At 42.7% G+C, this 144,179-nt stretch overlaps 1 protein-coding gene across 1 annotated transcript; it reads right to left on the minus strand.

Moving 5' to 3' along the window:
- Positions 1-6,162: 6,162 nt before the first annotated feature.
- On the minus strand, positions 6,163-112,326 carry LOC140191729 (uncharacterized). Its single transcript, XM_072249422.1, has 26 exons — positions 111,699-112,326; positions 89,945-90,489; positions 84,625-84,741; positions 79,553-79,609; positions 70,395-70,482; positions 65,263-65,324; positions 64,101-64,154; positions 62,620-62,835; positions 61,872-61,931; positions 54,573-54,617; positions 51,616-51,666; positions 49,944-50,033; positions 48,600-48,635; positions 42,264-42,335; positions 39,991-40,101; positions 36,501-36,548; positions 35,213-35,293; positions 35,083-35,124; positions 34,228-34,273; positions 30,036-30,085; positions 28,118-28,246; positions 17,612-17,659; positions 16,059-16,121; positions 12,081-12,278; positions 8,988-9,103; positions 6,163-7,562 (listed from the first exon to the last, which is right to left on the minus strand). The coding sequence occupies exons 1-26, from the start codon at positions 112,315-112,317 to the stop codon at positions 7,337-7,339; spliced, it is 3,270 nt and encodes a 1,089-aa protein (XP_072105523.1). The 5' UTR covers positions 112,318-112,326; the 3' UTR covers positions 6,163-7,336.
- Between the last annotated feature and the right edge of the window lie 31,853 nt (positions 112,327-144,179).

Genomic DNA, 144,179 nt, shown 5'->3' on the forward strand with positions numbered 1-144,179 from the left:
CATCATCTAAATGAGCAGACAGCCCTTGGTTTAATATCTCATTCAACAACTGTAGAAGTTCATAGCATATGGAAACAGGCTCTATGGCCCAATTTGTGAATGCCAACTGTGTTGCCTTGTGAGTTAGTTCCTTCTGCCCACATTTGGCCCATAGCCCTCTAAACTTCTCCTATTCATGTACTTATTCCAGATTCTAAGTACTTACTGCTTAAGATAATCTTCCTCGTGTTGTTTGAAATGGCAAGTAAGTTAAATGCTCCGTTGCTACTATGTGGACTCCAGCTATTCTACATATGCGACTCTAGCTAGTAAGTCTCAGCAAACTATTGAGGACATTTTCTTCCCTTAATGATACATGGTAACTCAGTGGGGCAGCAGTTAGTGTTGCTGCCTCAGAATGTGAGTGAACTGGGTTCAGTCCTGACCTTAGATGCTGTCTGTGCAGAATCAGCATGTTCTCCCATTTACAGCACTGGCTTCCTCATACATCCTAAAGATGTCTTAGTAGGTTAATTGCCTGCTTAAATTACCCATGAGTAAAGGTTGCTGCCAGATATACCTGAGGGGAATTGATGGGTACGTGCAAAACAGAATAAGCACAGATATATAGGAAGAGGACTGATGAGATTAATGGATTGTTCGACTGAGAGCAGGCATGGGCCACAGGACCTCCTTCCTTATTGTTAGAAATGTAAGATAGTAAAGTAGTTTTGTAACCAGAATGTGAGTTCAAACCCCTCTGCGGCAACTGGGGAATTTAAATTCAGTTGATTAAATAAATCCAAGACAATAAGTATCAATGACCAAAAATTGCTGAGTTTTCATAAAAACTTGCATGTTTTACAAATGTCCTTTAGGGAGAGAATCTTCCATCTTTACTCACATCAGGCACAGATCAATGCGCTTGATCCTTCTTAAAAAATGTAATAAGTCAAATAGTTTTTTAAAAAAACTATGGTGTCACAACACAGAAAGAAGCATTTCAGGAAGGTGGGTCACCACTCCCTTTACAGATTCAGGATCAGAATTAGATTTATTATCGCTGACATATGTTGTGAACTTCGATGTTTTGCAGCAGTACTGCATGAAAGTCTAAAGCATATCTATACCTTAGGTGCCTAAGTCTTGCACAGTACTGTATTTGTCAATGTGGAGCGGAGAGTGAATTTGTAAATCTGGTGGGAACAAAGGACTTTGGGAATGGTGAGGGTGGAGCACTGTGGGAGGGGTGTGGGACAAGTGGCAGAGAAAGACTGCCTGGGTGTGGGAGGATGGTGGTGGCGCAGTTGTAGACACTCCCAGCCCCGAGACACCCGGCAAGGTCATTTGATTCCAAATAATTGGTTTATTGATCATTACAATGTCTTCTCTGGTGCTTCTTGCAACAGCAACCTGTTAGAATGCTCCCCATGGTACATCTGTAGAAATTGGCTAGATTCTTTGATGACATACCAAGTCTCTTCAAATACCAAATGAAGTATAGCTGCTGTCATGCCTTCTTTGTAATTGCATCAATATGTTGGGCTCTGGATAGATCTTTAGAGATGTTGACACCCAAGTAATTGAAACTGCTCACCCTTTCCACTCTGACCTCTCAATGAGGACTGGTGTGTGTTCCCTCGATTTCCCCTTCCTGAAATCCATAATCAATTCCTTGGTCTTATTGATACTGAGTGTAAGATTATTGTTGCAACAGCACTTAACCGGCTGATCTATCTCACTCCTGTACACCTTCTCATCACCACATCACCGCATCTCCAAAGAAAGCCAGAGTTGGAACGATAGATTATGCCCCTGTAAGGGTTGCTCACACAAATGAATTTAAACCCAATCCCCTTTTAGGGAGCAGTGTCTGGAGTGTCTCAAGGATGCTATGAATCCTGCCATCAGTCTCTTAAAAAATTAAGCAACCTTGGTGAAATATTACACCAGTGTCAGTGTGAGGAATGTATTGAATTTCCCACAGTGACAGAAATTATATCACTTTGTCAAGGTTGGAAATGCTATATGCTTCAATATTACTTTAGCTGTTTTATATTGATTTTAATAATGTTTATTGCTTGAAGAATGTTACTTCATTCAGTCAAATTTTTCCTAAACACTTAGGTGTATCCTCCTTATTAAGGGAGAATGTTTTCATCCGATGTAAATGGTCTATCTTACAACGCAACAGCATTTCAAAAGCATTCCATTGAACGGAAATCTCACAGTGGTTATAACTTCTATAGATGTGTGATAGAGAGTATACTGACTGGTTGCATCATGGCCTGGTATGAAACACAAATGCCCTTGAACAGAAAAGCCTACAAAAAGTAGAGGACACAGCCGAGTCCATCACGGGTAAAGCCCTCCCCACCATTGAGCACATCTACAAGGAGCACTGTTGCAGGAAAGCAGTATTCATCATCGAGGACCTCCACCATCCAGGCCATGCTGTCTTCTCACTGCTGCCATCAGGAAGGAAGTACAGGAGCCCCAGAACCCACACGACTAGGTTCAGGAATAGTTAATACCCTTCAACCATCAGGCTCTTGAACCAGAGGGGATCAGTTCACTCAACTTCACTCATCCCATCACTAAACTGTTCCCACAACCTATGGAACACACAGAAAATGTTGGAGGAACTCAGCAGACCAGGCAGCATCTATGGAAAAGAGTACAGTCGACGTTTCGGGCCGGGACCCTTCGGCAAAACCTAAGTTTCTCCAGCACCTTGTGCGTGTTTGGATTTTCAGCATTTGTAGATTTTCTCTTGTTTGTGATTGGCCCACAACTTATGGACTCACTTTCAAGGACTCTTCATCTCATTCTCAATAATTATTGCTTATTTATTTAATTCTTATTAATATTTTATTGTTTGTTTTTATTCTTTTTGTAGTTGCACAGTGTGTTGCCTTTTTCACATTGGTTGCTTGTCCATCTCGTGTGCGGTTTTTCATAGATTCCATTGCATTTCGTTGTATTTACTGTGAATGCCTGCCAGAAAATTAATCTCAGGTGATATATATACTTTGATAATAAATTTACTTTGAAATTTGAACTTCTATATACAGAGAGAACTGCAGCTGGTTGAGTTCATTTGCACTCTTGCTTTTTTCGTTCCAGGTGGTAGGGGTTGCAGGTTGGGAGGTATTGCTGGAGTAATCCAGGCAATTAACCACAGTGTGTTTTGTTTGATGACATACACTGAAACCACTGTTTGGCAATAGTGGGGAAGCGAATGGTTGGGGTGACGGATAGTGTACATAATGAACATATTTGAAAGAGGGAGCTCCCCAGTTTCCGCAGAAATGACAAATCAGCTAGTTAGGGCAGTTTCATGTGCTTATTCCTTACTGCATGTTCCCAGCTACACTGAACCCTTTCCATTTTGCTTATCACTCAAATCTATCCACTGATGATGCAATAGCTTCTGCCTTCCACTCTCTCTCCTGCGCCACCTGGAAAATGTGGTCTCATATGCCAGGCTGCTGTTTGTAGACTTCAGTTCGGCGTTCAACACCATCATACCTCAGAAACTGGTGGGGAAACAGTCCTCACTGGGTCCCAACACCTCCCTCTGCAATTGGATATTGGGCATCTTAACAGGCCAGAGTCAGTCCGTATGGGCAGCAATGTCTCTCGTCCCATTACACTGAGCACTGGTGCTCCCCGGGCTATGTGCTCAGCCCGCTGCTGTTCACGCTGCTGATGCATGACTGTCACAGGATCCAGCTCAAACCGTGTCATCAAGTTTGCAGATGACACAATGGCTGGCCTTATCAAGAACGATGACAAGACGGAGTACGGAGAGGAAGTGGAGTCGCTGGTGGATTGGTGTGAGAAGAACAATCTGAGCCTGAACATGGAGAAGACGAAGGAAATCACTGTGGGCTTCAGGAAGGTGTAGACAAACCGTCCCCCTCTGCGAACACATGGTTCCTCTACTGAGAATTAAGTGCACCAAGTTCCTAGGAGCTCATATCACGGATGACCTCATCTGGTCCCTTAATATCACCTCCCTGAACAAGGTGGCACAGCAGCGTCTCCATTTCCTAAGAAAATTGAGGTAAGCAAGGCTCCCACCCCTTCCTCCATCTTAACTGCATTTTACAGGAGCATATTGAGAGAGTCCTGTCAAGTTGCATCTCCATCTGGTACGGGAGCGGTCGAGTATCGGACCAGAAGTCCCTACAAAGGACTGTGAGAACAGCTGAGAGGATCATAGGGGTCTCCCTACCATCTATCGGGGACATTTATCAGGAGCACTTCATACACAGGGCTCTTCGTACTATCCATCCAGCGTCCTCTTTGACTTTCTACCATCAGGCAGGAGACTATGATGCACAAAAACAAGAACGGTCAGGATGAGAAACAGTTTCTTCCCCCAGGCCATTTGGCTTCTGAACTCCCTGTCGCATCGTATTCAATGTGTCTCTGGTTAATCTGTTCCGTACCTTACAATATTTAATATTAATGCACTTTATTTGTTATTTATGTGTGATTCATCTGTAGATTTCATCCTTACCTTCATAAGTTATCATGTGTTATGTGTACTACTGTGATTTACACCCTGGTTCGAAGAAACATTGTCTCATTCCTATATACAGTACATGATATGGTTATATACATTATATACATGTATGTAGTTAAATGACAATAAACTTCACTTGACTTGATTATTAGGCTACGTTTAATGTCACTACAATTGATTAAACTGGAATAGATAAAAAATAGTCTCTGGTTTGCAGACATTCCTTTGTATCTGATACCTTAGCCAACCCCAGAGATCTCTCCTGGCTCTGAGTTCCTCTCTTTTAAGTCTGCTTGTGATGTTGTTTCTCTCTTTTCTTTCACTGTTCTTTATTTCTGTACCATAAGACATAGGAGCAGAATTAAGCCATTCGGCCCCTCGGGTCTGCTCTGCCAATCATGGTTGATTTATTATCTCCCTCAACCCCACTCTCCTGCCTTCTCCTTGTAACACTTGATGTGCTTACTAATCCAGAACTTATCAACCTCCACTCTAAATATACTCAGTGACTTAGCCTCCACAGCCATCTGTGGATCATCTTCTGGCTAAAGAAGGTAACAAATTTCATGACATACTGGTGATAATAAACCTGATTCTGATTTTGAAGAAATCATCTCTGTTCTAAAGGGTTGTCCTTCTATTCTGAAGTTGTGCCTTATGGTTCTAGACTCCCCCACTATAGCAAACACCTTCTCCACGTCTTTCAATAGTCAATGGGTTTCAATAAGATGCACATTTTATTCTGACTTTACTTCTGAGCTAAAGTGTATGGTGTTCACAACTCAATACTTCAGACAGATGGTATTATGGAAGGGGGATATGGGAGCACATGGAACTCATTTGGCTCTTCAAGCTATTCAATGACACCATGACCATGATATTCTTCCAGTTACTTTTTTTTTGCATCTATTTTGATGATGCCCCTTTCCACTTTCTTTTCTCTGGCATGTTTTCTTTTATTCTCAACCATGGTTATCCTTCCAGTGTAGTTAGTAAGGCTCTCAACCAGGCACTTCTCCTCTCTCCCCTCTTCCTTCCCCAGAACAAGGATAGAGTTCCACTTTTCCCCATCTTACACCCCATGTCCACACATTCAACTGATTATTTCCTCCATTTTCAACCAATCCTAACTTTCCCTTCCCTCCCACTGCAATATTTTTAAGGGTCTGTCTCTTCTCAGACATCCTGGTTCACTCTTCCATCTTCACTAACAACCACTCCCCTTCTCATCGCACCTTCCCGGCAATGGCAGATGCCACACCTGCCCCTTTTACCTCTTTCCATTCCATTATTCCAAGATCTTTGTAATTCCTAACTTGTTGAAGTAGTGAAATTGTTTCATTTTCACTCCTGGCCATTTCTGGCATTTCCAAGTCTGAATGCTTGAAAGTGCAGTGAGCAAAATTGTTCTGAACTGTCTTACTGCTTATATGTCACCAACTATCAGTGTCAAAAATCACTAGTTTTTGAACACAAGCACATGCAACTGACACTGTGTAAAAACTGTTTGCTCTAGGCATGGTGTAGTGTCTAACGGCCACACAAGTGCATGGACTGATGCTAGTCAGAAACTGTTCGGCAACAGTCTCCTATTCTAATTAAGCAGCAGAATGTCCCAAGTACATGAAGGAAATCCCAGCTATTTTCTCAATTAGTTTTTATTCTTTAAGAGTTGTCCAAAATAAACAGCTGCCCCAATGGCCCAATTAACTGGAATCCACTGTATATGAAATAATACACGTAGAAATTAGCTTCACATAGCAAGTAGTTTAAGGAGAACAAATAGTTAACTTTTGAAGAATAATAGCACTTTTTCTCAGCTAATATCTTAATATTATGATTAAGTGACTCATATCATTCAACAATCAAACTTGTCATAACATGCTTTACAAGCAGTAAACATAAAGTATAGAAAAATTCTTATCATTTTTATCTTGTTTGTGTGTTATTTTTGAACATTGCAAATGATTAGCCTTTTTTTAATAGTAAGTGCATGACATCTATAAGAATTTACATAATATCTGAAACTAGTTGGATCTCACCACAGTTTGCTTAGGTGCTTCAGAACGGTGGATAGGGTATATATAGAATGATTTCTAGCTGTTGCGAAAGGCAAGGGGTTCTGGAGAATGAAACATTCTCTGCACAGTCCATCTACTAATAAATACAGCATGAAAATCAGGCAAATTGTCGTTCAAGAGCTTAGTTCAAAGCAGAATAATGTTCTCTGCCTATTTCAGAAGTGCATTCACAATATCACTCGAGAAGCATTCCCTTTTTTCATATCATCTTTATTTATTTCTTGGAGAAAGACATTTACACTAGTACTAAGTTGCAAATTACATTGTGTGGTGGATTATGATCATAGAAAAAGGGCAGTGTTAACTCATTTTGCTTCGGAGAGAGCAAATTTTAATCTACTAATGCATGTCAGACTGCTTCCAGTTAAATAATTCAGGATACAAAATAATAATGAATATTCTACCTGCACAAGAGTTGATTTCAGGATTATTTAGTTAAAATATTTCATGTGGAAAACTGTAGGGACATGCATTTTTCTGGGTATGTTAAAGACGGCAAAATTTGGGCACAGGTCTAAACAATGTTGAAAAAAGAAATATTTCCAGTATCATTCTTCCATTATTTTTATAAGTATTTTTATAAAAAAGGTTGGGCTTGCAACTTAAAGCAACTTTTACATCCCTTTTAGGAAGCCCGAAATTGCTTTATAGCAACTGAAGGAGACATCTCATCAATGTTATAATATAAAATGGATCTTTGTCACTTGACCTTGTGTAAAAGCAGAAAAACATTTACCAGGTGCTAATAACTATTTATTCTTGCCATGCCTGTGTGAGGGACGCTGTTTTCAATGCAAAGCACAATAAAAGAGTTGGTGCAGCTATATGAGTGCTGCTCCAGAAGCTTTCCATTTGTGAGAGAAGTCGCTAGTCCTTTTGCACCATTTCCCTTTCTCCACTCATTGCAATAGTTGTCTGCGGCTCGTATCCCACGGGTGTTTGATCCATGCCAGACTAACTTACGAGGCCTGGTAATGTAAATTAAAGCAGATTTTGAATTGTGTCATAGAGTCATTGAGCATTACAGCACGGAAACAGACCTTTTGGCCCATCTAGTTATTTAAACTGCTTATTCCCTTTGACCTGCACTCAGACGCACCCCCCCCCCGTCCATGTACCTTTCCAAACTTCGCTTAAATGTTAAAATCAAACCTACATCCACCACTTCCCACTGGCAACTCATTCCACAATCTCACCACCCTCTCAGTGAAGAAATTCCCCCTCATGACGCCTTTAAACATTTCACCTTTCACCCTTAACCCATGACCTCTAGTTCTTGTCTCATCCAATGTCAGTGGAAAAAGCCTGTTTGAATTTACCCTATCTATACCCTTCATGACCCGGCTGGTGGCGTAGTGGCATCAGTGCCAGACTTCGGGACGGAAGGTCCTGAGTTCGAATCCAGCTGGCTCCCCTGCACGCTTTCCGTCCGTGCTGGGTTACGAACTGGTGATCTCTTTGGAAACTCACCCGGCAGAAGGCAATGGCAAACCACTGCTATAACTTGCCTTGTATGCGGTTCCCCACTACGTCAGAGAAGACAGGAGGTGGAGGGATGGAGCCCCATGATCCTCTCATATCCCTTTTGCCAATCACCTGTCCAGCTCTTGGCTCCATCCCTCCCCCTCCCACTTTCAAATCTCTTAGTAGCTCTTCTTTCAGTTAGTCCTGACAAAAGGTCTCAGCCCGAAACGTTGACTGTACCTCTTCCTAGAGATGTTGCCCGGCCTGCTGCGTTCACCAGCAACTTTGATGTGTGTTACACCCAAGGATGTGCTGGGGGCTGCCTGCAAGCTTTGTCACACGTTCCGGCACCAACATAGCGTGCCCACAATGATTGGCAGAACAACACAAGCAGCAGCAATAACAACAACGAAACAAGACAAGTCAAGAGAACAACAGAAAAACAAGCCCATTCACACCATTCCCCTCACACACACAGACAAGCCGCCAGGACAGGCTGCATCCGGGCCTCCATGCTCACTATGATGCCTTAGATCTATTATATGACAAATATATATTTTTATTCATCTCTCTACCAGGATCTGGGCATCACTGGGAAGGCCAACCTTTATTGCCCATCCCTAGTTCCTCTTAAAATAGTGGCAATGAGCCACCTCTTGAACCATTGCTGTCCTTTTGGTGAAAGTACTCCCATGATGCTGTTAGATGCGGAGTTAAGTCAGCGATAATGTTGGTGCACTTAAAAGTCAGGATGGTTTGCAAATTGGAGGGAAAACAGCTTGCACCCATGCACCCATGTCCTTTATCCCTCTTGTTGGGAGTAGTCATGGCTTTGGGAGTAGCTGGGTGAGTAAATACAGTGCATTTTGTTGCTCATACTGCAGCCACTGTGTTTAATACTGGAGGGAACTGAAGCTTTCTGTACTTACCATGAAGCATCAGTCATGACATTCTGGCCTCTGAAAGAATAAATCGGGACTTTGGGATTGAATTGTGCTCCAGAACCACTGAAGAGACTGTTCCAGTTGTAAAAGAGTATTTCACCCTATAGGAAAGGATAGGTTTACAACATGACATAGCAACAGTATAGGCTAAGTAAGAATAGTGTTTTAAGGAGTAAAGCAGACAAAGAAAATGCAAAGAAGGAATAAACTACTTGAAGTAAGACAGAGAGAGAGGGATAAAAAGTAGAATTATGAAATTACTTAATCAATATTGTTATTAAACTCAAACTGTGGGTGTATATTGTATGGGCAAATGTCAGAGTAAACTGTACATTTCCTTTTTAACACTTGTAGGGAAACTCATTAAATTTATAAAGCTGATTGTTGGACCAGATTTCATTCTGAACCTAGCATACAGTTTGATGTTTGTTTATTAGCTCCTAATTTATAACATAATCAATTTATGTTTATATCAACTTTATAGTCAATGGTGCCAATTTATAATAACAGAAAATACCAGAGATACTCAGCAAACCAGCAGTTTTGTAGTGATTAAATTTACCATTTAAAATTAATTATCTTTTATCAGAATTAGAAGATATTTGAGATACAATAGGGTGGAGTGTTTTTGGTAACTTGGATAAACATGCAATATTGGTGCAGATCTGCATTTTCTTCATTGGAGTCAATAGAACTGAATTTCAGAATTGAAGCTTTATATGCGACCAGCATGATGTGAATTTAGTGCAAGTGATCAAGAACAAATATCCAACACTACAGATGCTAACATGCGTGGAAAACACAGAGGGGAAAGAAGAACAAAAGGAAAAGTTTCTGAAAGTATGCAAGGCAGAAAGAATTAAATATCAAAATGGCTAATAGTGGAAGGTAATACAGAGTGGTAATGGAGAAAGTAACAGGGGTGAAAATGGGGTAAGTGACAGTGGTGAGAATGGGGCAATTGACAGGGGTGAAAATGTGGCAAGTGACAGTGGCGAAAATGGAGTAAGAAACTGGTGATAATGGGGCAAGTGACTGGGTTGATAATAGGACAGTTGACAGTGGTGTGATTGGGGCAATTGAGAGTGGTGAAAATGTGGCAAGTAATAGTCATGGAAATGAGGTAACAAACAGGGTGAAAATGGGCAACTGACAGTGGTTACAATGGGGCAAATGATAGTGGTGAAATGGAGCAAAAAACTGATGATAATGGGGCAACTGACTGGGTTGATAATGAGACAATTTACAGTGGTGAAAATGGGGAAAGTGACAGTGGTAGAAGTGGGGCAATAAACAGTGGTGATACTGTGGCAAGTGACAGTTATGAAAATGCAGCAAGAAACAGTGGTGAAAATGAGGTAAGTGACAGTAGTAATAATGGGACAATTGACAGAGGTGAAAATGGGGCAAGAAAGAGTGGAGAAAATGGAGTGAGTGACAGTGGTGAAAATGGGGCAGTTGATATGGTTGATGATGGATCAATTGACAGAGGCGAAAATAGGGCATATGACTGGGTTGATAATGGGACGATTTACACTGTTGAAAATAGGGCAAGTGACTGTGATGAAAATGAGGCAAATAGCAGTAGTGAAAATGGGACAATTGACATGGTGTAGAAATGGGGCAATAAACAGTGACAGTGGTGAAAATGGGACAAGAAACAGTAGAGAAAATGGGGCAATTAACAGTGGTGAAAATGTGGCAAGTGACAGTGGTTAAAATGGGGCAAGTAATAGTGGTGTAATAGGGCATATGACAGTGGTTAAAATGGGGGCAAGTAATGGTGCTGAAAATGTGGCATATGTCAGCGGTGAAAACGGGGCAAGTAATAGTGGCGATAATGGGATAATTGATAGTGGTGAAAATGGGGCAAATGACACGGGTGAAAATGGGGCAATTCACAGTGGGGAAATGGAACAGGTAATGGTGGTTAAAATGGAGCAAGTAACAGCAGTGGAAATGGGCCAAGTAACAGTGGTGAAAATAGGGCAAGTGACAGTGGTGTGTTGGGGCAATTGACAGAGGTGAAAATGGGGCAATAAACAGTGGTGAAAGTAGGGCAAGTGAGTGTGGTGAAAAGGAGCAATTTAAGGGCATGATGAGGGGCATTGATCATGTGGATAGCCAGAAGCTGTTTCCCAGTGCTGAGATGGTTAACACGAAGGGGCATAGTTTTAAAGTGCTTGGAAATAGGTACCAAGGGGATGTCAGGGATAAGTTTTTTACTCAGAGTGGTGGGTGTGTGGAATGCACTGCCGATGGCAGTGGTGGAAGCGGATACAATAGGGTCTTTTAAGAGCCTCTTAGACAGGTACATGGAGCTTAGAAAAACAGAAGGCTATGCAGTAGGGAAATTCTAGGCAGTTTCTAGAGTAGTTACATGGTCGGCACAACATTGTGGGCCGAAGGGCCTGTAATATTTATTATAAATTACTATGATTGCACATGACACATTTAGGTGGAGACGTAACGTAAATATTTTAACTCCTCATGTATGTGAAGGATGTAAGAAATAAAGAATCAGGGGTTAAAATGGGGCAAGTGACAGGGGTAGAAATGGGTCAAGTAACAGTGGTAAGATGGGGCAATTGCAAGTGGTGAAAATGGGGCAAGTAATAGTGATGAAAATAGGGCAAGTGGCAGTGGCAAAATGGAGGAAGTAATAGTTGTACAAATGGGGCAAGTATCAGTGATGAAAGGGATGCAACAATCAGTGGTTAAAATTGGGCAAGTGATAGTGGTGAAATGGAGCAAGAAACAGTGGTGAAAATGGGCAAGTGATAGTGGTGAGTTGGGCAATTGATAGTGGTGAAAATGGGACAAGTGACAGTGGTGAAAATGAGATGTAATTGTGAAAATGGGATAAATAACAGTGGGAAAATGGGGCAATTAACAGTGGTGAAAATGGGATAAATAACAATGGTGAAAATGGGGCAAGAAACAGTGATGAAAATGGAGCGATTGACAATTGTGAAAAAAGGGGCAAGTAAAAGCCGGCCTAGAGGCAGCAAGGCAATCACAATTAGTACTGCACATTGAAAGAGGATTCCACATCTCTCATATGTTACAAACACTTGCCTTAAGGTTTGTAATTGGCACAGATGCTCTGTCAGATCGCTTCACAATGGAAATCAGGTCCTGGTTTCTCGAGGTGAGGAAGGCACGGTAAGTGCCCTGCAGTCCAGCTTCCTGAGCCTGCTGAAAACACTGCTGATCGGCTCCATGGATCCCAGCTATTTCACCCGTGAGAGGAGAGTTCAGAGCCACAATATGAAGCTGAAAATATATCAAAAGTAGAAAGTAAGTCCACCCAAGCCTTAGTTTAAAGGCGCATACGTTCTACTGTAGTATCCAGTATAATTTCACTGATGCTAGATCACTCTACTTAGAAGATGCTTATTTAGCAAGAACCCCTGTTGATAGAGAGATAGAGGGATCCAATTCAAATGCTGGCCAATCAGCCCATCAAACTAATTCAGGCTCTAGTAGTTCCAGTCCAATGTTTATTTCCCAGTCCTCTGTTCGTTTCCCACAGATCTCCATTCCAAAGTTTGGTTTTATGTAGAAACCTTAAAAATTTTGGAAGTTCCTATTGAATTGCTTTCCATCAGCCTTTCGGCAATCTATTCCAAATCAGGGCAAATCACTAACGCAAAAGTGACATGCCCTCATCTCTTGTGGACCTGGGCACTTTCTCAGGTACAATTCCATTCACTATAGTCTTGACAAGTGACTATTCATCACAAGCCAGAGAATTTGGAAGAATTTTACTGTAAGCCCAGAGAGTTTGGAAGAATTTTACTTTCCACTCTTATCCAGTACTGCTAACGCGAAATGTCAGTTATTTCATAGAAGGTTAGTGAACTCGATGTGGATGAAAATTATCATGGAAATAGATGTCACAGAAGACCTTCTCTGTCAATTCCTTCCATGATGAACAAATACGGATTTTACACTAATCTTGTTTAGAATCATAGAACATGGAAACAGGACCTTTGGCCCAACTGCTCCATGCTGACCAAGATTCCCATCTAAGCTAATCTCTTCCTTTTCCCTGCGTTTGGCCCACATCCCATATCAACATACCTGTCCAAGTATAGTTTAAATGTTATTAATATACCTGCCTCAGCCACTTCCTCTGGCAGCTCATTGTAAATACTGACCACACTCTGGATGAAAAAGTTGCCTCTCACATTCCTACCAAATCTCTCCCCTCTCCCCTTAAACATCTGCTCTCTGGTTCTTGACTTCCTCAACCCTGCAAAAAATAATATGTGCATTCAGCTGATCTATGCTACTGATGATTTTACATACCGCTACAGGACCACCCTTCCACTCATTCTATTATATCCCAATAAATAAAGTCCCAAACACGAGGAATTCTGCAGATGCTGGAAATTCAAGCAACACACATCAAAGTTGCTGGTGAATGCAGCAGGCCAGGCAGCATCTCTAGGAAGAGGTACAGTCGACGTTTCGGGACGTTTTTCGAAGGGTCTCGGCCCGAAACATCGACTGTACCTCTTCCTAGAGATGCTGCCTGGCCTGCTGCATTCACCAGCATCTTTGAAATAAAGTCCCAGCCTGCTTGACCTCTCTCCCTCGAGTCTCGGCAAATCTCCTTGACACCCCAACTTTCAATACGCAGCCTCAGTGTTATGGCTTCTCACGCATTCATCACAAAATAGTGCTTAACACTGGAGATTTTCTGCTGCAATAGAACATTCATGGACTTTCAGGCTGGCTCTGGGGAAGCAGCGGGCAAGTTTTGCTATCAGGAGAAAGAGGCACAGATGGGACCACAAGATGTCATGGACTGAAATCTCCAAAGAGTGTTACCAACTTGAATTGAACATTATACTTAATTAATGAGTTTGTGCTTACAAGAGCCATTGTTTTGTGTTGACATTGGCAACTGCACTTTGGCATAGAGTACTACAGCAAAGAAAGATGCCCTTCGGACCACTTAGTCTATGCAGACCTGTTTTTCTGCCCGATCCCATCTACCTGCCTCTGGACCATATTCCTCCATACCTCTCCTCATCCATGCACCTATCTAAGTTTCTTTTAAATGTTACAATTGAACCTGCCTCTACCACTTCTGCTAGCACTTGCACTACCCTCTGAGTGAAAAAGTCCCCCCTCAGATTCCCTTTAAATATTTCACCTTTCTCCCTAAACCTATGACCCCTAGTTCTATCCTCGTCCAACCGGAGGTGAAAAAGCCTGCATGTATTCACTGTGTCTATATCCAGCATAATTTTGTATGCCTCATTCTCCAGCATCTCAGGGAGTAAAGTCCTGATGTACTCAACCTTTCCCTGTAACTCAGGTCCCAGCAACATCAAAGCTAGGCATGTTCTATTCTGAAAAGTAGTGGACATCAGTCACTTTAGATTTAGTTCATCCTGTTCATAGACCGATGTGGTAAAGTGTATCAATGGCCAACAAAGAGAACAAAAGTGAGTATTTAATGAATGAACGTGTACAATAAAACAGGTCCTCTTCAAGTTATGATCCTAATTCTGAGATAATCATTTGCAAAGCTAGCCAAATTATGTCATTAATTCACCAGCATGTGATAGCACAGTATTGAAAATAATCATTCTATCACCAGGTGCAAATTTAGGCTTGCCAAATGTAAACTAGAAGCCCTTGTTGCTTTGTAGAAGTTTCTTTAAATTTGCATGCTTCTGGCTCTGTTCACATTAACATATATGGTTACTGGAGAAAAGGCATTCATCTGAGTTAGAGGTTCTGATTTCAAGACTACCAGTACCCATTTACTATTAATGTCATATGTGTCTTGTGTATGAAATATATACCACATATGGTATATGAGATTATGTACATAAATATAGAGCATCATGCTTGTAACAGTAAACAATAGTAATATAAAGATGAAGTTTAACAAGAGCTTAAATTGGCAGGAGAATTACACCTTTGTCCAATGTACTATATAATGCTCTTGTTGTAATATAACATGAGTGGTTGGGTCCTAGGGAGTATCGAGGAACAAAGGGACCTTGGTATTCAAGTCCAAAAATTGTTGATGGTAGCAATACAGGCATTTGACACACTTAAGATGTGGGCCAACCATGGGCAAATGAGACCAGTTTAGATGGGAACTGTAGTCAGCATAGACCAGTTGGGCCAAATGTCCATTCCCATCCTGTATGACTCTATGGCTGCATATATGAACAGGGAGGTAATGCTCCGACCTTTAAAGCCTCAGTTGGAGCACGGTATGCAGTTCTGATCACACACTATAGGAGAGGCTGGAGGGGTTACATCTGTTTTACCTGGAGCGGAGGAAGTTAAGAGAGGACAAGATGGTGATATGTAAAATTATGAACCAAGACTGCAGGAAACACTTGCTTACATCTGAGCTAAATAAACTAGATGACATTGATTTAGGGTAATGGGTAAGTGGTTTAAAGGGGATTGGAGGAGGATCTTTTTCACATATAAAGTAATGGAAGTAGGTTTGCTATCAGCAGTTTAAGAGGGTCTAAATAAGAACCTGAACTGCTTAGGCAAAGAAGGCCTAGTACTGGAAGACTGTCAGAGTGGATATTCAGAGCGGACATCCAGAGCACCTACTGAATGGCATGTTTCCAATGTTTAATGTTTCAACAGTATTATCACAGGGAATGATTTGATGTCTTTGAGCAATGAAGATGTTTTCAGATCACTGAACTCCGCAATGTGATAAAGTATATACTAATCTCTCCTCATCCTTATGTCTTCCTAAAGATATTAATAATCTATCTGTCGAAATACCTAATCAAATAAAATACCTCAATAAAACCAGCAAAAGAAAATGGCTTGGAAGTAGGAAGGAGTTAATAATACACTCATAAGAAATGCTATTAATAGCATTTTTATACCATGAGTAGTTTAAAACATGGATATATTTGCTTCAATTGAAATGACAAAAGAGACTTGGAGCAAAATAAATCAGGGTATGGTAGTCAGGTTCTAAAGATTCACTTACTGTACTAGGCAGCACCAATTAAAACATGCTTTAACTCAGCTGAGGAAGCCATAACTTACCACTGGCCCTTGGTGAATAACGTTCCTTGGCACCAGACTGGGAGCAATATCAGCTATATCAACCTAGTTACAGGAAAGGAAAACATGTGTATGACAGTGTAGGACCCCTGATGAAAATAAGGAACCAGACTTTTCCTGAACCCACCCTAGCAACTTGTTCAAAGATTTTCAGAACAATCACAAAGGAGTCACAGTTATGTAAAGCAGAACAATAAAGGTGGAGAAAATAGTACACAGATGGTGAGTGTAATTACCCAACACTCTATATCCATGACACTTACTGAGGAAATCTACTTTTTTAAAAAAGTCATAGAATAAAAAGATTCCTCAGGGTAAAAATAACACACAAAATGCTGGAGGAACTCAAAAAGTCAGGCATCATTTATGGAGGGAAATAAACATTTCTGGCTGTGACGCTTCATTAGAACGATGTTCATCTTCATCATTCAAGAATAATCTTCATCATTCAGTTAAGAATGATGAAGGGTTTCGGCCTGAAACGTTGATTTCCATTGATGCTGGGTGACCTACTGAGTTCCTCCAGCATTTTGTGTGTGTTGCTCAAGATCTCAAGCATCTGCAGAATCTTTGGTGTCAGGGTTACAGACTGAGTGAGGAAGCTCACTACTGTGAGCACAGTAAAATCTAACAGTTAACTGGACCATTTCACAGTAGCTTTACTAGGTTCCCCTTCTTTCATATGGCTGTGAGATGTTATCGTGATACCTCCTTTATATTTTGTGGATTGAGCATTAAGTTGGCCATGTTTGCTGACAGGTTTGTCTACACACCGGAGAATGTATGGTTTTCCATTTGAACATCTTGTGTTAGCACCCCTCATGGCTTGTGATGATGTAGTATAAGAGTTTCCCATGAGAATCACCATAGATTAGAGACCTATCACAAGATGACTGGCACTTACCGTGAACTCTATTTGCTTTTCCAAGCTTCATTCAAAAGTGAATTGACATTGCTGAAGGTTACAGTCTGTCCTAAACACGTCACTTTGCAGAACATCACACACAATCGTATATAAATTCAGAGAAAGCACACTAGGACAACGGTCTCCATTGGCAACAGTAAAATTGGCACATAGTCTCCTCAACGACTTTGTCCCATTCCTGCCCTTCCCATCATCCACACATGACCTGTTCACTCTAATGCATTCAGACCATGCTCAGGGACCAAGACTGGAAGTTATCATTGCAAACCTGATTTTTTTTGTGTCTCTGTAAAAATATGTTTTGAACAGAGAATTCAGGAAAGAAAGGAAGATCGTTTTCCAAAGACTGCACCATATTTTAATTAACCCAAATGACATCCAAATGATGAGACCACATAGACGAAGAGAAAGAGTTTTCCGTTTTGGATGACTGCTGCCCTCTAGTTTTAATTGCCACTCACATGCTAAAGAAGTAAAAGAAGTTGATACTATCAGATTTTACTTGTGGAAACTATTCCACATGACTCATTTACTGATTAAAAGTCAGCTGATGATATGGACATTAATAGAAAGATCAGTACTATCTATAGCTAAAGTGGAGCATACTTACTGATACTGCAGGATCATCAGAAGCAATACCAGGAAAGAAGTCTTCAAGCTATCAGGAGACCAGAAATATATTGAAGAAATATGTTTAAAAATAGTGACAAGTTTTAGCATTTTTTTTACTACATGATTACAAGTTATTTCTGCTGCAGTCATTAAATTGATGGATCTCAATCAATTCATCAACTGTAAGATTGTTGTAAGTTTTCCATGGGGGAAGAATGATAGCGTAGCGGTGAGTGCAATGCTTTACAGTGCCAATTTGGGAGGTTATTTGGCCAATTAGATCCATGCTAACTCCCACCAATGCAATCCCATCAATTCCATTCCCCCTCTCCTTACTTCCGACCCCAAGATCCCCCTCTGATCCTCCACACTGGCAAGAGTCTTACCGTTAATACTACATTCTGCCATCATATGTGTCCCACCAAAATGAACCACTTCACACTTATCTGGGTTGAGCTCCATCTGCCACTTCTCAGCCCAGTTTTGTATCCTATCAATGTCCCGCTGTAACCTCTGACAGCCCTCCACACTATCCACGACACCCCCAACCTTTGTGTCATCAGCAAATTTACTAACCCATCCCTCCACTTCCTCATGCAGGTCATTTATAAAAATCACAAAGAGTAGGGGTCCCAGAACAGATCCCTGAGGCTCACCACCAGCCACTGACCCCCATGCAGAATATGACCCGTCTACAACCATCCTTTGCCTTCTGTGAGCAAACCAGTTCTGGATCCACAAAGCAATGTCCCCATGAACCCCATGCCTCTTTACTTTCTCAATAAGCCTTGCATGGGGTATCTTATCAAATGCCTTGCTGAAATCCATATTCATCAACATGTTTAGTCACATCCTCAAAAAATTCAATCAGGCTCGTAAGGCACAACCTGCCTTTGACAAAACCATTCTGACTATTCCTAATCATATTATGCCTCTCCAAATGTTCATAAATCCTGCCTCTCAGGGTCTTTTCCATCAACTTACCAACCACTGAAGTAAGACTCACTGGTCTATAATTTCCTGGGCTATCTCTACTCCCTTTCTTGAATAAGGGAACAACATCTGCAACCCTCCAATCCTCCGGAACCTCTCCCGTCCCCATTGATGATACAAGGATCATCGCCAGAGGCTCAGCAATCTCCTCCTTCACCTCCCACAGTAGTCTGGGGTACATCTCATCTGGTTCCGGAGACTTATCCAACTTGATGCTTTCCAAAAGCTCCAGCACATCCTCTTTCTTAATGTCTATATGCTCAAGCTTTTCAACCCACTGTAAGTCATCCCTGCAATCACCAAGATCCTTTTCTGTAGTGAATACTGAAGCAAAGTTTTCATTAAGTACCTCTGCTATCTCCTCCGGTTCCATACACACGTTTCCACTGTCACACTTGATAGGTCCTATTCTCTCATGTCTTATCCTCTTGCTCTTCACATACTTGGGGTTTTCTTTAATCCTGCTTGCCAAGGCCTTCTCATGGCCCCTTCTGGCTCTCCTAATTTCATTCTTAAGCTTCCTTCTGTTAGCCTTATAATCTTCTAGATCTCTATCATTACCTAGTTTTTCGAACCTTTCGTAAGTTCTTCTTTTCTTCTTGACTAGATTTACAGCAGTTTTTGTACACCATGGTTCCTATACCCTACCACCTCTTCCCTGTCTCATTGGAATGCACCTATGCAGAACGCCACGCAAATATCCCCTGAACATTTGCCACATTTCTGCCGTACTTTTCCTGATAACATCTGTTCCCAATTTATGCTTCCAAGTTCCTGCCTGATATCCTCATATTTCCCCTTACTCCAATTAAACGCTTTCCTCACTTGTCTGTTCCTATCTCTCTTCAATGCTATGGTAAAGGAGATGGAATTGTGATCACTATCTCCAAAACGCTCTCCCACTGAGAGACCTGACACCTGACCAGGTTCATTTCCCAATACCAGATCAAGTACAGCCTCTCCTCTTGTAGGCTTATCTAGATATAGTGTCAAGAAACCTTCCTGAACACAACTAACAAACTCCACCCCATCTAAACCCCTTGCTCTAGGGAGATGCCAATCAATATTTGGGAAATTAAAATCTCCCACCATGACAACCCTGTTATTATTACACCTTTCCAGAATCTGTCTCCCCGTCTATTCCTCAATGTCCCTGTTACTATTGGGTGGTCTACAAAAACACCCAGTAGAGTTATTGACTCCTTCCTGTTTCTAACTTCCACCCACAGACACTCCGTAGACAATCCCTCCATGACTATCTCTGATCAACAGTGCCACGCCCCCACCTCTTTTGCCCCCCTCCCTGTCCTTTCTGAAATATTTAAAGCCTGGCACTAGAAGTAGCCATTCTTGCCCCTGAGCCATCCAAGTCTCTGTAATGGCCACAACATCATAGCTCCAAGTGCTGATCCACGCTCTAAGCTCATCCGTTTTGTTCACAATACTCCTTGCATTAGAATAGACACATCTCAAACCATCAGTCTGAGCGCGTCCCTTCTCTATCACCTGCCTATCCTCCCTCTCACACTGTCTCCAAGCTTTCTCTATTTGTGAGCCAGCTGCCTTTTCCTCCGTCTCTTCAGTTTGGTTCCCACTCCATGTTTAGTTAATTTGTAGCTCATTATTTCCCCACTGGAAAAACAGCATTTTTTCCAACAGAAATTGACACAAAGTCATGGTATTCTGGCTCAGAATGAAATCGCATGAGTTTTGGTTTATAATTCATTGAAATGTTTATTTCAGATCCTGAGTCTGGGTCATGAAAAAGAAATTTTAAAGGTTCCAGCAATTTTTAGTCCCTGGAAAACAAACTGGATTGCCTTCATCTGCAACTGACTCAGCATGAGATGAGGAACTGCAGTGTGCTTGTTCTTCCAAAACGTGGCTCCAGGACAAATCCCATCCACCATTAAACTTGAGGCCATACCACTCAGGGACTTGTGCTAATGTTTTGTGACTGTATTGTGCTGTATCTTAACTCCATGTGCTGTTTCGTAACTATCGTGCTGTGTGTAGCTATGCAGGTATGTACTGTGTTTTGCATCTTGGCCTGAGAGGAACGATGTTTTGTTTAGCTATATACATGTATATGGTTGAATGACAATAAGATTGAACGAATTAATTTTCCTCACTACAAAACATGCTTATTCACAACAACCAAAAGAGTCTTAATTCGAGAGCACCTCCAAAACCATCATGCATTTCCCCTTAAAAATAAATAGGAGAATGTTCAACATTTTCAAAATTTACTCACTTATTTTTTAATTAAATGAAAAGTTGCTATGTTGGCTCTGGAATGTGTGGCGACACTTGTGGGCTGCCCCAGCACATCCTTAGGTGTGTAGGTTGTTAACGCAAATGACACATTTCACTGGTAACTCAGTTGCCAGTTTTTTAGGTACACCTGCTCGTTAACGTAAATATCTAATCAGCCAATCATGTGGCAGTAACTCAATGCATAAAAATATGCAGACATGGTCAAGACGTTCAGTCGTTGTTCAGACCAAACATCAGAATGGGGAAGAAATATGATCGAAGTGACTTTGACTGTGGAGTGATTGTTGATGCCAGACAGGATGGTTAGAGTATCTCATAAATTGCTAATCCCCTGGGGTTTCCATGCAAAACAGTTTACAGAGAATAGTGCAAAAAACAAAAAATATCCAGTGAGTTGCAGTTCTGCGAGCGAAAACAGCTTGTTCATGAGAGAGGTCAGAGGAGAATGGTCAGACTGGTTCAAGCTGAGAGGAAGGCAAGAATAACTCAAATAACCAGGTATTACAACAGTGGTGTGCAGAAGAGCGTCTTTGAACACACAACATGTCAGTGGTGTGCAGAAGAGCGTCTTTGAACACACAACATGCCAATGCCAGAAATTTGGATCACACGCACAAAATTTCACTCTTTAGGTGCTGCCTGACCTGCTGAGTTCCTCCAGCATTTGGTGTGCAGTTTCAGATTTAGTTTATTAATATAATTTCAAAAGTCATTTTTCTGCCACCTTTTATAGAAAGTCTCTGACTAAGCATACATGAAGGGCCTCTGTACACAAGCATGCATACCCACGAATAGTAGTTTGGAGATAGTGTTGGATTTGATGCTTTGAAGGCTTGGTGCAGTGTTCCACAAAAAGATGTGTACTATGTTTAGTCTGAAGTCACAGGTAAACAGCAGGTAAAAAGATCCAACAAGTAAGATTCTGCAGGTAAAAAGATCCAACAAAAGAAACTTACTACACCTCAGATGGCATATGTTGTGTCAGTTTGAAAACACACTCATGGTATAATTTCTTGATTCTTTTCTTCCATCAGTAACAATTTGTTCCTGTCAGTGATTGCCAAATGGAAAATCTTGGTAACAGCAAATAATTTATAATTCAAGATTGTTTATCGTCATCCTTCAGTGTATGAGTGTAAAGAAGAATGATGTGATTGTTGCTTTGGATCCAATCCAGCATAAAAACACAATAAGCATAAAGAACGCAATAGAAAAACACAGTAAATATAAGTATAAAACACAATGTAGCTGTTATAATCATAGACTGTGTGTATGCACATAAAGTACTAGGTGATGTGTGAGGTGGGTTAATAGGTAGAGGTATTGATCAACCTGATGGCTTGGGGGAAGTAGCTGGTTTTGATTCGATACAGTTTATAATAAATTCCGCAAATCTCAAGTTATACTGCTCATGTCATGATTGGTTAGCTTGATACCATGACATTGTATACACAGAAAACAAGGGCTCCCAATGTATCTGAATTCCAATATGACACCTGTCAGGATTAATTATTAACTCAAGCTATGGTATACAACTTTTGCTTGTTCTCTACAGGACACCTGTTGAACCTTTACAGCTGCAAATGCAGTATTCATCTCTATCTGCTTTTTTTAATACTATAGGTTCTGGTTAACAAATGAATCAAAATTAATCAATGTAAACAGAACCAGAAGAAATTTGTTTGTACAGACAATGACAGAAAATATGTGAATCACAAAGAAGATCTATACTGAGACCAATCTACATTGGTCCTTTAATCTGGACAATTTATTTTTGCTCTTGTTGTGACAATGTTTCATTTTTCAAATTCTCATCCTTGCTTCATTGCATTTGAAAACACCTTCAGCCCTCTGAACTCTGCTCTCATCCAATTCTTGTGCATCCCTGACTTCAATCATTAGCAGTCGAAGCACGAAACTCTGAAGTTGCCTCGGCAACCTCTCGACTTCTCCATCCCACTCTCTCTTCGAGCTGCACATTGGAACTTCCCTCTTTAACAATGCTCATGACCATCTGCCCTAGAATTGGGTTCTGCGGCTTGATGTCAAGCTTGTCCTGTTAACACTCCCGTGATGCACTTTGGGAAGTTTTATTATGTAAATGCAAGTTGTTGTTTTGACTCAGAGGCAAAGAGTCACAATGCTGCAACACTCTAAAACTCTTATTTATAAAATTCTAAAGAAAATTTGGTTGAATTTATGTTTTGTTTTGTTACTTGAGGTGCTGCATTTAATTGTCACATCTGCATGCTGACCTGGTCTGGGTTTTACACTCAATGGCCACTTTATGAGGTATACCTGCTCGTCAATGCAAATATCTAATCAGCCAATCATGTGGCAGCCGCTCAATGCATAAACACAAGCAGAGGTTGTTCGGTGCATCCTGAACCTAAAAGTGGCCACTGAGTGTATAAGGTCAGCACACATCGTTAACAGAACTGTGACTTTCCTATTTTGAATAGCAAAGATCACATGAAGCAATGTGATACCACTTGAGCATGAATAACATGTCAATGAAAATCAATACCACCAAGGACATCAATCTTTTGGGTTGTGTCATAGTGAAGAACCATATAACATTTTGACACAAAGGAGGCCACTCAACTCACTATACCTATGCTGTCTGTTCAAAGCACTATCCAATTAACTCCACCATTCAGTTCTTTCTCCATAGACCTGTAAAGTATCCACAAAATATCTGTCAATTTATTTTCCATAGTTACTATTGAATCTACTATTTTATAGAGGTATAGACATCACTATAGCACAGAAACAGGCTCTTCAGCCCATCTAGGCCATGCCAAACTATTATGCTACCTAGTCCCATCAACCCACACCGGGACCATAGCCCTCCATAGCTCTCCCATCAATGTACCTATCCAAATTTCTCTTAATTATTGAAATTAAACCTGAATCCATTACTTCTGCTACTAGCTCGTTCCACACTCTCACCACCCTCTGTGTGAAGAAGTTTCCCCTAACGTTCCCTTGAAGCATTTCACTCTTCAATGTTAACCAATAACCTCTAGATCTAGTCTCACCCAACCTCAGTGGGAAAAAGCCTGCTTGCATTTACCCTATCTATACCACTCATAATTTTGTATACCTCTATCAAATCTCCACTCATTCTCCTACGCTCCAGGGAGTAAAGTTCTGACCTATTGAACCTTTCCCTATAACTCAGGCCCTCAAGTCCTGGCAACATCCTTGTAAATTTTCTCTGTATTCTTTCAAGCTTATTGATATCTTTCCTGTAGGTAGGTGACCAAAACTGCACACTATACTCCAAATTAGGCTTCACCAACATCTTATACATTTTCAACATAACATCCCATCTCCTGTATTCAATACTTTGATTTATGAAGGCCAATGTCCCAAAAGCTTTCTTTATGACCCTATCTACCTGTGATGCCACTTTCAATGAATTATGGCCCTGTATTCCCAGATCCCTCTGTTCTACCACACTCTCAGTGCCCGACCGTTCACTGTGCAAGACCTACCCTGGTTGGTCCTCCCAAAGTGCAACACCTCACACTTGTTTGCCGTTTTTCAGCCCATTTTTTCCAGCTGGTCCAGATCCCACTTCAGGCTTTGATAGCCTTCCTTGCTGTTCACTACACCCACAATCTTAGTGTCATATGCAGTTTACCTCATTATCATCCAGATTATTGATAGAGATGACAAACAACAATGGACCCAGCACCAATCCCCGCAGCACTCCACTAGTCACAGGCTCCAGTTAAACAGGTGACCATCTACTACCACCCTCTAGCTTCTCCCACAAAGCCAATGTTTAATCCAATTTAATGCCTCATCCTGAATGCCAAGCGACTTAACCTATTTGACCAAACTCTCACATGGAACCTTGTCAAAGGCCTTGCTGAAGTCCATGTAGACAACATCCACTGCCTTTCCTTCATCAACTTTCTTGGTAACTTCCTCAAAAAACTCTATAACCTTGGTTAGACATGACCTACCACGCACAAATCCATGTTGACTATACCTAATCAGTCCCTGTCTATCCAAATACTTATATATACACTGTCCTTTGTAATACCTTCCAATAATTTAACCATTACTGATGTCAGGTTCACTGGCCTAAAGTTCTTATTCTTAAAGCCTTTCTTAAACAACAGAACCACATTAGCTGTCCTCGTGTCCCCCACCTCACTTGTGGCTAAGGATGTTTTAAATATCTCAGTTAGCACCTGTGCAATTTCTGTACTTGCCACTCACAAGGCCCAGGGAGTACCTTGTCACACCCTGAGGACTTATCTGCCCTAATTTGTCTCAAGACAGTAAGCAACTCCTGTGTAGTCCGTATATGGTCCGCGACCTCACTGCTATGTTGCCTCACTTTAATAGAATCTGTGTCTGTCTCCTGACTAAATACAGCTGCAAAAAATTCCATTTCAGATCTCCCCCATCTCTTTAGGCTCCACACATTAATGCCCATTCTAATCTTCTAGAGGACCAATTTTATCCCTTGCTATCCTTCTCTTAATAGACAGTACCTGTAGAAGCCCTTGGCATTCTCCTTCACTTTGTCTGCTAGAGCAACCTCAAGCCTTCTTTTAGCTCTTCTGATTTCCTTCTTAAGTATTCTCTTGCATTTCTTCTACTCCTCAAGAACCTCATTTGTTCCTTCCTGTCTATTCCTGATTTGCACCTCCTTCTTAACCAGGGCCTCAATTTCTTTCAAACACCAAGGTTCCCTAAACCTGTTATCCTTGTCAGAATAAAAGTCAGGAACAAACAAACTCTACACTCTCAAAATGTCACTTTTGAAGGTCTCCCACTTACCAAGTACAATTTTATCAGAAAGCAACCTGTCCCAATCCACACTTACTAGCAAAATTGCCTTTTCTCCCATTTAGAATCTCAAACTGAGACCAGTTACAACCCTCTCCATAATTATCTTGAAGCTAATGGCATTATGATCACTAGATGCAAAGTGTTCCCATATACACACTTCTGTCACTTACCCTGTCTCATTTCTGAATAGGAGATCCAGTAATATATTATCTTTAGTTGGGAACTCTATACTGATTAAGGAAACTTTCCTGAACACATTTGACAAACTCTATACCAACCAGCTCTTTTACAGTGTGGGAGTCGCAAACAATATGTGGGAAGTTAAAATCACTTCTATTACAACCTTATGATTCTTGCAACAGTTTGTGACCTTTCTACAAATTTGCTCTTCTAAATCCCACCGACTACTAGGTGGTCTACAATATAATTTCATTAGCGTAGTCAAGCCTTTCTTATTCCTCAGTTCCACCGATACAGCCTCAATAGACGAGCTCTCCAGTCTGTCCTGGCTGAGCACTGCCGTGACATTTTCCCTGACTAGTAATGCTACCCCTCCCCCTTTAATCCCCCCCACTCTATCATTTCTAAAATAACAGAACCCTGGAACATTGAGCTGCCAGTCCTGCCCCTTCTGCAAGCAAGTCTCACTACAAGGCTACAGTGCCATAAATCCACATGTTGATCCATGCTTTAAGCTTATCGGCCTTTCCTACAATATTCCTTGTATTGAAGTATACACAACTCGCAACATTAGTCCCACATTCAAGCGAAAGCTTAACCTTTCAATTCCTGTCTTTGTATGCAGGCTTATCAACACCTTTTCCCACAACCATTCCAGCATCTGCTCTTGTTCCCATCCCCCTGCAACTCTAGTTTAACACCACACCCACCCCACCCCGCTCTCTCCCCCCACCCTGTGCAACACTAGAAAACCTTCCTGCAAGGATATTAGTCCTCTTCCATGTCAGGTGGAAATAGTCCCATCTGTACAGGCCCCACCTTCCCTGGAAGAGAACCCAATAATCCAAAACTCCGAAGCCCTCCTTTCTACATCATCTCTTTAGCTACATGTTGAACTGTATTATCTTTGTTCTTCTGGCCTCACTAGCACGAGGCAAGGGTAGCAATCCTGAGATTGCAACCCTGGAGGTCCTGTCCTGTACCTCAGCACCTAACTCCCCGAACACATTTTGCTGGACCTTCCTACCCATGTCAATGGTACCGGTGTGGATCACACCCTCCCATTGTTCAGCCTGTCACCTAAGAATGCTATGGATTCAATCTGAGATGCCCCTGACCCTGGCACGTGTGAGGCAACATACCATTCATGAATCTCAATCTCATCCACAGAACCTTCTGTCTGTTCCCCGAGCCATTGAATCCCCTAGCACTACAGTTAGCCTCTTTTCCCCACTTCCCTTCTGAGCCACAGAGCCATTCTCAGTGCCAGAGACCTGACTGCTGTGACCGTCCTCTGTTAGGTCATTCCCCCAACAATTTCTACCATTATATTCCAGACTATAATAACATACAATGTAAGTATAAAATCATCTCATTTTTCTCCTACCCCAGTATTCTTTTGCCTTTTGTTTACTGTCTCTCTTCTTAGTGAAACCACTTTCACTACATTCATTATATTAATCCATTTATGATTCCGTTCTGTGATGGAACCTATTATTTCACTGTAGTGACACAGAAGCAGAATTAGGCCATTCTGCCCATCCAGTCTGCTCTGCTATTCCATCATGATTGATTTATTTCCCCTCACAACTCTGTTCACCTGCCTTCTCCTTGTAACCTTTGATGCCCTTACTAAATCAAGTTCAAGTTCAAGTTTAATTGTCATTCAACCATACACATGAATGCAACCAAACAAAATAGCCATTCTTCCAGGGCCAAGGAGCAAAACACATTACCAACAGTCATACACAGCACAAAGTACATATAACTACAATATCAGTAAAAAAATATAGCCCAAGCCTTTGAGTATTATGGCCTGTAGATTGATGGTGTATGGGATGTCATTCTGTTCGGTTTGAAAAACAACGAAACCTCTGCATGCTTTTATGCATTGAGTTGCCGCCACATGATTGGCTGATTAGATATTTGCATTAAATAGCAGGTGTACAGGTGTACCTAATAAAGTGGCCAACGTGCATATATTCATTATATCATAAATATATCATCATTGTGTCATGAAACAATAGACTTAGTTGTTTTATAAAATCTGTCCTCAACCTTTTACAACTTATTTTGTTAAAGAAGTTAGGTATGCAACCTTTCACCTATGATGTCAGGAGTGATGGGACAACTGGTAATGCCCAGGATTGTCCATGTTACTGTTAAATTCCAGAAGGTGCCATATAAATGTCAGTCCATTGTTTCTTGGCATAGTTTCTGTGAATAAACAGGTACTCACACAAAGTTTGCTCCAACCATTAAGCAATCGAATGAAGACTTTATTTCCTTCTCTTACGTAGACCAGAGAACCTTCTGGCATCTGAGCAGTAGCCTTCAGCATGAGTTCGAGATTCTTAAATACATGGCTCTGTTACAATAAAGAATGCATTAGGCTCACTGTGGAGCACCATAGGCAGAGCTGTTATCTTGTAGAAAGACAATGAGTGGCCATTCTGACTGGAGCCGAAGGATCAGGCTTCGAATTGAGGCTTGTCAGGCCTTCTTTTCCTGTGGATACTCACTCTTCCCCTCTTTGAAGGTATTGCCCCCTGGCTATGCCCCGTACTGGGGTTGGTCAGCACTCTCCAAGGCCTTGGCTAATTCATCATTACTCAAGAATGATACTTCAAAATGAATTTATGCTCTGATGAGGACATCAGCACTGCCTGAACTCTGATTATGTCCACTGTCTACCACATCTGAATCTCCAGCAGTGCTTGCCAAACTTCCACCAGAACTGACAGCTTCCAGCTGCAAACTCAACAGGTGATGGACCTACATTCTGAGTCTCCAAAGTCTCTTCACCATCTAGACAGCACATTTCAAGAGCAGAATAGGATATTCTCCAATTACCTGGCTAGGTACATTTCTAATGACGCTGTCTAAGAATCTCAACAACATTCAGGAGAGTGCTACCTACAAAACACACTAACCAAGGCTACTCTAAAACTGCCCCCTCCCCAAATCCATGAACTCTACTATGTAGACAGACAGAGCTAGCAGATTTGGGGGAACACTGTAACCTGGATGATCCCATCCAACTCAAACACATCCGAAACACAAGAGATTCTGCAGATGCCGGAGATCCAGAGTAACAAACACAAAATGCTACATGAACTCAGCAGGTCAAACAGCATCTGTGAAAAGGAAAAAAAAAGTCGAAATTTCGGGCCAAGGTCCTTCATCAGGACTAACTCACACACATCCTAACTTGTAAATCTATTGCAGTTCCTTCATTACAGCTAGGTCTTTATCCTGGAACTTCCTTCCCAACAACGCTGTGGGGTTACCTTCACCAGACGACAATCGCTCTACACCACTTTCTCAAGGGCAGCTAGGGGTAGACAATAAATGCTGGTTTTGCTGGTGACAACTATATCCCCAGGGTGATGGTAAAATGGTTCTTTATGAACATTAAGTTTAATTATTATTTCTGATGCAGGGTTTCAAGTGGAACGGTTGACAATTTCTTTCCTCCCACAAAAGCTACTCGACCCATTGAGTTCGTCCAGCAGGTTATTTGTTACTAAAGCGTTATTGCTCTGCAGGGTTCTACTTTTCTGCGCAGACACTGATACAAAATTAGCCTTGTCAATTCAGTATGTCAGAGAGGTACAGTGCCTCTCTTCAGAACTTTCTGTGTTAGAAATCAGATACTGGCACCCTCCCAGAGACCTCCATCCTAACGTCCGAAGGGCAGTTATCCACCGTAAATGGACTTTCCACCGAAGAATATGAAACTCTTCGTTGTGGTGTGTTAAAAGCACATGGAGGAAAGCAAAGGTTCGTGGACCATTGCCGCCTCCTCACAACCTTGATCCCCTCCAAGAATAATAACTAGTAGTGAAAGCAGGCCGGTCTTACACCTCTAATGTTTGAGTGCCACTAAATATCAATAAATAATAAGCCAATAATGAAACTATTAATGTTGCAGTAACAAATTAAAAAAGAAGCATCATAGTAAATTATGTAGGCAGACAGGCCTTAGAGTTCCTGTTGCATTTTTCAGCATTTCTACAGTTATTAAATGAAGAAGTACCTCACAGCTTGATGCTTTTCTCCTTTATGATCACTGGAATCTGGATGAATTTAGTTTGTTTGCAGCTCTACAATGAAGATAACCTAAACCTAGATATTGACCATTTCTGTTGGCTTACCTTTAGGATGCCGTCAGATAGACCGTCATTGAATTTGTGACCTTGGAAATCTGCAAAAGAGACACAATAGAGTATAACTATGTCTGCAAATTATAAAATGGGTTGTTGCATCCAATTCTATTAAGATACCATATCAGAATAGTTTGGGTGATTATGGAAATTACTTTAATTGTACACTAAACCACACCACCCGGTTAAGGAAAATTATTACCCTAAAACTATTAAACTCCTGAAATGGTGTGGATAACTTCACCTACCTCAACACTGAACTGATTCTATGACCTACAGACTCTCAAGACTATTTCCAACTGCTTCTCAGCATTATATTTTTCGTCTTCTTTTGCGCATTGACTGTTTATTGGTCTTTGTAAATTTTATTGCATTGCTTTATTTTCCTGTAAATTCTTGCAAGAAAATAAATTTTATGGTGACACTGCTGATTGAGTGTCATCACATAAAAAGTTCTCTAGGAAGACATCAAAGAAATGACATTTCATTAAACGCTATTCTTAACACAGCATTTGCATTTATCGACACCCACATGAATATTTTCAGAAAGATGCTTGCCCGCATAACAAATATGGTCATGGGCCCAGCAGAGAAAACTTCATTTTTGTACTGTTTTACAATACAAAAATGAAGTTTTCTCTGCTGAGCCCATTACTTTCATATGGCACCTGCTAGAACTTAAAATTTATGTATTGGTTATTTATCTCAGCATTTGAGTTCTTATAACCAATGTTTTGGTGGGTGGAAGGGTTGAAGTATTGGCTTAGGCTGTGGAGCAATGGCAAATTTTGATAAGTGTAAGGCAAGGACACTTAAGTGGTAGGGCCCTAGGAGTTTGGAGAAGCAGGGGGACCTTGAAGTATAAGGCCAACGATTCCTGAAGATGGCAAAACCTTTTGATAAGATGGCTAAGAGGGCAAGTGGAATAATGCAAGGAATTGCAGAGAGATATGCACATTGCCCAGTCCATCATGAAAGCCAGCCTCCCCTCCATGGACTCTGTCTACATTCCTTGCTGCCTTGGTAAAGCAGCCAACATAATCAAAGACCCATCCCACCCCAGACATTCTCTTGCCTTCCCCTTTCCATTGGGGAGAAGATGTAAAACCTTGAAAACATCTACCAGCAGGCTCAAGGACAGTTTCTTTCCTGCTGTTATCAGACTCTTGAAGGAACCTCTTGTACATTAAATATAACTGTTGACCTCAAAATCTATCTTGTCATGGCTATTACACCTTTCTGTCTACCTGCACTGTACTTTCTCTGTAACTGTACCTCTGTCTTCTGCACTCCTTCATTAGCTTTCCCTTGTACTAACTCAAAGTACTTATGGTTGAAATTATCTGCATGAATGACTCTCAAATTCAAGATTTTCTTCTCTGTTTCTTGCAATAATAAAGCAATTAGCCCGGAGATAAGAGCATGATACAAATTTATTAAACATTGGTTAGCCTATAGCTGGAATATTCTATGTAGTTCTGGTCACCACACTATGGAAAGGAAGTGATTGTGTTGGAGTGGCTACGGTGGAGACTCACCAAGATGTTGCCAGGTGTAGAGCCTTTCAGTGAGACCAGTTTGTTTTCCTTCTAGTAGAGGAGCTTGGGGGGTGGGGCATGGTCATAGCAGCATATAACATTATGATGGCCATAGATAATGGCAGATAGGAAGCTTTTCCATGGAGGTACTAAAACTAGCAGCCATGGGTTTAGATAGAATGTACACTCAGTGGCCACTTTATTAGGTACACCTGTACACCTGCTCGTTAATGCAAATATCTAATCAGCCAATCACATGGTAGCAACTCAATGCATAAAAGCATGCAGATATGGTCAAGAGGTTCAGATGTTGTTCAGACCAAACATCAGAATGGGGAAGAAATATGATCTAAGCGACTGACCGTGGAATGATTGTTGGTATCTCAGAAACTGTTGACCTGTTGGGATTTTCATGTACAACAGTCTCTAGAATTTACAGAGAACAGTGCGCGAAACGAAAAACATCCAGTGAGCGGATGTTCTGTGGGTGGAAACGGGTTGTTAATGAGAAAGGTCAGAGGAGAATGACCAGATTGGTTCAAGCTGACAGGAAGGCGACAGTAATTCAGATGCTAAGCGTTAGAACACTGGTGTGCAGAAGAGCTTCTCTGATCATACAACATGTTGAACTTTGAAGTGGATGGGCTACAACAGCAGAAGACCATGAACACACACTGAGAGGCCACTTCATTAAGTACAGGAGGTATCTCTGAGTGTACCTCCACTGAGTGTAAAATGTAGAACAGTACAGTCCAGGATCAGATCTTTTTACCCACAATGCCTTGCCAACCATGCTTCTAAATTAAAGCAAATATATCTGCTTGCATATGATCCATAACTCTCCATACCCTGAATGTTCACATCCCTGTCTGAATGCCTCTGAAATATTACTATCACCTCGGCCTCTACTATCACCCCTGACAGTACGTTTCAGGCATCCACCAATCTCTGTGTAAAAAACGTATCCCACATATCTCCTTTAAACTTTACCCCAAATGCATGCCTCCTGGCATTTGACATTTCTATCCTGGGAAACTCCTTACAGACAGCAGTGGGAATTGAACCCCGGTCACTGGTGCTGTAAAGTGCTGGGCTACCGTGCTGCCCTTGTTCTATCAGGTCTTCCCTCAGCCTCCAAAACGCCAGAGAAAACAGTCCGGGTTTGATTTGTTGACAATAACCAATGCAACAACCCAATGTGTAGGGTAACGGGCAAGAGATTGAGAGGGGATCTGAGGAAGAAATTTTCACCTAGTGTGTTTGGAACTTGGATTGTACAGGGTGAAGGAGGCAGGTACCTTCATAGCATTTAGGAAGTATCCAGACAGGCACCTAAATTAGAAGGCAATGGGCCAAGTATTGGTGAATACTGAAAGGATCCAAAGGTAAGTATTGATTTTTTTTGTGGTTTTGAGAAACAGGATCAGATCTTGAAACCTACCCACTGCAGTGACAACTTAATCTTCACAATGTACCTTGCCCATTCCCATAGTACATTCTGAGGCCTCTTGACACCAGGAGGGACATTTGGCGCCAAACCTTGGCTGACCGAAATAAGGCTGAGGCCTCTGTCTCACAAGGATCTCTGCCCAGAAGCCAGCTTCAAATAAACTGAACCCCATTTAGATTATCAAAGTAAATAATATTAGATTGTATCATTACTTTAATCATTTGTACCTCTGCTAGAAGTACTAAAGGATTCTTTTCAATCACCAGTTGCTTTATTGTTACATAATACCTACAAAATGACTTCCTAATGCTGAAGGTCAAATAGTGGTTTTTATATTGTTTTTGGGTGATAGTTATTGCTTAAGAGAGGGATATTTAATGCCCAATTGATCACCGAGTTACTCGACAAACACCAAAACTACTTCTTTAAAATGATTTAAAGAACCGATAACTGGTTCGGTCAGCTTTTTCATCAACATCACTTCTAATAATTTTGAATAAGTATTGTAAAGTGTACAGCAGCAAAAGAGACCCACCTAGAATTCCAGAAAACAAGAAAACTCCTCATATTCCGCCTGTGTAGCCTCCAACCTGAAGGTTTTGAACATTGATTTCCTTAACTTCCGGTAATTACTTCCCCCTCTCCCTTCTCTCTTCTTCCATTCCCCATTTTGGTTTCACTCTCACTCCGCTTCTCCTTACCTGTCCATCACGTCCCTCTGGTTCCTCTTCTCCTTCCCTATCTTCCCTGGCTCACAGTCTTCTCCTATCATTTCTGTTTTCTTCAGCCCTTTACCCCTTCCACTTATCATCTCTCTATTTCTTACTTCATCCTGCCCTCCTTCACCCATCCACCTTCCCCTTCTTCTGGTTTTACTCCTTATCGGCTTGTACTCCTTCCCTTCCTCCCACTTCTGTCCCTTTCGTTTCCACTCCTCTAGCCCGAAATGTTGACTGTTTATTTAGCTCCATAGATGCTGCCTGACTTTCTTAGTTCCTCCAGCACTTTTTTTGTGTGTTGCCCTAATTTAAAAATGAGGTTGGTTATTGAAGGCATGAAAAATAAATTTGGAAGAAGTGTGGGTTGAAGTATGGTAAAATGCTTGTGGGACAAAATACATGAAATATATAAAAGCTGTAATCTTGATATATTTTTGGGTTTGGTTGAAAAGTATTCCAGCAATAGGTAAAAGTACCTGGGTGCCTGGAGCTATGAAGGTCGCCTTGCTGTTCATGATTCACCTGGTGGAAGAACCACATCAGATCATTCAGCGTGACATTGCCATGGGTGACACAATGATGAATGACCACAAGAAAGAAACTACAGTGTCATTTGCTGAAGGTGTTAGCCTTTGTTGTGATCTATTCCCAGGTCATGTTGCATTGAGGCACAAACAATCTATCAAAGGAGTGAGAGAGAACAAAGCCTCCATTTCACACTTTCATCTTGGACTATCAAATGTAGTCATTAGTCTGCGCGAGACACAAAATCAATGTACAGTGTACTGTTTGCTAATGTAAGTATCTTGAGAGAAGGTATGTTGGCCAGAAAGTATGTTAGCATCAAAGGATAAGAGCTAAAGTCAGATAGACGCCTTTGCAACTTCAGTTTATTGTTTAGCCCCAGGGGTTTACTATAACTTACTTACTGTTTGTTGCAATTTGTCGTGTACGCATTCCCCGCCTAATACCAATGACAGCCTTTCAAAAGTAATCTGGCATCCAAACACACCTAGAGATTGTGTAAGGATGTGCGTTGATCTATCCCACCTTCTCGCCACCTTTTGTCAATACTGGGTGTTCATCACCGTTCAAATTGGACAAATTAGAGCCTTTCCTTTCTTGCTCAGGCTCCAGATGGTCTAATTCAGAAACCAATTTGTAATGAACCACCAATATCCACAGGAGCTGGAGAGAAAGTAATGCCAGTCAGTGAGTGTGAAGGATGATGAGAGTTTGTGAGGCAGATACACTGTGGAAGGGAAAATCTTCCCAAAGTTTGAATATGATAAAAAAAAATTGCTTTTTCTTGTAACAAAAATAATACTTACTGGCATTTTGCAGTGAGGTCTTGGAGGGACCGGGAAAATTCTCTGCAAATAATAACAAAAAAAAAACAAACTTAAGTCAAACAGTAAAGAAATTCTGTATGAAAATGATTGAATGGCTGAATGGGCCTACGTTATAGTAGAATGATCCTGGAATTCCTGGTGGGCCTGGAGGTCCTGGAATGCCAGGAATACCTGGTGTGCCTGGAACACCCTGGAATAATACATGAAAAGTGTTAAAATTTTTTGAAGAAAACAATTTCAGTTTTGAACTTTAAAATCAGTGTGCCTGAAAACTAATGATTTTTCATCGTCCTGTATTGATACAATACTGCCAGTTGAAGTCTGGCAAGATGCAGTCCTTCAACATTGATATAATATTCTCCATGAATCAGAGCAGCCTATGCTTAGAATCAGATTTGTCTCTGTCCCTGAACTACAGAGATTTCAGGATTGTTAACCCTTTCCTTGACTGGTTATGTGGACATAATGTATGGAGCTAAATATTTGAACCTACCACAGGTGATAAAATAGTTTATTCTACAGCTTCAAATTAATTAGTTTCCTTGTGTTTTTCTAGGGCTGTGTGTGTGTGTGTGTGTGTGTGTGTGTGTGTGTGTGTGAGAGAGAGAGAGCGACTGTGAGAGAGAACATGTGAGCATGAGTGCTTGTGTACGTGTGAGAAAGAAGTATGCACGTAAGTGGGCTTGTGTCTGTCTGAGGGAATTTATAGTATTTTTATTTACAGATACAGCACGGTAACAAGCTCTTCCAGCCCAACAAGCCCACACAACCTAATTACATCAATGTGACCAATGAACTTACTAACCCGTATGTCTTTGGACTGTGGGAGGAAACCAGAGCTCCCGGAGGAAAGCCACGCGTCACAGTGAGAACATACAAACTCCTCACAGAGTGGCAGAAATTGAACCCGGGTCACCGACGCTTTGCAAGTAATACCCCAGGACCTTAAACTCTGAATTACTTTCCTTCATTCCTAACAGAGTTTTGAAATTCCAAAGTCCCTTTTTTGTTAATTAGTCTCCTGCATTCCCTAGTACATACTTAGAATGAATGCTAGTCTAATTGTAGTATGCTGAAGAGGTTCAGCAAGATCAAGTCTGAGATACTGTTTCCCTTAGGAGCAAAGTCTGGAACTAGGGAGCATGGCCTCAAGGTGCATAGTTGGACATTTCGACCAAGGTCATGCGAAATCTCTTTCACTCCGAAGAATTCTTTTCCCCAGCATGCTCGGCACTGAGTAGTTTCAAACTAATATGGACAGACTTGGAATTTGGAGAAAAAAGAAATGTGGAGATTGAGATATGTTATATTCCATCTTGTTGGAGCTCTCTCAAAGGACTATATGATCTACAATTTCATACTGTATGTGTTATTGTATTTTTTATGATTTGACTTACACTGGTAGTGCAAGGGTCTCCCTTCTCTCCCTTCATTCCTGGAGGACCCTGTTTGTACAAAAAATTAGCAAAACATTTTGAAAACACAAGATGAGTTGTTCTTCTTGGAATGTACCACACACTAACCAACTCTTGAATTATCAATCCCCTTTTTAACACCTCAAAATTTCCCTTTTTTGAAAAAGCACTATCAGTTCTTTAACTCCTGCATTGCCTTTAAATTATTGTACATGACTACTTATTCTGAGAAAATTAATGTTTAAATAAGCCCTCAGATCAGGTCATTCAAAGCAAAACTTTGCAGGTTGTTCTGAATGGGAATTGATTTTGAAGCATACTATTGCTTGTCTGGAATTATAGAATACAGAACAAGACCATTTGGCCCATTATGGCCAGTCTATCTACCCAATAAAGTACTAAATCAGAAAAGCAAATGTGGCTCAACTGTAGCCAACAAGAGAAGTTAAAGCCAGTATTAGATCAAAGAAAATAGCTTATAATATTTTCAGGATAAGCAGCAAGGCTAAAGATTTGGGGAAATTTAAGACTTTGCAAAGGAGGACCAAGAAAATGACAAAAAAAGAGCTAAATTAATTTGACATCATGGTTGGTGCAAACAACGTGGGCTAAAGCATTTGTTCCTGTGTCATCTGTCCTATGTACTAGAAGAGTAAGGCCTAGCAAAAGTAAATGGATGTGGAGAGGATGTTTCCTATAGTGGGCGAGTCTAGGACCAGAAGGCACAGATTCAGAATAGAGGGATGTCCCTTTAGAACAGAGATAAGAAGGAATTTCTTTAGCCAGAGGGTGGCAAATCTGTGGAATTCATTGTCACTGACCCCCGTGGTGGCCAAGTCATTGGGTATATTTAAAGCAGAGGTTGACAGGTTCTTGATTAGTAAGGGCATCAAATGTTATGGGGAGAAGGCAGGAGAATGGGGTTGAGAGAGATAATCAGTCATGATGGAATGGTGAAGCAGACTCAATGAGATGAATGGCCTAATTCTGCTCCAATGTCTAATAGCTTTATTGACTTATGGTAATCTAGTAAAAAGCATGCAGGATTATCAAAAATTAGAGAGGGTTTTTACAGACAAAGGTAGCAGAAACTGGTCCAATCTAAACTAGTTCTATTTGCCTGCATTTGGCCATATCCCTCTAATGCTTTCCTATCCACGTATTATTTAAATGTTGTTAATGTATTTGCTTAAACCACTTCATCTGGCAGCTGATTCGATATACTGACCACCTTCTGGATGCAAAAAGGTTCCCTTAGGTTCCTGTTAAATCTCTCGCCTTTTACCTTAAACCTATGTCCTCTAGTTCTTGATTCCCCAACCCTAGAAAAAAGATTGCACAGTTGACTCTATCTATGCCCCCCATATTTCCAATAACTTTAGTTTCTGTAGGTTTCAGAAATGTTAGATTGCTCCATATGTGGGCCAGCTGGCTTTCATTGTTTGGTCATCAAGTGAGAGAGACAGGAATTCTGGAGCCATGAGCCGACTGAAGGGAAAGTGTGGCTAAAGGCAAACAGGTGCTTCGGGTCAAGGTCAAGTCCAACCTGGTCCAGTGCTTTCAGATAAGGGAAACAACTCAAAGTCAGGACAAAGGTTGATCTTCCGTATGAGAATAAAATGCTGCAGATGCTGCAAACCTGAAACAGAACTAGGAGATGTGCGAAAGCCTCAGCAGGTCACTATGGAGAGAGAAATGGAGTTGTGAATGTTCACCTTTTGTTAGATTTGGCAAAGATTCACGGTGTGTGGATGGGAGGAAAGTACAAGAGGGACAGCCTACATAAAGAGAGGAGGACAGGAGAGATTAAGTGTTAAGGATAATGATACAAATTGAAAGGTGGGTGGGGCACTGAGACAATAAAGAAATAAAAAATGGTTTCAGGCAAGGTCTAAAAAGTGAAAATATAATCACCAACTGGACTTATTGAACAAAGTATTGAGTCCAGAAGGCTGTAGTGCACATGGTCTGAAGACTATACAATTATTTCCTGAGTTAATTCTCCTTCCCTTGTAGAAAAAAAATCTCAGTTTATGAAATTTCAATTTACAGAATTTTGTTAAAGTGTCATGGATTCCTTGGGGTCTGTACTTTTGATTTATGAAGCTATATCAAATAATGTATCATCCTCTGCCATGAGAACACACTGCAGCAAAATACACATACTGCATTTCACCACCCTTTCAATTTATAAAAGTTTGCTAAGTGAAACATTTTTCAGGATTGCATCCCTTCCGTAAATCAAGGAACGTCTTGCTTCCCTGGGTAATATTGAAGGGAACTGACTAAAATAACTCTTAGCAATTGATATACTATAACCCACAAGGCTATGGGTCAAGTACTAGGAACTGATTGTCCGCCTTCACTTATGAGCAGTTTTTCATTGATTCTGTCATGTTTCTTTGTAGCTACTGTGAATGCCCACAAGAAAATAAATCTTAGGATAGTGTATGGTTTATCTACATTGATAATAAATTTACTTTGAACTTTGAACTGTGATTGGAATCAATATCTCTTTTCCAGGCAGATGGGCTCAATGATCAGGAGGACCATCTCTTGTATCAAGCATGTCTACAATCCGTTTCCCTGAGGTGTTCATCCTTGAGCTGTTCCTGAAATTGGAAGTCATTTCAGACTTTATAAAACTGTGCTTTTACCCATTGAAAATTCTTAATTATAGTCTTACACCTGTGTAATATTGTTAAGGAAAAAATCAATTATGTGGTTGATTGATCTTTTACTAGTTTCCCAGAAAGGCCAGTTGCTCCCTTCAGTGTGTTTGGGTTCACGTCAGCTTCTTATGTGGAACATCATTACAGTAGAATTACTCAGAGATACATAAAAATAGATTTCTAATAGAACTTAATAGAGAAGATACATTGCCTTATCAATTTTTAATGAAGTGTACTTCAATTGGATTTCGTTTCAACATTTTTGGTGATTTGTATTCTAGGACAGGGTAGGAACTTAATGATGAAGATGGCAGGGTTGGTCATCAAAACGTCGGTTATAATCAACACCTGTACCTGTCTGGAAGCCCGAGAAGAGTTTATTTGTTATTGACACCGGGAAAGAACTAGATCCTTCTTTAACGATGGTACTGTTATCAATACCACTTAGGTTTAACATGAATTGAATATTTAAGCCATGGGAGCAGAATTAGGCCATTCAGCCCCCGCTCCACCATTCGATCACGGCTGATATCTTTCCCCTTCTTTTCCAGGCCCAATGAAGGACCTTAGCCTGAAACGTCGACCCTTTAGTCCTCTCCATAGATGCTGCCTGATCTGCTGAGTTCCTCCAGCACTTTTGTGTGTGTTGCTCTGGATTTCCAGCATCGACAGAATCCCTCGTGTCCACATTATAAAAGCTTACAAAGCAAACAGACTCTTATTTCATCTGTCAGGGTGGGACTCGTGAATAAGGAAACGTTACAGTTCCAGAAAAGAATCCCAATTCTGTTAACATTTACCTGGTGATAGGAAGTGTCAACGTCTTTCTGAAATACTGGACCAGGCGGGCCTACAGGTCCAGGGGGACCTGGCGGTCCTGGTAGACTGTCACATTTCTGCTTACAGACGCCCTGTATCACAGATCACGGAAACATAAGGAGCAAAGAAACATAGTTATGGTGTGTAATAAATAGCAGAGTAACACAGCTCGCTAAAGTGATCCACAGACAGACATTTATCAACTCATTTTTAAATTCTTTAAGTATTTACAGTGGCCAAGACTGCTCTTTAAGCCTATAAATCCCAGTCGGAAAAAAAAATTAGACTGTTAATGTTAGGACAAGTTTCCCTCTCTATAAACGAAAATCACAGCAAACTGTCACACCAGCAGAAAAGGTCATTGGCTGCAGTCTACCTTGACTTCAGGACTTGTACGTGTCCAGGACAAAGAAGTGGGGAGGGAAAATCATTGAAGACACTATCCACCATGCAAATTGCGTTCTCCTAAAGCTCCCTTCTAGAAATCACTATATGGCTATTAAAACAAAAAAACTTCACGTCATTTTACAAGTTGCTTCCCCCAGGCAGTTAATCTGATCAACCTTTCTGTCCCCATCTCTGACCTCAGTCACTGCACTGTAAACATTTTAAACCACTTTTTATAATTCTGGCATTTACAGTATGTATTCATGCATATTTTATTCCATATCTGTACTTTATCCTCTAACTTTATTTTTATGTAATTCTTCATTCTTTATAAATGTTGAATGTTGTTTTTTTTGTTGCATGTCTCACCCTGACCAACACACCATCGACTTCTGCACAGACTGGGAGTTGCCAGTCCTCCCATTGGCTTCACAATTTGGACAAAGACTCACCACTATCTCCAAATGCATGCAGTTGAATGTGGTTGCATGCAATATCCTAAGAGATCCCAGAGTAGAAACTAGTCTTTGGTTGCTATTGAAGCAATACTGTAAATTGCCCAGTTGGAGTGTGCCTGAGCTTCCACTCAGTTCATTGTCATAGTGCAGGAGGTTAAGGACAGAGGGATCAGAGTCGAAATGTTGTAGTGAATTAAAATAGTAGACGACAGGATCTGCAAGGTTTCATTTCCAAACTGAATAAGGGGTTCAGTAATATGAGCACCCAAACTTTTTCTAAAATCTTAACTATTTTTGTACCCTCACGAGCAAATTGTGATGGCGACAATAATCAAGGATCAACTTTATTCACCATATAAACTTGCCGTATTAGATATCTAATTAAGTGGCCACTGAGTGTATGTTCATGGTCATCTGCTGCTGTAGAGGGGTTCACTTCAGGGTTCAATGTGTTGTTCATTCAGAGATGCTCTTCTGCACACCACTGTTGTAATGGGTAGCTACGCGAGTTAAAATCACCTTCCTGTCAGCTTGAATCAGTCTGGCCATTTTCCTCTGACCTCTTTCATGAGCAATCTGTTTTCACCCACAGAACTGCTACTTACTGGATGTCTTTTTGTTTTGTTTTTTGCACCATTATCTGAAAACTCTGGAGAGTGCTATGCGCGAAAATCCCAGGAGATCAGCAGTTTCTGAGATACTCAAACCACCCCGTCTGGCACCATCAATCATTCCACAATCAAGGTCACTTAGATCACATTTCTTCCCCATTCTGGTGTTTGGTCGGAACAACAATTGAACCTTTTGACCATGTCTGTGTGCTTTTATGCATTGAGTTGCTGCCACACGATTGGCTGCTCAGGTATTTGCATTAATGAGCAGGTGTACAGCTGTACCTAATAAAGTGGTCACTGAGTGTAAATTGACCAGTGCAATGGTATATCAATAGCACTTTCCCCTATACAGAAAGATGTATTGTAGCATTGTCAACACTCACTCCCGGGTTAAAGTTCATCTTTTGTCATTTGTGTTGTACTTGCAATTTTGTCAGAATTGTGAGCTACTTCAGATTTAAGAAACAAGTTCCAACATGCAGCTATTAGCTTGTGAATGCTAGTGATCTGGGACAAAGTTTAACTCCAACATAAGAACTCTCTGCCCTGTCTCGTAGTGGTAGCATTAGACCAATGAAACAGACTGGTGGAACGTGGTAGCATTTCAGGTTGTAGCTAGTTAAAACAATATCACAGTCCTTTCTACTTCTGAAGCTGGTCTAGCGTTGTAAATCACGTTACAAGCTAAGGGACCACCATCTTTTCACTTGACACATGCATTTAGAAGATCGAGCTTGAAGTCAGAGCACAAAAATTAAATAACAATTACACATTTTTAAAACTTGTAATACTGACCGGCTTTCCTTGTTCTCCAATGAAGCCTGGCAAACCTGGCAGACCTGGAGGACCAGGCATTCCAGGGACTCCCTATATTTGAGAGGCAAAATGAGATTATGAATCATCATGCATTAAATAAACAAGGCTAGATTACCTGGGATTTAGAAGATTGAGGGACTTGTTTGAAATTCTTCAAGGTATTCAAGGGAAACTGACTGTGGAGGTAGGGAGATGCTAATTTGTTGGTTAGGGAATCGAGGACCAGAGTAAAAAGTTTAAAAATTCAAGCCAAAGTATTTTTTAGGAAGGAACTTCAAAAAAATTTCTCCACTTCTTCAAGATGGCAGACATTTGAAGCTTTCAAAATCAACAATTGATTCTTGGCCAATTCTTAGTTTTACATTTGCGGATGCTAGACTTTTGTTAACCAAAGTGATTAAGTGATATTGAGCATAGGAATGTGTATGAATATAGGATGTAGATCTCACAGAATGAGAGAACAAGTTCCAGTGATTAAATAATATATTTGTATTCCTGGGTCGGGGCAAAATCTTTCTGGGTCTCTGCACATTAAAATGATCCATGCATTTTGTTGTCATGTGTAATTCAGTTCTATTTTAGACAGGGCGGTGTAGAAGCCTTTTGGCATGCTGGCCTTCACAAGTCTGGGTGTTGAGTATCCAATTTCAGAGGTGATGGTACAGTTGTACAGGACACTAGTTAGAGTGCACTGTTGTGTTCAGTTTTTGGTCTCCCTGCTAAAGGAAAGATGTTATTAAACTGAAATGAGTGAAGTGCAGGAGTCTGAAGATACACACACTATGTTTTAGGATCAATTTCTTCCCTTCCGCCATCAGGTTCTGATTCTGAACAGTCCATGAACCTCAGTAAATATATTTTAGACAAGGTTGGATTGATTTTTGCATAGTAGGGGAGTTAAGGATTATGGGAAAAGGCAGGTAGGTGGAGATGAGTCCATGGCCAAGTCAGCCATGATCTTATTGAATGACGGAGCAGGCTCGGTGGGCCAGATGGCAGACTCCTGCTCCTATTTCTTATGTTCTTAGGAATACTTACCTCACTATTTTGCTCACTTTTTTACTACTTATTTTTTATATTTCTCTTTGTAACTTATAGTCAATTTTAAAATTTCATGACTTATGTCAGTAATAATAAACCTGATTCTGATTTTTAATGTCTGCCTTTGACAAAGCATTCCTGCTTTGGAAAATCTCTGTAAAAATGTATATCTTCCCAACCTTTCTCCTCAGTTGATGGGGTTCTGACATCAGCTCCACAACAAACAAAATAACCGTTCTCCATCTGTGAGCTTGGCCCAGAATTTCCCGAGAAATATCAACACTTCCGTGTGGATTTGCTGCTGCTCCCCCCTCACTAATGTCAGGGAGTTTGCACATGAGTAAAAGTCCCAAACTTCCTGACCGGTGTTTTCTGGAGTTTTTCCAGCTGCTGTCCAATGCTTAACTGTCCTCAGTTGCCCAGCCCTGCCTGGCTGCTGAATGTGTGCCAGATTAAACCCAGTCGTCGTCTTCGTGGCTATTCTTCGAGGTTGAGGATGATGGTCTTCGTTCCGTTGATCTGTTTATGGGCTCTCAACTGGCTTTTGAGTCCAATCTTGGCTTTGAAAGTTCTTCTGCATTCAGGACAGGTAGTTCCAGATGGCAGATTGGGCTTTGGTTGTTGCTGCCTCTCTTTCCATTTTCCTCTCTTTCCTTCTAATTCTGCACATCTGTTGGCTTCGAAAGTTGCTGTTCCTTCTCGGATGATGGTTTGCCAGAGTTTCCGGTCCTTGGCATTGGTTTCCCAATTGTTGATGTCGATGTCACATTTCTTCATGTTGGCTTTTAAGACGTCTTTGAATCTCTTCTGTTGTCCACCTCTTTTACGTTTGTCTTCTTTAAGCTGGGAGTAGAAGATTTATTTCAGCAGACGTTCGTCTTTCATCCGAACAACATGACCGCTCCATCTTAGTTGGTTCTTGATGACGTAGGCTTCAATGCTTGTTGTTTTTGCTTCATTTAGCAAGCTGACATTGGTCCTTCTATCTTCCCAGCTGATATTTAAGATGTTTCGAAGACAGCGTTGATGGAACTTTTCAAGTGCCTTCAGATGTTGTCAGTATGTTGTCCAGGTTTCTGATGCATACAGGAGCGTTGAGATCACCACTGCTTTGTACACTAACATTTTGGTGTCTGTTTGGAAGACTTGTTCGGAGACATCCAAAAGCTGTTCCAGCGCATTTAAGATGATGTTGGATCTCATCATTAAGGTCGACATTGGAGGAGAGGTGACTTCCAAGATACGGAAAGTGGTCCACGTTTTCCAGGGTTGTTTCGCCAAGTTGAATTGATGGTTCTATCCGATTTGTCTCAGTTGGTGACGGTTGGAAAATGATCTGAGTCTTCTTGGAATTGATAGTAAGTCTAAGTTTCGAGTATGCACGGTTGAAGGCAGTCAGACTCTGTTGTAGGTGGTTTTCTGAAAGAGCTGCAACACTGTTGTCATCTGCGTATTGGAACTCGTGGCTGTCTTGTTTTTGGACTTGAGACGGGCCAGATTGAAAAGTCTGCCATCTGTTCTGTAGACAATTTTGATTCCTGGGGGTAGGTCATCCTTGATGATGTGGACGAATGTTGCAATGAAGATGGTGAACAAAGTTGGGGCAATCACGCATCCCTATTTTACTCCTGATCTAACTTGAAAAGGCTCACAGATACTGTTACTGACCATGACTGTGGCAAGCATGCCATCGTGGAGGAGTCTCAGGATTCAAATGTACTTATCAGGCATCCGTAGGTGGATAGGACATCCCATAGGAGTTCCCTTGATACCGAGTCAAAGGCTTTGGTGAGGTCGATGAATGCCATGTACAAAGGTTGAAGTTGTTCACGACATTTTTCTTGTATGTCGCATTGTGAAGATTTATGTCGATTGCTCCACGTGGTGGTCTAAAACCGGCTTGTGTCCCCGGAAGAATCTTCTCGGCTAAAGGCTTGAGCTGGTTGTTCATAATGTGGGTGAGGATCTTTCCTGCTGTTGCTAACAGGGAAATTTCATGATAGTTTCCACATTCGGATCGATCGCATTTCCTCTTGTAGATGGCACTGAATGCTGAGTCTCTAAAGTCTGCTGGTACGTCTTCATTTATCCAGATCTTGATGAGAAGTTGATGCAGTTCATTTCAATATAGAAGAACAGTTGTAAGGGAGATAGGCAGCTATAAGGTGACTTACAAGTTTCCAAATTAATGTCCTGAAATGGTATTGATTTTATTTTAAATGACTTAATCGTTACTTTTACTGATCATGGCATGTGTATTATCAGAAAGATCAGGATCAATTGGCCATCCCTAAGTGCTCTCTAAAAGATGTTGGAAGCCATCTTCTTGAACTGTGGTCTATGGTACTGTTGAATAAAGAGTTCCAGTGGTACAGAGATGTTCCTTGATGATGAAGGAACAGCTACTGTATATATGTCCAAGACTGAATTGTGTGTGAGCTGGAGGGGAACTGGCAGGTGCTGGAGTTTCTATGTGCCTGCTGTCCTCACCCTGAATGGTGTAGGAACTTGAGAGGCGCTGTTGGCGTGAATACAGTATTTTTTTTAGATTGTGCATGCCAAAGCCACTGTCAGTTAGTGATGGAGTGTGTATGTTTGGTCAATTGACATTTATGGGATTTTGGAAAGAAATTATAACGCAGATAGAAGAAAATGTGTCTAGTTAGATGGAAAGTTGGAGATAAGGAGAATGTGAGCAAGGCTCCTTCAGAGAAAAGTTAGGAAGCATCTTCACACAGAGTGGGATGTGTGGAATTCCCTCCCATAACAAGCAAATGATGTTCATTAATTTTATTCTGTAACTGTGTTTGATAGGTTTTTGCTTCTCAAAATTTTAAAAAGACATGAGGCTAAGGCAGCTGGATTGAGCTGAGATGCACACCTGCTATTATTTCTTAGCTTTCCTCTGTGTCAAAATCAAAGTCAAGTTTATTGTCATATGCACAAGTACCTGTATGCACAGGTGCAATGAAAAATGTACTTGCGGCAGCATCACGGGCACACAGCTTTATATAAGCAACGTTCATGAGAAAAACATAAATTAACCACAATTTTTACAAGTATAAACACAATTAGAACAAAAAAAGCAACACACATCAAAGTTGCTGGTGAACGCAGCAGGCCAGGCAGCATCTCTAGGAAGAGGTGCAGTCGACGTTTCAGGCCGAGACCCTTCGTCAGGACAACGTTGACTGCACTTCTTCCTAGAGATGCTGCCTGGCCTGCTGCGTTCACCAGCAACTTTGGTGTGTGTTGCTTGAATTTCCAGCATCTGCAGAATTCCTGTTGTTTGTTGTAGAACAAAAAAAGTCTAATTTAGTGCAGTGTTCAAAGTAATGCTAGTGTTGCTAAACTCTAGTGATTAGGGTTGTGTGAGTTGTTTTAAAAACTGGATGGTTGAAGGGAAGTAGCTGTCCTAGAACTGTGTGTATGTATGTGTGTTTTTTTGTGTGTAATATGAACTTATTTTCTCAGTTATTTGAGCAACACACATCAAAGTTGCTGGTGAACGCAGCAGGCCAGGCAGCATCTGTAGGAAGAGGTACAGTCGATGTTTCAGGCCGAGTCCCTTCGTCAGGACTAACTGAAGGAAGAGTGAGTAAGAGATTTGAAAGTTGGAGGGGGAGGGGAGATCCAAAATGATAGGAGAAGACAGGAGGGGGAGGGATGGAGCCAAGAGCTGGACAGGTGATAGGCAAAAGGGGATACGAGAGGATCATGGGACAGGAGGCCCAGGGAGAAGGAAAAGGGGGAGGGGGGGAAAACCCAGAGGATGGGCAAGGGGTATAATGAGAGGAACAGAGGGAGAAAAAGGAGAAAGAGAGAAAGAATGTGTGTATATAAATAAATAACGGATGGGGTACGAGGGGGAGGTGGGGCATTAGCGGAAGTTAGAGAAGTCGATGTTCATGCCATCAGGTTGGAGGCTACCCAGACAGAATATAAGGTGTTGTTCCTCCAACCTGAGTGTGGCTTCATCTTTACAGTAGAGGAGGCCATGGATAGACATGTCAGAATGGGAATGGGATGTGGAATTAAAATGTGTGGCCACTGGGAGATCCTGCTTTCTCTGGCGGACAGAGCGTAGGTGTTCAGCAAAATGATCTCCCAGTCTGCGTTGGGTCTCGCCAATATATAGAAGGCTACATCGGGAGCACCGGACGCAGTATGTCCCTTTTGCCAATCACCTGTCCAGCTCTTGGCTCCATCCCTCCCCATCCTGTCTTCTCCTATCACTTTGGATCTCCCCCTCCCCCTCCAACTTTCAAATCCCTTACTCACTCTTCCTTCAGTTAGTCCTGACGAAGGGTCTCGGCCTGAAACGTCGACTGTACCTCTTCCTAGAGATGCTGCCTGGCTTGCTGCGTTCACCAGCAACTTTGATGTGTGTTGCTTGAAATTCCAGCATCTGCAGAATTCCTCGTGTTCTCAGTTATTTGACTTACTTTTTAAATGGAATGATTGTTCAACTCTTCCGTTCAGGAACACATGAATGAAATCACGAACTGAAATCTGGAGTCATCCTCATCCCCTTGTATAGCACATGAAGTTGACACACCGTTGTGCCAATTTATTGGGCTGGTTTTGGCCAACACTGATAGGGTTGTGTTCACTGCATTGTTGAGAAACACCGTAAAATGTTGCACCTTAATGACCAGGAAGGTTCAGCATTGAAGCATGGAATTGTGCTTGATTTGCTCAATTCCAGAAAATTAGTTAAGAAAGAAGGATAAGAAATTACATTTCCACGTGCCAAGACTTTGATGGGTTCAAGTCAAGTCAAGTCAAGATTGTTGGCAAGTGCGAGATACAGGTACAATGAAAAGTCTCTCTAGCAGCTTTACAGGCATGTAGGTTTGGACAACATGCACATCGCATAAATTATACATAAAGTCCACATAAATTAAGGTGAAAAGGTTTGTGTAAAACAAACATTGAAACAAAGACACAATTAGAAGCAAGCCCAAAGGAATGCAAGATATAGTCTATAGTGTTCTATGGGTGAGGTAGGATTGCTGGGATCACCAGTAATTGGCTTTGGTAGCACACATAGGCCAGGAATAATTATCTGAGTCTCATAATCGATTTGAGTCAGCCTGCAGTACCCTCACTACCAGTTGCTGAGGCATGTGGTACTTGGCAAGGATGTAAAATATCAGCTATTCTTTTAATTTACAAAAATGACATGTTTATGTGCAATCAGTGAGGCAAAGGATCAGAACTGTTCATTAAAAATACAAGTGAAATTCTTGAGAGGAAAAACATAACATTTACCTTTTCACCTCGAAGACCGGGGTCACCTTTTTCACCCTTTAATCAAGCATGAAGACACAATTAGAAACTCAGAATACAGAATGTCTGAGACCTCTGCTCCTCTCATCTTTTACTTGGAGCCAAAAACCCGTGTCAATAGAAACAGGAGATTGCCTCCTCCAAACACTATCTCTGCAATCCACACCATTAACTTGTCTTTCTCAGGTTGGAGGAGCAACACCTCATATACCATCTAGGTAGTCTCCAGCCCTTTGGAATGAACATAGAATTCTCCAACTTCCGGTAATTCCCTCCCCCTCCCTTCCTCTATCCCTATGTCACTCTGCCCCCTCCCCCAGCTGCCTATCACCTCCCTCATGGTTCCGCCTCCTTCTACTACCCATTGTGTTTTCCCCTATTCCTTCTTCACCTTTCCTGCCTATCACCTCCCTGCTTCCCCTCCCCCACCCCTTTATCTTTCCCCTTACTGGTTTTTCACCTGGAACCTACCAGCCTTCTCCTTCCCACCCTCCCCCCACCTTCTTTATAGGGCCTCTGCCCCTTCCCTCTACAGTCCTGACGAAGGGTTCCGGCCTGAAACGTCGACCGATCTTTTCCACGGATGATGCCCGACCTGCTGAGTTCCTCCAGCGTGTTGTGAGTGCTGCTTTGACCCCAGAACCTGCAGAGTATTTTGGGCTTGAAATTTCAGTGTCCAATACCCCAGCCAAGGTTCTGCTGCCTGTGATTATGAAACAAGCTGGCAAACAGACACAAGTGACTTGAATGTCATACATGGGTCACATTCCAAGTACAGTAGAGTGGAGCACGTGCTGCCACTGGAATGGGGCACTCCTAGCAGCATCTTAAAGGGACCACGTCAGACCATCTGTGAAATGGAAGCAACATCAGCTGCGCCAGTGGTTATACTTTGAAGCCTTACTAGCTCCACAAGGGTCTGCCCATCCAGTTCGGATCTCTCCACATCCCTGTTCCATTGAGAGTTCACTCCTGTGTTGGGGCTATGGAGATGGGTCTACTCTCTCCCAAGCATACTGATGACTCACTGCTCTCCAGTGATAATAAAACAAGATCTGACTGTAGAACTGGCTTGGGTCTCTCATTGACATTCCAAGTGCTCAGTCCACCTTCTGTCCAGTGTATTGAAAACCCATAATGGGAGGTTGAATGTCTATGGAAAAAATTACAACAACGTGGTCCAAGACTGTCACAGAAAATCTAATTGAGCAATATTTGTCTTTCAACCTTTATTTAAAGACTGCAGATTGTTGCTTTGCTGGAACAGAAATAAAATAGTAAACAATGTGAAATGCTATTTTAAAAACATTCGTTTTCATCACTTACTTTGTGGTACTGGTTGTGATACTCTAAATCACTTGGACACATTGCCGTTGGTCCTGGAGACCCTGGAGGACCCATGTCACCTTTTGCGCCCTAGCAAACCAAAAATAACTCAATCCATGGTTTATTGCAATTGCAATCTGAGCTGTGCTTCACTTTCAACTTCGAATCAAAGGTCATACAGTCTAATAGCATAGAAACAGCCTCTTTGATCCAACTCATTCACGCTGATCAAGCTAGTCCCATTTACCTGTGTTTGGCCTATGTCACTGTAAAATCTTTACTATCCATGTAGCTGTCCAAACATCTTTTAAATGTTGATATTGTGCCTGGCTGTACAGCTTCCTCTGGCAACTTGCTCCATATACCCATCACCCTGTATGAAAAATTGCCCCTTGGGTCACTTTCAAACCTTTACCCTCTCCCCTTAAATCCATGTTCTCTAGCTTTAGACTCCCCTATTTGGGAAAAAGACTGTCACTTTATCTATACCTCACATAATTTTATATATCTCTATCATCTCACCCTTCATTCTTCTCCACCTCAGGGAAAAATGTCTCTGCCTATCCAGTTGCACCTTACAACTCAAGCCCTCCAGTCTATGTAATATCCTTACAAATCTTTTCTGGATTAATGACATCATTCCCATAGTTGAGTGACCAGAACTGCAAATAATATTCTAAGGAATGGTCTCACCAGAAATTTTTGGGTTCAAATCTGACTGTAAAGCTTCAGTTACAAGATCTAGATGAAGCAATCAGGGGCACTGCTTATCCAATACAACATTGAAGGGAGAGCCCATGCACGATTCAGGTGGATGGAAATTGTGGACCTATTCACCCAGCAAATTGCTTTTTCCAGAAGTTTCCTTCTAGAAGATGCTATAGGGCTATTAAAACAAAGACTTCACAGCATCTTAAAAGTTTCTTCCCCCAGGCAGTTAATCTGATCAACCATTGAAGTCAGCCCCCACCCACCTCTATCTATGACTTCAGTCACAGCTCTGTAAACACTTTAATCCACTTTTTACAATTCTGTCTACAATGTAAATACATGCAGGTATTTGTGTATTTATGCACATTTTATTCCATATTTGTATTTTAATCTCCAACTTTATTCTTATATTATTCTTTATTATTTATAATTGTTGAATGTTGTTTTTGTTGCATGTCATGCCAACACACCACAGCAAATTCTTAATTCATGTACAAGTGTATGGTGAATAAAGTTGAATAGTTGATGAAGGGTGGCTTGGCTTCAAGGCATTGCAGAGTTCTCTTCCCACATTCTAGCAGATTGGCGGGTGTCTGTGGAACCCTAATGAGCAATTTGCTTCCTGTTTCTTACATTTGGGTTTCTGACCCCTTCCTTTCCAGTCCTGTTGAAGGGTCTTGGCCCAAAACATCGACTGCTTATTCTCCTCCGCAGGTGCTGCCTGACCTGCTGAGTTCCTCCAGCAGTTTGTGCCTGTTTCTCAGTATACTTGTTCCCTAGTTTCCACTAGTCATTAAGTAATTCATTCCCCAGTATTCCAAGTGGCAGTAAATAGCGATGGACAATAATTGGCCTATTCACGCTCCGCACCACACCACAGACCGAGCAAAGATGTTGCATTTTATGGAATAATTTTTATAATCTTTCCATTGTTACTCTTCATATGAATGTTCAGCATTACCTTTTCTCCAGGAATTCCAGTCCCTGGATGCCCTGAAAGCCCTGGTTCACCCTAGAAACATGGAAACAACAAATAAATTATCTTCTTTCAATTCAAAATGAAGCAAGTGTGTTGTGGTAACCATTGACCACTCGGACTGTTGTATGAAGACTGCATCAGTCATTGCTTTTATCATGGCATCAGCTAGGAAGCAGAGGACTACTCAGTACATTGAATCAATGTGGCAGGCACTTCATCAATCATGTACTTACAGGAGCAGCTCATGATGAAACAAGACTTGTGCCATCTCTACACACGTTGAACCAGATGAATAGTGCTGTGAACGGTAAGTGTCAAAAGGAGGAACCATTACAGAAACCCTTTGGGTAGATGAGTGTGGCACATTCTGCAGTGACATTATTGAGCTCATAAATTTTGATGATTAGGAGCTAGGCTCCATGAATGAAGTTTTTGTTTCTTTTGTTCCACGAAGGATTACACCTTGTTAAAATGGGGTTGTCTCCAACATCCAACTGTAGTGCTTTGAGGAAGACAAGCCCCTAGCAGAACCACCTCAGCTGGAGCCTCACGTGATGGGGTTGTTGCATTGTGAGAGCTACCACCTGCAAGATATTCTCCCCACTTGCCACAGGATAACCTGGTTCCCAACCCACATCATAAGGTTCAGAAACAGTTATTACCCTTCAACCGTCAGACTCCTGAACCACTGTGGATAATTTCACTCATTTCGACACTGAACTGTTCACCAGCAACTTTGATGTGTGTTGCTTGATTCCACAACTTATGGGCTCACTGTCAAGGATCCTAGAACACTCGTTCTCAGCATTACTTATTTACTTACTTCTTCTTCTTCTTCTTCTTCTTCTTCTGTTTGGTTCCTTAAGGTTGTTATAGCTGGGGCTGGTAATGAGGATAGACTCCCGCTACCTGTTAAATGCTCCCAATGGCATGCATCTCAAACAGCCTCTGACAACCAAGTCCAGCTCCTGGCCTTCACATGTGGCTTAGCTACTAAGCTTGGCAAAACCGTTTCTACTGATAGGAGAAGGGGAAAAGGTGGGTTACTGGTGCCTTAAAACCAGTCTCTTCGGGCAGATGGGGCTCATCAGCTGTGGTTAGCAGCTCACCTAGAAGAAGGAAAACTCTGATCTCAAACCTCTACTACCTTGTGGCTATACCCACTCATGGCGAAGGTTTTGGGAGTAAACCCCAAGGGGAAAAATCCGGAGCTGGAGTCCCTCGGGCAGTCCTGCGTTGAGTCCAATGCTGACTGGCAACTCCTGCGACCCTGCTGGTACCAAACTGTGTCAGTCTCTGCCGTGATGCGTGGACACGGGGAGCTTGCTACAGGGGCAACAGTTTGCTCTCCATATTGTACCGTCCTGGATTGTGTACCTAGGCAGCTAGGATGTAACATCCATTGTCAACTCTGACCAACAGAGGCCACAGACAGACTATTATTATATTTGGACAGTTTGTCTTCTTTTGCACGTTGGTTGTTTGACAGTCTTTCTGTGTAGTTTCTCATTGATTTGATTGTATTTTTTTTGTTTCACTGTGAATGCCCACAATAAAATAAATCTCAGTGTAGTATATGGTGACATGTACATACTTTTTGACAATAAATTTACTTTGAACTTTGAACCTCAGCCCGACCAATAAAACATTTGGATTTGAATCAGTTCTGCCACACCTGCTCATCATATTGTCCAGGTCAGGATTATGTGTTTGGAATCACCGTGGGTGTCCTTTGTTTTTGATCAGTGCTTCATGATTCATCCTCAAACAGTTCCATGGTGCACAAAGTTATTACTTCTATGCTCATGTTTCATAACTAAAAAATATCACCACTGGCTTCTGAGTGGTTGTGATCAGGTCAGGTTGGGCCCTGATTTTATAATTGAACAGACCCCGACACCACAGGCCAATTATCCCCACTTGCTCAACCGTACACACTACAGCTTATCCCCACCCCACAATACAGCCCCACTCCCCTCCCACAACACAGACCACCCCTACACTACAGCCTATTCGTATTCGCAGAGAAGGAATTCATTATCAGCAGTAACTTTTATGTTTCTTGGTCTTTTAACATCTATATGCACATAGTGGGAATAGGATAAGATGTAACAAGTAGATGGCAAGTGCTGGCTGATTGGGGCTCTCAGGAATTCATTTCAAACTATTTTTATTTCATTTAGGATGCTCTGGGACACATCATCAGTGATGTAACCTGGGGTCATCGGGTGTTTTGGGTCTTTCAACATCAGACACTCTCGCCCAGGTGACCCAGCCAGGGTGGACCAGGCTCCGGCTTGTCTCCCAGCGGCATTGGTCCATGGGTCACACCTCTTTATCTATGGCTATCTGGAGGCTCGCTCAGCAGCCTTTGCGATGATCCTGATGGTTCTTCTCTTTGCCAAGGAGAAAGTAGGTTTTGCACAACGAGCAGCCAACAAAATCTCTACACCCCACGTCTATAGGCTCACATCGTGCCCTCCACCCCTGTCTCTGGCACTACTCTACCAGCTCCTGGTATTTGGATTTCTTACGCTCAAACATCTCCTCAATCTGGTCTTCCCAAGGATCTGTCAGTTCTACCATGACCACCTGCTTCAAGGTTTCTGACAGAACGACTATGTTAGGCCTCGGGGGTGATGATGCAATGAAGTCAGGGAACTTTAATTGCTTGCCAATATCAGCGCTCAGTTGCCAGTCAGATGTCGTGGCGAGCAAGCTGAGGCTCTGGTTGGTCTCCAGCTTTGACAAAGGCTATGGCCTTCTGGGTTGGCAGAGGTGCCAACTGTTGTTAAAGGCTGAGGAGATCTTTTCCGCTACTGCCTTCAGCACCTGGTGGTTAAATCAAGGTGGTGTTCAAATCCACTTTCTCTTGCTGCTTCAGAACCTGATTTCCGTTTTATAAGTTTACATTAAAAGATTCAGAAGTGAACACTCACTTTGAGTCCTGGCTGCCCTGGATCTCCTGGATCTCCTTTTGGTCCCTGTAAAAATAATCCAAAGATGAGTTGGATAATGTTCAATTTAGCCACCCCTGTTCAATGGAACGTAGAGCGAAAATGGGCGGCCACTGGGAAGTCCCTCCAGTTATGGCGGACCGAGCAAAGGTGCTCAGTGAAGTTGTCCCCCCCACTCTATGTGGTGTCTCAGCGATGTAGACAAGGCCAGCCACACCAGGAGCACTTGCAGGTGAAGTGTTGCCTCACCTGGAAGGACTGTTTGGGCCCTGAACAGTGGTGAGAGAAGAGGTGAAGGTGCAGGAGTAGCATTGTCCTGCTTGCAGGGATACGTGCCAGGAGAGAGGTCAAGTGGACAAGGGAGTCACATAGAGAGTCATCTCAGCAGAAAGCAGAGTTGCCCCCAGGTTTTCGTTCCCCAGATCCTTGCTGCAGCTGCCCAGAGTTTGTATTCAGTGTTAATGTATTGGTATTTGTGCAAAATTTGAGTAAGGTTGCTTGTATTGACCCGGTGATGGCTAAGACAAGGACACCCCCTTCCCTGACATACGTCATTAGGAAAAGCATCCAGTCTGGGGTTCTCTCACCACTGGACATTAAGGGGCTTGGTTCTCTGTAACAGTTTCTCTAAATTTTCACTGATGCTTTACAGATAGGACATGGAGGCTTCAGAAGCAGTGTAGAAGAAATTTGCCATGATGTTGGAGACTTTTGGCTGTAAGAAGAGAATGAAAATAAGGAAAGGAGAGTCTGCAAGTCTGGGCCAGGGACTGGGGATTGGAGGCCTGATATCTGCAGACCTGAGAGTCCCAGGCCAAGGACTGGTGGACTCATGTAGGGCTGGGAGAAATCCAGAAATTGCTGCACTTGAGGTCCTGCATTTTAATTTAGAACATAGAACAGCACAGCACAGGAACAGGCCCTTGTAAATTAGTAATCAAATGGCCAAATAAACATATCGATGCAGCTATAAAGAAGGCAAGACAACAGCTATATTCAATCAGGAGTTGGAGGAGATTTGGTTTGTCACCTAAAACACTCCAAAACATCTACAGATGTACTGTGGGACGTGTTCTGACAGGGTGCATCACTGTCTGGTAAGGGGGTGGGGGTACTATGCAGGATCAAAAGAAGCTACAGAAAGTTGTAAAGTTAGTCAGCTCCATCATGGGTACTAGCCTCCATAGTACCCAGGACATCTTCAGGGAGCGGTGTCTCAGAAAGGCAGTGTCCATTATTAAGGGCCTCCAGCACCCAGGACATGCCCTTTTCTCACTGTTACCATCAGGTAGGAGATACAGAAGCCTGAAGGCACACACTCAGTGATTCAGGAACAGCTTCTTCTTCCCCTCTGCCATCCGATTCCTAAATGGACGTTGAACCCATGAACACTACCTCACTTTTATTATTTCTATTTCTGCACTATTTTAATTTAACAATTTAATATATATATACTTACTGTAATTCATTTTCTTATTTTTTTATATAATCATGTATTGCATTGTACTGCTGCCGCTAAATTAACAAATCTCATGACATTTGCTGGTGATATTAAACCTGATTCTGATTCTCTTCCGCCTACACAATGTCCATATCCTTCCATTTTCCTTACATTCAAGTGCCTATCTGAAAGCCTCTTAAAAGTCCCTAATATGTCTTCCCATACCCCCACCCCAGGCAGTGTATTCCAGACGCCCACCTCTCTGTGTAAAAACACTTGCCCGTTGCATCTCCTTTGAAATGACCCCCTTTCACCTTAAATGCATGCTCTCTGATATTAGACATTTCAACTGCCTGCTCCTCTTACTTCTCCTGGTGGTCACCCATCTGTCTGTAGCCTATGCCTTAGGTCTGACCACCTCAGTGAAAGTCTCATCTACGAAGTCCACAGGCTCCTAGGTGAAGCAGACTACCTCCAGCTCTACGATGAGTTCCTAACACGGAAGCCAATGGAGGACTGACTCACTGGCAACATCCTTGGGGATTCCATATTAAACTATTGCTGTTACTGCCTCAGACTAATGAGGCTGAATGCCAGCAGGTTTGCCATCACTATTCCCCAATGTCTACGTCTTCTTCCTGTGCTATTGACCACAACAGGTAGTGGTGGGTCCCGTCAACGGAAGTCAGGACGATGGTGGGGGGAATAAATTAAGATATTCATCACCTGCTGTCAGCATTGCTACCTGTGGTAAGGCCTACAGAGAAATCACTATGTCTACATATATGTAAATACGTATATGCAATTGTGGGTGAATGTGTGTATATGAACTTGTGTGCATATAAACTTGTGTGGTTGTGCGTGTACATGTGTGCAAATATGTGCCTGCACATTCAGGCTCTATCCTGATGGCTTTGTTAGAGGATCCCTTGAGAATATTCTGTCTAAGCACTCCTGTAATGTTCTCTCTTACCAAAAAGACAACTCCACTCTTACCCACTGCACTGTCACACCTTTGTGTGTGCATGCAGTCATATGCCTTAATGTTCAAACGTATGCATATGTGTATGGGTATATCAATACATCTGATAATGTTTAGGGATGAGCCATAATCTGTGACTGGTGGCACAGATAGTATCACTGATTTCAACACTATGGCCGGTGAAGGGACTGCTCTTTAGGACATCAGTGTCTATGTCAACCTTGTATAACACAATACTGACTAAACGTCCTTCTGGTCCTGGCATACCCAGATATCCTTGCAAACCAATCTCACCAGTTAAGCCCTAGAACAGAGGGAGAGGAAATAATTAAAGTTTAATGTCATTCGAATCTAAGAGACAGAGATGATGTCTATTCTGGTTAATCTCTGTGCTAAAGCAGCACAGAAGGGAGCTTCATTCATGTTAATGTCTCATGAATAACACAAGTTCACACCCAAACTTCAGAAAAGGACAGCTGAATGTCATAGGTTAAACTGAATTCTATAGCCGTCTGGTGGTGTAATGGCGTCAGCACTGGATTTCGAGGTGAATGGTCCCAATTTTGAATCTGGCCGACTCCTTGCACACTTTCCATCTGTGCTGGGTTAAGCATTGAGCTAGCAATGCAGCCTCGTAAAAAAAAACAACCAAACGCAACTGGAACAGCAAAAATGCCGCCCGATATGCCACAAGGCGTGAAAAGGAACAACAATAAGCTGGATTCTGAACTAGTAGTAGTAGCGGGATCACTCGAGTCCAGAATGATGTTCTCCGAAGGGGTTGTCTATTGGTGAGTCCTCAACTGGCTTCTATAGCTGATCCGGGATTGACATATTCTGGGGCAGCATGGGCAATAGTCATTGGTGGGAGTAATGGTTGGGTCTTTTGGTTGTTCAGTCTCTTCTTTCACAGCTGCTCTTTGTTCTCTGTTTCTCATGTAGCAGTGTGCGGTGCTCAACAGCACTAGTTATTGAAAAGCACAGTAGGTGGCACCAAAAGACAACACAGAATTGTTAGTGTACACAATCAACATTTTTGGTATTAGAGTTCATAGCTCCAGAGTGTAATTGACCTGTAGCACTTTGTTGAGACATCAGTTAGTTTTGTACACAGTCAAGGCAAAAGTGATTTGCAAGTTGAAACTTGTGAGGACAACTTTTCGAGGACAACTTTTCATTCCTTGTTCCTTCGTAACTTCCAGAGCTGATTGTAACATGTTTAATTCCGTCTCAACTAAAAAAAAACAGTTTCCTCTCAAAGTCCAACCCTACGTCCCCATAGTGAGAGGTGGAAGCAGGTAAGGCCAGCCAACAGGGCTCTGGTGAAGCTGTATAGGGCAATGCCATTGCAAAACCATTGAGATGAACTTCAACCATACCATCGGCCTCAGAGGACGATGGAAACAGGAGGCCATCGATGGCCTAGGCGCCACTGGGAGCTGAGGGCCCAAGTAAATAAATAAGTAAAAAAAAGTAGTTAACTGGCAATTAAACCAGTTTGTTTGTGATCCAGATATTTGTTAATAACAACCCACATCTAAATGGCACGTTTAATGGAATAAATCCTCAGTGATGAAGATAGTGCTGGCATGACACAGCAATGCTTTTTAGGCAGCAAACAAAACTACTAACAATTCTATTAAATATATTTCTTTGGGACTACGATCACTGCAATCTGCAGTCTGTAATTTCCCGCTGGGAGGTGTACTTTTGAACCATCTGTACCAGCTGGCATTTTTGTGGTGCCCTGAAGGATTCGGTGGCCATTGCTGGAGCGGACCTGGGGCTGGACTGAAATTCTGGGCAGGGGCTGGGCCCAAGAGTGGGTAACAAGCTGATGCTTAGCCGCTTTAAGTGCCGAGCCAGGTTAAAAAGATTAAGGCATCGAGGCTGAGGGCGAAGGACGAGCCAGTGTTCAGCTCACTACTCTATGAGGCTTTACACGCCTCAGCGCTGAACTCGCCTGCAGCCATCTGCCTCCTGGACCGGCTGCTGCACAGAACTGGCTATGTGGCTGTGGACTTGCTTTTGGGGACCTGCGGTTCATACTCTGTGGGTTGTTGTTTCTGTTTCGATTACTTGCATGACTTGTTCTTTCTTTATCACACATTGGATGCTTGACAGTCTTTGTTGTGTGGGGCTTTTCATGAATTCTATTGTGTTTCTTTGTTTTGTGGCTGCCTGCAAGAAGATGAACCTCAAGGTTGTATATGGTGTACATACTTTGATAATAAATGTACTTTGAACTTTGAACTAAATATCCTAAGGCATTTTACAAGATCGTATTCAAACACACCAAGCACATAAGGACGCAGAAGGACAAATGTCTAATTATACAATTAAAGTGCTAGATTTTAAGCAAGAGGGAGAGGTAGAGAAGCTGAGAGGGTCAGGGAGGGAACTGCAGTAGTTAGGGCTCAGGATGGCATACATTCCAAGAGGGGAGCGATTAGGGTTATGCGAGATGTCTCTCAAACTAGTGCAATGGCATCTCCGGCACCTGGCAGTGCAGCACTCCATCAGTACAGCCCTGGAGTGTCTGCCTAAGTTGTGTGTTAGGTTTTGTAACTTCAAAACATCAAACTACTTCAAAAGTAGACATGAGAGTCCAGGAATGCAAGTCTAACTTCGTGTTTACTTTAAGCGAGGCACGCACTTGTCACGTGGTAGCATGATGACATAAGCAATTCACGTATTTATACATACAACCCGCAATAAATTACAAGATTACTCAAATGTTATTGAAATATTAAATGCACAACACTGTGTTCTCAAAGTTCCTGGGCTTGAAGGGCTCTGTATTCTATCCTGGTATACCCTTGTGTCTCTCCACCTTCTTAACCTAATGTGAACCACCTCCAAAATGTCTGTACTCCAATTATTCCTTTCAACTGAACAGGCGGGATTTTAATTGTTCCACCACTAGCAATACTGCCCTTCCAGCTCTCAAGGCCCTAAGGTGAGGAATTGAGAGGGCACAGCCTCAGAATAGAAGGATGTCCCTTTCAAGCAGAGATGAGGAGGAATTCCTTTAACCAGAGGGTATTAAAAGTGGAGGTTGATATGTTCTTGATTTGTAAGAGTGCCAAAGGTTACAGAGAGAAGGCAGGAGAATAGGGTTGCGAGGGAAAATAAATCAGCCATGATAGAATGGTGGAGCAGACTTGATGGGCTGAATGGCCTAATTCTGCTTTCATGTCTTATGATCTTATAGTAATTCCTTTCTCTTACTTCTATACCTCTCTGCCATTTAACATCCTCTCTGAAATTCACCTCCTCAATCAAGCTTTTGGTATTTCCATTCCGCACTCCCCTCCCATTTGCCCCACTTCCCAATTACCTTTCCTCCTCCAGCTTGATTCCATCTGCCTGTCACTCACACATTCTACCCACCCTCTCCTCCTCTTCACTATTTCCCTCTTGTCCCGCATCCCTCCCTTATGCCTTTCGTATTAGATTTCAACGTCTGTAGCTCTCTGTCATCTGTTAGACTATTGAATAATTCTCTAGTATGATAAGATAGAATCTTGACCTCAAGATCTACCTCATTGTGATCTTGCACCTTATCGTCTACTGCACTGCACTTTTTCATTAGCAGTGGCACTTAATTCTGCATTCTGTTATTGCTTTACCTTGTTCTACCTCAATGCACTGTGTAATCAATTGATTTGTATGAACAGAATGCAAGACAAGCTTTTCACTGCACCATAGACCATAAAACATAGAGGCAGAATTAGGCCATTCAGCCCATCGAGTCTCTCCACCATTCAATCATGGCTGATTTATTAACCTTCTCAACCCTATTCTCCCATCTTCTCCCTGTTACCTTTGACACACTTACTGTATTGGTACATTTGGCAATAATAAACCAATTCCAATTCCAATCACCTGTCAGCCTCTGCACTATCTCCACCCTTCCCTCCCCCTCCAGATCCCATCTGCCATCAACCTCTCCTCAACTAGATCCACCTATCACTTGCAAGCTCCTATCCATTCACTCCATCTTTATACTGGTAATCTCCCATTTGCTGATCTCCCATTTCCCCAGTGCTGATGTAGAGTATTGACCCAATACGTTGAATATGCCTTTGCCTCCACAGGTGCTGCCTGACCTGCTGGGTTCCTCCAGCAGTTTTTTCAGGGATCTGGAGCAAAGAACAAGTTGCTGGAGGAACTCAGCAGGTCCGGCTGCACCTGTGGAGGCAAAGGGGTCATCAACACATTATAGTCTCTCGTGTCTTCAAAGCCTCCCCATACTGGACAAGAAAAGAATCAGGGATGGTGATAAACTACAGCTTTTCTGCTCTTTGGTTCTGGTTAATGATCAGGAAGGCTGTTATGCAAGAAAGGGGATGTTTTCTGAACATACTATCCTTGAATATTTGCTTGGTAGCCAAAACAGACTAACTGTCTGTTTGTATCATTGCTCTTTGCGGGTTCAGTCTGTACGTTTCTTTTGCCTTCTAAACAGTGAATACCCTCCAAATGAATTCTATTGTGTGTGACACACGCAGAATGCTGGAGGATCTCAGCAGGCCAGACAACATCTGTGGAAAAGAGAAAACAGTTGCCACTTCAGGCCGAGACCCATCATTACTGAAGAAGGAATACAGCGACAGGAAAAAAGCCCTAACTGTGAGATTCTGCATGATCATAAGTACCTGTATCTCCTCATACACTTGATTTGCAAACATTCTGCAGGATTAGTTTTAAAGTTTACAATTGACCCAATATCAATGGGAGAGCATTCCAAATATCAACCATCGTCTGTATGTAAAGGTGGATCAGAATTTCATAAAGCCATTCTAAATATGAATGCAGAGTGTCAAGCCAAGTCTCGCCACGTTCTTTCACTTACCGGTGGGCCTGGATTTCCAGGTATACCAGGACTTCCAGAGACTTCAGGAACCTCTTCACTCTGGAAAAATAAGTAAATGGCACTTATTGCATGTGGAAGTTTAATTAACGTCCTCACTTTCCCTGTCGTCACCCCCAGCAAAGCAAATTTCACACCCCAGAACCTCAACTTCAGAACTTCCATCCTACTCTCGGATCATATTTTCACTCTGCAAAATAAGTTGTCTTCCCTTTTTTCTTATTTTAGTTGAAGGTGCGGCAGGCATATCTTAAAACTTACTTTTCAGAAATAACTTAATTGTTTTTTTATATATAAATTGAGCATCCTCAAGAAATTTGAAGAAATATTGGGGAGAAATAATTTGCTCAAAGCTGTAAGCAATGCAGTTTGACAAATTCATCAATTTCCCATTGTATCATTTCAAGCGTTACTTTAGTTACAGTTGGAGCAAAATTGCATTACATTTTATTGAACAGTTTTTGGCATCACACTACAGTACTTATGTCTGCTGCACTACATCAATGACTGAAACTTTGCACTGATTAGGGTTTGAATTTGTATGTTCTCCCCCGACTGCATGGGTTTCTTCCGAGTGCTCCGGTTTCTTCCCACATTCCAAAGAGGATTTCCCATTCCCCAGTTTACCACAATGCAGTCATTAAAAAATGGCAGTGTAAACTTAACAACATATTGAAACTAATTCCGCAACTCATGTTACCATATTAATGGAAATGTGGAAGAAACTCACTGTAGTTCCAAACCAACTGCTTGTTTTCTTAGGCCCTGCTGGTCCAGGTGGGCCTACTGGTCCATGTGGTCCAGGTAGACCAGGTACTCCAGGTAGACCCGGAGGTCCAGGTAGACCAGGAGCTCCAAGTTGACCAGGTAGTCCCATAGAACCAGGTTGGCCTGGCCGACCAATTTCTCCAGGCAGTCCAGGCAGGCCTGCAGGTCCGGAATCACCCTGCCATTAAAGGAAATGATAGTGAAAATAAAAAAAAACATATCACCATGCATACCAGTACTACTGCAGCATACTTTTAGTGACCTAAGTTCAGTCCTTACCTCCAGAGGAGTTTGCATGTTTTCCCTGGAACCGTGTCAGTTCCTCCAGAGTGCTCCAGTTTCCTCCCACATCCCAAAGACATGCTGATCAGCAGATTGATTGGGCACCTCTGGGCATAAATGAGGGGGAGGAGAGTCAAAGGGGAATTACCAAGCAGGTGAGAGAGAGTAAGCCAGAGGGAAGTCGGGAGGGGATTGGCTGGAGCACTCTGAAAACTGGCATAGATTTAATGGACTGATGTCCTCCGACTAAACTAAGGAAACACGAGCTGTTGGAAACCCAACACAAGAGCAGAAATACACAGTAGGTCAGACAGCATCCATGGGAAGAGAGATTGGGTTAACCTTTCAGGCTGATGACCCTTTAGAATCAGGAAAGAGAGAAAACAGGTTGATTTTATGTTAGAAAAGGATTTGGTAAGGGATGGATCGGAGAAAGAGGATACCTCAAACTGGAGAAGTCAGGGGTGCCATCGGGATAATCTGTTTTTGTGGATTTCTACAGATGTACTATTCTGTCTGGTATGGAGGGGCCACTGCTCAGGATCGGACAAAGCTGCAGAGGGTCGTAAACGCAGCCAGCTCCATCATGGGCACCAGCCTCCCCACCAGCGAGGGCATCTTCAACGGGCTTTGCCTCAAAAAGGCGGCATCCATCATTTAGGACCCCTATCACCCAGGACATGTCCTCTTCTTACTACTACTATCAAGGAGGAGGTACAGGAGCCTAAAGACACACAGTCAACATTTTTGGAACAGCTTCTTCCCCTCTGCCATCAGATTTCTGAATGGATAATGAACCAACAAAGAGACACTATCATACAATTTTTGCACTACTTATTTAATTTATATACGGGGGTGGGGGTGAGATTACTGTATCAATCAGCCAGACAAAATGAGCCTTCCATAAATGATAAGGAATTACCGCAATCAGAGCAGACCCCTCAGAACTCTGGTTACACATAAGTGTACAGAATTGTTCTATTATAGAGCAATATTAATGTAAATGAGAAGGAAGTAAAACCTCAAAAAGCCTCAAATTAAAATTTGGCCAAAATTTGGACCATGTCATAGATGTTTTACTCAGTGCAAGGTACAGGTTTTTCCAGATCCATTGTTCCAAAATTCTGTCATAATCCCCAAATCATGCATTCTTTTCCATACCTTTGGCCCTGGGGGTCCAGGTATCGCAGGACAGTTGCACGGAGCAATTTCACCCTGGAAGGCATGTAGAATTGGATTGGATTATACCTTTTTACTTGCAATCCATAAAAATAAAAGCATCAGGATTCAACAGCAGTGCACAGCGTCTGATGAACCAATCAGCTAACTGCAATGGACTTCACTTCCATTCAAGGAGGGACATTATCTTCATGAAACAATATTTAGTGCAGCCAGCCATAACACTCCTCGGCCCCTCGGCCAAGCTGGGCTGGAAGAGTCGTATAGACTAATCTCAGCCAGGCAATGGTTGTGGCACTGGAGTAGGATAGGGTGTCTTCAACTTGGGAAAGGGGGAGAAATATCAACCTGTGAGCCGACTTCTGATGGCAGATCAGTATTACCTTCAATATGCTATTATGGAGGAGCTAGAATACAACTCCCTCCTTCATGCATCTGAATGTGAATTGGGTACTCCAAATGTAGCGTCTGATTCATTTTCAAGATACGTTATTTTTTTATCCATCCACTTGGACATGGGGAATAACATCTGCAGTCAACTGCCAAAGGCAGGAAAGATAGCAGAAAGGGACCATGTGAAGAAAGAGATAACCAAGTGGAGGGATCAGGTCTCAACTGTCATATGTTGAAAGATTGGAGCGACTGGGCTTGTATACACTGGAATTTAGAAGGATGAGAGGGGATCTGTTTGAAACATGTAAGATTATTAAGGGATTGGACACGCTAGAGGCAGGAAACATGTTCCCGATGTTGGGGGAGTCCAGAACCAGAGGCCACAGTTTAAGAATAAGGGGTAGCCCATTTAGAAGTTGAGGAAAAACTTTTTCACCCAGAGAGTTGTGGATCTGTGGAATGCTCTGCCTCAGAAGGCAGTGGAGGCCAATTCTCTGGATGCTTTCAAGAAAGAGTTAAATCGAGCTCTTAATGATAGCGGAGTGAAGGGATATGGGGAGAAGGCAGGAATGGGGTACTGATTGTGGATGATCAGTCATGATCACAGTGAATGGCGGTGCTGGCTCGAAGGGCCGAATGGCCTACTCCTGCATCTATTGTCTATTGTCTATTAACTGACATGTCAAAGCTGATGGCTCATGAAGGCCCTGCCACTGTTGGCCATCCTAAACAATTCTCCATTTCCTTTCACCTTGTCTCCTTTCAACACAGTCACCATGTCTCCCTCCTCTGATGCAGTTTTGATATCTGTATCTGTGAAAAAAAAATACTCTCAGTCAATAATTTCACTCATATACCTTGTCTGGGTGCATTCTTTGCTCAATTCAGCTTGCTTTCAAAGTCAAAGTAAATTTATTATCAAAATACATATACTGTATGTCACCATATACTACCCTGAGATTCATTTCCTTGCAGGAAAATAAAGAAATACAATAGAATTTATGAAAAACTATACATAAACAAAGACTGACAAATAACCAATGTGCAAAGGAAGATAAAAAAAATAAATAATACTGAGAACATGAGTTGTAGAGGTCTTGAAAGTGAGTCTGTAGGTTGTGGAATCAGTTCAGTTTTGAGGTGAGTGAAGTTATCCACACCGGTTCAGGACCCTGACAGTTGTAGGGTGATAACTGTTCCTGAACTTGATGGTGTGGGACCTAAGGACCCTGTATCTCCTGCCAGTAGCATGAAGAGAGCACGGCCTGGATGGTGGGGGTCCTTGATGATGGATGTTGCTTTCCTGCGACAGCACTCCATGTAAATGTGCTCCATGGTGGGGAGGGCTTTGCCTGTGATGGACTGGGCTGTTTCCACTGAACGGTATCAGATCGATTCTGTGATCATGCGGCCAGTTGTTTGCGCAATGAATTGATGGGGCCTCCTATGTGTGGGAGGTAGTATCCTTTAGCGCCAGCTTTTGAGTGCACGTGCTTTTCACCTCAGCGGACCAGGTTCATCGCTCCCGCACTGTAAGCAGCATATACCATGGATAACATGACTCAGTAAAACTGTTTAATCCTACTACTCCGCTATTGTTTTTGCTTCCCACATACATAATAGTTGGCAATGAGGATCACAAGAAGAATGGTCACTCTACTCTAAGCACCTAATCCATTTTGGGCCACGGCTAAGGCTAAACTGACCCCTGGAACTTGGATGGCATGGAGGAAACCTTCCTGGATTACAGAGAACTCCTGCCAATTTTAACACCCGCGGAGAAGCTGGAGGAAGCAATGAAACTCAAGCTGCTCCGCATATATTTGGGAGAACTCAGGCAGAAATACTTTGGTGCTCTGCCTACAGAACAAATCTGTACTGACAGACCTATCTGAGGCTTTGAACAAAGTTTTGGGGATGCAGGACAAATGTCTTTATGGCACACATCAGGCTTTCACAGCTGCAACAAACCCCTTATGAGAATGGAGATGATTTCATCACAAGATTGACACTAGCAGTGCAGGACTGCAAGTACAAAGATATTCCCCCCGAACAAACTCAAGCTGTATCCCATGGTGCCTCCTATCCAGAGAGCACAATTTGTCCTGGGACAAAGCATGCTCTACAACTTGCCAGCGGGAGGCAGTCAAGAGAGGCCTTACACAGATTCAGACCCCTCCTGAAAACATCAATGATACAGGTTGCAGCCCACTGTCAACATCACGTAAGCCTCCGCAGGGATGCCGTTGCTGTGGTGACAGTCGATTACCTGGGCTTAAAAATTGACAAAACAGACCTCCATCTGCAGGAGCACAAATCAAAGCCTTAAAAGAGGTCCTGTGTCCCCAAAACATGACACAATTACTCTCATTCCGAAGGTTAGTCACCTATTACAATCAGTTCCTGAATCAATCAGCTACAGTGTTAAAGCCCCTATACTGATTACTCCACAAGGATCAAGAGGGATATGGCCAGGAATTGAGCAGAAGGCATTTGAACAGGTAAAAACCAACCTGAGTTCTTTGTATGTGTGGTTGCATTGTGAGCCAGGAGAACCTGTAGCAATGAAATGTTACACCATATTGGGCCAGGGCTGTACTCCTGCATCGAATGCCTTGCAGAACTGAAATAACTATTGCTTTTGCTCAGGCTAAGATTAATTATTTGAAGCTCAACTGAGAAGCCCTAGCCATTATGTTTGACATTAAACACTTCCATTTATACCTATTTGGGCACTCATTCAAAAATCCATACGGATCATAAGCCTGTGCTAGTCTTAATAGGGGAGACACAAGGTGTCCAACAGATGTCATCACCCAGAATGTAACAATGGGCATTGACCTTATCTGGCTAATATTGTATAATGAAGTATACCTTCAAGAAAGGAGACTGTGGTGGCAGAGACTTTAAGCAGATTACCAATAGCCGAGGACACCACATCTGGCACACCACCATTCAAAGTTGTCCAGTTGTCCACTTGTTACAAAGCCTAGAGACCCATCACGTCACCTCATCAGGCAGTGGACCACCTGAGACCCACTCCTGTCACAGGTCAGGTCTCCACCCAAATTTCAACCATTCACATGAACTGATGGTGCGTACATCTACGGGATGACTGTACCGACCCTCCCACACCAAGGCTCAGTGAACTGCATGATGCCCACCTAGATGTGTTGAGAATGCAGTGGCCGTTATTGAGAATCTGCCCTGTTTGTCAGCAGACACAAAAAGCATTGCCATGGGCCTAGCATTCACATGGACAATTTTGGACCGTGCTGTGGACATATATTTCTGGTTATTGTGGGTTACCGTTCGAAGCGGATAGAGGTATTACCCACTAATTCATCATGTTCCCCCGCAACTACCATCACTAAGCTGTGGTCGGTCTTCACCGCATTTGGTATTCTGGAGATGATTCTATCTGACAATTGCTCGGCCTTCACAATTTAAGGAGCTTGTCGAGAAGAATGGTATTAGGCACATGACAAGAGCTCCATATCACATTGCATCAAATGGCCTGGCGGAGCGAACTGTGAAGCGAGACCTTTCCAAACAAACACAAGGTGACTTGTTGATGAAATTAAGCTGTTTCCTTTTCCATTATCGGGTTGTCCCAAAGTTGCAGGCTCATCGCCTGCCAAATAGATGTTCAAACACGTTTTACGCACCAGATTAGATCTCCTACAGCTGGCCAACCAGGCTGCAAAAGCTCAGTGCCAGAGACAAAGTCTACACGTGCATATCATAGGAAGAAAACTGGCTACCAGCTGTTGTTCGGCAAAGAGCAGAACTTGAGCTGGCAGACGGACGGTCTGTCAGGCAACATTTGGATCATATGCACCAACGAAATGATGGGAGAGCCAGGGAAGCGACAGAAGCAGACTCTGCGGACGAAGCCAGCGTCCCAGCAGATGAACCACGAGGATGTGCTGGCCAGTTGACTTCTTTCAAGCAGGATAGACATTTCATCATTTTTCTCAGTTTACCTCTCTTATTCCCTTCCCCTGTTATCCCAAGCTATAAGGGGGAGGAATGAACTATATCGGATCAATTGTGAGAATGTGGCGAGTGCGCATGCGGCCAATTGATCGACTAGACCTCCGACTAGAGGGAGGCACTCTCTTTTTGTGTGAGCTTTCAAGTGCGCTTTTTTTTTGTCTCGACGGGCCAAGTTTGTCACTCCCTCCTTTAAGTTGTCCCGCGCATACCTCGGCTAACATAACTCAGTAAACCGTTTAATCCTTCCGCTCTTTTATCGTTCTTGCTCCGCGCATACATAACATCCACCACTTTCTGTCATCGTCACTTGCTCTCATTGCCTTCTCGAATTTTATTGAATACATCTTAGAATTTTTTATAGTTATTCTAGATTAGATGTGGGTTATTGGCAAGACTGTTATTTGTTGTCTAACCTGCACTGCCTGGAGACAGTACTGTGGTGAATGAAGTCTGTTTGATGTGACCATGGCAGCTTGATTTATATGACTGACTTCTTGGGCTATTTCACACTGCAGCTGAGAGTCGGCCATGTCGGCATGAGACTAGAGTCACAATTGGCTAAGCTGAGGGCAGCAGGATATTAGTTGGGACATTTATGGAATCCAGCCAGAGCTTGGCTGTCCCTGTTCAGACCAGGGCCTGACAGAACCCAACCTGTCTGGTTGGGATTGAATCAGCCTTCAATTTTTTTTTACCAGAGTGGATATCCTAACTTTGTGAGCTAACAGCTTTAGGGAGGAAGTTCTAGAGACACCAGAGAGCCTAAGGTAAGAGATGAATAATCAAAACTGGGGATGCGCAGAAAACCTGAATCAGGAGAGAGCAACCTTGGTGGGTTGCCGGACTGATGGAGGTCTCACAGATAAGGGGTGGTGAGAAGGGCAAGAAAATGTAAAACTGAAACTTTGGTTAACCAGGAGCCAATATAGATCAACAAGACAAGGGAATGGTGAATGAGATTTGGAGCAAGTCCAGGACACAGGAAGTGTTTAGGTGACCAGATACATGGACAACAGACTAACCTTGAGGCACAGCTGAGACTTCAACAGCACATGAGCCAAAGCTGGGATGGGGTTGGATGTTGTTATGGAAGCAGAACTTGGCTACTTAAACCTGGGTCCCCATTCTTAGGTCCCCAAGATAACATACATTGTTAGCACAAATGAATTGGGAGTCATCATTCAACTTTTCTTCCAGTGTTTAGGGCAAGCCAATTATCTGCATATTTAAAATTGCAAAGCATCCACTGGTAATAAAATCCTGAGAGGTGAGTCGAGGCCTGGTGCTTTCTGTCAAAGCAGAGCTTCACAATGAGACAGAACTTCAGCCTGTTCAACACAACAGCACATCTCAAGGAAAATATGTTGGCCCATTGAACCCTGCAAAATTGACTGAGGTTAGCGGCAATGTGTAAGACATACGTCAAATGACCATAGGAGCTGGGCAATGCATTGGAACAACTGGCAGAGCTGGTGTCTCAAAGTGCCAGGAACTTGGGTTCAATCCTGACCTCCAGCACTGACAGTGGGGAGCCTGCACATTCCTTCTGTTACCGCATGGGTTTCTTCTGAGTATTCCAGTTTCCTTCCCCACCCCAAAGGCTTGCAAGTTGATAGATTAATTTACCACTACTCCTAGTCAGTAGGTGAATTTTAAGCTGTGTAAGACCCAAAAGGAAATGTCCGTAGATAGACTCAACCTATCATCTGTCACTTAGAGACTTTATACTCCCCATCACCTTGACAGTAAGCTGCTTTGGATTAAAAGGCCACTATTTTGTCAGCATTTGTAAATTAATTCTCTCCAGCCAACAAAATTGCTGCTTGTGGCCTCTAGAGGTCTTTTCTGTGGAGGTTTTGAATATCATGAAGATCCTGAGCTCACCTTCTGTGGGAAGGATTGCAAAGACGTCATCACCCGAACCCACTATGAAATTGTCATCTGATGTCACTTCTGATGATCGGAAGGTAGTCTGTGAAAATATGCAAACACTTAAGAAGCAAGTAGAGACTTCAACAAACAGCTGAGGAGTTGATACTGGCAAAGTAGCTTCACTTGCAACAGAACTTCCTCCTGACTCCCCATTCATCCTCAAAGCTTTAGGAAAGTAGATTTCCTTAGTTTGCGCTAAATACATGATGTAATTATGATTGCATGTTGAACTTGGGTTTTGAAGTTCAGTTTCATTCCTTTCAATGGAACTGGATTTCAGAAGTGAGTTCAATGCCCACACAACTTCTTCCCCCATTGACTTAAGCTGTCAAGACTTGGGTCTCTCTTGTCAGATCAATATGGTCATTTGTTATGGAGACACAAGAGACTGCAGGTGCTGGAATCTGGAGCAAAGTAAAACCAAACTGCTGAAGGAGCTTGATGGGTCAGGCACCTTCTGTGGAGGGAAATGAATGTTTCTTGTTAAGACCCTTTATCTGGACTGAAATAATAGAGGAGGGATGGCCAGTATAAAGAGGTGAAGGGAAGGAGTGGAGCAAGAGCTGGCGAGAGATAGGTGGATCCAGGTGAGGAAGGACGATTGGCAGATGAAGAGTGGAACTAACGACAGAGGCTGGGTGGAGGCTGCAAAAGCAGCAACTCTACAGGGCTTCCTTGGCTGTCTGCCTGCACATCATACTCAAGCCTCTGGAGTGACTATGACCTCTGACAGCGAGGCGAGTGCTGAATTGAGCCTTGGCATTTACTAAATCAATACACTGTTTGTCAGAGTGTTAATTTTATACCATATCGCACATTAGAAGATTAAATTGGGCAATATTAAACTACTTATTCAACAGACGTTTAGCTGTGTTTGCTCCCTTTCTGAAATGAGGTATTGGCATACCAGTAATTATCTTCAGATTGTCAGTGAAAATGCCTTCGGAAATATGAAGATTAGTAATTCCAGTAGAGATCTGTAAACTGTGGTAGGAACTCCACAAAGTGAAATACTTCTGAGATAGGGTGAGAACTGTGTTTATTGAATAATGGCTGAATTTTGCCTGGGCTCTTTCATGCTATCTGAGTCCAAAAGTGTTTCTAATCTTTTTGTTTTGAAAAACAAATAATTTTGAGTGAAGTTTTGCAGTAAGATCTTGTAATCAGTTTACAAATGGGCAATTTAGTACTGGGAGTGTAAAATTAATTGATTAAATCTCACAATTGGGAATAAATGAGGGAGAAAGGAAGTTGCTGCAGGAGGTGGGGTGGTCATGTTAACCTTTGCCACAGTTTTTTTTGACTTTTTTTTATTGTGCACATTAGTAACTTAGAGTAAACGGGTAAAATTTCAAAGGTTGGAATGCAATCAACTGATAAGCTGATACTTTATCGAAGTTTGACTCAAAGGGAGCAAAATGCTGTCGGGAAGTTTAAAAATGCAAAAATAGTACATGCCGAGTATTCATGAAGAAATACTCGGTTACTGCATTCAGTATTTCAATGGGCAAATGCATTCCATCTCTGCGACTATGTTGTACAGACATAATGTTTCAAGCTCAAAGGCTCGCTGATGTCAGCCCTTGGCACAGGTAACAGGAGGACCCTAGGATTAGCCATGGAAAATAAAGGTAAACTTTGGACAGCTGTCCTCACTGCTCATTGGACTACAGTGGTATCCTGTTAATCAGATGAAAGACGGAAAAGGTTTGAAGCAATTGCCAGTGACCTTACGCTCCTGCTGATCAAATAGGGCACTGGCTTTTACATAATGCCCAGAAATCTATCTGCAGATTAGTATCAATAGACATGCTGTAGATTTGGCCCTCCATGCTTTCCACTTCACTTCCCAAATTTATTTCCAATGGGATCCACAAAAACAACTACAGGAAGTGGAGTACATTGAGATGATATCACCGCTTTCATGCTACTTGTCAGAGGTCATATTTCATGGATGATATTGGATGAGTTTGGCACCAAAGTTTTGATTTAAGTCAAACGTGAGTTGGATCATAGGTTAAGGGTGAAAGGTAAAGTATTTAAGGGGACCCTGAGGGGGAACTTCTTCATCTTCTTCACTCAGAGGGTGGTGCGAGTGTGGAACCAGCTGACAGCGGAAGTTGTGGATGCAAGTTCGATTGCAACTTTTAAGAGAAGTCTGGATAAATACAAGGATGGGAGGGGTATGAACGGCTATGGTCCAAATGCAGATTGATGGATCTAGGTAGAATAACAGTTTGGAATAGACTAGGTGGGCCAAAAGGCCTGTTTCTGTCTCTATGACTCTAAGTAACCATCTTCACTACAGCAGTGGAGAACTTGGTAGAGCCTGGAACTTTATAAGAAAAGAATAACATCAAGGTATTAAAGCCAAATCAATTAATCTACTGTATATTAAAAACAGAAAATGCTAGAAACTCTCAGGAGGTCAGGCAGAATCTGTGGGTGGAGATGGAAATGGAGTTATCATTTCAGGTCAGGAATCCTTCTTCACCATAGGAAATGAGAAGTAATAAAGATAATTTTAAGTTGCAGAGAAGGTTGCAGGAGGGATGGGTAGAACACATAAAAATAGGAGGAGGAGAAATTTCTTTAGTCAGCGGGTGGTGAATCTATGAGGTTCGTGGATGTCAAGTCGTTGGGTATATTTAAAGCAGAGGTTGATAGGTTCTTGATTAGTAAGGATGTCAAGGGTTATGGGGAGACGACAGAAGAATGGGGTTGAGGGGAATAATAAATCAGCCATGATGGAATGGTATAGTAGACACAATGGGCTGAATGGCCTAATTCTGCTCCTATGTTTTTTGGGCTTCTGGTCTAATTTAATGCCTAACTAACAAAGGCTGGTTTCCAAAAGTATACAATTTCCTAACAATGTTGCCACTTTGCACACTGATATCCCCCTGTTCCTCAGTACCCCCTGAAACCATGCTGCTTGTGGTATATGTTCTAGCCTCATTAGTGCTTCCAAAGTGCATCATGTTTGTCTGGTTGAGATCAGTAAATCTATAAGTATCTTAATTATAGTCAACTAGAGATTTAAAGCTGTTGTGCAGATACAAATAAAGCAATACACATGGCTTCATGGGACATTTTAGCAAATTTGCATCAGAGCTCACTGCTCAGTTTGACCTGGAGAGAGATTCTCCCCACCTGCAGTGTTAGTGCATTGTAACCAGAAAGGAAAGTAACATCCTTAACTTCAAACAAACCTGTAAAACCATTCATAAAATGAGAAAATACTGGAAGTACTCAGCAGATCAGTCTGCAAGTGTTTCCGCCCGAAACATCGACTCTTTATTCTTCTCCGTAGATGCTGCCTGACCTGCTGAGTTCCTCCAGCATCTTGTGTGTGTTCTTCTGGATTTCCAGCATCTGCAGAATCTCTTGTGTTCAAGAGAAACTTCCCACAGTTTCTCATGCATTTCCCATTTCCGTTATAGATTTCCAGCATCTATAGCTTTTCTTTGATTTCCACATTTGAAAAGTAAATTAGCTTGTCATGGTGGGGAGAAAATTAACACTCCTCCTAGCATACGGTATGTTACAACATTTAATGAATGTGACCCAGAACCTAGGAACTATATGCAGATATGCACTGTTAATCTCACTTTTGCAACAGACCTCAGCTTTATGGCAGGTTATACAGAAAGCAATGCAATATTCCACGGCTCGTGTGAAGTTGAATTGATGAACTTAACAGCCATTAGCACTCCAGGTGCAAACTCAGGTCATAAAACAAGGAAAATGAAAAAAAAATCTGCAGATGCTGGAAATGCGAAATAAAAACTGCAGATGTTGGCAATATACAGCAGGTCAGGTGGTATCTGTGGGAAGAGAAACAGGAAAGTGGGAGCATGCTTTTTAAGCTGCAGGGAGGGTGGGAAAGAAGGGATGTCTCTGAAAAGGTAAAATCCAGGATGGAGATGAGCTGTAAGTGAAATTATCTAGTAAATAAGTGAATGGGAGTGGTTAGAGAGTTAAAAGACAGATAAAAATGTAAATAATATAATGTAGAAGTTGCAAAATGCGGAGTGGGTTAGGCTGGGCATGTCTGGGCACTCCCAGAGAGAAATCCAAATGAATAAGCTCACCCAGTTTTATGGTTCATGAATAGTTTTATGATATTCACATTATCTACATATACACAGTATAATTGTTAACCATTTTTACTGTCCCATTGTTCTTTGACATCGCGTCATTATGAACTTTACAGGTTGCTGGAAGAACGATTGACATCCACTGAATGGATTCTTTTTATCCATCTCAAGTTGTCCTGGGAGATTTTCCAGTTCTGGTATCCAATCATTTCATTAACAATATAGTCGTTAAGTTTCTACCAAGAAGAATCTGACATTAACATGTCCAATTAATACTTCGAACTTTTGTCAGTTTGTTCTATTTCAGTCCTGTTTGATTTTATTGTTCTGCACTGTTAATGACATTACGCACACTTTTCATTTCATTGCTTGTCATGACACCCCATTGTTTCTCAATCAGACATTTATTTCTCCATGCTGTTTTCAGTGCCACACAGCCTTGTGTTTGACCAGAAGAGGGAACAGTGATCTGTTTGTAGAGGGCTGCACAATGCATATGTGGCTCTTTCAGACTTGGAGTTACTGGTTTTGATCAAATAATTTAACATTCTTCTCCTTTTACTGATTATTGTTTCATGGCGTTCAGTGCTGAGTTTATGTAAACACCCAATTTTCTGTCTTATCAAAGTTCAAAGTAAATTTATTATCGAAATACAAACGTTTGTACATATATGTCAACGTACACAAGTCTGAGATTCATTTTCTTGTGGGCAATCACAGTAAGTACAACGAAACACAATAGAATCAATGAAAGACCACATCCAACAGGACGGACAAACAACCAGTGTGCAAAGGACAACTGTGCAAATACAAAATTAAAGCAAAAAGGAAACAATAATAAAAATAATAATAAATAAATAAGCAATAAGTAGTGAGAACATGAGACGTAGAGTCCTTGAAAGTCAGTCCATAGGTTGTAGGAACAATTCGGTGATGGGTGAGTGAAGTTATCCCCTCTCTGGCTCAATAGCCTGATGGTTGAGGGGTAATAACTGTTCCAGAACCTGGTAGTGTGAGTCCTGAGGCTCCTGTACCTTCTTCCTATTGCAGCAATAAGAAGAGAGCATGGCCTAGGATGGTGGGGATCCTGAATGATGAATGCTGCTTTCCTGCAACAACACTCTGTGTAGATGTGCTCAATGGCAGGGAGGGCTTTCCCTTTGAAGGACCGTGCTGTGTCCATCACTTTTTGTAGGACTTCCCATTCAAGGACATTGGTGTTTCCATGCCAGGCTATCATGCAACCAGTCAATGTACTCTCCACCACACATCTATAGAAGTTTGTCGAAGGTTTAGATTAATTAATTTATTAAAGTTAATTTGCTGGTTGATTCAGTGGTGAGGAAGGCAAATGCAGAGTTAGCATTCATTTTGAGAGGACTAGAATATAAAAGCAAGGTTGTAATGTTGAGGCTTTATAAGGCAGTGGTGAGGCCTCACTTGGAGCATTGTGAGCAGTTTTGGGGCCTTTATCTAAGAAAGGATGTGTTGACATTAGAGAGGGATCAGAAGAGGATAATGATTCCGGGTGAAATCATGAAAGGCTTATCGTATGAGGAGCAATTGATGGCTCTGGGCCTTTACTCACTGGAATTTAGAAGAATGAGGGGGGATCTCATTAAAATCTATTGAACGTTGAAAAGCCTAGATAGAGTGGATGTGGAGAGGGTGTTTCTTATGGTGGGACCAGAGGGCACAGCCTCAGAATAGAGAGGCCCATTTAGAATGGAGATGAGGAGGAATTTTGTTAGCCAGAGGGTGGTGAATCTGTGGAATTCGTTGCCACAGACAGCTGTGGAAGCCAAGTCATTGAGTATATTTAAGGCAGAAGGTGGTAGGTTCTTAATTAATCAGGGCATGAGAGGTTATGGGGAGGAGGCAGGAGAATGGGGTTGAGAGGGAAATGGATTAGCCATGATGAAATGGCAGAGCAGACTCGATGGGCCAAATGGCTTAATTTGGCTCCTATGTCTTATGGTCTTATAGATGTCATGCTGAATCTTCACAAACTTCTAAGAAAGTAGAGGCACTGCCATGCTTTCTTTGTAATGGCACTTTACATGTGAGACCCAGGGCAGATCCTCTAAAGTGATAACACCAAGGAAACTAAAGTTGCTGACCCACTCCATCTCTGATCCTCCGATGAGGACTGGCTCATGAACCTCTGGTTTCCTCCTCCTGAAGTCTATAATTAGCTCCTTGGTCTTGCTGACATTGAGTGAGAGGTTGTTGTTATGACACCACTCAGCCAGATTTTCAATCTCCTTCCTATATGCTGAATCGTCACTACCTTTGATTCAGCCAGTGGCAGTGGTGGCGTCAGCAAACTTAAATATGGTATTGGAGCTGTATAAAGCGAGTAGAGCAGGGGGCTATGCACACAACCTCGTGGTGCCCCTGAGCTGATGGAGATTGTGGAGGAGATGTTTTTGCCAATCTGAACTGACTGGGATCTGCAAGTGAGGAAATTGAGGATCCAATTGCACAGGAGGTATTGAGGCAAGATCTTGAAGCTTATTGATTAATTTTGAGGGGATAATAGTATTGAATGTCGAGCTGTAGTCAATGAAGAGCACCCTGATGTATGCATCTTCGCTGTCCAGATGTTCCAGGGTTGAGTGAAGAGCCAATAAGATGGCACCTGCTGTGGACCTGTTGTGAGGGTAGGCAAATTGGAGTGGATCCAAGTCTCTTCTCAGGTAGGAGTTGATATTTCATCACAACTTCTTGAAGCACTTCTTCACTATGAATGTAGGTGATCGTCACTGAGGCAGGTTACCACACTCTTCTTGATCACCTGTATACGTGAAGCCTGTTTGAAGCATGTGGGTACCTCAGACTGTCAAAGTGAGAGGTTAAAAGATATCGGTAAACACTCTAGCCAGTTAGTCAGCACGGGTCTTTAGTACTCGGCCAGGTACCCCTTCTTGGCCGGATGTTTTCCCTGGGTTCACTCTCCTGAAGGATGCTCTCACATCGGCCTCAGAGACTGATATTACAGGGTCATTGGGGGCCGTGGGAGTCTGTGAAGTTATCCACATCAACACCATTCATACCGCACTTTAAAGACTTGTTTTGTGTCCTTCCTATCTGTAATGTTTTATTTCTTATCACCTGCCAGTTTTTCACCCACCCTTTCTGCTTTGTACTTCCTGACTAAAGAGTTCAGAATGAACATGCACACGCCAAACCATTCACTTTCGCTGACATAAAACATTCACTGTTTCTCTTTCCACTGCTGAATTTTTCTTGCCGTTATTGTTTTTGGTTACGTACAGCTTATTTTTTGTGATTTTTGCTTACTCTTGGAACTCATGAGTAGAGAACCAGTCCAGGCAAAATGGGCCAAATGGCCTCCTCCTATGCTCTAACCATTCAATGATTCTGTGATTTATTTGAATCCTTACCTCTTAACAGGTATTGGTTTGATTTTCCTGGGCTCTGTCAAACTCCCTGCCAAGTTGCATCACGTTGTGAACTTCTGAACCTCATTTCCAATGGCAGTTCCTCAAAGACATCAATCCCTTATTAGCCTGATATCCTAAGTCTAATCAATCGGATTTTTTAAAAATTCCATGTTTTGGCTGCTATTTACAATTAACTGTTTACCAATTAACTCTGTTAATCAGCTTCATCATTTTACCCAGTTTTGAAGTCTGTCATTTCTTGCTTTTTTCTAATCGGCTTTATTTTAAACTGGGCTTTATGGTAACCATATTTTAGTGTATTGGACTTGCCAAGTATGAGACCCCAGCTGGGGTTCTATATAGTTTTGATGGAATGCCAGATGGTCAGTTTATGGTCATCTGTTTTGGATGAGAGCTGAAACTGAGGCCTGGAGAAAATATCAAAAATTTCTTGGTGGTCTATTGCAAACATCTGTTTGTATTCGCTCATTCCAAGTGCCGAGTACAATATTTCCCTTATCGTGCTGGCAAATCCCTCAAATCTTTCCCTTCTGTCTCCAGGATAAACATTGTACTTCTTCTTAGTGCCGTTAGTCCATCAAGGACTTCCACCAAAATTAAACCCACACAAGTTTACTCCGCATGGGTTATTGCCATGGTGACGATGTGTTGCGCAAGTCTTCACAATCATTCTGGAGATTAGTTAGTTCTTGCTGTTCCACGGTTTTAGCCATGTTTGTCCTCAGTCTTCTATAACTGTTCCCTCAGTACTGTCCCCAAGGGAAAGCTCATCACCATTTCCCCCTTCTGAAGGTGATTCAGTGTCTGGAACCCCACTGAGGGTAAGGAGAAGGTGAGCATGGTACATTGCTCATCATGAGGTAGTGAACTGACAATTTTACATCAATAATGATTATATTATACACATGGTTCAATCCAATAGAGAAGTTTCAGCCTGCTCCTGACAGTGGAACTAGAGCTTGCCTATTCCCAAAAACACACAATGGACTTTAGTCATATCTTCCTTCTCCTGCAAAAGGAGCCAATTCGGAAACGAAATGCTAAATCGGTTCTGGCTGTCCTGTCCAGTTTTGCGCATCCCCCTTGGCCCCACCCATCTAGGTGTGACAGCAGCCAGTCTGGAGGTCAACTCAACTCACCTCTCACTGCATACCAGGCCGTAATTGAACTGGAAATCCCAGGGAGATCTTGCCAACAATCCCAACCCTTGGATGGTAATGTTCTCCTCATTTGGTATTGCCACATTGATGTTGTTTACCAGAACATTCCTCAGTCTCTCAAGACCATAAGACATAGGAGCAGAATTAAGCCATTTGGCCCATCGAGTCCGCTCCACCATCCAATTATGGCTGATCCGTTTTTTTCCCTCCTCGGCCCCACTCTCCGGCCTAAATTTAAGTGGCTAAGTTTAGGACCGGCTTATAATGTTCAAGATTTATTTACATCAAAATTAAATGAAATCAAATAGAGATCTTACCATGATCAATAAAATAAAATCAACCCTGAAGAAAAATTTAAAAGCCCACCCATGTATTAAAAATCATTAAAACAGTATCTGACAGCTTAACCATTCTCCACTTACGGGCTGTGGTAGAGTGAATTCCATATCCAGGTCTGTGGCCTCCACTACTCCAGAATACTGTGGAAAAAAGGCCACTGTCAGTCAAACATGAACAAAGAAATTGACAGCGATTTCCCTGTGTATTGAACATTTCAAAACAGAAAGGATTTTAGTTATTTTCTAGAAGATTGTTTCAGATAGAAGTTCAGGCTTACTGTACAAATAATTGGAATGGGCAAGTTGGACAGGTTGGGCATGTAACCACTGGAGGTGAGAAGAATGAGAGAGATCTTGAATGAAACACAATGGGCAGCACGGCAGCACGGCAGCGTGGCGGTTACCACATCACTTTACAGCGCCAAGCGATCACCGATCGGGGTTTGATTCCTGCTGCTGCCTGTAAGAAATCTGTATGTTTTCCCCATAACCATCTGGGTTTCCTCTGGAAGTTCTGGTTTCCAAAAACATACGGTTAGAGTTAGTGAGTTGTGAGCATGCTACGTTGGTGCCAGAAGTGTGGCGACATTTGCACAGCACAGTCCTTGAAGATTCCATTTGAAACAAATGATGCAGTTCACTGTATGCTTCAATGTACATGTGATAAATAATGCTACTCTAAGATCCTGAGGGGCATCTGGAGAAGATGTCTCCTCTTGTGGGAGAATCTAGAACTATGGGTCATTGTTTAAAACCAACGGTGGACCAAATGAGGCAGAGATGAGATGAATATTTTCTCTCGGAGGTGTGTGAATCTTTGGACCTCTCTCCCTCAAAGGCAGCTTGAATGCTTGAATACATACTCTGAATATTTTTGATATAGAGGTTAGTACTTGTGAAGCAAGTAATGGAAAATTTACTGGGGTGAGTAGGAATGTGAAAATGAGGTTACAATAAGATAACCAATTATCTTGCTTAGATTAGATTAATATAGAACAAGTAATGCTTCAGCACAGTACAGGCTGTTGTTGAAAATACCAGGGTGTAATGATTTTCCTTGCTTGTGCAATGCTCGCAGAGTAAACAGTAATGTCAACAATAAATACAGCAACAAGCGCAAATTAGCAGAATCATGCAAAGCAAATGTCTATATATGCACAGTGGGGAGTGGTTTCATCATGACCTGGTATGGAAACACCAGTGCCAAGGAATGGAAAAGTCTGCAGAAACATAGAAACATAGAAATATAGAAAATAGGTGCAGGAGTAGGCCATTCGGCCCTTCGAGCCTGCACCACCATTCAGTATGATCATGGCTGATCATCCAACACAGAACCCTGCACCTGCCTTCTCTCCATACCCTCTGATCCCTTTAGCCACAAGGGCCATATCTAACTCCCTCTTAAATATAGCCAATGAACTGGCCTCAACTGTTTCCTGTGGCAGAGAATTCCACAGATTCACCACTCTCTGTGTGAAGAAGTTTTTCCTCATCTCGGTCCTAAAAGGCTTCCCCTCTATCCTCAGACTGTGACCCCTCGTTCTGGACTTCCCCAACATCGGGAACAATCTTCCTGCATCTAGACTGTCCAATCCCTTTAGGATTTTATACATTTCAATCAGATCCCCCCTCAATCTTCTAAATTCCAGAGAGTATAACCCTAGCTAATCCAGTCTTTCATCATATGAAAGTCCTGCCATCCCAGGAATCAATCTGATGAACCTTCTTTGTACTCCCTCTATGGTAAGAATGTCTTTCCTCAGACTAGGGGACCAAAACTGCACACAATACTCCAGGTGTGGTCTCACCAAGGCCTTGTACAACTGCAGTAGTACCTCCCTGCTCCTGTACTCGAATCCTCTTGCTATGAATGCCAGCATACCATTCGCCTATTTCACCACCTGCTGTACCTGCATGCCCACTTTCAATGACTGGTGTACAATGACACCCAGGTCTCGTTGCACCTCCCCTTTTCCTAATCGGCCACCATTCAGATAATAATCTGTTTTCCTGTTCTTGCCACCAAAGTGGATAACCTCACATTTATCCACATTAAATTGCATCTGCCATGAATTTGCCCACTCACTCAACCTATCCAAGTCACTCTGCATCCTCTTAGCATCCTCCTCACAGCTAACACTGCCGCCCAGCTTCGTGTCATCCGCAAACTTGGAGATGCTGCATTTAATTCCCTCATCCAAGTCATTAACATATATTGTAAACAACTGGGGTCCCAGCACTGAGCCTTGCAGTACCCCACTAGTCACTGCCTGCCATTCTGAAAAGGTCCCGTTTATTCCCACTCTTTGCTTCCTGTCTGCCAACCAATTCTCTATCCACATCAATACCTTACCCCCAATACCATGTGCTTTAAGTTTGCACACTAATCTCCTGTGTGGGACCTTGTCAAGAGCCTTTTGAAAATCCAAATATACCACATCCACTGGTTCTCCCCTATCCACTCTACTAGTTACATCCTCAAAAAATTCTATGAGATTCGTCAGACATGATTTTCCTTTCACAAATCCATGCTGACTTTGTCCGATGATTTCACCGCTTTCCAAATGTGCTGTTATCACATCCTTGATAACTGACTCTAGCAGTTTCCCCACCACTGATGTCAGGCTTACAGGTCTATAATTCCCCGGTTTCTCTCTCCCTCCTTTTTTAAAAAGCAGGGTTACATTACATTAGCCACCCTCCAATCCTCAGGAACTAGTCCAAAATCTAAAGAGTTTTGAAAAATTATCACTAATGCATCCACTATTTCTTGTGCTACTTCCTTAAGCACTCTAGGATGCAGACCATCTGGCCCGGGGGATTTATCTGTCTTCAATCCCTTCAATTTACCTAACACCACTTCCCTACTAACATATATTTCCCTCAGTTCCTCCATCTCACTAGACCCTCGGTCCCCTACTATTTCCGGAAGATTATTTATGTCCTCCTTAGTGAAGACAGAATCAAAGTAGTTATTCAATTGGTCTGCCATGTCCTTGTTCCCCATAATCAATTCACCTGTTTCTGACTGTAAGGGACCTACATTTGTCTTAACCAATCTTTTTCTTTTCACATATCTATAAAAGCTTTTACAGTCAGTTTTTATGTTCCCTGCCAGCTTTCTCTCATAATCTTTTTCCCTTTCCTAATTAAGCCCTTTGTCCTCCTCTGCTGGACTCTGAATTTCTCCCAGTCCTCAGGTGTGCCGCTTTTTCTGGCTAATTTGTATGTTTCTTCTTTGGAAACAGCCCAGTCCATGTGGTGGAAACAGCCCAGTCCATCACAGGAAAAGCCCTCTCCACCATCGAGCACATCTACAAGGAGTGCTGCCACAAGAAAGCAGCATCCACCATCAAAGTCCACCCTCACCCCCACATCCAAGCCCTGTCCTTTTCTCACTACCACTATTGGGCAGGAGGTACTGAACCCTTAGGTCCCACACCACCAGGCTCAGGAACCGTTAATGCCCTTCAACCACTAGGCTCCTGAACCAGCGTGGACAACTTCACTCACCACTATTCTGAACTGATTTCACAACTGATGGGCTCACTTTCAAGCACTCTCCAATTCATATTCTCCGTATTATCTATCTACCTATCTATTCATACAATTTATACAATTTGTCTTCTTTTGCACATTTGACTGCTTGTCAGTCTTGGTGTATAGTCTTTCACAGATTCTATTGCATTTCTTTATTTTCCTGTAAATGCCTGCAAGAAAATGAATCTCAGGGTAGTATATATGACATATACAAGTTCATGTTCAAGTTTAGTTATCTTTCAACCATACATGAATATGGCATTCCTTAGGACCAAGGTGCAAAACACATTGCCAACAACACACAGCACATAGCACATATCATTATGATAGCAGAAAACTTACAGTCACAAACAAAATAATACAGCCCATGTCTGTAGAATGGCTGTGTGTGGGCTGTTGTCCTGGTCCAGCTTGTTCTTGCACTGAGTGAACACTGGAGGGCAGCAATAAATGAACGCCAGAGACCAGCACCGAACAGAGGGTCCAGCCAACAACCCAGGTTGGCCTCCAGTCAGTGCACCTACACGGAACTCTGCTTTCTCCCACAATGCCTCGGTATCTCCTCTCCTGGGCAGATGCAGCAGGTGGCTCTGTAGCATGAGGGCCTGGTCTTCACCACAGCCCAGGCAACGCAGCTCTCCTGCCTTTGGTCTCGCTAATCAACCAGTGAACTGGACTGGCAGTATTCTACATTACCAATGCCCAACAGGGTCTTGTGATTGCAACAAAAATGTCCAAGACAATCTCTCACGCTCCGCACCTTCTGGACACAACAATGGTACGCAATAAATCCAGGCGACAACACAACAACGGTACATAATAAGTCCAGCTCCATTGCTATCAAGCAACTTGTTGATGGGCTAGATCTATAGAATCTCTTGTCATTTTGATTTGCTGAGCCTCGGTTATTGCTTTGCAAAACAATCTGATTCTAAAACCCAATTATTCCATGTGTATTACAATCCCTGCACTTAAGGACGCCATAATAAATATAGTTATTCTTCAGAAATTTATCAATGATACTGTAATATCTCCCCTCAGCATGTTCCACCTTTTATGCAGCACTTTGTAAAAGTATTTAAAAAGATTATGCCATGTCTTGCTTGTGTTCCTGTCATCAGAATTTGAACTGCTCAGCCAGCTTGATGACATAACAACTGCCAGATGACAGGGGCCCCTTTGAACTGATGCCTGGCAGAAACCTGCATTGAGAAAGGGGAATTCACATCACCAAAATCTTCAAGCCAGCCAGGAATGCCTTTGCTTTACCACTTCCCACAGCATCCTTCCTGGTAATTCCAGCCCAAGTAGCTTTTGAAAAGAGCGGCTTTACTTATATTGACTAATAACCATATCTTTCATACATATCACCACGGTAACACATTCAATAGCTGGATGCTGTTCAAATGAAACAAACTTTCACCTTTCAGTGATATGAATGAGCCATGATTCCATTTTAGCTTAAGTCAGTGATCTAGGTCACTTTTCTGAGCTGTCTATTGATATCACTCTAAAAATTGTCCCTTCACAGCCCTGAAAGTGTCCTATCCTGTCCTGACTTGCTGCACCTGAGAGCTGGTTCTCACCCAGGGCATCACCCCATTCCCAGCTTGTACCTTGAGATCATCTTCATCGTCTTCGTATTCATCAACCGCCATGTCATCACATTGCTTGTCCTTCAGCCTCTCTGCATCCTCGGGGTTTGGCGTGATGGACAAAAGTTGAATGGCTCCCTGAAAGAAAAGTCAGCAACATGGCTTTCGATCAGTGGGTGGAGCAGGGATAAAGCATGCGGAGAATATTTCATCAGATCATGGTGTCAGAGAATTGTAATGATACGGACGGGGGAGATTTGGTCAGACCAGTCTATGCCAGCCAATTGGAGAATGATTGCATGCGTCCCATGCCCACCCCACAGCTCTGCTGATTATTCTCTCTCAAGTAGCTTTTGAAGGCACCAACTGATACTGTTTCCACCAGACTAACAGACAGTGAATTCCAAATTCCAACCACTTTCTAAGTAAAAAGAAAAATTAGGCACATCCCTTTTAGTATCTTGTGTCCCAGGTTTTAAATCTGTGCCCCCCCGATCCCTGAATCGCTTGATTAGAGAAACCGCTTCCCTCTACTTACCCTACCTAAAGCTATCATGACCCTGCACTCCTCTACCTTCTCCCAGCCTTCTTTGCCACAATGAGAATAACTTCACCTTCTCTAGTCCAGCAGATGAAACCCCTCATCCCTAGAGTCAGTCTGGGGTAAATATTTTTAGCAACTTTCACATCCTCTCCAGAGAGTTGCATTCAGATTTGCATGCAACGCCCTAATTGTGGTCTCAGCAGGCTCCGTACATATTCCTAAGTTCTCCCCTATTCCCCTGCTTATGAATCCTAGGATCCCATTAAGCATAGCAGTTAGCGTAACACGATTGTAAGATCTGGGTTCAATTCTTGCCGCTGGCTGTCAGGAGTTTGTACATTCTCCCCATGACGTGTGGGTTTCCTCTGGGTGCTCTGGTTTCCTCCCACATTCCAAAGACGTACAGGCTAGGGTTAATAAGTTGTAGGCATTCTATGTTAGCGCCAAAGCCTGGCATACTTGCAGGCTTCCCCCAGCAAATTCCTAACGCAAGCGATGCACTTGACTGTACGCTTCAATGTTTTGAGGTACATGTGACAACTAAAGCTAAACTTGCTTTACTGACAACTCTCCCAATATATTCTCTCATTCTCTAGGATTTACACACATAAACACTGTTCTTGTATACCCTTCGACTCCGCTATTTAGCTTATACTGCTCACCACCCCCACCATTCCTTCTAGCACACTTCACACTTCTATAAATTTGTATCAAATTTAATCTCCAGTGAGATGATTCTGTACTTAAGTAGATCAAAATAGTACAAAAGTGCAGTGCAGGTCAACAAATAAAGAACAAGGGTCATGACAAGATAGGTTGGTATTTGCCAGTCCCGTACATTCTAATCAAAAGAAGGAGCTCTAATAAGAAAAAAAAAATAGATTTAGAAATTTGTTGATCAATCACAATAACTTGTTTTGGGAGAATATAATGTTACTTGTTTTTTTATTTGGCAAAGAATATACTGTTTCATTTTATGATGTCTTGCATTGTAAACATAAAATAATCTATTGGCATGTAATAATGAAAGTGCTTTACAAGCTGCTCAATGTCAAGCTCTTCGGAATAGGACAGTGATTATTGATCTTATCACATGAACTCATATTCCATGAACCAATAAAATAGAAAATATTAATACCTCCAATATTTGTCAAATACTCTGGGCTTCAGATCTCTGCCATGGAGATTTGAAATATAATGATTCCATAAACCCATAAAATTATATCTTTAAGGTGTGTTTTCTTTTCTAAATTTGTATTGACTTGGACACTGCAAATGTTTAAGGAAAAGTCTTTTTGAAGTGCAACGTTTATTGTGTGTTCTGAATAGTCTTGAAACGGTGAATCACCACTGCTCCGCGTCAACCAAAGGTACATGGTGTCGAAAGTATTTCTTCAAAGCCTAAACATGTAGATATAAGTTCTGTTTTTGTCCCCTTGGCTGTGTTATAAGATTCCAAAAGGAAACCTTCATGTTGTCTGCAAATTTATACCTAGGATAGGAAGTTCAGAAGGAATAGCAAGTAAATTGGAGGTGTTCGAAATGGAACCATTTTCTCTGTCTTTGAAGGCCCAGTGTATTGAGTTGGGTAACTGGTAACACTCACACTTAACTCCATCAAAGTTATTAAGCTCAGTTAGTTCTTATCTAAAAGACAAGTCCCAAGTTCCAGTATTGCCTGACGCTCAACCAAACCCCACCCTCCTCTTTATGCGATAATTCTAAGTCCCATCATCAGTGACACCTAAACCTCTTCGTTAAGTGAGCCATTTATTCAGAAATGAACCACAGTGAAAACTCCTGCACAGATCTTCATAAAAGGACTGAAGCAATCAAAGTGGTAGATCCAGATATCATCGGATAGATTTCAAACCTGTATGTTTGTTTTTTCTTTGCATTGCTAGATCGCGATGTATGAAAAAGTCATTCAGGGTCCGACAAACATTGTCATTTATCATGAATCTGGGTGTAAGTCATATAAACCAACCCTGACCCTGAAATGCTGCATTTTGTGGCAGGAATTTTGAGAGGTTTTAATAAGACTCTGAGCCTAGATTAACACACACACACACACACACACACAAATACTGGAGGAACTCAGCAGGTTAGGCAGCATTTTGGAAATAAATAAACAGTTGACGTTTTGGGCCAAGACCTTGCTTCAGGACTGGAAAGGAAGGTGGAAGACATCAGAAAAAATGTGTGTGGGGTGGGGGGAGGGAGAATAGCTAGAAGGTGATAGGTGAAGCCAGGTGGGTGGGAAAGGTAAAGGGCTGGAGGGGAAGGAGTCTGATAGGAGAGTGGACCATAGGGAAAAGGGAAGGGAGGCACCAGGGGGAGGTGATAGGCAGGTGAGGAGAAGATGTAAGAGGCTAGAGTGGGGGATCAGAAGAAGAGAGGAGGGGTGAATGGAAAAAAAATACAGGAAGGAGAAATCAATGTTCATGCCATCAGCTTTTCAGGCTACCTAGAATACGAGGTGTTGCCACTCCACCTTGACCGTGGCAAAAGAGGAGGCCATGGACCAACATGTCAAAACAGGAATGGGGATAGGAATTGTAATGGCTGGCCACCAAGTAATTCCACTTCTGGCAGATGGAATGGAGGTGCTCGACAAAGCAGTCTCCCAATCTACATTGGGTCTCGCCAGTGTACAGAAGGCCACATCAGGAACACCAGATACAGTAGACAACCCCAACAGATTCACAGGTGAAGTGCTGCCTCACCTGGAAGGATTGTTTTGGACCCTGAATAGGCAGGTGTAGCGTTTCTGTCACTCTCAGGGATATGTGCCAGGAAGGAGATTAGCAAGGAGGGACAAATGGACAAGGAAATCACGGAGGGAGTGATCCCTGCGGAAAGTGGAGGGCAGGGGTAGGTAAAGATGTGTTTGGTGGTAGGATCTCTTTGGAGGTTGCGGACATTGCAAAGAATGATGTGTTGGATGTGGAGGTTCATGGGTGGCAGGTATAGAGAAGAGGAACTCTATCACTGTTAAGGCAGCAGGAAGATGGGCTGAGCATGGATATTCAGGAAATGCAGAAGGTGTCAGTGAGGGCAGCATCAATGGAAGGGAAACCCCGTTCTTTGAAGAAGGACATCTCTGATGTCCTGGAAAGGAAAGTTTCATCCTGAGAATAGATGTGGTGGAGACAAAGGGACGGAGAAAAAGGAATAGCATTTTTACAGGAGATGGGGTGGGAAGAGGTATAGTCAAGATAGCTGTGGAAACAGTAGGTTTATATAAGATATTGGTAGACAGTTTGTCTCCAGAGATGGAGACAGAGAGATTGAGGAAGGGGAGAGAGGTATCAGAGGTGGACCAAGTGAATTTAAGGGCAGGGTGGAAGTTGGAGGCAAAGTTGATTAAGTTGACACGCTCAGCATGGGTGCATGAAGCAGCACCAATGCAGTCGTCAATGTAGCAAAGGAAGAATTGGGTGGGCATTACCAGGGAAGTCTTAGAACTTGAAACATGCCAATGAAAAGGCAGGCATAGCTGGGGCTCATGTGGATGTCCATGGGTACCATTTATGTTTGGAGAAAGTAGGAGGAACTGAAGAAAAAATTGTTAAGGATGGGGACCAGTTCTGCCAGACAAAGGAGGGTTGTGGTGGAGAGGAACTAGTTGGGTCTTTTGTTGAGAAAGAAACAGAGAGCTTTAAGGGTTTCTTGATGGGAGATAGAAGTGTATAAGGACAGGATATCCATAGTGAAAATGAGGTGGTCAGGGCCAGGGAATTGAAAGTTTTTGAGGAGATTGAGAGCACGTGAAGTGTCACGGATGTATGTGGGAAGGGACTGAACCAAGGGGGATAGAGTGGAGTTGAGGTATGCAGACACAAGCTCAGTGGGGCAGGAGCAGGCAGACACAATGGGCCTACCTAGGCGGTCTGGTTTGTGGATCTTGGGTAGGAGGTAGAAACGAGTAGTGCGGGGTGAGGGAACTATGTATTTGGTGTCAGTGGATGGGTGTTCTCCAGAGTTGAAATTTCTCATCCTTGCATCGTCTCACCTTTCCTGTAACCTCCTCCAGCCGTATAATCCTTTGATATTTGCACTCCTCTGATTTGAACCTTTCACTCTCAACCACTCCATGATTTAATGGCCATGTCTATGGTTGCTGAAGCTTTAAAATCTAGAATCCACACCCTAGAACACTCTTCCCTCTTATTTGTGAAGATGTTTCTTCAACCAAGTTTTTGAGTCATGTCTCCTATGTGATTCAGTGCTGTGATCATATTTCAGTGAGGATCTTAGGACATTATTATTATACAGAAGACAATAAGAGATAGAAATAGTTGGTATTCCTATTGTTGAGCACCCCTTCCAGTGCTATGATCAGTTTGCACCTATACTATTAATGCCTCTTGGACCATAAGGCATAGGAACAGAATTAGGCCACTCAGCCCATTGAATCAACTTTGCCATTGGATCATGGCATCTCTTGTCTTCTCCCAGTAACTTTTGACCCCCTTACTAATCAAAAAGTTAACAACCTCTGCTTTAAATATACCACCTGAATGTAATGTTTTAACTGAAGTCTTAGGCTTTGATGGAACTAGAATTGTGTCTACTAACAGCTGGACTGAGAGATTAGGATGACCTAATTAATTTAAACTGGGACTCTTAGTAGAATTCAAACTACAGAACCCTTTGATCTAAATTAAGACATTCAGCCCAGCTGAATTATCTTGAAGAATTAATCACATAACTGCACAAATTAATCCTGGAGTTTGAGAACTTTAATCAAGGCCTTGAAGTCAATGCAGATGTATTAGCATAAGGAGGACTTACTCTGTACTTATCTCCATCCACTGGTTTAGCGTTAGCAATGTATATTTTAGAATGTGGGTGAAATTCCAGGGGCCCAGGTGATCTTTTGAGTTTAAGCCTTTTGGGCATCTGACACCACTGGTGGAGGACCACCATATTCCCCTCAACACTGATTCCAAGATGTATCCATTGTTTCATTCTAGCCGGCAGGCTGAAGCGAAGAATTTCAGAACCATCTGAGTCAAGCGGTGTGTAATATAGCTCAAGGTTCTGGTTGCCGTCCATCACCGCGGATAGCTTTATCCCGAGGGAAATTACTTTCTCAGATGGGTCCACAACAGCAAAAATTACCCCACCTCTTTCGTCATTTTGCTTCAGTGTTGCTAGGATGGAAAAATCTCGGTAGAACGGTTCTGGGAAGAGGGTTGGGACTGGAACCGGTGTAGACATGAAACCAGAGTCAAAAGCAAACGCAGTTCCTCCATTCAATCCTTCAACCTTGGACACATGCGGAGACTCTTCTGAGATCAGCTGTAGCAGATTGATGTCCTCATGTGATCTATTGCCTGGAAGACAAACATGCTATTTCGTGAGTGCTCTTGGATCAGGGAGTAAAGCTGGTTCTGTGTCTATTGCCTTAATAATGCAGCTGAGTAAAGACAAAGACTTGGAGGTGAATTAGTTATGAGTTAGTGAATGTGGAATGAACACACCACCTGCTTGTTACTTGTTTTTTAAAAAATCCACCATCAACTTTGCTGTGGCTGCTACGTTTATGCATCTTCCTAATATTTTCATTAAAACTTCAGAGAGTGGCAAACACGCGTTTTCTGTCAGCAAGAATAAACTGCCAGAACTGTCAGTACCTGGTACAATAGAATCCCATTTCGATTTTGACTTTGCTAGTTGACATCATCTGCAGAATAGTGCTTTTTGATTTATTATACACTTATTCAATTTATTATGTGTGTATAAGATGATAAGAGGCATTGACAGAGTGGACAGCCAGCACCTTTTCCCCAGGGCAGAAATGGTTAATATGAGAGGGCATAATTTTGAGGTGATTGGAGGAAAGTGTAGGGGGATGTCAGAGGTAGGTTTTTTACACAGAGAGTAGTGGGTGTGTGGAACCAGGGGTTGAGGAAGAAGTAGATACATTAGACACATTTAAGAGACTCTTAGATAGATACATGCATGAAAGGAAAATGAAGGGCTGTGCAGGAAGGAAGCATTAGACTGATCATAGAGTAGGTTAAAACATTGACACGACACTGTGGGCCAAAGGACCTGCCCTGGTAACCCTGGAAGCAGGTCACCCTGCCAGGCCAGTTCAGCAGTCGCCTGAGTCCATCATTTCATTTGTGGGATTGGAACCCCCATATAATCCAGACCAAGTCAGAGAAACAACATTCACAAAAAGTTGTGGAAGCACATGTGATTTAAGTAGGCATTAGTGTTTTTTTTTTAACGTGTTCTTTTGGAAAACAGGACCATATTTGGAGTGGATTTGGGAAAATGTCATTAACCCCAGAACACAATGTTCTGTAAAGAGAGAAACATAGACTTTGATGTTTGTTGGTTTTTTTTTCGCTGTTTACACAAATAATGGCAATGTCTTTTGTAATAAGAAGAAAACAGTTGCATTTGAGAGGCAATGCTCCCAAAATCCTGGAGGAACTCAGCAGGTCAGGCAGCATCTATGGAGGGAAATAAACTGTCACATTTCGGACTGAGACTCTTTATCAGGACCAAGGGTCTCGGCCCAAAAAACAATCTGTTTATTTCCCTCCGTAAGAGCTACTTGACCTGCTGAGTTCCTCCAGGATTTTGGGAGTGTTGCTCAAGATTTCCAGCATCTGCAGAATCTCTTGTGTCTCTGCGTCTGGAAGGTCGTGTGATCCTACAGTAAGAGGAATACGATGAGAGAGTCAGAAAGCTTATTGCTAATCCTTTATCAGGCATTTTTTATCTGGCCTGTTCTTTATCTGCCATTTGTGTATTTGATGGAAAAGTAACAAGGCTGTTAGTACATTGCCTTGCGTCAGTACAATAGTTATGATTTTAACCCATATCCAAGGTTTAACCCGATTCTAGATCAAATGTGAAATGTCGTACTTTGGGAGATCAAATATACAGAAACAGTACATTGTTAATGGAAAGGCCGTTAATAGTATTGACGTGCAGAGAGACACTGGGCTCCAAGTCCATAGCTCCCTGAAAGTGGCAAAGAAGTGGGAACAAAGGCGTAGGGCATTCTTGCCTTTATTAGTTGAGGAACTTTATTCGTAGAGGACAGCATGGTAGTGTGGCATCTAGTGTAACAACGTTACACTGTCAGTGATCAGGGTTCAAGTCCCACCACCATCTGTAAGGAGTTTGAATGCAAGGGTTTCCTCCAGGTGCTCTGGTTTCCTCCCACGTTCCAAAAGATGTACAGTTAGGGTTAGTTTTAGTAAGTTGTGGGCACGCTAAGTTGACGCCAGAAGCGTGGTGACAGGTGCCGGCAATCCTCAGACTGTATTTGTCCTTGATGCAAATGACACATTTCACTGTATGTTTCGATGTAAGTGTGACAAATAAAGCTAACCTTTTTTCTAAAAAATCTAATATTTAAGTCCTTTGAGTTCAGAAATTGGGAAGTCATTTTGCAGCTTTATAAAATCCTGGTTATTCAAAATTCACTTTATCTTCCGTGAGGAACTTTGTTTGTGCAGTGGTAAGGATAACATCATAGAGCTTAAAATCCACAACACCTCACTACATGCAGTTAAACACAATATAAAATACTCACAATAGATAATAAAGTCTAAGATTTAATAAATGTGATTTAAAATATTAATACACATAATAAAACTGACTATTTTTATTGTCAAAGGTGCCATGCATACTATGTATTCAAAATTGGGTGTTGAGGAGGTGAATGGGGGAAGGTACAAAACTGGATAAGGCTCTTCTGGTGCTGACGGGTAAAGGAGGTTCATGAAAATGATTCCAGGATTGAATGGCTTGTTGTATGAGGAGCGTTTAATGGCTCTGGGCCTGTACTCACTGGAATTCAGAAGAATAGTGAAATCTATTGAATGTTGAAAGGGCTCGATAGAGTGAATGTGAAGAGGATGTTTCCTATGGTGCGGGAGTCTAAGACCAGAGGACACAGCCTCAGAATAGAGGGCATCCATCTAGACTGGTGATGAGGAGGAATTTCTTTAGCCAGAGAGTGGTGACTCTGTGGAATTTGTTGCCTCGGATGGCTGTGGAGGCCAAGTCATTGGGTATATTTGAGGCAGAGGTTGATAGATTCGTGACTAGTCAGGGCATGAAGGAATACAGGGAGAAAGCAGGAGATTGGGGCTGAGAGGGAAAATGGATCAGCCATGATGAATTGGAGAAGCAGAGTCGATGGACCAAATGGCTTAATTCTGCTTCTATACCTTATGATGTTATGGTCTTATAATGGGCCAAAAGGCCCCCTTCCTGTGCTATACAGTATTGGTTTATGTTCTACGTTCACTCTTCTCCTCATCTTTCTTAAGACATCTAGCCCATGTCAATGAACAATCCCCTCAATCCCATCCCCTCATTTATTTCCCTGTCGTCTTTCCACTCACACATGCCCATCAAGTCAACATAGATTATCCTGCTACCCACCTGTGCAAGAGGTGATTGAATATAACCAGTTAACTGACCAAACAGCAAATCTTAGGAATGCGAGAGGAAATTGAAGCAGCTGGGGAAACCCACATGGTCACAAGGAGATTGTGCAAACTCAACACAGACAGCAGCAGATGTCAGGAATTAACCCAATTCACTGAGAGAGCGAGGCAGCTGCACTGCCAATTATGCCACACACATGCTTCTGTCTTGCTCGTATGGCTAGGTTATTGCAATCAAATGAAGCACTATAGAATGTTTGAATGCAACTGATCATCCCCTGAAAAATGCATCCAGAAGTGATAGAGTCATAGAACACTACAGCACAGAAACAGGCCCTTCAGCCCACCTAGTCCATGCCAAACTATTATTCTGACTGGTCCCATTGACCCGCACCTGGACCAGAACCCTCCATATCACTCCCACCCATGTACTTGTCCAAACTTCTCTTAAATGTTGAAATCAAACACATAACCACCACTTCCACTAGCAGCTCGTTCCACACTCTCACCATCCTCTAAGTTACCCCCCACGTTCCCCTTAAACATTTCACCTTTCGCCCTTTAGTTCTCAGTCTCACCCAGCCTCAGTGGAAAAAAGCATGCTTGCATTTACCCTCATAATTTTGTATACCTCTGTCGAATCTCCCCTTCATTTTCCCATGCTCCAGGGAATAAATCCTAACCTATTTAACCTTCCCCTGTAACTCAGGTCTTCAAGTCCTGGCAACATCCTTGTAAAATTTCTCTATACTCCTTCAATCTTGTTGGCATCGTTCCTGTAGGAAGGTGACCAGAATTGTTCACAATACTCCAAATTAGGCCTCACCAACATCTTATACAACTTCAACGTAACATTGCCTATGAAAGCCTAAGTGACTTAAAAACTTCCAGATAATGGAGTCACGAGTGAAGTATGAAATTTTGTCGACTGTGTTGAAGCATTGAGATTTGGATGGCATGTTGCAGTTGTACCAAACTTTTGTTAGACCCGCTTGCAGTATAGTGTACAGTTCTGGTTGCCACACTCTAGGGAGGATCTGGTAGCAATGGAGAGAGTGCAGAAGAGACTCACCAGGACGTTGTCTGGAAAGGAGGGCAGTAGTTAAAAGGAGAGATTGGCTATGCTTGACTTATTCTCACTGGAACCCAGGAGCCTCTAGAGTGACCCCATCAAGGTTTTTCAAATTAGGGTAAAAAGTCTAAAACTAGAGGACACAGTTTTAAGGTGAGTCTAGAACTAGAGGATACAGTTTTAAGGTGAGAGGGGAGAAATTTAAAGGTGAATTGAGAGGTACGTTTTTCTACACAGAGGGTGATGAGTATATCTGGAACAAGTTGCCAGAGGCAGTTAACTTTTAAAAAGCATTTGCTCAGGTACTTGGACAGGAAAGGCGAAGAGGGCTGCAAATTTTCTGTGGGCAAATAAGATTAGTGTCATTAGGCACCATGGCTAGCAAAATGAGATGGACCGAATGGCCCATTCATGAGCTGTACAGTATGTTTCTATGAACCAATGAATACTTCTCACTGCACAACTAATATCCTAAGCAAGTTCATTTTTATGCATTTCCCATGAGACCTAGCTTAATAATCCAATGGCTTCTTTCTCCCTCGAGTGGAATTAACCAGCTGTTCCAACAAATTCCGCAGCAGGTTTTAGAGATAATCAATGTATATGTTTCTCTATCTCTTGTCCTTGGCATTTATTGTTAGATTGTAAGAACTGTCCTCTGCTCTCTCTTTGGTTACATTTGCTTCTGTCTTGAAAATCCTACTCAGTGTGAAAGGGCCACTAAAATTGTTGGTGGCTTTTGGCTGTGTGTGTTCTTACTTCAGCAAGTGTGATCTAATGTTTGCTTTGGTTTGTCTTTGTGACCTTCCATTGAAAAATTAATAAACCTTGCACATGTCCTTGGATATGAGCAAGGAAGATATCAGACTGTAAAGAAAAGTGCAGGTTCAGAATTGTACAGCACAGAAACAGACTACTCAGCCGATAACATCCACGATGACCTTGTTGCCCACCTGTACAAATTCTGTTTGCCCACATTAAGTCAGTATCTCTCCATGTCTTTTCGATTCAAGAGTCTGCCGAAATGTTTCTGAAACATTGTGAATCCACCACTTTCTCTGCAAATTCCAAATATCAAACACTCTGTGTAAAAGAACTTTCCTCTCAAATCCTCTTTTAAATTTCTTTCACCTAAAACCTGATCTTGTTATTGATACCCCTATTATTGAAAAAGATTTCTGACTATCTACCCCATCTATGTCCCCATAATTTGATACTGTATACCTCTATCAGGCCACCACTCAACTTCATATACTCCATGGAAAGCAAGTCCAGTCTACCCAATCTCTCCCTATAACTTAACTTCTAATCCAATCATCATTGTGTGAATCTGTCCAGCACAACCACATCCTTTTGTAGCGTGGCAACCACAACTGTATACAGTGCTCCAAATACAGTCTAACCAATATTTTGTAAAGTTGTAACATAACGGCCCAATCTTTGCAGGCAACCATGTCAATATACATTATTCACCACAATGTTGACCCGTGTTGCCAGTTTCAAGGAGCTATGGATTTAGAAACATAGAAAATAGGTGCAGGAGTAGGCCATTCAGCCCTTCAAGCCTGCACCGCCATTTATTATGATCATGGCTGATCATCCAACTCAGAACCCCGCCCCAGCCTTCCCTCCATACCCCCTGACCCCCGTAGCCACATTTGAATCCCCTTGGCCGCTTTGTTTATTGTCATTCCTTTTGCTGCTATGTTCTATCCCTGTCTAACTTCCCAAGATGCATCACCTCACATTTATCAGGGATTAAATTCCATCTAAATATACCCTGCCCAATGTTCTATTGGATTTATATCTTGCTGTAGCCTTATACAACCTCCCTTGCTATCAACAATACCACCAGCGTTTGTATCATAGAGTCAGAGAGCACTACAACAGAGAAACAGGCCCTTTGGCCCAACTAGTCGCGTCTTCAGACTTACTAATCATACTTCCTTTATTCACATCAAAATTGTTAATGTATATCACAAATTTCAAGGGTCCCACCACCAATTCCTGGTACTGTACTGATACAAAGACAGAAAGCTCGAGGTGAGACAAAAGGATCACATTTTGTGTCCATAGTTTCCACAGGGAATACTCATTGCTTCTGTTATAAAAAATTAAGTGATTGCACATCTTGCAAAACAATTCAAGGCAGCGTTTGTTTTTGTGATGAGCAGGTTTGCTCACAGCCGCGATCTGATGAGTTGCTCCCACGCGGTGATGGTGCAGCCTTACCACCACTGAGCAGAAAGAGATCAGACACTTGCTCTCAGAAAGCTAGACCAAAGAGAGAGAAAAACAAAGACTCTGGATTTCAAAGTTCAAAGTAAATTTATTATCAAAATATATGCACATTACCATATACTACCTTGAGATTCATTTTCTTGCAGGCATTTACAGGGGAAAAAAAAGAAATACAATATAATTTCTGAAAAACTATAAACACACTGACAAACAACCAATGTGTAAATGAAGACTGCTGTCCATGATCAGACACTATGTTCTGAGGGAAGCTGTGCAGCCTGAACACATGCTGAACCATGAGGGTGGCAGTCTCACAAGCCAACGGGAGCTTGGGGAGAGCAATGAAGTGGACAGCCTTGGAGAATCGGTCCACAGCTACCAGAATGGTAGTGTTTCCATTAGACAGGGGCAAATCAGTGCTGAAATTCAATGAGGAGGGCAGAGGAACACAGCAGCAGGCAAAGCAGACCAGCAGGTGACATGACATCTTGTTCTGGGCACAAGTGAGACAGACAGAGATGAAGTCATGGACATCCTGGGATAATGACAGCCACCAAAATTGTCTCTTTATAAACTCCAAGGTCTGTTGAATCCCTGGATGACCTACCAGATGGGAAGAGTGACCCCACGCCAACACTCAGGGTAGCAGAAACAAACAGTTGGTTGGGATGTCCCCCACTTGGGCTGGGATCTGACTGTTGGGCAGCCCTCACCTCAGTTTCTATTGGCCAAGTCACTGGAGCAGCATTGCACAAGTGAGGAAGGATGGCCTCTGGATTGGCATTGTCCTCAGAGATGCCAAACTGGTGGCAGAGAGCATCGGCCTTGGTATTCTTGCTACCCGGACGTTAGGTGAGGGGTGAAATTAATCCAGGTGAAGAAGAGAGCCCAACGGACTTGACGGGAGTGGAGTCTCTTGGCATCATGAATGTAGGAGAGGTTCTTGTGATCGATTCATACCAGAAGGGGATGCTCTGCCCCCTCTATCCAGTGCCGCCGTGCTTCCAGGGCCTGCCAAGCACTGTGTGGTGGCTGCCCGTACATCACCCTCCCCATGTTAAACAAAGTCATGGACAGGCATCCTGCGTTAAGGGAATAACCCCTTCGGAGAACATCATACTCAACTTGAGTGATCACTACTGTATTAAAATCCACTCCCATTAAAGAGCCTTTCTGACTGTCTGAAACCCTCATTACACAGTTTACTGTGTTACATTATAACTGTGAAGGTAATTGTCAACCAAAATAATACGTTATTAGAATCTTCTACCCCAGTGCTCTCAACATCCTCAAATGAGGGACTCTATTGGATCACATTGACTCTCACTTTAACTCTTACAAAAGGGGCTTGCACTGCTCTTTATACTTTTCATTCAATTCCATGACAGTCTGTTCTAGTGGTTATTCTTTATATAATTAACCATATGACTGTTTTTTTTTATCTGACACCTTCTGGTGTATGTTCCTCCCAGGTTCCCTAACAGTGTAGGTGTATGGTTGATTTATAAATCATTGACTTCCATTGCCAACTCAGCTGAGGTCAGAGACAAGTGGTTCAAATATCTCCACACCACGTGGTGCTGGGGTGATAATACCCCATCAGAGGAGCCAATGTTATCTATGTTCTTTAAATGTTCAGTTCCATTAAAGACAGCCAGCTCCTAAATCGCACTTAAAGGTAGTAACACATACTTCAAATGTAATGACTTTATCTGAAAACCAGTATGCATAGTCGTTTTTCTTTTGCTGTCCAAATGACTTTGATATTGAAATTAACACTTTCCATACGAAGACTCAGAAAGATTACTTTTCAGCAACACAGCCAGGGCTTTATTCAGGCACAACACTGCCTATAAATTGCAAGCACAAGACAAATTCAAGGGGAAAATTGATGATAATAAGTTAGTTGACAATAAATAGCACAGGCGAATCACAATACTAACTCAAGATTTCAAAATGTATGAAGGGACAAAACTGATAACTGTTTGGCGCATGATTTGTTTGAGGAAAGAAATGAGGAATGGAGTGAATATAAAATAGAGGTGTGAAATCAAAACCCATGTCCAAGATCACACAATCAATAAAGAGGTTTAAAAAAGTGGGATTAGTATAGGCTTGCTGTAAGCGTGTGATTGGTGGCACATCGAGACATGGTGAACGGTAAAGGCTGACATATACTTGTGCGTGCTAGTTTACGCCGTAGCCTACGCAAGTGGGCTACGCTGTTGTGAGCATTTATACTTGTGCGTTGGTGTGTCTGCATTGTGCTGCAATTCACCGCCAAAACGCTAGTTGGCGGTGGGGTTTCTATGCCACTGTGGTGAGTTTCTTCGTGTTGAAACTCAACACGAAGAAACTCAAACTTCAAACAATGGCGACTGAAATTTTCTGTGCTTGTCCGGCCACTGAGAGACATGGATGAGGAAATGCATTTCAAATATTTTCGGATGTCGGCAGGTAGATTTGATGATTTGGTTCACCGTCACCAACCGTTTATCTCGCATCAGTGTACGCACAGTATACTCAGAGACCGGCAATCACCATTCCAGTTTTAGCTTCAGGTGGAAGTCAACAGGCTGTAGCAGCTAGCTACAAACTGGCGTCAAGCACAGGGTCCTCCATAATTTCAGAGGTCTGTAAAGCTTTATGGAAAGCATTGCAGCCAGAGTTCCTTCCCTGCCCTTCAGTCGACCAATGGGAAGCTATTGCAGCGTAGAAGGAAATGCGAAGCTACCAAGCAGACCAATCACAGTTGTTGTGGTCTGCGTCGCCATGACACGTAGTTACATTTTGGGAGAGGTGCGCGTTAGGCTACGGCGTAGGGTTCGGCGTAGGGTTCAGCGTAGATACTGCGTAGGGTTTGCAGCTACGCCATACCTATAGCATACATTTAACGCACAAGTATAAATCAGCCTTAAGGCCTGTTTCTTTATTATGTAACTCTATGGCTTCATTTAATAAGCCTCAAAACAATGTTTCTCCAGTTGTTAAAGACTCTATGATGCAAACATCAGCTAGTACCTTTGGTCTGTCCACTGTGCCAGCCAGGATGTCCTGGCGGCCAATCGCTTTAATTCCACTCCCCAGTCCCACACTGACATGTCTGTCCACAACCTCCTCCGCTGTTAGGTCACAGCCAAAGGAAATGCTTTGCTGTGACCAGGCAGTACAGGAGGCTATAGACAGTCACTGTTGAAATACACCCCTGTTTACGTCAGCAGTGCTGAGGGTGAAAGGACTAAGAGGCCTCAAGTTCCTAGGAATGAACATCACCAATAGCCCATCCTGATGTCGATGCCACAAAAGCTCAACGATGCTTCTAGTTCCTCAGGAGGCTAAGAAATTTGGCATTTTCCCTTTGACCCTCTCAAATTTTATCGATGTACTGTGGAAAGCATTCTATCCAGAGCATCACAACTCGGTATAGCAATTGCTCTAACAGTGACTGTGAGAAACTGCAGAGAATTGTGGACACAGATCAGCACATCACAGAAACTAGTCTCCCCTCAACAGACTGTGTCTATACTTCTCGCTGCCTCAAAAAAGCAGCCAGCATCATCAAAGACTCCACGCACACCAGACGTTCTCTCTTCTCCCCACTCCTATTGAGCAGCAGATACAAAAGCCTGAAAGCAGTTTCTGTTCCACTGTTATAAGACCATTGAATGATTCCCTGGTATGAAAATACCTTGAAAATTAGAGGAACAGCACTTCATATTCCATCTGGGTAGTCTCCAACTTGGCATCATGAACATAAAATCATAGAACACTACAGCTCAGAAACAGGCCCTTCGGCCCATCTAGTCCATGCTGAGCTATTAATCTGCCGAGTCTCATCAACCGGCACCTGGACCATAGCCCTCCATACCCCTCCCCTCCATGTACCTACCCAAATTTCTCTTAAACATTGCAATCAAGCCCACATCCACCACTTCCACTGGCCGCCCTCTGCGTGAAGAAGCTCCCCTTCATGTTCTCCTTAAACATTTCACCCATGATCTCTAGTTATGTACACACGTGGTCCGTACATACTGACTGTGTGGTGAAAAAGGCACAACAGCGCCTCTTTCACCTCAGATGGTTGAACAAGTTTCGTATGGGCTCCCATATCCTGAGAGCTTTCTGCAGGGGCACGTCTGAGAGCATCCTGACTAGCTGGATCACTGCCTGGTATGGGAACTGTACAGGACTCTGCAGAGAGTGGTGTGGACAGCCCAGCGCATCTGTAGATGTGAACTTCTCACTATCCAGGACATTTACAAAGACAGGTGTGTAAAAAGGGCCCAAAGGATCATTTGGGACCTGAGTCACCCCAACCACAAACTGTTCCAGCTGCTACCATCCAGGAAATGGTACCACAGCACTAAAGCCAGGACCAACAGGCTCCGGGACAGCTTCTTCCACCAGGCCTTCAGACTGATTAATTCATGGTGACACAACTGTATTTCTATGTTATATTGACTATCCCGTTGTACATAATATTTATGATAAACTACTATAATTGCACATTGCACATTTAGACGGAGACGTAACTTATGGATTTCTACTCCTCATGCATATGAAGGATAGAAACATAGAAAATAGGTGAAGGAGTAGGCCATTCGGCCCTTCGAGCCTGCACTGCCATTTATTATGATCATGGCTGATCATCCAACACAGAACTCCGCCCCAGCTTTCCCTCCATACCCCCTGACCCCCGTAGCCACAAGGGCCATATCTAACTCCCTCTTAAATATAGCCAATGAACTGGCCTCAACTGTTTCCTGTGGCAGAGAATTCCACAGATTCACCACTCTCTGTGTGAAGAAGTTTTTCCTAATCTCGGTCCTAAAAGGCTTCCCCTTTATCCTCAAACTGTGGCCCCTCGTTCTGGACTTCCCCAACATCGGGAACAATCTTCCTGCATCTAGCCTGTCCAATCCCTTTAGGATCTTATACGTTTCAATCAGATCCCCCCTCAATCTTCTAAATTCCAACAAGTACAAGCCCAGTTCATCCAGTCTTTCTTCATATGAAAGTCCTGCCATCCCAGGAATCAATCTGGTGAACCTTCTTTGTACTCCCTCTATGGCAAGGATGTCTTTCCTCAGATTAGGGGACCAAAACTGCACACAATACTCCAGGTGTGGTCTCACCAAGGCCTTGTACAACTGCAGTAGTACCTCCCTGCTCCTGTACTCGAATCCTCTCGCTATAAATGCCAGCATACCATTCGCCTTTTTCACCGCCTGCTGTACCTGTAAGTAATTACACCATGTAAGTAATAAAGTCAATTCAATTCTAGTCTCACCCAACCTCAGTGGAAAAAGCCTGCTTGCATTTATTCTATTTATACCCCTCATAATTTTGTATACCTCTATCAAATCTCCCCTCATTCTTCTACGTTCCAGGGAATAAAGTCTGAAACTGTTCAAACTTTCCCTCTAACTCAGATCCTCAAGTTCTAGCAACATCCTTGAAGATTTTTTCTGCATTCTTTCAATCTTATTGACTTCTTTCCTGTAGGTAGATGACCAAAGCAGCACACAACCAAATTAGGCCTCACTGGTGTCTTCTACAACTTTAACATAACATCCCAACTCCTGTACTCAGTACATTGATTTATGAAGGCCAATGTGCCAAAAGCTTTCTTTATGACTCTGTCTACCTGTGACACCACTTTCAATGAATTATGGATCTGTATTCCCAGATCCCTCTGTTCTATCACGCTCCTCAGTGCCCGACCGTTCACTGTGTGAGACCTACCCTGGTTGGTCCTACTGAAGTGCAACACTTTGCACTTGTCTGCATTAAATTCCATCTGCCGTTTTTCTAGCTGGTCCAGATCCCACTGCAAGCTCTGACAGTCTTCCTTACTGTCCAGTACTCCCCAACCTTGGTGCTATCCACAAATTTGTTGATCTAGTTAAACACATTATCATCCAGATCATTGATATAGATGACAAACAACAATGGACCCAGCACCAATCCCTGGGGCTCTCCACTAGCCACAGGCTCCAGTCAGAGAGGTAACCATCTACTACCACTCTCTGGCTTCTCCCACAAAGCCAATGTCCAGTCCAATTTACTACCTCATCTTGAATGCCGAGCAACTGAACCTTCATGACTAACCACCCATGCAGGACCTTGTCAAATGCCATGCCAAAGTCCACTGACTTGCTTCCATCAAGTTTCCTGGTAAGTTCCTCGAAAAAGTCTATAAGATTGGTTAGACACAACCTACCACACAAAAGCCATGTTGACTACCTCTAACCAGTCCCTATCTATCCAAATACTTATGTACCCTGTCCCTTAGAATACCTTCCAATAACTTACCTACGACTGGTGTCAGACTCACTGGCCAATAATTTTCTGGTTTATTTTTAGAGCCCTTCTTAAACATCAGAACATTAGCTAATCTCCAGTCCTCTGGCATTTCACCCGTGGCTAAGGATGTTTTAGATATCTCTGTTAGGGCCTCTGCAATTTCTGCACTAGCCTCCCACAGGGTCCAGGGAAGACCTTGTCAGGCCCTGGGGATTTATCCACTCTAATTTTCCTCAAGACGGAGACATCTCTTCCTCTGTAATCTGTATTAGGTCCCTGACCTCACTGTTGCTTTGCCTCACTTCTATAGACTCTGTGTCCGTCTCCTGAGTAAATACAGATGCAAGAAATCAACTTAAGATATCCCCTATCTCTTTTGGCTCCATGCATAGATTACCACTCTGATCTTTCAGAGAACAAATTTTATCCCTTGCTGTCCTTCTGTTCTTAATATATCTGTAGAAGCCCTTAGGATTCTTCTTCACCTTGCTTGCTAGAATAACCTCATGCCTTCTTTTATCTCTCCTGATTTCTTTTTTAAATGTTCTCTTGCATTTTTATACTCCTCAAGTACTTCATTTGTATCTTCCTGCCTATACCTGCCATGTACCTCCTCAATATCTCCTGAAAACCAAGGCTCCTTAAGCCTGTTATCCTTGCCTTTTATTCCGACAGGAAGATACAAACTTTGCACTCTCAATGTGTCTTTTCGGAAGGCCTCACACTTGCCAAGTACACTTTTGCCAGAAAACAACCCATTCCAGATCCTTTCTGATGCCATTGAAATTGGCTTTCCTCCAATTTAGAATCTCATCCTGAGGACTAGACCTATCCTTCTCATAGTTATCTAGCAACTAATAGCATTATGATCATTAGATGCAAAGTGTTCCCATACACACACTTCTGTCATTTGCCCTGTCTCTTTCCCAAATAGGAGATCCAGTATTGTAATATGTACCAATTAAGGAAACTTTCCTGAACACATTTGACAAACTCTATCCACCCAGCCCTTTTACAGTATGGGAGACCCAGTCAATATGTGGAAAGTTAAAATCACCTACTATCACAACCTTATAGTATGTTTCTTACAACAGTCTGTGATCTTTCTACAAATTTGTCCATCTAAATCCTGCTGATTATTGGGCAGTCTATAATATAATCCTGTTAACGTGGTCATCCCTTTCTTATTCCTCAGTTCCACCGATACAGCCTCAGTAGATAAGCTCTCCAGTCTGTCCTGTCTGAGCACTGCCGTGACATGTTCCCTGACTAGTAACACCACCCCTCCCCTTTTAATCCCTCCCACTCTGTCACGTCTAAAACAATGGAAATTCTGAAACATTGAGCTACCAGTGCTGATCCTCCTGCAACCAAGTCTCACTAATGGCTACAGTGTCATAATTCCATGTGCTGATCCATGCTGTAAACTCATCTGCCTTTCCTACAATACTCCTTGCATTGAAATATATGCAGCTCAGAACATCAGTCCCACCATGCTCAATCTTTCCATTCCTGACTTGTATGTAGTAACATGGAATTCTCTAACTTCCGGTAACTTCTCAGCACATCTCAGAAACCAACCTCCCCAGCCAAAATCATCAAAGACCCCCACATACCCCAGTCATTCTTTCTTTGCCCCCTTCCTACAGGCAGAGGATACCAAAGCCTGAAAGCACAGACCACGAGTCAGCGACAGCATCTATCCACTGTTGTAAGACTATTGATAAGATGGACTCTTGACCTCAAAAGCCACTTCTTTGTGACCTTTCACCTTACTGAACACCTGCACTGCACTTTCTCTGTGCTGTAACACTCCCTTTTGCACTCAGTTATTGCTTACCTCAATGCACTGTTGCAATGAATTGATCAGTATGAACTGTGTGCCAGACAAGTTTTTCCACTGTACCTCAGTACCTTTAGCAATAATGAACTAATTTATCAATTTACCAACATACCAGCTGCTAAACAGAAACTATAGCCCAGTCAGACTCCATAGCTGTGGTTAAGTGTAAGGGGAGATTTGCTTACAGTTCTGGTCATCAAAGTGCAAGTGAGATGCACAGCATCTCATTACTACCATCAGGGAGGAGGTACAGGAGCCTGAAGACACACACTCAACATTTTAGGAAAGGCTTCTTCCCCTTCACCATCGGATTTCTGAATGGACCATGAACCTATGAATACTATTATGCTTCTTTTTGCACTACCTATTCATTTTTAATATATTTCTTATTGTAACTTAAAGTATTTTTTTATGTATTGCACAGTACTGCTGCCACAAAACAACAAATTTAATGACATATGTCAGTGATATTAAAACCTGATTCACTGCAGGGGAGATAAATGAAGATGTTGACAACCTGGAGAAGATAAGGAATGAGACTGACAGGATTCTGGGAATAGAAAAGGTAAAGAGGGGGAGTATAAAACTGAGAGCAACAGACAATCAGCAAAATCGAGCAGCATCCGTGAGCGGAAAGGGACTGTCGATGTTTTGGGTCGAAACCCTGCATTAGGACTCACTGAGAGGTTTGGATAAAGAGAAAGAACAGAATTGGGAGAAGGATACGGGGGCCAAGGGTCTAGAACTCAGTGCTTGAAGAGGTGGTGGAGGGAGAAAGCCTCTACACATTAGGGTAAGGAGTTGGACGGGTCGCTGATCAGCTGGAAGACCCAGGGAAAAGATGGTCAGTTATTATTCATTCAGTGTGGACTTGATGGACCAACTGGAGACACGAGAGACTGCAGATGCTGGAATCTGGAGCAACACAAGAGGTGATGGAGGAACTCAGTGGGTCATGTAGTATCTATAAAGGGAAATGGACAGCCAGATGTCCCTGTTGGATCACATTAGGGATGAAAATTTCCCACGGCACTTGAAGTTGGACTGCTAATGGACAATGATCTGAAGGGCCTCCTGCCATGCCAATCATTTACCTAAGTTCAGATTTCTCCAGGTGCTCTAGCCAGGGCTGACCTCTCTAGCCACAGAACAGGTTAACTTGTTAATCACTCACTCGTCTGTCGAATCAACTGCGCACAAGTTAATTGCAAACACAAATGTTGTAAGAATCCAGGTACGTGCTTAAGAGCCTGCAGAAACACAGGGATCAATCCTCTGCCAATTAGATTCCAGGCTAACCTGTAGAGTTTCACCTTTAACTCCTTTTGAAAGAACAGCAATTGATTCGGGGACTTCAGAGAAGGAAAAGGAGGGAGTAAACTGCAGATTAAAATATGCACAACATCTGTTCCAGACATTTAGGTCAATTATGTCTCAAAAAAATATTGAGGCTTATGTTTCAGGTTTTTTTTCTGCCTCAGGGATTCTTTTGATGTTATTTGATCTCCTAGCTTTGCAATTTTTAACTTTCATCCATTGGTGGTCTGGACTGATAAATGTTGGCTGGGATCAAAGAGTCTGAAATGCTGTTAAAAGCATAAGGAAAAATGTCTGTCTATTGCTCAGAATTAATGACGTGTAAATTTGGTTCCATGCACTGCCTTGTTTTGGCCAGTTAGCACTTAATTAAGGGTCCACAGAACCTCATGAGAGAAGACTTTAACCATTTTCTTTACTAGTTAACTAGGAAGTCAGACTATAGAACGATGAACAATTATAGACCCAGCAATTAAACACTAAATGCTTGAACAATTTGTCAGTGGTGTTTACTAATTAAAAATCAAAGTTAAAAAGTGTTCGGTTATGTCGCAACACTTTAGAATTAACAGTTTGCTAATTGTAAAGTTGCAGTTGAAACTTTCTATAATGGTGAGATTTATTTGGGATTAGATCCCTTTGGGAGGATGTAGCTGACTTGAATTTTGTTTATGGTTAGAATCATTTCCAGAACTCGTTAAAGACATCTTTATGAACACACCTTTACGAGAGATAAAGTAGATTTGGGGCCAACCACCCAGCCAAAAGAAATGTTGTCCTGGTTGGGACTTCGATGGGGTCAGAAGACTTATCACATGGTTTTCCAACCATATTACTAGCAAAAGTACCTCACTGATTTTATTGTTGGCAAAATCAACAAGCAAAACAAAGACCTTTTTCTTATGTACCACGACTGAGATCATTAGAAGAAAAAGATCTCATTATTGTCTATTTTATCATTCTTTACCTATTTTCTTACCTCTTCAAAAGTCAAGTGCATTTGTCCAGTGCAACTAATTATATTGTGTAATAATACCAGGCAATGAAAATCAGCAACACTGTTCAGCAACTGGGGCAACATTGAAAATCTAAACTTCCCAATAGGTAAGTATCTACTGCATTGTTTACAAATGATTCTTGGTGCATGATTTCAATTAAAGGGATGATGAAATCTCAGTACCTTGCACATTGACAATTCCAACTGTGTTCTCAGAGGTAGGAACTAACTCCACACCATCCAGCCTGGTGACCCAAGAGTCTTCTGTCACTGTGGGTTCATCAGTTGTTTGAGTGGCGGAGGAGGTGACATCATCGAGTGAGTTCCACCACCACGATCTTGCAGGTTGGAAGAGGCCGCAAAGCAGCATGAAACCCCTGGGACCGAAGAAGGAGGAATGCATCACGGGGTCAATGGTCCCACAGGAGAGGATTGGAAACTAAAATGACTTCTTTTTATGTAAACTTGCTAATGGTTGCGCAGGTAGCAGGGTGTCAGTGTATTCATTACACCGCTCTTCTGGTGAGGCTCCCAAGTAGGACTGTGCTCTGAAGTCTCTGAAGCACAACTTGGCCTCATGAGCATTTCGTTATCACCTATCCTCAAGCCCTGATAGCTTGTCAAGGATGACTGTCTGGCTGACTCCCAACAACACTGCATTTGTTTATCTGTTCACACGGTTGTTGCCAATGTGCAGTTACAGAGAAAGTAAGGCCATGGTCAATCCTATTCCATTTCCACTCCCTTTACTTCTCTCTCTCTCACTCTCTAAACAATGAATGACATAAATATAAAACAAAACATTTTCAAGAACAGGTATCAAAAGCTGCTCATTTATGTTTCAATAATATGTTGCCATTTAAATTCATCTTTTTTTCCAAAGGTTATATATTAAGAATTACTTCAAATATTACTATTGTCTTATAGGTGAGCAATTATTCATTCTACTTTTCTGGTATGTGACAAACCTCCAAAAATTACAATCAGATGGAGACTGACTCCTTTCTGAACTGATTCTCATTGCAATGTCAAAGGTTACTTGGCCAGTTTGAATGAAGCACTCGAGCTCTGCTCACTTTACCAGCTGTTTGTACTGGAACCGAGTTCTATAAATGTGTTCTACAGACTGTGATTTCTCCAATTAGATCATGTCAGATCTGATGAATGTTTCACAGCTAAAACGTAAACAAGCTTTGTCTTTCCTATACTGTGTGATTATGGTTGGATGGTAGAAGTTTAAAACAGTCTTTTGCAAAGAGCAGCTGATGAGATTCAGCTTGTCACTGAAAACTCTATCAAACTTTGACACATGTACTGTTGAAAGTATCCTGACTGGTTGCATCATGGCAACTGCTCTGCCCCCGAATGCAAGAATCTGCAGAGAGTTGTGAACGTAGCTCAGCACATCATGGAAACCACCCTCCCTTCCACGGACTCTACACTTCTCACTGGTAAAATGGATTTTACTATTCATACAATCCATGCCCTTTACAATTTTACATATTTTATCGGGTCACCCCTCAGTCTCCTCCTCTTCAAGGCAAACAAACTTAGCCTCTCCCTAAAACTGAAACACTCGAATCCAGACCACATTGAGGTGAACGTCCTTTGCACCCTCTCCAGCACAATCACATCCTTCGAATACTGTGGCAAGCAGAACTGCAAATGATACACCAGCTGTGACCTAACCTATATTCATGGTGCAGCCAATGAATCAGAGTCAGAATCAGGTTTATTATCACCGGCATGTGACGTGAAATTTGTTAACTTAGCAGCAGCAGTTCAATGCCGTACATAATCTAGAAGAAATAAAAAAATAAATAAAATAAAAATAATAATAACAATAAATAAACAAGTAAATCAATTACAGTGTACATATATTTAATAGATTTTTTTAAACATGCAAAAAACAAAAATACTGTATATTAAAAACATGAGGTAGTGACAAAGGGTTCAATGTCCATTAGGAATCGGACGGCAGAGGGGAAGAAGCTGTTCCTGAATCACTGAGTGTGTGCCTTCAGGCTTCTGTACCTCCTACCTGATGGTAACAGTGAGAAAAGGGCATGTCCTGGGTGCTGGAGGTCCTTAATAATGGACACTGCTCCCTAAAGATGTCCTGGGTACTTTGTAGACTAGTACCCAAGATGGAGCTGACTAGATTTACAACCCTCTGCAGCTTCTTTCAGTCCTGTGCAGTAGCCCCTCCATACCAGACAGTGATGCAGCCTGTCAGAATGCTCTCAATATGTTAGGACCAGGTTAGATCCTCAGAGATCTTGACACACAGGAACTTGAAGCTGCTCACTCTCTCCACTTCTGATCCCTCTATGAGGATTGGTATGTGTTCCTTCGTCTTACCCTTCTTGAAGTCCACAATCAGCTCTTTCATCTTACTGACGTTGGGTGCCAGCTTGTTGCTGCGGCACCACTCCACTAGTTGGCATATCTCGGTCCTGTACGCCCTCTCGTCACCACCTGAGATTCTACCAACAATGGTTGCAATGAAGGCAAACATCCCGTGTATCTTCCCCGAAGAAACCTGATGTGTTTTTCCAACAACCTGATTATTTTGTGGTCATCAATACCAATGCTATCATGATAGTACACATTTATTTAATTACTTGAATTAAATTTAGGTCATTGTGATGGGATTTGAATTCACAGTCCAAGCAACTCAGGCATTTGGATGTTATCGGAGTAACTTCTGATACTGGTTGACTGTCTTCCTGAACCTCTGCAAACCTTGCAGAGAAGGTGCTCGCACAACAGCATTACAAAAGAAGTTCAGGATATGGGTGCCATGCTGATGAAAGGACGTTACCACACCCTTGAGTCAGGATGGCATGTGACATGCATGAGAATTTCAAGGGGGTCTCCCTTGGCATTTGCTCTTTTTGATGGTTGAAGTCACAGGCAAAGGAGTTGATCCTTGCAACAAGAACTTAACACCAGAGAAGGTTTGAAGAGGTTTACTAGTGTATGAGGTCCTCAAGGTATGCATCCACAAGCTCTGAAATTTCCTTCCCAAATCTTTCCTCTTTCAATAAAAACCTTGTTGATCATCTGCACTGATGCTTCCTTGTGCACTCATCATTTTTTGATGAGACGCCTGTGAAGGTTTTAGAACATTTGTGGTATTAAATGTTGTTATGTGCCATGTAAACTTTCTGTAGATTAAGACTTGAGTGCAGGTTCATAAAGCCTGAAGTTAATTTATCATTTCCATAACCTGGCCGGAACAGGACCAACTCTGTGCTGGTGCTGGTAGAATATAGCAGGATTGGAAGCCTTAGTGGAAGATTTTCACTTCCAGTAAACAGCTCACTCTTCATCTATTTCAACCATATCTCCCAGGATCAATCGATCGATCTATCTATCTATCTACTCTCTCATCCCCACCTCTCTCTTTCCCTCTCTTCCCTCTCTCTCCTCCCTCTTTCTCTCTCTCTTCCCTTGTTCACTCTCTCTTCCCTTGTTCTCTCTCTCTCTTCCCTCTTTGTCTCTCTCTCTTTTTAGTAATTGTTCTTTCTCATCAGTCCTGTGTGCTTTTTCTGCCTTTCTATGTAGGTGTGGTTACCATATCAATTGATTTTTGAGTACTTTCTAACTTATAGATAAAATCAACCAATGAATATCTGGATGAACGAAATCTGTTTGTTACCTGGGAACAGCCTGTAACGGATGCACAGTTTTGTCTGAGCTGAGCTCCTACTCCTATACAGCTGCAACAGTGTTAGAATCAGACACGTCATGGAAAATTCACAATACAGAAGGAAGTTATCCGGCCCATTGTACAGTATGCAGAGAAGTACTCTCTCACATAATCCCAATTTCCAGCACCTTGACTATAGCTCCTTCAGTCAGGACCCTTCAAACACTCATCTTCATACTAGTGAGGGTTTCTGTCTCCAATTTCCCTCCAGGTTGCAAGGTCCAGACTTCTACCCCATTCTGGATTAAAACCCTTTTCCCTCATCTAGGTTGAAGGGGAGAAAGATTAAAGCCAGTAAGCAAAGAAGAGAAGCACACGTTCCATCCTATAGTGAGAGTTCTCCAAAGAAAGGATGCAAGAAGAAGATTGCAAAGGAGGTGAGATTCAGTGGTGATGAGGAGGGGAATGCAGGATATGACTTACCAGCTGGCAAACAAGGCACAGAGAAGAGAATAATAGGTTAACACCTATCTAAAATAATTTCACAACAGACCCTATTCTCGGTGCTGCAATGTCCCAAGAAAACTTTGATTTCTGGTTCAGTTTAATGACAATGAAACAACATGGCATGAGGAGAAGTCCACTACAGGAGCAACAAGAGGGAGAGAGTGATCTGAGTGATAACACTGACCTGGGGCAGTTGGTGCTTTATCTTCTGGTGCTGGAGTTATGCCTTTTCCAATGGTGGTCCCAGGGACATACTGGTAGCTTTTGGTCACAGAGCTGGTTGAAGGTGCAGAGGATTTAGAAGCTCTACCAGCTTGTCCCAAAGTTGCATCCACTCCTGTGGGTTGCATTGCTGGAGTTACTGGAGGTTGCATTGTTGTAACTGCTCCGGATTGAGTTTCTTTGGGTTCAGTGGGTTGCATTGCTGCAATTTCTGTAGGCTGACTGACAGCAGTTTCGGTGGGTTGTACTGTTGCAGTTTGTCCAGCTTGACTTGCTTCAGCCTTGATGGGGTGCACCGTTGCCATCTCTGAGGGCAGGATTTTTGCAGCTTTTGGGGCTTGAGTTGTCACAGCCTCAGCAGCTTTCATTGCTGCAGTTTCTGGATGTTGATTTATTTCGGCCATCGTAGATTGCATTGCTGCAGTTTCTGTGGGGAGAGGCATTTTGGTATTTTGGGGATGAACTGTTGTAGGTTTTTTTGGTGTATTATTCAGAAATATTTTCCACCACTGGGAGCTTACAGGAGCCAGCAAAGCACACAGCACAAGAAAGCTCAATGACTTTGAGAATCTTAAAGCCATTTTTAAATTACAAACAATGATTCAGAGATAGAAAATATTGCTTCAGACTACAAAATAATCCTGGTTCACATCCATACAATAGTATCCATTATTTACAGGGTGAAAGGAAGACCAAGAGAGATCCTTTGAGGCTTCTGATCTGTCAGTCTTAATTCAGCCTGAGTTAATTTAGCCTTCACTGAACAGATTAACCTTTGGTACCTGAAAACTAAATGTTTCGACCCACCCTGTTCTGTGCCCATAAACAGATTAGCTGTTATTCACTTGCACCAATGACAGAAATCATGGACGGTCTGGGCTTGAGTTTCAATTGGTCGTGACAAGCAGAAAAATGCATCATTGCAATTTAGGTTTTCTGGTTGGATGCGGTGTCCATCAGTGCCATGTGGTTCAAAGGGTTTGTTTATTGACCACTTGCACTTACAGGAATCATCAAAAGTACAAACGTAAAATCATTGACCTCTTCAACTCTGCTTCTTGGTAAGAACCTCTGTGGGTGAAGTTGTTCTTTGTGACTCAATACTAAAGGCTGTGTAATATTATGTAAATATTAGAAGGGGTCGAGGCAATAAGCATAAGGTCCTCTCATTGAAGGAGAACTGTTTCAACAGCACTCTACGTCAATTCGGTTTAGTATAGAGCAGTGCACATTCAACTTATCCATAAATCTCCCACTGCCTGACTCTTTAAAAATTCAAACACAGCCACTATTACTTCTGAATTATTGTGCCCTCTCTCCAATTTTTCAACCATCATCAGACCATGATCTGTTGAAGACCTAAACACTCCACTGATTATTCAGCAAAGAACACAACTCATGTTACTCCAAGAATGGAGAAAGTATGGTTAAGGAATTTGAGAATATTTTTATTTATTTAGGGTATTTTAGAGATACAGTGCAGAACGGGCCCTTCCAGCCCAATGAGCCACGCCGTCCATCAACCCACCTATTCAACCTCAGCCTAATCACAGAACAAATTACAATGACCAATTAGCCTACTAATTGGTACATCTTTGGACTGTGGGAGGAAATCGGAGCACCCGAGGGAAACCCGTGCGGTCACAAGGAGAGCATACAAACTCCTTACAGCTGGCTCCGGAACTGAACTCTGAACTCCGATGCCCCGAGCTCGTCGCACTAACCACTACGCTGCCATGGTGTCCCATATGATTCAGATTTCTGGATAATTGGGACCTCTTCTGGGGAAGGTGGGACCTGTACAAAAGGGATGGGTTGCATTTAAATCTGAGGAGGACCAATATTCTTGTGGGCAGGCTTACCATTGGGAGTGGTTTAAATTAATATGGGTGGGGGTGGAAACCAGTATGATAGAGCTGAGGATGAACCAGCTGGTTTACAAGTAGATGATGGGTGTAACATGAACATAAATAAGGACAAGAAAATGATTGTGTATAAATGCAGAAAGAGCAAAGAGTTAAATTGTACCACAGAGGCAAAATTCAAAAGGGCAAAGAATGCAGGACTGAGGGTGCTGTATTTAAATGTGTGTGGCATTCAGAACAAGGTGGATGAATTCATGGCGCAATTAGAGATTGGTCGATATGACGTTGTGAGCATCACTGAGTTGTGGCTGAAAGAAGGCCATAGCTGGGAGCTTAACATCAAAGGATATACTTTGTATCAAAAGGACAGGCAGGAAGGCTTAGGCAGTGGTGTGGCTCTGTTGGTAAGAGATGGAATTACATCTTTAGAAAGAGGTGACATAGGGTCACAGAATGTTGAACCTTTGTGGGTGGAGTTAAGAAACTGCAAGGGTAGAAAAATCATTATGGGAATCATAGTAGTAGCCAAGATGTGGGGTTGAGATTGCAAAAGGGAGCTGGAAAAGGCATGTAAGAAAGGTAATGAGACAATTGCAATGGGGGATTTCAAAATGCAAAGGGATTGGGAAAAACAGGTTGGTGTCAGATTGCAAGAGAGGGAATTCCTTGAGTGCTACGAGATGGATTTTTAGAGCAGCTTGTGCTTGAGTCTACTCTGGGAAAGGCTATCTTAGATTGGGAGTTGTGTAATAACCCGGATATTATTAGGGAACTTAATGTAAATGAACCCTTAGAAGGCAGTGATCGATATATGATTGAATTCATACTGCAGTTTGAGAGGGAGAAGCCTAACTCACAATGGAATAAAGAGGATTATAGAGGCATGAGAGAGGAGCTTGCCCAGGTGGATTGGAGGAGGATACTGGCGGGGACGACAGCGGAGCAGAGATGGCTGAAGTTTCTGGGAGTAGTTCACAAGGCACAAGATAGGTATGTCCCACAGAGGAAGAAGTTCTCAAAAGGCAGGGGTAGGCAATCGTGGCTGACAAAGGAAATTAAGGACTGTATAAAAGCCAAGGAAAGGGCAGAGAAGGTAGCAAAAGTGAGTGGGAAGTTGGATGATTGGGAAGCTTTTAAAATCCAACACAAGGCAACTAAAAAAGCTATAAGAAGGGAAAGGATGCAATATGAGGACACACCAGCCAATAATATAAAGCAGGATACCAAAAGTTTTTTTTTTCAGTTACATAAAGAGTAAAAGGGAGGTGAGGGTTGATATTGGACCACTGGAAAATGATGCTGGTGAGGTAGTAATGGGGAGGGGACAAAGAAATGGCAGATGAATTTATTGAGTACTTTGCATCTGTCTTCACTGTGGAAGACACTAGCAGTGTGCCAGAGGCCCATGAGTGTCAGGGAGCAGGAGTGAGTGCCATTGCTATTACAAAGGAAAAAGTGCTAGTCAAACTCAAAGGTCTTGATGTGGATAAGTCACCTGGACCAGACGGACTACATCCCAGGGTCCTGAGGGAGGTTGCTGAAGAGATAACAGATGCTTTGGTCATGACCTTTCAAGAATCACTTGAATCTGGCATGGTCCAGGAGGACTGGTCGATTGCAAATGTCACTCCACTCTTTAAGAAGGGAGGAAGGCAAAAGGAAGGAGATTATGAACCAAACAACAGGAAATCTGCAGATGCTGGAAATTCAAGCAACACACATCAAAGTTGCTGGTGAACGCAGCAGGCCAGGCAGCATCTCTAGGAAGAGGTGCAGTCGACGTTTCAGGCCGAGACCCTTCGTCAGGACTAACTGAAGGAAGAGTGAGTAAGGGATTTGAAAGTTGGAGGGGAGGGGGGAGATCCAAAATGATAGGAGAAGACAGGAGAGGGAGGGATAGAGCCAAGAGCTGGACAGGTGATTGGCAAAAGGGGATACGAGAGGATCATGGGACAGGAGGTCCGGGAAGAAAGACAAGGGGGGGAGAACCCAGAGGATGGGCAAGGGGTATATTCAGAGGGACAGAGGGAGAAAAAGGAGAGTGAGAGAAAGAATGTGTGTATAAAAATAAGTAACAGATGGGGTACGAGGGGGAGGTGGGGCATTAGCGGAAGTTTGAGAAGTCGATGTTCATGCCATCAGGTTGGAGGCTACCCAGACGGAATATAAGGTGTTGTTCCTCCAACCTGAGTGTGGCTTCATCTTTACAGTAGAGGAGGCCGTGGATAGACATGTCAGAATGGGCATGGGATGTGGAATTAAAATGTGTGGCCACTAGGAGATCCTGCTTTCTCTGGCGGACAGAGCGTAGATGTTCAGCAAAGCGGTCTCCCAGTCTGCGTCAGGTCTCGCCAATATATAAAAGGCCACATCGGGAGCACCGGACGCAGTATATCACCCCAGCCGACTCACAGGTGAAGTGTTGCCTCACCTGGAAGGACTGTTTGGGGCCCTGAATGGTGGTGAGGGAGGAAGTATAAGGGCATGTGTAGCACTTGTTCCGCTTACAAGGATTAGTGCCAGGAGGGAGATCAGTGGGGAGGGATGGGGGGGACGAATAGACAAGGGAGTTGCGTAGGGAGCGATCCCTGCGGAATGCAGAGAGAGGGGGGGAGGGAAAGATGTGCTTAGTGGTGGGATCCCGTTGGAGGTGGCGGAAGTTACGGAGAATAATCTGTTGGACCCGGAGGCTGGTGGGGTGGTAGGTGAGGACCAAGGGAACTCTATTCCTAGTGGGGTGGCGGGAGGATGGAGTGAGAGCAGATGTACGTGAAATGGGGGAGATGCGTTTAAGAGCAGAGTTGATAGTGGAGGAAGGGAAGCCCCTTTCTTTAAAAAAGGAAGACATCTCCCTCGTCCTAGAATGAAAAGCCTCATCCTGAGAGCAGATGCAGCAGAGACGAAGGGACCTCCCATCCACTGCTACCAACCTTATAGTTCCCACACCTCGCACTTCCCGTTTCTACCTCCTACCCAAGGGGATCTCCCATCCACTGCTACCAAACTTATAGTTCCCACACCTTGCACTTCCCATTTCTACCTCCTACCCAAGATCCACAAACCTGCCTGTCCTGGCCGATCTATTGTCTCAGCTTGCTCCTGCCCCACCGAACTCGTTTCTGCATACCTCGACACGGTTTTATCCCCCCTTGTTCAATCCCTTCCGACCTATGTTCGTGACACTTCTCACGCTCTTAAACTTTTCGATGATTTTAAGTTCCCTGGCCCCCACCGCTTTATTTTCACCATGGATGTCCAGTCCCTATATACTTCCATCCCCCATCAGGAAGGTCTCAAAGCTCTACGCTTCTTTTTGGATTCCAGACCTAATCAGTTCCCCTCTACCACCACTCTGCTCCGTCTAGCGGAATTAGTCCTTACTCTTAATAATTTCTCCTTTGGCTCCTCCCACTTCCTCCAAACTAAAGGTGTAGCTATGGGCACCCGTATGGGTCCTAGCTATGCCTGCCTTTTTGTTGGCTTTGTGAAACAATCTATGTTCTGTGCCTATTCTGGTATCTGTCCCCGACTTTTCCTTCGCTACATCGACGACTGCATTGGCGCTGCTTCCTGCACGCATGCTGAGCTTGTTGACATTATTAATTTTGCCTCCAACTTTCACCCTGCCCTCAAGTTTACCTGGTCCATTTCCGACACCTCCCTCCTCTTTCTAGATCTTTCTGTCGCTGTCTCTGGAGACAGCTTATCCACTGATGTCTACTATAAACCTACTGACTCTCACAGCTATCTGGACTATTCCTCTTCTCACCCTGTCTCTTGCAAAAACGCCATCCCCTTCTCGCAATTCCTCCGTCTCCGCCGCATCTGCTCTCAGGATGAGGCTTTTCATTCTAGGACGAGGGAGATGTCTTCCTTTTTTAAAGAAAGGGGCTTCCCTTCCTCCACTATCAACTCTGCTCTTAAATGCATCTCCCCCATTTCACGTACATCTGCTCTCACTCCATCCTCCCGCCACCCCACTAGGAATAGGATTCCCCTGGTCCTCACCTACCACCCCACCAGCCTCCAGTTCCAACATATTATTCTCTGTAACTTCCGCCACCTCCAACGGGATCCCACCACTAAGCACACTTTTCCCTCCCCGGCTCTCTCTGCATTCCGCAGGGATTGCTCCCTACGCAACTCCCTTGTCCATTCGTCCCCCCCATCCCTCCCCACTGATCTCCCTCCTGGCACTTATCCGTGTAAGCGGAACAAGTGCTACACATGCCCTTACACTTCCTCCCTTACCACCATTCAGGGCCCCAAACAGTCCTTCCAGGTGAGGCAACACTTCACCTGTGAGTCGGCTGGGGTGATATACTGCGTCCGGTGCTCCCGATGTGGCCTTTTATATATTGGCGAGACCCGACGCAGACTGGGAGACCGCTTTGCTGAACACCTACGCTCTGTCTGCCAGAGAAAGCAGGATCTCCCAGTGGCCACACATTTTAATTCCACATCCCATTCCCATTCTGATATGTCTATCCACGGCCTCCTCTACTGTAAAGATGAAGCCACACTCAGGTTGGAGGAACAACACCTTATATTCCGTCTGGGTAGCCTCCAACCTGATGGCATGAACATCGACTTCTCTAACTTCCGCTAATGCCCCATGTCCCCCTCGTACCCCATCTGTTACTTATTTTTATACACACATTCTTTCTCTCTCTCTCCTTTTTCTCCCTCTGTCCCTCTGACTATACCCCTTGCCCATCCTCTGGCCCCCCCCCCTTGTCGTTCTTCCCGGACCTCCTGTCCCATGATCCTCTCGTATCCCCTTTTGCCAATCACCTGTCCAGCTCTTGGCTCCATCCCTCCCCCTCCTGTCTTCTCCTATCATTTTGGATCTCCCCCTCCCCCTCCCACTTTCAAATCTCTTACTAACTCTTCCTTCAGTTAGTCCTGACGAAGGGTCTCGGCCTGAAACGTCGACAGTACCTCTTCCTAGAAATGCTGCTTGGCCTGCTGCGTTCACCAGCAACTTTGATGTGTGTTGCTTGAGATTATGAACCAGTTAGTCTAACCTCAGTGGTTGGGAAAGTGTTGGGGTCTATTATTAAGGATGAGTTTTTGAGGTACTTGGAGACTAATGATAAAATAAGTCAAAGTCAGCGTGGTTTCTGTTAAAGGGAAATCTTGCCTGACAAATCTGTTGGAGTTCTTCAAGGAAGTAACAAGCAGGGTGGACAAAGGAGAGGCAGTGGGTGTCATTTACTTGGATTTTCAGAAGACATTTGATAAGGTGCCACACATGAGACTACTTAACAAGATAAAATCCTATGGCATTACAGGAAAGATACTGGCATGGATAGAGGAATGGCTGCAGGCAGGAGGCAGCGATTGGGAATGAAAGGGGCCTTTTCTGGTTGGCTGCTGGTGACTACCGATGTTCCTCAGGAGTCAATATTGGGACCGCTACTTTTCACATTGTTTGTCAATGATTGAGATAATGGAATCGATGGCTTTGTGGCAAAAGTTGCAGATGATATGAAGATAGGTGGAGGGGTAGGTAGTGCTGAGAAAGCAATGTGATTGCAGCAGCACTTAGACAAATTGGAAGAATGAGCAAATAAGTGGCAAATAGGATAGAGTGTTGCAAAATGTATGATAGTGCATTCTGGTAAAATGAACAATAGTGCAGACTATTATCTAAATGGGGAGAGGTGCAGAGCGACTTAGGAGTACTCGTGCAAGACTCCCAGGGGGTTAATTTACAGGTTGAGTTTGTGTGAAGAAGGCAAATGCAATGTCGGCATTTATTTCATGGAGAATAGAATATAAAAGCAAGGAGATAATGCTGAGACTTTATAAAACATTAGTCAGGCTGCATTTGGAGTATTGTCAACAGTTTTAGGCCTCATATCTCAGAAAGGATGTGTTGTCATTGGAGAGAGTCCAGAGGAGGTTCACGAGGATGATTCCAGGAATGAAGGGGTTAACATATGAGAAGCATTTAGCAGCTTTGGGTCTGTGCTCACTGGAGTTTAGAAGAATGCATGGGGATCACATTGAAACCTACCGAATGTTGAAAGGACGAGATAGGGTGGATGTGGAGAGGATGCTTCCTATCGTAGGGGGTATCCAGAACTCGAGGACACAGCCTCAAAATTGAGGAGTGACCTTTTAGAACAGAGGTAAGGAGGAATATTTTTAGCTAGAGAGTAGTGAATCTGTGGAATGGTCTACCACAGACTGCGGTGGAGGCCAAGTCCGTGGGTATACCTAAAGCGGAAGTTGATAGTTTCCTGTTCGATCAGGGCATCAAAGAAAATGGTAAGAAGGCAGGTGTATGGGTTGAGTGGGATCTGGGATCAGCCACGATGGAATGGCGAAGCAGACTCAATGGGCTGAATGGCCTAATTCTGCTCCTATGTTGTATGGTCTTATATTCTGAGCTTCTGATCTTAGGTGATGGAGAATGTTGGAGATAAAAATATTTCTGAGGTCCTCTCAATCTTACAAACCTTTACTGGTAGTCAGGAACCTTTATAGGCAAACTGTGATATTTGCTTGCAATATAATGAATTGTTGGCACTGTGCTCCACTGTGGGTTCGTAAATAGAGCTCTGGAGCTTAAACGTTGTCAGGCATTTTTCTGTCCATGAAGTTCCTAGAGGCAGTGAGTATTGATCGACCTCTTAAAGGGCAATTATCTAAAGAATAAGATCCCTTTACAGACCGATCAAAATACGTACATAAAAGATTAAAGGTTATCTTTATTTGTTACACTTACATCGAAACATACAGTGAAATACGTCATTTGCATTGATGATGTGCAGGGTAGCTGTCAAGGGCTGCCACGCTACTGGTGCCAGCATAGCATGCCTACAATTCATTAACCCTAACTGTACTTCTACGGAATGTGGGAGGAAACTGCAGCAGCTTGAGGAAACCGCAGCAGCTTGAGGAAACCCACACGGTCATGAGGAGAACATACTGACTCATTACAGACAGCAGTTAGTGAACCCCAACTAACGATTGGTGGTGCTGTAAAGCATTACGCTAACAGCTCTTCTACTGTACCACCCCCCTTACATACTTTATTCTCTACAATTAACTAGGGGAAGCAAACTAAAACTAACCAAAATGGCAAAGATAAATTCTAATCGATTGGATTTCAGAAGCATGAAAATACCTGAATTGTGCAAAGGACCAACGCGACAACTGTAAATTGGTTAAAACAACAGATTTCCAATAGGTTTCGTCTTCACTCAATACAGACGTTTTGCTGCTTTGTGTTTAGTATTTTTGATTTCCATTTCAGATTGCCCCCATTTTCAGCTTCTGTTTTCTTTATACAGTTTAATTTTTGACATCTGTTAATTGTCCTGGAGTGCAGGTAGCTGGGCTTGAAGTGTACTTAGGCGTATTGAAAATTCAGCAAATTTTAAAATGCCCACACACAGGTGGATAAACACAGAATTTAGCAATGTTGTGTGCTGAGATGTTAGCAAACATTCATGGAGGTCATTGGTTTACACTAAAGGACAACAGCAGCAACTTACAAAATACTTAAATTCTCTCTCTAATTGTCCCTTCCTGTGCATCAGATGACCCCTTAAGAATTGTCTCACCAGGACAACCTTGTTCTACGCACTATCACAGACATTGCTTTGTTCCCTCCAACACTTGCAACCCAGAACACACTTGTTTTCTTACTTTTCCAGATCTGATAAAGGACCAATGGTCTAAAATGTTAATTCTTCTTTCTCTCTCCACAGATACTGCCTTACCTGCCGAGCATTTCCAGTGCTTCTTTCTTTCAGGTTCCCAGAATCTGCAGTTTTCGTTGATTTGGAACTACTTTAAGAAAGCATCATTAACTTGACAGCAATGTCCCAGGCGAGCAAGCCATGTGTTCAAACAATGATCAAAGACTCAGTCAGGAAGAAAGTCTAATGGAGAGTCTAAAAGAATTGAGAAAGGTAGAGGGGTTGGGGGAGATTTAGACAGAAAATTAAGGACAGCTGAAGGTGCCATTCTGAAGGCAAAAAGCTGGAGCGATTACATTTACAGAAGGGTAGGGGGGCAGAATTGGAGAAGTTAGGGGGCTAGAGGAGTGTAGAGAGAGGTAAGACCATGGAAGGATTTGAAAACAAGGATGAGAACTTTAAAATGAATGCTTTTTAAATTTGAAGGTAATGTATATTAGCAACCTAGAGGGCTAATATACCCTGAATGAACCAGATGGCGTACATTAGGAATGAGGGGCAGCAAATATTTGGGATAGCTTCAGTTTTACAGAGAGCAGAATATGCTGGCTGACTTGGAGTTCAGTACATTTGTTCAGTCTACATCTCACAGAAGCATGGACTTGGGTTCTGGCAATGTGTGAGTTAAGGCAGAGTAGAGACAGATGATGTTACAGAGGTGTGACTAGGTAGTGTTAGGGGTGAGACAAAAGACCATAAGACCATTCGGCCCATTGAGCCTGCTCCACCAATATATCATGGCTTTATTATTATCTAGAACCTATCGACCTCCACTTTAAATATACCAGTCACTTGCTCTCCATGACCATCGGTGGCAATGAATTCCACAGATTCAACACCCTCTGGCAAAGAAATTGTTTCTCATCTCTGTTCTAAAGGGATGTCCTTGTACTCTGAGACTCTGTCCTCTGGTCCTAGAGTCACCCACTAAAAGAAACATCCACTCCATGTCTACTCTACGGGGGATGATTGATAAGTTCGTGTCTTAAGGTAGAAGGAGTCAATTTTAGAAAACCTAGCACATTTATTTTTCCTACATTTACACACTTAGTCCAGCGGTCATGGAGCATACGGATCCCTTCTTTGTAGAGGTCGGCGTCTTGGACCTCCAGAAAGTGATCCACAGCAGGGGTGATTGATAAGTTCATGGCCTAAAGTAGAAGGAGATGAGTTATTAACTTCAAACTTTCTGTATTATCACTCAAAGAGTTGAACTGCACGTGCATGTAACGAGAGCTGTATAACTCATCTCCTTCTACCTTAGGCCACAAACTTATCAATCACCCCTGCTGTGGACCACTTCTACAAAGAAGGGATCCGTATGCTCCACGACTGCTGGACGAAGTGTGTACATGTAGGAGGGGACTATGTTAAAAATAAATGTGCTGGGTTTTCTGAAATTGACTCCCTCTACCTTAGGGCACGAACTTATCAATCACCCCTCATATTCAATTATTTTCAATGAGGTTCCCTCTCATCCTTTGAAATTCCAACAAGTACAGGCCTAGGGCCATCAAACACTCCTTATACGTTAACTCTTTCATTCCCGGTATCATTCTTGTGAGCCTTCTTTGAACCCTCTCCAAAGTCCAGCATATCCTTCCGTAGATAAGGGGCTCAAAACTGCTTACCGTATTCCAGGTGTGGTCTGACCAATGTCTTATAAAGCCTCAACATCACACCCTTGCTTTTATATTCTAGTCCTCTCAAAATGATTGCTAACATTACATTCACCTGCCTTACCATCAACTCAACCTGCAAGTTAACCTTCAGCGAATCGTTTAAGAAAGCTCAGCTGGGGGTTAAGCATGACACCAAGGCTGAGGGAAGTCCACTTCAATTTCAGACCATCACTGGGGTAGGAGTTGGTGTCCTGAGATCACAATGTATTTGAGGCACAGAGTGAATGAACTTATTTAAATCTTACATCCATCCCACAATGTGAGGGAGTAAAAATCTTTGCATTATGACTCCGGCGCAATGTACAGACATGAATTTATACGTCTGATGGCTTGTAGAAAGAAGCCGTAGCCTGTTGGTCCTGGTTTAATGCTGCAGTACTGTTTGCCAGACAGAAGCAGCTGAAACAGTTTATGTTTGGGGTGACTGGTGTCCCTGATGATCTTTCTGGCCTTCTTTCTGCACCTGCTGCTGTAAGTGTCCTCAATGGAGGGAGGTTCACATCCACAGATGCGCTGGGCTGTCTGTACCACTCTCTGCAGTGCCCAATGATCAAGGTTGGTGTAGTTCCCGTGCCAGGCAGTGATACAGCCAGTCAGGATGTTCTCAATGGTGCCCCTGTAGAAGGTCTTGAGGATTTGGTGGCTCATGCTGAACTTCTTCAGTCGCCTGAGATTGAAGGGATGCTGCTGTGTGTTTTTTTTGCCACACAGCCAGTGTGTACGGTCCAGGTGAGATCTTCAGTGATGTGTGTACCGAGGAACTTGAAACTAATCACCCTCTCAACTGCAGTCCCAATGATGTTAATCGGGGTGAGCCTGTCTCCGTTCCTCCTGTAATCCACAATCAGCTCTTCTGTTTTTTGGACGTTGAGGGAGAGGTTGTTATCCTGGCACCACTGTGTCAGGGTGTCAACATCTCCTCTGTAGGCTGTCTCATCACCACGAGAAATAAGGCTGATCAAAGTCCTGTCATCTGCGAATTTGATCAGCAGATTGGAGCTGTGTGGGGCAGTACAGTCGTGGGTGTAAAGGGAGTAGAGAAGGGGACACAGAACACAACCCTGTGGGGCACCTGTGTTGAGGGTCAGAGGGGCAGAGGTGAGGGAGCCCATCTTTACCACCTGTCAGCAATCCGATGAGAAGAGGTTATTTTTATTTTTTTTCCAATATTTGATTGTGATAGAGGAAAATCAATTTAGTTTTTATTGCTGGGGCTTGTTTTATAACATTCTTGACACCAGATTTTAACTGCTACCGCAGTCCTAGCAAACTCTCTTCACTACATTCTATTAAAGTGACACATCAAATGGCTGATGTCTGCAAGGGGTACTTTTTTCAATCTTATGCTAATTAACTATCCTGCTTGACAAGCTCGTTTGCCTATGTAGCACTCACAAGTCACTGCAAACAAATATCATGAGAGAGATGGTGAAAACAAAACTGAACAGCCCGTTCCCAAAATCCCCAAAATAATTCAAGGCTATGGTGCCACAAAGACTGTAAACAATTCAAAGTCTAGCCATGCTTAGCACAATAAGATAAATTCAATTCCCTCATACTAAACATTTTCGCCTGTTTGGTTCCACACTGCAAATATTGTGAGGTGTCATACAAAATGAAGATGGATACCTCAGACAAGTTAGAAGGTTAGTTTGAGCGAGCTAGGGCTTTCCTCCTGGAGCGAAGGAGGATGAGAGGCCACTTGACAGAGGTGTATAGGTCATTAGAAGCATGTAATATGATAAGCTGCATGAATAGAATAGACAGCCAGCTGGCAATGGCTAATATGAAAGGACATAACTTGAAGGTGATTGGAGGAAAGTATTGGCGGGGGGAATGATTTCAGAGGTAGGTTTTTTAAATACAGAGAGTTGTAAGTGCCGGGGTTGTGGTAGGGGGTGGATGCATTAGGGAGATATAAGAGACTCTTCGGCGGATGGAGCAAAAATGGAGTGTTACATGGGAGGGAAGTGTTAGATTGATCTTGGTTCAAAGGTCGTGGGCTGAAGAGGCTGTACTGTGCTGTGCTGTTCTACGCTCTGTGTTTAAAAGATTAGAGGCAGCTCCTAGAAGTGTGTGCAAAGAAATGTAGACAGCAAAGGGGTTCAGAGACCATTCCAAAATGAAAATTATGGACATGATTGCTGAATGAATAAAGCCAACTGAGGGTTTAAAAAAAATAAAGATTTTGAAATCTCTGCGTGGGCAGAAGCGCTTGGATCAATGGGAGTTACGAGGAAGAAGATTGTGACAGCTAAAGTTCAGAGTACACTTATTATCCAAGTATAAGGGCTCTGGCTGAATTGGAGTTTGTCGCTTGCCTCATTGGACTTTACTGCCCATCTCTAATTGTCTTTGAGAAGATTTGATTTTAAGATATCAAGCATTGCAGAGCTCAGACAAAACTATGGATAAGCATTTTAGTAGCAATGGGACCAAGCTAGAAACTAAAGGTGAACCTTGTCAAACAGATGGAGATAAGTAACCTTGGTGTTTGAACATAATGCTGTTGCAATTGTTTATCCAACAGGGGAAGAGATTGACTTAACGAGAGAGGAAGTTGTGGCTCACGTCCCTCTTTACCTACACTATTAACTATGTCAGTTCACATCTACTGAAAGTGGCTTGGGACATTTCTTTCTTAAATGCGGCATAAACACATGTTGTTTATGAACCAAAGGGCAGCACAGTAGCGGTTAGCAACGTCCATGATCACAGATCGGGGTTTGATTCCCACTGCTGCCTGTAAGGAGTTTGTACATTCTCCCCATGACTGGGTGGGTTTCCTCCCACGTACCAAAGATGTACAGGTTAAGTGGTGGGCATGCTATGTTGGTGTGGGAAGTATGGCAATATATGTGGGCTACCCCCCTCCCCCACACACAAACGCAGACACACACATCCTCACTGATTTGATTTGACACAAACAATGCATTTCACTGCATGTTTCGATGTTTGGAGGTACATGTGACAATAATGCTAATCTTTCATCTCCTTTTCTTTGACACAGAGTGAGCTCTTTTGGCCCACAAGTCTCCATGATGCCTCCCAGCCAAGCAATCCCATTGGACCTATTCCACCAATCCTTATTTTCCCTATTTTCCCATTTGGTTCTTTTGTCACTTACCTACACCAAGGGATAATTTACAGTAGACAATTAACCTACTTGCACATCTTTAGAATATGGTTTGAGACCAGAGCTCCCAGGCAAACCTGCATGGTCACAAGGCAGACATACAATCTCCATAAAGACAGCACCAAAGTTCAGGATCCTGCTCAGGTCCTTAAAGTGGTGAAGTGGCAATGCTAACTGCTGCACCACTGCTTTGAGCTCACTCTAGTCCTGACCTCTCCTGCAATCAAATATCCTCGTATGTTTCGATATACCTGTGACAAATACAGCTAATCTTTAATCGATCTGGAGACTGGGGATTGTTTCAATGTGGTTATGGAGGAAATTCACAGATAAAGTGTTACATACCTCATGGATATCTTGTGACTGTCTTATGGCCATGATGTAATTGAGTAGCTGACGAGCATGATGTAATGGTCTTTTGGAGGTCACCTGATGTAATTTTCCCGCTGACATGAGGTCACATGATGACATATTCACCACGGGTATAAAAGGAGACCCCTGGGGTGACGCAGTTAGTTTTCCAGTTAGAACGTCAGCCAAATACTCCGCTCCACTGCGTATTGGCCTTATGACGCAGTTTTGATTTAAAACGGAGTTTTATGTTCCATTGTAAGGTACAAAAGTGTTGGGCCGGCAGTTTAACCAATAGCTGCCAGATTTGTTGATGTACCTTTTCAGTAATATTGAAGAGTGAAGACGGGAACCTGAAGGAGTCGTTCGACGGTTGAAAGGATCGACCATTATTGAATTCATTCAAGAAAGAGTGATCTGCATGAGATAGCCTCTGCTAAAAGCAGCAGAAAAGGCTGTGCAGTATCTAGTATCCAGAGGGAAAGGCCAGTGCCTTTAAACTGTTTTATTTCCATCGTTGTGAATCCTGCGGACAAGGCAGGATCCAGCTGGGATCAGCAGTAACGTCGCGTCTTCGGGGAATTCTTTACTTCAGGAAAGTCTCTCCTAATTGACTGTATAAATCTCTTGGACTTTCAAATTTACCATTCTAAGAACTGTGTTTGAATTTACCACTTTAAGAACTGTTTTCGCATTTATCGCTTTAAGAACTAGTACTGATTGGCGGTTTTTTAAATGGCCGCATAGCAGTTTACTTCTGGTTAAGATTTTCATTTGTTTTTTTTTAATATTGAGCAGAGTTTAATAAATGTGTGATTGTTTTTATAAAACCTGACTCAATTCTATATTCATTGTTGCCGATCACGTGACAAAAGGAAATAAGTTTTTTATTTTACCCGACTCCAAAATCAACACAAGAAGGCAATCCTGTCCAGAAAGTATGACTGGGACCAGCACCACAGGACAACATACTCCAAGTTGTCCCGCAATGCTCCAAGAGGAATGCTGCACAAAAAATCATTTCATCCCATGCAACTCTGACACAGGGATCATGACAGGATCCCAAGGAACTAATAACAGGAAGTGTTCAGGTGAATTCTCCCGGTGAAAATGTTCAGGAAAAATAGTCACAAACACAAGATGTTCTGCAGATGCTGGAAATCCAGAGCAACACACACACAAAAGGCTGGAGGAACTCAGCAGGTCAGTATCTATGGAGAGGAAATAAATAGTCAATGCTTTGGGCCAAGAACCTTTCAGAGGAAAAGCACTCACTATCGTATTTCAATTCCAAAAAAAAATCTATTTCCAATTGGATTAAGAGGAAACAGTATTATCCAATTAAAGTTCCAGGCAATTAAGTCTAAACTCAGATGTTGAAATCTTTTGATAAGAAATTGATTAACATGTTAAATCACTCTGATGTTATTTCCAGTTCTCTAACCCTATTCACATGACCTTGTCCCATGGAGAGCAGTACCTGACATGTACACATGCACACAGCTAGCTGAAACCTTGATTACCAGACTCTTTCTAGACTCAGGTGATGTATTATTTTATGCGTACACTTATAATAGCACAGAGGAAGGCCATTCAGCCCATTGGGACCATGTAGTTTCATGGGGAGCAATCCCATTCGCCCCCATCGCACTCTCCTCACTTTCCTACAAGTCTGAAACTTACACGTGCCCATCAACTTTACTTTGGGTTATTTTTGCTATAAATACACAGTAAGGAAAATTACTCAAACCTTCCCTGTAAAGTTTGGGTAATTGATTAGAGATTATCTAAGAATCAGAGAAAACATTTCTTTGACAGTTTTTCTTAGAGATACAATGAGGTAACATGCTCTTCTGGCCCAAGGAGTCCCCACTGCCCAATTACACCTACATGACTAATTAGCCTAATTACACCTATATGACAAATTAACCTACTAACTTGCACCTCTTTGGAATGTGGGAGGAAACCAGAGCACCTGAAGGAAATCCATGCATTCATAGGGAGAACGTACAAACTCCTTACAGACAGCAGAGGGAATTGAACCCGGGTCACTGGTACTGTAAAGCGTTTTGATAACTGCTACGCTACCGCACCGCCCCAAATTCTCCAGGCCCCATTCTCCATTAACTAACTTGCCAATTACTGAAGAATGTCCGCATTAACTTTTATCGCTGCATAGTACAGCTTTCCATTTTCTCAGTTTCAGCTGGTATTTCTGCCCTTCAAAAGGAGGACATCAAAATTCATATAAAGCACAGAGTATGGGTCGCTGCCTCATTTGAGGAACATTCATAATTACACTGGAGAAGGCCGGTGACTTTAAAATCAAAATCAATGGGGAGAAAAAAATCCAGAATCCTACAGGTGCATTTTTTAAATTAGTGATACTTGAAGCATGATTTCTTCCATCACCAGGGGGGTGTGGCGGAGGAGAGAATGTGCCAAATAAAACATCATACTTAGTGCAGAAAGGCAGATTCCCGAATTTTATCTTTGTTGCAGCATTCTCTATCAATGTTAACTTTGAGCTTGGATCTCGAGTTACTGTCAAGGGAACAAAGTTAACAGCTTTATCTGCATTTTATCTGCTGGGGGAGTTTTCTGCCATCATCCTGGTAGCTGTGTACATTCCACCTCTGGCCATCGTCAGGCAGGCTCTGGAGGAGTTGGGCAATGTAATCAACAGTCACGAAACAACATACCCTGAGGCTTACAGGACTGCTTTGAGCCGGTGGACTGGACAATATTCATGGATTCGTCTTTGAATCTGAATGAATTTGCCATAGTTACCACCAACTTATCTAGGACTGCGTAGATGAGTGTGTGCCTTCCAGAGCATACTAGACATATCGAAACCAAAAGCTGTAGATGAACCAGGAGATTCATAGTTTGCTGAGGGCTAGGTCTGTGGCATTCAAAACCGGCGATCCAAAACTATACAAGTCCAGGTACAACCTACAGCAGGCTATTGTAAGAGCAAAATAACTATTGCGATTGAAGTCAGAGATGGAATCCGACACACTTCCACTCTGGCTGGATTTGCAGGCCATTACTTCCTACAAAGCAAAACGTAACATCATGAATGTCTGGGATGCTTCACTCCCAGATGAGCTCAATGCCTTTTATGCACACTTTGAAAGGGAAAACAAAACTACACCTGCGCAGATCCTTGCAGCATCTGCTGACCCTGTAATCTCTGTCTCAGAGGCCGACATTAGAACATCTTTCAAGAGGGTGAACTTCCATAAGGTGACAGGCCCTGATGGAGTACCTGGTAGGGCTCTGAAAACCTGCGCCAACCAACTGGCGGGAGTGTTCAGGGACGTCTTCGATCTCTCACCGTTGCAGGTGGAGATTTCAAAAGGGTGACAATGATACCAATGCCCAAGAAGAACAGGGTGAGCTGCCTCAGTGACTATCGTCCAGTAGCACTCACATCTACTGTGATGAAGTGCTTTGAGAGGTTGGTCATGGCTAAAATCAACTCCTGCCTCAGCAAATTCCTGGACCCACTGCAATTTGCCTCTCGCCACAGTAGGTCTACAGCAGATGCCATCTCACTGGCTCTCCACTCAGCCCAGGATCACTTGGACAGTAATAATACTTAACGTCAGACTGCTGCTTATTAACTACAACTCAGCATTTAACACAATCATTCCTACAGTTCTGACAAAACACTCCAAAATCTGGGCCTCTGTACCTCCCTCTGCAACTAGATTCTTGATTTCCTCACTGTGAGACCACCGACTGTGCGGATGAGAAATAACATCTCCTCCTCACTGACAATCAGCACTGGCACAACTCAAGGATGCATTCTTAGCCCACTGCTCTACCCTCTCTACACCCACGATTGTGGCGAGGCACAGATCAAATGGCATCTATGAATTTGCTGATGACACAATTATTGTTGGCAGAATTTCAGATGGTGACGAGGGGGCGTACAGGAGTGAGATCGATCAGCTGGTTGAGTGGTGTCACAGCAACAATCTTGCACTCAACGTCAGTAAGACCAAGGAACTGACTGTGGACTTCGGGAAGGGGAAGTCAAGGGAACACACACCAGTCCTCATTGAGGGACGAGTAGTGGAAAGGGTGAACAGTTTCAAGTTGGGTGTTAGCATCTCTGAAGATCTATCCTGGGCCCAACATATTGATACAATTACAAAGAAGGCACAACAGCAGCTATATTTCATTAGGAGGTTGAAGAGAATGGGTATGTCACCAAAGACACTCGCAGATTTCTACAGATGCACCGTGGCGAGCTTTCTAACTTGTTGATTCACTGTCTGATATGGAGGGGCCACTGCTCAGGATCAGAAAATGTTGCAAACTTAGCTAGCTCCATCATCGGCACTAGCCTGCCCAGCATCAAGGACATCTTCAAAAGGCGATGCCTTATAAAGGCAGCATCCATCATTAGGGACCCCACATCACCCAGGACAGGTCATCTTCTCATTGCTACCATCAGGAAGGAGGTACAGGAGCCCAAAGACACACACTCAACATTTCAGGAACAGCTTCTTCCCCTCTGCCACCAGATTTCTGAATGGACAATGAATCCATGAACACTTCCTCAGTATTTTTCCCCTCTCTTTCTGCACTACTTATTTCTTTTACTGTATATATACTTTCTGTAATTTATATTTTTATTATTATGTATTGCAACATACTGCTGCCAGAGAACAACAAATTTCATGATACATATGCTAGTGATGTCAAACCTGATTCTGATTCTCATTTTCAGTGAAGGATGCAAGAAATATGCAACACTTTGTTTCCTTGGCAGTCTCACAGGAAAATCAACTATAAGGTGATTTTTATTTTGCTTCACATTTTAATTTGAATCTGTTTCAGCAGAAAGCTGTGTGTTTTCATGGAGGTTGCAATAGTTATTAGTACTACATAGTGCCAAGCAGTATTGAGAAGTGGTTGAGGGAGATGTGTGGGATACAAGTCTAGCACTCTATAGCATGGGCGCATTCCTCCCCAACATTGGTAAAATCTACAGGAGTCGCTTCCTCAAGAAGGCAACAACTGTCATCCAAGAACCTCACATTCCAGGCCATGCCCCCATCTTTTTGCAGCTACCATTGGGTAGGAGGTACAGAAGCCTGAAGTCCCACACCTCCAACTTCAGGAACAGCTACTTCCCTTCAATTATTTGGTTCTTGAACCAACTGGCACAACCCTAATCACTGTAGTTTAGCAACTATATGGCCACTTGGATCATGTTGCATTAAAATGGACCTTTCTTTGTTCTAATTGTGTTCTGTCTTGTAAAAGCTGTGTGTTTAATAAGACAGTGTAATGCTTTACAACAACAGCTATTGGAGTTCAATTCCTGCCACTGTCTGTACGTCCTTCCCGTGACCAAAGAGATATGGGTCAGTAAGTTGTGGACATGCTATATTGATGCCAGAAGCATGTTGACACTTGTGGGCTGCCCCCAGCACATTCCTAGACTGTGTTGGTTGTTAATGCAAAATGATGCATTTCACTGTATGTTTCGATGTGCAAGTGATAAATAAAGCTGATCTAATCTAACTTAACCTATTTTTTTTTTGTTTTTCTTTTCTGGGAATGCTGCTTATATGATGCTAGGTGCCTGCGATGCTGCTGCAAGTAAGTTTTTCGTTGCACCTGTGCATACATGTGCTTTTATCGATGACGATAGACTCAAATTTGACCTTGACACTGCTATTGATCAGGCTGCCCAGGTCAGATACAGCTACAGAAAGCATACGAAAGGAAGATTAGTTTTAAAGTGGAGAAGGACATACTGAGTGCTCTACATCAATTATGGAATCTTTACTTGAATTTTTGCCATATTTTGCTTTTAGATTTCCTGCACTTGGAAGTTTTATCATAAACTGTAATCTAGGGCTACATTCGACAACCAATCTCTGTATGGTTGACACCTATGTTGTGGTCTCTTCTGTGTACATCGAAGACAATGGCATTTACAAGCCCTAATTTATAGGCCATAATTTAGCTATTTACTGGATTTGCCTGCAGTCATCCTGTGAGCAATTTAACCTCAGTCATTCGGTAAATATTTTATAAGACTTAACTCCCCTCCTGGTGGGAAGTGAGGGATCTCAGAGGCAGACGTTCTTTCTACACAGAGAGTGCGAAGTGAATGGAATGCCCTGCCAGGGTTGTGGTAGAGGCAGATATGTTAGGAACATGAAAAAAACTCTTAGATAGGCACATGGATGAAAGAAAAATTGGAAAGCTCTGTGGGAGGGAAGGATTAGATTGACCTTGGGGTAGTTTAAAAGGCCGCCACAACATCATGGACTGAAGGCCGTGTACTGTGCTGTACTGTTCTATGTTCCTCCCTGCTCTTCACCCTCTCGGCACTTGCCAACATACTAACTGTACATGCAAAAGATTAATAATCTGCTTGAAATCAAAAACCACCCAAGCAGAGCAGATAAAGATAAATTTGGAACCCATTTAGGATCAATCATGAGTTACTGTTACTTTGGAGAGAAAATGGGACATTAACAGTTAATCTTCTATTAAACCATGTTTAATGTAAGCATGAACACAATGACATGAAACAGGTCAAGATTCCAAGAAGCTCATTAATTTAAATGGATCCATTGAAGTGTCCCGGTAATAACTGTGTATCGAGTTTTTTTATTACAAGCAACAGTTATTTACTATGAGTAAGCTCATGGGCTGCTTTGGCACCGGTATAGAGCACTGGATCATCGAACCCAGCAGCTGGCAGTTACTGCAGCAACGGCTGAGACTTACCTTTGTTTCCAGTCAGAAGGTGGCTGCTCAGGCTTGGTAACTTGCCAATCGTCCTGTCACCCGCCTGCACAGTGCCGAGATTGGTTCCTCACCATACCACATGGAACCGAAATCTCCTGGCATAAGAACATGAGAAATAGGAGCAGGAGTTGGCCATCTGGCCCGTCGAGCCTGCTCTGCCATTCAATAAGATCATGGCTGATTTGGCCATGGACTCATCTCCACCTACCCGTCTTTTCCCCATAACTCTTAATTCTCCTACTATGCAAAAACATATCCAACCTTGTCTTAACTAATTTACTGAGGCAGCCTCCACTGCTTCATTGGACAGAGAGTGCCACAGATTCACCACTCTCTGGGAAAAGCAGTTCCTCCTCATCTCTGTCTTAAATCGACTCCCCCGAATCTTGAGGCTATGGCATATGCATCAGAGCAGGGTTCCCACCATCCTGCAATTGGAATCACATCAGCTGTGATCTTATTAACTAGAAGAGTAGGTTTGAGGGGCTGAATGGCTTACTCCTGGCTCTTAATTCATACATTCAAATGTGCTCACGTCTGTATCCAGATAACCAAATCTGCCGGGATTGCTTTGGCACACCTGGAATGCTGGATGGTTAATGCTGTGTTTTAAATAAACACACAGGATGGTGGACACGCTCAACAAGTGTTTTAGGGGGTGACACAGTGGCGTAGTGGTTAGCACAACGCTTCACAGCACCAGCGACTCAGGTACATTTCCTGCCACTGTCTGTACGCTCTCCCCATGACCACGTGGGTTTCCTCCAGGTGCTCTGGTTTCCTCCCACATTCCAAAGACGTACAGGTTAGTAAGTTAATTGGCCACATGGGTGTAACTGGGTGATGCAGGCTTGTTGGTCTGGAAGGACCTGTTACCGTGCTATATCTCTAAATAAAGGTCAGGCGACATCTGTGGAAAGAGTAACAGAGTTAACATTTAGTCAGAACTGGGAAAGAGACAATAAGATGGATGGAACCAACACGCACAAGATGCTGGAGGAACTCAGCAGGCCGGGCAGCATCTATGGAAAAGAGTAAATAGTCGACGTTCCGAGCCGAGACCATTCTTCAGAAATGAGAGGGAAGTAGGGAGGTGGTGGGGTGAGGGGCAAGAAGCTAGATGGAAGGTGTTGGGTAAAGCCAGGTGCGTGGGAAAGGTTAAGGATGAAGAAGAAAGAATTTGATAGGAGAGGAGTATCTGCAAAAGGGTGAGGCCACTGTTGTCATGGGCATGAACTGCAGATGGGTTAATGGGAACAGTTAGAGGGTGATAACATGAACAAAGCCATGACCATATAATATAAGAGGACATGCCCATCATATCACAGAGAGAGGAAAACTGTATGGCTGTCACAAGTGGATGAGTGACAGCAGAAATGGTCAATTTTGATGTAGACAAAACCACATTAACTGAATTTGGAGAATTTGATATTGAGACCAGAATGCTGCAACACGCCCACTTGTATTGGGTCTCATTGTAATGGAGACCTCAGATTGATAGGTCTAAGTGGAAATGGGCTGGAGAGTTGAAGTGGTAGACAACAGTGAAATCCTTGTCACCCCTGACTGTGGACTGATTGTAGGTGCTCTGCAGAATCAAAAAATGGTGGGGGTTCCAACTCACTCTGGGATTCAGGGAATTGGGGGAGGGAGGCTGGCAAATAAATTTTGCAAATATTTTCTGTCAAATAAGTGTTACCTCCCTCCACCCCCCCCCAAAAAAAACAGTCAACCAGTTGAAGGTACTTAGTGTCAAACAATTCAATGAAAATAGAATTTGGCCCTAAAAAAACTAACTCCTAATTCCTTCCAGATCATTAACATAGAAACCCTGGTGACATTTCTCATCTGTGCTCCTTTTTGGAGTGACAGGTTTGTGTGAAGTCACTCCCCACCTCAGAAAATAGCACCAATTGAGAGAGGTCTTCAAGGATTCTCATGTTTGTCATCAGTGACAGAGCGTAGGCAATCTTCTGAATACTAGAGGTGTGGAGAGCTCCACGTCGTCTACCAGTTGTAACTCAGTCAGGAGATTGGCACATTTATTGTTAAGCAAATCGACAAAGATGTTGCCATAACTGCAAGGGAAGCAGCAGGAAGTTGTTAGTAGACATCAGGTTGCATGATTGGTCAATGTGATACTACTGACATTACCAAATCAAATGGTATCTGAAAATTCTGATTGCATTCAGGCTGCAGACTATTAAAATGTGAGTTCTGGTCCATGTGGTCCAGAGGACAATAACACCAAAAGTAAGTTTTACACTGGAGGCACAAAAGACTGCCAGTGCTAGAATCTGAATCAACAATCAATCTACTGAAGCATCTGTGGGGGGAATGGAAATGTTGATGCTTCGGGTGGAAACCTTGCATCGGCATTTGAATGGTTAAGGCCGACAACTTTAGTGCAAGTCACTGCATAACATAAAATGCACATTTCCAGCATTGGCCTCTCACCTGACACCAAAGTCAACCTCAACCCTTGCGAAGGCATCAGCCACCTATGGGATGTATGCAATAACGAAGAGCTAATAGGTATATTACAACCTGCATCGGTAATTCTCTGGTCCAAGAAAGTGAATTAAGTTGAGTTTAGGAAAAGACAAGATCAACTCTTCCACAAGAGCTGCCTTTGCTGTGTCCCGAACTTGAACCATTTGGATCAGGTGACAAACACTGAAGTTTTGCCTAACTACTCCTGACATATTCCATGTAGGGCCAACCTTGCCTGGTATGGCTGAATATTTCCATAGGATAAGCAGTGGTTGATTCCTCAAATACATCATTTATATTGGGTCCTCATCTGCATGAGACCAAGACACAGATGAGATTCATAGCATCTCGTAAAATACATATGACTGGATCACAGCTAAAAAATGGGGGCAGCTAGAGTCAGAGTCACAGTCAGGACAGAAATAAGCCCTTTGGCCCACTGGTTTGACCATTAATCGCCAGACAGCAGTTAATTTGCAAAGGGTTGCAGATGAATGAAGATGGAACATGCCCATTATCAGAGGGGAAAAGGTCCATAAAGTTCATGCCTTTAAAAAGCTAACTTGCAGTAACCATCAGGGGGTCTGCCTAACGTGCTTTGTCCTTGAATAATACTGCCTGCTGGGGCAATAACCAATTGCAAAATCCAGTGTCTATTTGGACAGACAGAGGCCAACACAATGAGTCAAAGCCTAGAGGCAGTGAAAAGGCAAATTCTCTAAGAAGAATACAATGAACAGGGGTGACATAGAATCAGGAGACGTAGAGTCAGTATGGATAGAGCTGAGAAATTCTAAGGGTAGAAGGACCCTAATGGGAGTTATCTACAGGCCCCCAAACAGTAGTCTGGATGTAGGGTGGAAGTTGAATCAAGAGTTAAAATTGGCATGTCACAAAGGTAATGCTACAGTTGTTATGGGGGATTTCAACATGCAGGTAGACTGGGAAAATCAGGTTGGTACTGGACCCCAAGAAAGGGAGTTTGTGGAGTCCCTCCGAGATGGATTCTTAGAGCAGCTTGTACTGGAGCCTACCAGGGAGAAGGCAATTCTAGATTTAGTGTTGTGTAATGAACCGGATTTGATAAGGGAACTCGAGGTAAAGGAGCCATTAGGAGGTAGTGACCATAATATGATAAGTTTTAATCTACAATTTGAGAGGGAGAAGGGAAAATCGGAAGTGTCAGTATTACAGTTAAACAAAGGGGACTATGGAGCCATGAGGGAGAAGCTGGCCAAAGTTGACTGGAAAGATACCCTAGCAGGGATGACAGTGGAACAACAATGGCAGGTATTTCTGGGAATAATACAGACGGTGCAGGATCAGTTCATTCCAAAGAGGAAGAAAGATTCTAAGGGGAGTAAGAGGCGACCATGGCTGACAAGGTAAGTAATGGACAGTATAAAAATATAAGAGAAGAAGTATAACATAGCAAAGATGAGCAGAAAGCCAGAGGATTGGGAAACCTTTAAGGAGCAACAGAAGATAGTAAAAGCTTCTTTAGGTATGTGAAGAGGAAAAAATTAGTTAAGACCAAAGTTGGGCCCTTGAAGACAGAAATGGGTGAATTTATTTTGGAGAACAAAGAAATGGCAGACGAGTTGAACAGGTACTTTGGATCTGTCTTCACTAGGGAAGACACAAACAATCTCCCAGATATAATAGTAGCCAGAGGATCTAGGGTAATGGAGGAACTGAAGGAGATTCACATTAGGCAGAAAATGGTGTTGGATAGACAGATGGGACTGAAGGCTGATAAATCCCGAGGGCCTGATGGTCTACACTCCAGGGTACTTAAGGAGGTGGCTCCCGAAATCGTGGATGCATTGGTAATCATTTTCCAATGTTCTATAGATTCAGGATCAGTTCCTGTGGATTGGAGGGTAGCTAATGTTATCCCACCTTTTAAGAAAGGAGAGAGAGAGAAAACGGGGAATTATAGACCGGTTAGCCTGACGTCGGTGGTGGGAAAGATGCTGGAGTCAATTATAAAAGATGAAATTACGACACATCTGGATAGCAGTAACAGGATCGGTCCGAGTCAGCATGGATTTACGAAGGGGAAATCGTGCTTGACTAATCTTCTGGAATTTTTTGAGGATGTAACTATGAAAATGGACAAGGGAGAGCGAGTGGATGTAGTGTACCTGGACTTTCAGAAAGCCTTTGATAAGGTCCCACATAGGAGGTTAGTGTGCAAAATTAGAGCACATGGTATTGGGGGTAGGGTACTGACATGGATCATAAATTGGTTGGCAGACAGGAAACAAAGAGTAGGGATTAACGGGTCCCTTTCACAATGGCAGGCAGTGACTAGTGGGGTACCGCAAGGCTCGGTGCTGGGACCGCAGCTATTTACAATATATGTTAATAATTTAGATGAAGGGATTAAAAGTAACATTAGCAAATTTGCAGATGACACAAAGCTGGGTGGCAGTGTGAAATGTGAGGAGGATGTTATGAGAATGCAAGGTGACTTGGACAGGTTGGGTGAGTGGGCAGATGCATGGCAGATGCAGTTTAATGTGGATAAATGTGAGGTTATCCACTTTGGTGGCAAGAACAGGAAGGAAGATTACACTCTGAATGTTGTCAACTTCGGAAAAGGGGAAGTACAACAAGATCTGGGTGTTCTTGTACATCAGTCACTGAAAGTAAAAATGCAGGGACCGCAGGCAGTGAAGAAAGCTAATGGCATGTTGGCCTTCATAACAAGGGGAGTTGAGTACAGGAGCAAAGAGGTCCTTCTGCAGTTGTACAGGGCCCTGATGAGACCACACCTGGAGTATTGTGTACAGTTTTGGTCTCCAATTTTGAGGAAGGACATTCTTGCTATTGAGGGAGTGCAGCGCAGCTTCACAAGGTTAATTCCCGGGATGGCGGGACTGTCATATGTTGAAAGATTGGAGCGACTGGGCTTGTATACTCTGGAATTTAGAAGGATGAGAGGGGATCTGATTGAAACATATACGATTATTAAGGGATTGGACACGCTAGAGGCAGGAAACATGTTCCCGATGTTGGGGGAGTCCAGAACCAGAGGCCACGGTTTAAGAATAAGGGGTAGGCCATTTAGAATGGAGTTGAGGAAAAACTTTTTCACCCAGAGAGTTGTGGATCTGTGGAATGCTCTGCCTCAGAAGGCAGTGGAGGCTAATTCTCTGGATACTTTCAAGAAAGAGTTAGATAGAGCTCTTAAAGATAATGGAATCAAGGGATATGGGGAGAAGGCAGGAACGGAGTACTGATTGTGGATAATCAGCCATGATCACAGTGAATGGCAGTGCTGGCTCAAAGGGCCAAGTGGCCTACTCTTGCACCTATTGTCTATTGTCTTAATTATAAGAGGTGTCCAAAAATAAAGAAGTTTAGCACCTGTTCACCATCTGAACTGTGAGCAGTTAATGTGTTTTGAAAGCTTATATCTGTGACCAGGCACGAACAACCCACATTCACAGCAGAAACACTGAATAAATACCTAATTATTTTGCTTTAAAGCAAAGTACACTTTGATGAAAGGTCTTTGACCTGAAATGTTGACTCTTCTCTCTCCACTGATACTCTTTGACCTGCTGTGTGCCTCTAGTTTTTTCAAATTAGTTGCATTTTTGGGCAGTCTGGTCTGAAAATTGGTTTTACCAAAGATGAGTTCAGCTTTTCTATACAGCACATTTCCTCTCTAAATTTCCGTTGCCTTAATAACAACTCTCAGACACTAACGAGGAGATTAACAAACTCAAAGGCAGAATTTGGGAGTTGTAGACTGAACGCACAATCAGTAGTCACTTTATTAAATATCTCCTGTATCTAATAAAGTGGCCACTGAGTGTATGTTTGTGGTCTTCTACTGCTGTAGCCCATCCACTTCAAGGTTCAACGTGTTATGCTCTTCCACATTCCACGTGTTTATTCGACTTGCGGTCACCTTCCTGTCAGCTTGAATCAGTCTGGCCATTCTCCTCTGACCTCTCTCATTAACAAGGCATTTTCACCCACAGAACTGCTGCTCACTGGATTTTTTTTTTTTTTTTGCTTTTGTTTTTTACACCATTGTCTATAAACCCTGGAGACTGTTGTGTGTGAAAATCCCAGGAGATCAGCAGTTTCTGAGATACTCAAACCACCCCATCTGGCACCAACAATCATTCCACGGTCAAAGTCACTTTGATCACATTTCTTCCCCATTTTGATGTTTGGTCTGAACAACTGAACCTCTTGACCATGTCTGCATGCTTTAATGCATTGAATTGTTGCCACATGATTGGCTGATTAGATATTTGTATTAACATACAGGTGTACAGGTGTACCTAATAAAGTGACCACTGAGTGTAGGCCTTTATATATTTATAAATAAAATCTATTAAGCCAAACACACTTGTTGAAAATCTGACCAATGCAATTCTGATGATAACATTCTTTAAGAGCTCTGAAGCAGTAGTCTCATCATTTAAAAGAATGGGGGCGGTGGGGGGGGATCTCATTGAAACCTATCAAATACTGAAAGGCCCAGATAGGGTGGATGTGGACAGGATGTTTTCAATAGTGGGAGAGGATCTGCTGGGTCACCCTGTAAATGTTGACATGCTTCCAGTGCCAAAGTAACATGCCCACAATTTACCAACCTGTATGTTTTTGGAATGTGATAGGAAATTGGAGCACCCAGAGGAAACCCACACAGTCACAGGGGGATCATACAAACTCCTTACAAACCCCAATCATTGGCACTGTAAAACTTTACACTTGATGCTACATTACCCCATTTTCTTGATGGATGACCGTAAGACCAGAGAGATAGGAGCAGAATTGGGCCATTCAGCCCATCAAGTCTGCTCTGCCACTTGATCATGTCTGATATATTTCCCCTCTCAATCCCATTCTCCTAACTTCTCCACATAAACTTTGACACCCTTATTAATCAAGAACCTATCAGCATCCACTTTAAATACACCCAATGATGCCATCCACAGCCATCTTTGACAATGAATTCCACAGATTCAACATCCTCCAGCTAAAGAAATTCCTCCTCATCTCTGTTCTAAAGAGATGTCTCTGTATTCTGAGGCTGTCACTCCGCTCCCGGATTTCCCCAATATAGGAAACATCTTCTCCACATCCACTCTATCTAGACCTTTCAACATCTGATAGGTTTCAATGAGATTAGATTAGATTAGATTAGATTCAACTTTATTGTCATTGTGCCGAGTACAGATACAAAGCCAATGAAATGCAGTTAGCATCTGACCAGAAATGCAAAGAATAGTGTTATTTACAAAATAACTGTGAGTAAAAAGTAAGTGCTACAGCACACAAATATAAAAGTACTGAGACAGTACAATATGGGTGCAATACTGCTTAGTGCTGTGATGAGGGGTTCAGCAGTGTCCCAGCCTCAGGGAAGAAGCTCTTCCTGTGCCTGCTGGTGCGGGAGCGGAGGCTCCTGTAGCACCTACCGGAATGGAGGAGAGTTAAAAGTCCATGGTTAGGGTGAGATGCATCCCTGATAATGCTTTTCGCCCTGCCCAGGCAGCGTTTATGGTAGATGTTCTCAATGGTGGGCAATTGGGTGCCGATAATCCGCTGGGCAGTTTTCACCACACGCTGGAGTGCTTTGCGGTCCAATACGGGACAATTGCCATACCACACTGAGATGCAGTTGGTGAGTATGCTCTCAATGGTACAGCGGTAAAATTCCGTCAGTATCCTGGGACAGAGGTGAGCTTTCTTGATGCTCCGCAGGAAATAAAGACACTGTTGTGCCTTTTTGATCAGGATGGAGGAGTTCAGGGACCAAGTGAGATCCTTGGAAATGTGGACACCAAGGAATTTGAAACTTGATACACGCTCCACTACAGCTCTGTTGATGTAGGTGGGGACGTGAGTGTGGCTCCTATCATGCCTGAAGTCCACAATTATCTCCTTGGTCTTCTGGATGTTAAGGGCCAGGTTGTTGTCAGCACACCACGCAGCCAGATGCTGGACCTCGTCCCTGTAGGCCGTCTTGTCAACCCCCCTGATCAGACCAACCTCTGTGATGTCGTCTCCCCCCTCATTGCCCAATACTCCTCATATAATAACCCTTTCATTCCTGGAGTCATTCTCGTGAACCCCCTCTGGACCCTCTCCCATCCTTTCTTGGATAAGTGGCCCAGAACTGCTCACGGTACTCCAAGAGAGGCCTCACCAGTACCTCATAAAGCCTCATCCTTACTTTCATATTTCAGTCCTCTCGAAATGAATGCTAACATTGCCCTTCTCACCATTGATTCACCTGCAAGTTAAATGTTAGGGAATCCTGCATGTGGACTCCCAAGTCCTTTTGCATTTCAGATGTTTGAATTTTCTCCACGTCTACACTTTTGTCCCTTCTACCAAAGTGCATGACCACACACTTCTTGACACAGTGTTCCACCTGCCACTTCCTTGACCATTTTCTTAATGTCTAAGTACTCTGTGCTTCCTCAACACTACCTGCCCCTCCACCTACTTTCGTATCGTCTGCAAACTTGACCACAAAGCCAACAATTCCGTTATCCAAATCATTGACATACCATGTAAAAAGAAGCAATCCCAAACTGAAAAGGCTCCCCTTATTTCCACTCTTTGTCTCCTGCCAATCAGCCGATCTTTTATCCATGCTAGTATCTTTCCTATAATACAATATGTTCTTATCTAGTTCAGCAGCCACATGTGCAGCACTTTGTCAAAGGCCTTCTGAAAATCCAAGTACACAACATTCACTGATTCTCCTTTGTCTAACCTGCTTGTTATTTCCTCAAAGAATTCCAACAGATTTGTCAGGCAAGATTTTCCCTTAAGGAAACCATGCTGATTTTGGTCTATTTTATTATGTTCCTCCAAATACCCTGAGACCTCATCCTTAACAATCGACTCAAACATCTTCCCAACCACTAAGGTCCGGCTAAGTAGTCTAATATTTCCTTTCCTCTGCCTCCCTCCCTTCTTGAAGAGTGGAGTGACATTTGCAATTTTCCATTCCTCTAGAACCATGCCAGAATCTAGTGATTCTTGAAAGATCATTACTAATGCCTCCACAATCTCTTTAGCTACCTCTTTCAGAACCCTGGGGTGTAGACCATCCGGTCCAAGTGCCTTATCTACCTTCAGACCTTTCAACTTCCCAAGCATTTTTTACCTAGTAATCGCAACTTTACTCACTTCTGTCCCTTGACACTCTCAAACTTCCAGCATACTCCTAGTGTCTTCCACAGTGAAGGTGGATGCAAAATATTTATTTAGTTCATCCACCATTTCCTTGTCCCGCATCACTATCTGTCCAGCATCATTTTCCAGCGGTCTGATATCTACTCTCGCCTCTCTTTTAGTCTTTATAGCTCTGGAAAAACCTCTGGTATCCTCTTTCATATTATTGGAAAGCTTACCTTCATATTTATGTTTCCCGTCATTATGATTTTCTTAGCTGCCTTCCGTTGGGTTTTTAAAAGTTTCCCAATCCTCTAACTTCCCACTAAAGTTGGCTCCATTATATGCCTTCCCTTTTATACAGGTCATACCTTTCCCAAAAGAGATGTTACACCTTTTCCTTGACCACACATTAATCCACCAAGTCTCTTATTCTTACCCTCACTGGCATATGGCACAGGCAGCAATCCAGAGATTGCTACCCTGGAGGTCCTGCTTTTCAGCTTTCTACCTAGCTCCCTAAATTCTCCTTCATCTCCATGCTAAGTTCCCTAATGTCCATGCATGTACTGAAGAGTGGGAATCACAGCTTGATAAATTGTGAGCTTGTTCTGGATTGAAGATCCAAGTCCATTCACATCATAGGTGAGAGTCTTAACTGAGGAGATCGCCAATTACTCCTTCCACTTCCAGCATGTCATGGCTGCCTCACTCTTCTTGACAAACTTTCCTCTGTTCTTGGCTCTTAGCAAATCATGTCTTGACAGTTCTGAAGAATTCCCAAGTGTCATAGCTGTTGGTTACTTGCTGAACCTCCCATGTTCTTTACTCCCACCATCTGTCTTTGAGATTATAACAGCATCAGTCCTGTACACATTACCCTTTTTGATTTTGTCCCCACTTTACACTGCAACCCATCGCACTGACTGCAATGTTGCCCGATAATCTTCTTGTCCTTCCTCAAGTCTTGCTACACACTGCATCTAGTCGTATAGCAGCTGTTCCATCCTCAGCCCTATCACTCATGAGATTTTTTTTTAGACTTCAGCCCCAGCAGCACTGAGCACTGATGTTATGTTCAATCCAAGAATGCTTTATGCTTGCAATTTTTTTAAGCTGATATGCAATCCGTTAGCTGTAAGATGCTTTGGTGCAGTTTACTTTGATTTCTTTGTTTTTGTGCAAATGAATTACCCAATATCGACATCCAACAACATAGGTAAGAAAAGGGTGGAGGTCCTGAAGAGAGAACTT

Source organism: Mobula birostris, chromosome X (genome assembly GCF_030028105.1).
Source record: "Mobula birostris isolate sMobBir1 chromosome X, sMobBir1.hap1, whole genome shotgun sequence".
NCBI classification, from domain to species: domain Eukaryota; kingdom Metazoa; phylum Chordata; class Chondrichthyes; order Myliobatiformes; family Myliobatidae; genus Mobula; species Mobula birostris.

Excerpts from the sequence above, each read along its gene's own strand:
- LOC140191729 (XM_072249422.1), bottom strand. The coding sequence starts at position 112,317 with ATGGCTTTAAGATTCTCAAAGTCATTGAGCTTTCTTGTGCTGTGTGCT. Across the intron at positions 61,932-62,619 it reads GCAGTTGGTTTGGAACTACA|AGTGAAGAGGTTCCTGAAGT; the intron begins GTGAGTTTCTTC and ends TTATTTTTCCAG. Across the intron at positions 50,034-51,615 it reads CTGGAATTCCTGGAGAAAAG|GGCGCAAAAGGTGACATGGG; the intron begins GTAATGCTGAAC and ends TTGGTTTGCTAG.